Source organism: Molossus molossus, unplaced genomic scaffold (genome assembly GCF_014108415.1).
Source record: "Molossus molossus isolate mMolMol1 unplaced genomic scaffold, mMolMol1.p scaffold_m16_p_8, whole genome shotgun sequence".
Lineage (NCBI taxonomy): Eukaryota > Metazoa > Chordata > Mammalia > Chiroptera > Molossidae > Molossus > Molossus molossus.
In genome coordinates this window covers 62,282,634-62,426,812 of record NW_023425402.1, presented here as the reverse complement: position 1 = coordinate 62,426,812, position 144,179 = coordinate 62,282,634, and the positions used below count along the sequence as shown (strand labels likewise).

The 144,179-nt window shown below is 38.2% G+C and overlaps 1 protein-coding gene across 5 annotated transcripts; it reads right to left on the bottom strand.

Moving 5' to 3' along the window:
- Window positions 1–44,166: 44,166 nt before the first annotated feature.
- Window positions 44,167–112,480, bottom strand: MAP3K7 (mitogen-activated protein kinase kinase kinase 7). 5 transcript variants are annotated; one of them, XR_004957617.1, is made up of 18 exons: window positions 112,361–112,480; window positions 98,275–98,385; window positions 94,624–94,689; window positions 94,099–94,144; window positions 92,553–92,691; window positions 85,796–85,920; window positions 83,448–83,576; window positions 80,923–81,053; window positions 79,232–79,313; window positions 76,362–76,495; window positions 75,595–75,724; window positions 72,274–72,354; window positions 65,705–65,769; window positions 54,050–54,158; window positions 49,091–49,152; window positions 48,014–48,129; window positions 45,075–45,849; window positions 44,167–44,288 (listed from the first exon to the last, which is right to left on the bottom strand). XR_004957617.1 is itself a non-coding variant. In XM_036248356.1 (17 exons), the coding sequence occupies exons 1-17, from the start codon at window positions 112,478–112,480 to the stop codon at window positions 45,669–45,671; spliced, it is 1,827 nt and encodes a 608-aa protein (XP_036104249.1). In that variant the 3' UTR covers window positions 44,867–45,668. The 5 variants fall into 5 exon arrangements, 4 of the variants coding, with proteins under 4 accessions (XP_036104249.1, XP_036104251.1, XP_036104252.1 ...); XM_036248356.1 differs by lacking the exon at window positions 44,167–44,288 and having other exon boundaries at window positions 44,867–45,849; XM_036248358.1 differs by lacking the exons at window positions 44,167–44,288; window positions 112,361–112,480 and adding an exon at window positions 94,983–95,135 and having other exon boundaries at window positions 44,867–45,849; window positions 98,275–98,382.
- Between the last annotated feature and the right edge of the window lie 31,699 nt (window positions 112,481–144,179).

Genomic DNA, 144,179 nt, shown 5'->3' with positions numbered 1-144,179 from the left:
ATGTGACTGAAAACTCTTTTTTCTTCTCCTGCCACATGGAAAAGAAAGCAGATGAGTCAGGAGGAATGGCGGATGGTCCTTTCTGCCTGTTAAGAAAGCTAAAAGGCCAGAAGAGCCTATTAGCCTAAAGCGAGAGGAATTCAATGGTGGTGAAGACTGAGAAAAGCCAAGAGCAGTGGGAAAGTTGAATATAAGTTCCTGAAGGCTGAGGCTGAAGTGTGACTCAGAGCCTGCTGAAAAGAAGCCACCTACCAGTGTGACAGACATCAGGCTGCAGTTGATAGTAAAGTGCAGAAGGCACTTAATCACATGTAGATGTGTTCCTTTGAACATCATCTCCTACATATTTGGGAATGTTTCTGAATGAATTGACTTATTCACTCATGTACCATTCAGTGGCTGTTTTTGAGATCCTGCTGTTTGTTGAAACACCTTTTTGGGGGATATAATTTCCGTGCCTTACAATTTCTCTGTTGTGCCTATGTAGTTGAATGATTTCTTATTTTTTAGTGACTTTATAGAGCTCTGCAGTCATTCCTCCAATCCAGTTTGAGAACACGTTCACCTCTCTTGTGTCCATTCACTAGTCAGTCCTGCTCCCAGCCCTGGGCAGCTGCTGACCTGTTTTCTATCTCTATAGATTTGCCTTTTCTAGAAATTGTAGCTAAATTGTATCATATGATCCACAGCCTTTTGTGCCTGGCTTATTTCATTTCACATAATGTTTTTGAGATGTATCCAAGTTGTTCCACATGTCAGAAGCTTGTTCTTTTTTAAATATTAAGTAATATTCCATGGTATACCTATATCACATTGTGTTTATCTGTTCACCAGTAGATGGACATTTGGGTTGTTTCCAGTTTAGGGCAATTGTAAATAATGCTGCCAGGTGCATGCATGTGCAAGTCTGTGTGGACATAGGTTTTCATTTCTCTTGGTAACATACCTCAGATAATTACTGGGTTACTTGGTAAGTATATGTTTAACTTCTTAAGAAACTGCCAAAGTGTTTCCAAAGTGGTTTTACCATTTTACATTCCCATCAGCAATACACGAGGGTTCCAGTTTCTCCACAACTACATTTGGTGGTGTCAGGCTTTTTGATTGTGGCCATTCTAATGGGTGTGTAGTAGTACTGCATCATAATTTTTTTGTTTTTTATCTTCACTCGAGGGTATTTTTACATTTATCTTCAGATAGAGCAAGGGGGAGAGAGAGAAGAAGAGAGAGAAAGAGAAAGAAACATTGATGTGAGAGAGACACATCAATTGGTTGCCACCCACACAACCCCAACTGGGACCGGGGATGAACCGCAACCGAGGTTCGTGCTCTTGGCTGGAATCGAACCCAGGACTCTTCCGTCCACAGGCTGATGCTGTAACCGCTGAGCCAAATTGGCCAGGGCCTGCATCATAATTTTTAATGGCATTTTCCTGATGACTAATGATGTTGAGTATCGTTTCATGTCCTAAATGTATTTTTATTAGGAAAAATATTTGAAATAATAAAATTTTCAGTGGAAAATATGAAAACCAAAGAACTATTAATTAAAGAACATGCTTAATTACTCTCCATCAGAGTTTATAGGAGAGTGTTTCTCATTGCAAACTGCATCAGAATTGCCCAGTTTTTGTTAAAAACGCAAATTCCTCTAGCCTGCAGAATCCATGCCTGGATAGGGATCCCAGAGCCCACAGTTTCTAACTGTCCCCTGCTGGGTGATCTGTACACACACTGTGGTTGGAGAGCACCACCCGAAACCCAAGGCACTTATGCTCACCTGGGGACCATTTTACTGACTGCAGGTTCAGGAGTCCCCACTGTCTATGGTCCCTAATAACAAGCAGCCTTGTAAGAAACATTTGCCCCAACCATTATGAACTCAGTGTGTAAACCTTCAGGAAAACCATCTTTCTAGTTCTCCTTCTAATTCTCCATTTCTCCTTCTGGAAATGGAAAACTTAGAATTCATTAGACACAGTGTACATACCCCTTGCGTGCTTTTACTATACAAAGAATTGCAAGAACCTGGTTCCCACCTCCCTTCCATGTGAGCCAGAAGACCTGAGCATGCATGTAGACTAAGTGCTCTGAGTTCAACTAGGAAAACACAGTCTCAACCAAGTTCATGAAGACATTAGTTGTTTTTGACAAGGAAAACTCGGTTTTAGTATCATTTCCAAAAGGGAAGCTTTAAGTTTATCATTAGGTCAACTAAAAACTCAGCAGCAGCTGACGTTAACCCTTCCTCTCAGGATGGGGAGTACTGGCCCAGGGTGGGTGCAGGTGTCTTAACCAGTGTACTCATTCCTCAGAGACCTACCTGTTAAGGTTGACCGTCCTAAATGATTTAAAATCTGCTCTTAGACTAGGGTTTGTTACCATCACTAAGTCACGCTTTATGCATGAGTTTGTAAGTACGATTGCTGTCACCCCCCAAAATAACACAAATCCAAATGCCATGGCCAGGCCAGGCTTTGGAAGAAATTTCACTTTAAAAGGAAGATTTAAGACTCAAAGGGACACATTCTTTGGACACCATGATGATGACTCAAAGCAGAAAATGTTAATAAAACTGATAGAAAATAGAAAAGGATTCAAAGAGCTTCAAGTGGAGTTGGGGGCTGATGGTTTGGAATATTACCAAGAAGCTGCTTTTCTTTTTATAAAGGAAAGGTTAAAAAGGAAATCTTCTCACTTGTCCTTCAGTAGTTTTAAATAAAAATTGTGTGTATACACAGACACACACAAACACCCTCCCCAAACCTCCCACCCAGATACCCTCGCGCTGGCTGTTAATTCTGTTTGAATGGCCTGTGGGTGGCATGCGGGCAGCCCGGTACCTCCAGGGACCCTCAGGGTACGCACATGTGACAGCAGGACGCGCACTGCCTCTACCCTCCGCTCTTTGTGGGAGTCTTTCCCTCCAAATGTCCACTCAAATGTCCACCGGGAAGTAAAATAGCTTTGTAGGGACCCAGAAACGCAAACGTTAGTGGAAACACTAGGCACAAATTACTTGGCACTGCAAATGGGAACAATTAGCAAACCTTTGTGATGAAGGAACGCTGGACGTGAAAGGACTTGAGAATGGAATAAAAGTGGACCTATTATTCTTCAGCTCAATTAAGTGCACATAATATAGTCAATGTGTTTTTGCCAAACCATATATTTATCTATGCTGTTTGAGATGAGGGTGGGGCTACTCCGAAGCCAGACCCATTCACACCAGCCCTGGAAGGAAGGGAACAAGGAGTTCCTTCCAGTGGACGAGAACTAACTCAGTTGCACAATATCTCAAACACAAGTAAAATGATGCCAATAACACTGAGTTACTGTTTGTAATAGTCACAGATTTTTATAAAAATTAGCGATAGAGAAATGGACCGTCTGAAATCATGCCATTTAGAAATGTGACTTTCCCCCCTTCAGTTAAGTCCACATTGTGGACATACTGTTCCCTGTGTTTGCCCAGATGGTAAACTAGACACATGGGTTGGAAGTCAGGTTGAACATCGGCACACAGTTAGAATTTCTGTCCTACTGAAAGAAAAATGTCAAATGGCCTGTTAATAATCTCAGTTTTGAAAGACCATAAAACTCTTATCGAGGTTGTCTGTATAGTTAACGTTGACCACCACCCTCTGGGGAGTACTCATGCTGCCATCAGGATCTGAAGGGACTGCAAAGACTATCTGGGGGACTCAGGCAAACCCTTGTCTTCTGACTTCTCGTCCAGACCCGGCCGAAATCCCCGGAGTGTGTGCAGAAACAGGCGCTGGGGAGCTGAGTTGGGCTGAAGGGCTGTCCTCACCCCCTGCCCCCGCAGTCACTCAGCAGGGACTTCCTTCTGGCATCACTGTCTTCCATCACCTCTCCTCTGTCTCCACCTCTCTCCTTCCCTTCGTGGACCTTCTCCTGGAGAGCATCTTTGCTGTCACGCAAGTATTCACTTTTCTTCCCCAAATAAACTCCTCTGATTCTTGGAATACACTAGTTGGCAGTGTCTTGTCATTTATATTTATAAAATTGTTTCTGTTTCAAAGTTGGATATCTTCCATGTTAGGACATTTTTTTGGAGGGGGGGGTGGCTTTTAAGTTTAGTGATGTTTCAGAATTTCCGAAAAGCTGCAGGAACAGTACACAGAATTTCCATCTGCCCTTTACCCTGCTTCTCCAAGAGTTCACATTTTCCCATATATGCTTTATCATTTTCTCTCAGTGTTTGTACATATTTAGTAGTTTTTTTGTCTGAGTCATTTGAGAGTAAGTTACAGCATGACGTCCCTTTACTCCTACATACTGCAGTGCATATCTTACTGTGAAAAGTACTGCACGTCAATGCTGGTAAGCAAAAGCAGGGAATTAAAATCCACCCAGATTCTTACTACCCAGAATCAAATATTTTTACTGTATTTCTTCCAGTTCTTTTCTATGCATATATTTGATTTTTTAAAAATACAAATGTGACATTGTATGAACATCATGCCCTGCTGTTAGAGGACCCGGTGCAATGGGAGAACTCTGGTTCTGGAGGCAGCCTGGGTTCAAATCCCGTGGGTACGACCCACTATCTGTGCTCATTTCCTGTGGCTGCCGTAACAAATGACCACAAACAGGTGGCTTAACACAATAGAAATGTATTCTCTCGGAGTTCAGAGCCCAAAGCCTCATACCGGCGTGTGGCAAGACTGGCTCCTTCCAGTCCTGAGCTCCAAGGCGGAATCTTTTCCTTCCCCGTCTCTCCTGGCCGCAGGTGGCCGTGGCCACCCTCGGCATTCCTCAGCTTCAGACGTGTCACGCCCATCTCTGCTCCACCTTCACTCCACTTCTGCCTGAGTCCCTGTGTGTCCCCAGTGGCTCTCTCCTTTCTTATATGAGGGTACCTATCGTTGAAGAATCCAGGATGATTTCATCTGCAAAGACCCTATTTCTAAGTAAGGTCACATTCTGAGGTTCCAGGTGGACAGGATTTGGGGTGACACCATTTATCTCACTGTACTAGTACTACGTTCATGGACCAGGAATTTTACCTCTTTGGGTGTAAGTTCCTGGGGGCATTTTAAAGATTAAATGTGATAATGCATATAAAGCAATTAGCACAATACCTAGACATAGTAAGCATTCAAATGCTATTATTGTTTATGGCAATAATATGACTGTAACATAATTTATTCAATCAATAACCTATTGGCTGCTTAGGAACCCCCTCCCCCCGTTTTTTGTTAAGTTCTTAATAAACATCCTTGTGAGTTTATTTTGGAAACTTTTCTTCACGTATTCATGATTATTTCTTGCATAAATTCCTTGGCATGGTTTACAAAATTCTAAGGCTTTTGATCAACAACTCTTTTCTCGGACTGCATGGTGTTATGATGAATTTTCATTGTCTATTTTGGGAAATAGTCTTTTGCACAGGAATCTGGAGATTTGTTTTGGTTTTCCCCATAGCACTGTTCCTGGAAAAGCACACCATGCTAAAGGTCTGTCTCCAGGTGATTCTGCCCCGGAAGGGAGCACAGCCAGGCCGAGAGGAGCCGCAGGGCACCTGTCACCCAGGGCGCGGCTGGGCGGACAGCGAGAGGTACCAAATCTGAAGCAGAGCCGCTGGATTCAGCAAAGCAGTTTTGAACACTCAGGTAAACGGTAAACCACAACTGTGGCAGGAAAACAGCCCACCACAAATAAGGGCCTAAAGCTCCAGCTGACATCTCGTGTTCGTGTCTTAATAAGAAATTGCTCAGCAGTTCAAACATCCTGGGTCGAAGCCCTCACCACACGCAGAGGAACCCGAGAGGCCATCGTTCCGGGGTAACCCTCAGGCCACAGGTGATTCCAGCTGCCTTGCTCGTGGTCCTGCCCCTTCCTCCCCCCCCTCCTCTCCCCCTCCCCCTTTGCACAAAGGGGAGGTGGGATGAACAGAGAGAGAAAAGGCCCGTATGCAGTGTTCCTACTGCGGTTTGCAATTTTGATCTTGCTCTTCATTGTGTCAGAGCACAGAGAGGTGCACAGAAATGCACCAGCGAACCAGGTCAGAAATAAAATGGCTCAAGGTTGGCACACGAAGGGCACTGGCTTTGACAGTTTATCCCTGAAGCAGATGCACAAACCTTTAGTCAGCTTCTTTTGACCACAATTAGAAAATATTACCAGTGTAGGTGACCACAAGTGGTATTTTAAAACATCTTGACAGTTTGGGGAGGCCAAAACAAAGAAATACCACACCCCCCACACACACCCAGCTTTATTGCACCTGCCACACAAAACTATTTTTCCTTTGATTAACATTCTTTTCTTTAAAATGATGTTTGCAATAGTTCCAAAAAGTCATAAATTTGGAGGTTAGTGGGCCTACCTAAAAAAAAAAAGTCTATATTTAGCATTGCAAAGGGCTTATGAAAACTTGTTTTTATTTTGATTGTTGTGGGTTTGCACCCTTGAAGTTTCATTTTGACTTTTTGGGTTAAATGAGTTTCAAAATGAAACTCAACCAATTGTCAAATTTTCCCCAAGTTTTCTTTTGAAAACTGGAGGCTCTCTTACTGCACAGCTTCTGACTGTGAATTTGTATCCAGAATTCCCTTCCTCTCCCTGCTTCAAGCTCTCTCCCTCCTCCTGTTGGGTCCATTTCTCTTTTCCTAACACCTTGGGAAGCGATGAGCGGAGGCCGAGGGAATGTAGGTTTAGCTGTCCAAAGAGTTGAGCTCATACTCTTGCTTCTGGGTGGCAAAGCAAACTCGAGCAGATCTGTGCCTCAGTTTCCTCATTGGAGAAATGGGATGCAAACAAGATTTCCTATGCATTTTTAAAGGGTGCCCTGACCAGAAAACCAAACTGAATTTGATTGTCAATGAAGGAACAATATTCTTCCTAAGGAAAAGTTGTCATTATAGGGAGGGATTCATCACTCAGATGTCTTTATAAGCATCTGAAGTCTCAGGACCTGACGTTAGAAGTTACCAACTGAACTACCTGCTACCCCGGGAAGGTAGAGACTTAGCACATACATTGATTGGCAGAAAGACGAATGAACTGTTAAGCCAATCTATGATGAAATAACAAGGGTAAGTGAGCTCATCAACACTCCCTACTTCCCCAGTTATCATAATGTATTGGGATTACTTTGTAATGTCTGTTAAACATTATGCAAAATGTTTACTAAGCTACAGCTATATTCAGCTTGTATTCATTTCCTATTGCTGCTGTAACAAATTACAGAACCTGAGTGTCTTCAAGCACAACGCAAATGTGTCTGACAGTTCTGGGTGTCTGAGTCCGAAATCAGTTTTACTGGGCAAATCCAGGCACCATCAGGGCTGTGAGCCTCTGGCGGCTCGAGGGAGAATCTGTTTCCTGCCTCCTCCGGTTTCTAAAGGCTTGTGGTCCTGCATCCCTCTGCCCTCTTGTAACCTTTGTGATTACATTGGGCCCACCTACCTATTCCAGGATAATCTCCCCATCTCAAGTTTGTTATCTTTGTCACAGCTACAAAGTCCCCTTTGCCATGTAAGGTACTAACAGGTTCCAGGGATTAGGATGTGGGCATCTTCGGTGGCCCATTGTTTAGCCTGGGCCCAGCTATGACAGGAGGGACTTAACTGCGCTTGCTCACTGTGGATACCAGCACATAGTACACACCCACGGGACAGCAGGCGCTTGGTTAATATATATACAGTGAAAGGAAGAACTAGATTATGCTTGTTCTTGGCAGTTCTGTTCATCAGATGCTTACTGAGCACCTACTATGAGCCAGACCCCACAAGGGCAGGGCTGTCCTGGAGCACACAGCTTGATAGGCAGACAGTCAAGAAGAAAACTGAAAGGAGCAAAGGTCAGCCCTGGATGTTCAGAGCCTGGGAGAGCAGGGACACCGTAAGGATGTCTTTGTGCCTTGCACTTCTTCCTTTAACTATTGGCTGCTGTTTTCCTTAGGAATTCTTTGAGCACATCCCTTGGGCGAATGTGATTAATTATACTCAAAGGTATTTCTTTACTTCTGTTGTCCCCCACCCCTGACTTGAGTACTTTTCTGATGCACTGAATCTCTACTGAAGTTATTAAAAGAAGCAATGCCTACGCACAGGACCTCCCCATTTCGTCGAGTGCCCACGCAGGGAGAGCTCAGGTGGCTCAGAGGGGTCTGAGGCAGCTGAGAAACACAGAATTGGTTGAAGAGGAGGCAGCCTGGGAAGGTAACACTGTAGCTCACTGGTTTGAGGTATACACGTTTTGCAAATTTCAAATAGTACCAGTACACAAGTGACCTTTCGGAATATAACCTGTCAGCGAGTTCTAGACTGCCTGCTTGTGGACCAGGGTCCAGAGCCTGAACATCCCCCGCTCAGTTCAGGATGACTCAGGTAAATTACAACGCCCCACAAAGCTTAGGGCAGCGGTTCTCAACCTGTGGGTCGCGACCCCTTTGGGGGTTGAACGACCCTTTCACAGGGGTCGCCTAAGACACAACAGTAGCAAAATTACAGTTATGAAGTAGCAACAAAAATAATTTTATGGTTGGATGTCACCACAACATGAGGAATTGTATTTAAGGGTTGTGGCATCAGGAAGGTTGAGAACCTTCCTGGGCCGTTTTACACAAGGCCTGAATTTCAGATGGGCTGTTCAGGTACAGGCCTTGTAAGGAGCCCAGAAACAGACTCTGCCTCCGCTAGACCCAGAGCTTTTAGCATTCTTTACCCCAGCTTGGAGGAGGAAGTCAGTGGGAGGCTGAGAAGGGCCGTCCACAGCTGCAGCAGCCATGGGCACAGAGGTGAACAGGACTTGCCCACGTGCAGCTCACTCAGAAGGTGAGGGCTGTCCGGTATTTGCAAACCCCAAACCTCCCCCCAACCCAAGGACACAAGATTTCTGCAGAAATATATACTCATTCCCTTTTGAAAGGTTGATAGGTCCTCCTAGAGTTTGAAGGTTTGAGTTAAACTGTGGACGCATTTGGTTCCAGTTTAGTCCTGAAAGCTTGTCCTCTATACGTCTCATGTCCTATTAGCTGATAGCATTCCTGAGCACGAACGTTTCTGTGCTTCTGACCTTTTGGTGGTGTATGTTGGAAAAAATACAGAGTGCTAATCCTACGCACCTGCTTTCAATTCTGCCCACATGGGTTTGGAGTAGGAGGTTTGTTCACCCCAAATATTTCTGCACAATTTTCAAAACCCGCATTTTTCCATGCTAACACATCTCTGCTTGTCAGCACCTAATTGAGTACACACACACACACACACACACACACACACGCGCGCGCGCGCACACACACGCACATGCTCAGGCATCTACCATTTATGTTCTCAAAGGGAGGAGTCAGCGAGTGTGAGCCAGAGTGACCACAGGATGGCAGTATATGAAACAGTCCTAATGTGAGCTAGTGAACAAAGTTTGAGGATTGCCCAGAGCAGGTTCTAATTTCAATCTGTAAAAAAAATTTTTTTTTTAAATAAAAAGAGTAGGGGAGCAACTCTGCAGGTTTGTCAAGTTTTTATTTGCTAGGGAATATAAGAGGTAAAGCAACTTCCACTGCTTCCTAAGAGAAACATTTTAACTATAAGTAGGAAGGACAGAATCTCAAAATTAGGTAGGTCTTCTAAATCTAATAAAGGTAGCATTATGAAAATCTCACCATCCGGCCAGTGTGATTCAGTGGTTGAGCATCAGCCCATGCACCAAGAGGTTAATGGTTTGATTCCCAGTGGGGGGCATGCAGGAGGAGGCCAATCAATATTTTCTCTCATCAATGTTTCTATCTCTCTCCCTCTCACTTCCTCTCTCTCTAAAATTCATAGAGGAAAAAAAAAAGAAAATCTCACCACATTGTCCTTTTGTTCTATATTGACGTTGACCAGTGAAAGAGCATCGTGAGCAAGCATTTGGAAAAGAAACATAGAGGAAGATTTGAGGTTCCAGGTGTGTCCCCTGCATGAGATCAGGATCCTTGGGCTCACACCATCTTATCTGTAAATCGAGCCGAAGGCCTGAGTGGGTTTCCATCCAGAGCCACAGAGGAGCAGCAGTGGTTGCCATTCAGTCAGGTGGGCTGTGGTAACACTGACTGAGAAGCGGGTCTGGAGAGCATGGGGACCGTCTGCACACACGCTGGCTGTGTGGCTGCTGGGCCACCTGCCTCCTTGCCAGGACCACCTCGGTCATCCTCTGTTCAGAACCCAAACTGAGCATTGCTGGGCTTCCCTGGCCTTTGGGATGGGCCCATCCAGCTGAAGCTCAGCTGAGTGGGGCAGCGGGAACTTCAGGCACGTCCCAGCCTGCTGGGTGAGGGCAGCTCCAGCCCAGGCCTCCACCTTGGCATCTTGCTCCAACTCCCCATGGAATTCTGCCATAGCACACGGGGCCTGTTGGCACTTCCCCGTCTGTGGCAGAGGTGGGGTGTGACTCTACCTACACACTGTTAAAGAATGTGCTGAACACCATCTAGTGAGGCACACTTCGGGCTTGCGATCAGAGAGACCCTTACGCGAATTCTAGGGCTTGGGCAAATCACTTCACCTCTCCAATGCCCAGGCTCCTCATTTGAGGATTGGGATAATAATAACATATACCCAGTATAGTCACAGTGAGATTAAATGAAGTCATCTATAATACAGTGCTTTGTATGTGCTCAATAGGCATTAACTAATATTAGTAATAGACATAGTTTGGGTGCAGGGTGCTCCTTTCTAAGGCAGGCAGGCTGGGTCACCTCAAAATATGCCCTTCTTTGCCATGAGAAAGCAACACACCATGTTTTGGGAGAAATTTGCTCCCAGCAAATCACCAACTCTGAGTCTATGATTTCCTTTTTTTTTTATTTCTTATTTTTAAAATCCTCACATGAGGACATTTTTCCATTTTTGTTTAGCTAAAGTGGGAGGGAGAGAGGAAGAGAGAGAGAGAAACACTGATGTGAGAGGGACACATCAACTGGTTGCCTCCCGCAGGGACCGGGGAGAAAACCGCAACCAAGGTACGCGCCTTGGCCAGAATCGAACCCGAGACTCATCAGACGTTCTAACCACTGAGCCAAACCGGCCAGGTTCGTGATTTCCTTTTGACAGCACCTACTTTGTAGCTGAAAGTGACTGGGGTGTTATATAGGTTCTACATACAGCACAGTGCAGGACACTGGGACCGTATCCTTCCAGGATCCTAACAGCTCTGCTACCTCGGGGATGGCAACTAGCCAAAGGTCAGAGAGTCCACTTAAGCTTTTCCCTCATAATTCAGTGAAAGGTCCCATTGCAGGTATCTCCCCAGCACAACTACGCAGTTTCTGGTGATGTTGGAGAGCACAGAGAAAACTCCAGAAAACCACACACTGAAACTGATACCAGGGAGTTGTGGAGTGACTGGCCTGGTTAGGAAACCTCACTAGTCACTCCCTCGGAGAGTTGATGGTAAGGCCGTGCTGATACTGCCACCTAGTGGATCCAAAGAGCAAGACACGGTCTGAGAAGGAGTGGACCTACAGTCAGGCCAGCTGTGCAGTTATCACCAAGAACCAACATCTTGCTCACGGACATTTTATAAGATGGACATTTTATTCACAGATTTTCAAGCTGATTTACGAATTTAACTTAATTTCATCATCCCCAAAAGCTTCTGAGAATCAAGGTAGGGGCCGAAGCACCAGCCTAGGAGTCTAAAGACTCATTTGAGTCACTAGCTCAATAGCAAATTCTTGAAGTGGCTCAAACCTTCCATTTTCTCTTAGAAAAATGGAATTAACAATACCCAGAGTTTAAGTGGCTGTGAGGATGGACTGCGAAGTCCTTCTGTAGACTGACGCGTGTCCTCCCCTTTCGAACTTGCTGCTGCCCGTCTTCGCCTGGGCCCTGCCTCTCAGTGCCTTGATGCCCCCCCCCTCGCTTCAGTAAACCAACCAGCCACCCTCCTCTTCTTCCCCAGGAAGTAGAGGATCCCTCTCCCTTGGTAGTGCTGAAAATAGAAAAGAAACAAAACCAAAAAAAGAAAAGGGGAAAGATCTAGCCAGTACATGCTCTTGGAGAGTTAACAATTAAAAGAGGCAAGGGAGACCCTGCTATTTGAGCTCACGCCAGTGAAGGGTCCCCAAGCAGAGACCAAGGGTTCTGCTGGCCTCCCCCAGCGTCCGCCCCGGCCATCAGCCTTCAGTGTCCACCCCGGCCATCAGCCTTCAGCGTCCGCCCCGGCCATCAGCCTTCCTGCAGGACCGGAGTGGATGCATCTTCGGAACAAACTCCTGCCAGCTCAGCCGTCTCTCAGCTCTGAAATTCTCCCAGGATCTGATTGAGCACACCTGCCTGCACTCTTGAACTGTCTGCCCTTGCTCTCTGCCGGGCTAGCTGCGGCTCACCTGTGTCCCGTGTCCCCAGCTGACCCTAGGGCAGAGGTTTCCAAACTTATCCATAAAATCATTTTGAGCACACACCTCACTATGAATATTTGAGTATCTATATGCACTACTATATTAATATGTCATGTATATTATAGAACATTCCGTCGCTATCCTAAAAGGATGAGAAATTAATATACAGTGTAGCATCAGGCCTATGCCTGAGAGTGGGTGCAGCCCCTTTTGGGGTCCAGAGGTCTGGGGTGGGCCTGGACCCTTTCTTTGGCTGGGAGAGTTGTAATTCAGGCATAGGGAGGTTGTTCTTGTGAGTGGGCACTAGATAAGAGAAACTAGACATATGGGGAGGAATCTCTTCTGGAGTCCCCACAAAATCTCAGAGATGGAGACATCTGCCAGGAGGGGGGTCAAGGAATGAGGAGGCACCATGATTCTCCTTAAATTACACCTTCATCAGGGACGTCTCAGAAGAATGAGGCCACACACCGTGGAGAACTCCAGCCACAGAGGCCACTAGCTTTCTTGCCCTGTGTATGGAATCGTCTGATCTCCTGAGAAAACTTGTGTCATAATTTGCTGAAGTAGCAATGAACCACCGTCTGGCATCTACTAGATATAAGCATTACTGGTTCATTTACATCCATTGTTTGATTGAATCCCCAAAGCCGTCCCGAGAGACAGGTGAGTGCCCATTGCATATGAGGCTAGGAGAGGTTATGTGATGCCCTCAAGGCTACAGATCCCATCAGAAGTAGAGTCTGCCTGTTCCCAAAGCCCCAACTAATCAAACAAGTTCGGAATAGTCAGCCTTTGATAATAATATCAATATAAAATGTGTTAATGTTTGTGGAGTGCTTAATCTTTATAAAGGTTTCTCTGTCACATTTGCTCATCACAAAAGCACTGTGGAGGTGGAGGAGGGTACATGGGGATACATGGGGATGGAAGGAGACTTGACTTGGGATGTGAACACACAATACTGTATACAGATGATGTATTATAGAATTGTACACTTGAAACCTATATCATTTTATTAACCAATGTCACCCCAACAAATACAATTAAAAAAAAAAAAGGAAGAAAAAGAGAAATTAAAGCTTGGTGAAGTTAAGTAATTTGTTCAGAGTTGGCAGTTCTAAGAAGTTGTGAAAATGTGATGTCTGACCTGAGAGCCAGAAACTGTAACTTCTACCTCCTTCTGCAAGTCTCCAGGTCTGCAGACTGGGACAGGGGTGCAGGCCCGAGCAACACTCGAGCTTGCGGGAGATCTCCCCCACACCTGAGTGCAGCCCGCACTGGGAGGGGTTGACATCAAGCAGAATTAATCTGTCAGATTAGCAAAAGGCGGGGAAAGCCAGGAGCCCCTGCTCAGTCTCTGTGAAGGTCTGAATTTGGCTTTCTTGCTGTGACTTAGCGAGGCTGGGAGAGATACTCTGCAAGACTCCCCTGACCTCCGACTTCTACGGTTCTGTAAGACGGAAAATGGACATTTTTGGGAAAGGTTTGAGAACAAAGGTAATTCCCAGTCTTTAACAGAGAGTCAACTCTGCCCTTGCCTGGAGGACAGCCCCTCCCCAGCTGTGTTCTCGCATTCCTAAGCACAGGCTATTTGCTCTTTAAAAAAAAAAAAAAAAAATTAACTAGCCCTGGCTGGTTTGGTTCAGCGGTTAGAGCGTTGGCCTGTGGTCCAGAGAGACCTGGGTTCGGTTCCTGCTGAGGGCAGGTGCCTCGGTTGCAGTTTGTCCCCGGCCCTGGTTGGTCTTGTGGGTGGTGGCCACTCGATGTGTCCTTTTCACGTCGATGTTTCTCTCTTCCTCTCTCTCCCTCCCACGCTACCTGAACAGAAGATGGAAAAATGTCCTCGGGTGAAGATAAAAAAAAAAAAAAAATTTAACTAGCATGTGAAAACTTAATCCTTCATTTAATTTCTAAATTTTAGGAAAGTAGTCTTTATTTCTGGAGACTCCTTGTTTTTAGTGGGTTTCCCCCTTGAATTAACTCCCTAATATCATGCAGTGCTCACAGGACCTCGTCCTCCGTGGGCGGGTTTCTCCTCGATTCAGCAACAACTAAACTAGAATTTTACCCATGATGTGCTGAGTCCCCGAAACATAACATTTGGGAGCTGTATTAAAGTGATAGGTTCAAAATCCTTCCTAGTAGTTAATTGTAAGTTAGATTTTTAGCTAATTTTTAAAACAGCAAGTGTCGCCCTGTCTGGCGTGGCTCAGTTGGCTGAATGTCCTCCCATGCACCCAGAGGTCCCCAGTTCCATTCCTGGTGGGGGCAGGGTTTCGGGGTCCATCCTTAGTAGGGGGCTGTGCAGGAGATGGCTGATTGATGTTGCTCGCTCATTTATATTTCTCTTTCCCTTTCTAACAAAATCAATAAAAATGTACTTTTAAAAAATCAAGTGTTACATACGCTCACAGGGAATACTTATAAATATAAAACTCTAAGCCTGTTTATAAACTTCTCGTGTTTGGTTACTGCCTCTAACCTGTAGCACAGGGCGGTGAATTCTCACTCATCCCCTAGACTGACACCTACCTGAAGGTCAGGGGCCGTGTCCCATCCATCTCGTTTTGCGATAGCCCTGGCTCAGTGCTGTCTCCGTTTGTTGAATTGAATGGATTTTCAGTACAGAGTTCACAAGTTCATTAGGTCTATCTGTTGCCGGGCAGCTCTCATAGGATGTTGTTCCCCAGCAGAGTTAAGATGTATTTCCATGTAACATGCTCCTCACAGATGGCAGAAGTCAGAGGAGCTCACTAAATCCTCTCTGATAGTTAGCAGGAGACAGCAAGGATTCCGGGAGCCTTTGCAAGCAGAAGGTTCTGGAGACTAGTCCCTGCTCAGTTCTTAGTATTTTAGCAGATTCTCAGAGCACATCAGCAATATACTGTAGGAACCGGCCACACAGGAACATGTAGCTGGGCTTCCTCGGTTAGCCTGCTGGCAATAGAGAAGGACTCTTCGTGCACCATCCTCCACCTTAAAAGCAAACATTTGTCCAGCAACTAGCCTCCAGGAGCTTGTAGTTTCCTAGGTAGCTAGATGTAACCATCACCACTGGGTCCCACCAACTCCCCCACCTTGCCCACTAATCCACTATCACATGAGCTATAGGCTCCTACCTTTAGGTTGTATTTAATATAGAGCTTTTGTGATGAAAGGGCTCGATCACCTACTTGCTTTGTCCAGTATAGCAGCCACTGGCCACGGGTGACTATCTACATTTTAAACTAATTAAAATTAGTTTCTGTATTTAAAGTGCAGAAGTAGAACACTTCCATTGCCACAGACATTTCCATGAGACAGTGCAGGCTGACAGAAGTTCTGATTTTAAAATCAAAGAAGATATTAAATGCTTCCCCCAAGGTCCATCCATAGCAGAACTATGAACAAAACCGTTTTCCATACTTGGAAGCTACTCTTCTCTTCACTGCGCTGGAGGAGGTGCCATTAAAACGCCAGGGATTGGCAATGGTCCGTTAACACACTGCATCACATGTTAACAGACAGGACCGTCTAGCCCCACTTTGAGGGAGCGGGTCAGGCTGAGTGGAGAGCTGGGCAGGAGGAGCCACGGGAGATGAGGGTCCGTCCTGACTCAGGGTGGGCTGGGCAAGCTAAGCCGGGGTGTGTCATCCACGTCTGCATTCCCAGGGCCTGGACCAGGGCTGGGACTCCACTGGTCCAAAGGAAACGTGAGGAGCTGGGGCCGGAGCGGGGAGCTCTGTGACAAGCAAAGGGACTTAGTGAAGACTGGGGAACCCTCACCAGGATCTTTAGTAAGAAGTAGGGTCCCTGTGCCAGCTTTCACTGTCTTGTCTTGTCCCTACACTTATGGTCTACGCACTGGGATACTTGACACCATTCTGGAGCTGTTAACCTTTGCCTTAGTTCATGTCATGTGAGACTTGGTAATAAATTTCAACCGATTACAAAAAACAGACCAGGCATAAATTAAACGTTTTGTTCTCTTTTAATTTGAGTAGCTACAGAGCAGAGCCATAGAAGTGTAGAACAGGAACTCAGAAGTCCTGGGTCCAATCTCCAGCACTCTTTGAATCTGGGCACCTCACTTAACCTCAGTACCCTTATCTGTGAAATGGGACAACAGTAGGATTCCTTGTTAGGACTGTTGAGGAAATCAATTGAGGTACTATTCAAGACAGTTATGTTCCAAGCAGAGAGCTCTGTACAGGTGTTTATTAGTTATTACCTTTATTATTGTCCCCTCATTTGGTACCTCTTTCATCGTAATTACAGTACTGGATTCTGGGTGGCCAGCATTACCTTAGGTTTACCAGAGACATGTGTTTGCATTGTGTTTAAACAATTGGAGGATCTGCCTAACATCCTTATTTGAAGATGATGTAGTCACAGCCCATGTGGTTTTGTGAGCCAGCAAAGAATAGTTTAATGGTTCAATTAGCTCCTCACGGAGATACATGGTGCTTGAGACATGCCAAATAAGCAGCGTGCAACCTCTGTGGGGAGAAAAGAAGTCAGCGACTTCCTGCGAAGACAGTTTCCTGCTGAGCCAGATGTAGTTCGCATTTTCCTCTTGCTTTTTCCCAACAGCAGTGCTCAGGGGGGATAAACTTTACTTAACCTAATTAATTTTAATCACAGCTTTCAAGTCTCATACTGTGAAAAGAATTACAAATTGGAATACATTAATAGAAGCCATAGTTTATGCTGTAAGCTAATCATGAAGTGTGCATTTACATTTTCTGCATGAGTTTGCAATTACCATTAAAATAAAATTCTGTACGTCCTTTTAAATTACCAAAGTGTGAAGAGCAGATTGAGCCAGGCCCGTTTTTGTGCTAAATTACTAGAAGAATGTCTAAATTTTCAAGAATTTAGATGGCGTCCTCCACTGAGTTGTAGCGAGAAATAATTTTCAGTCATCTGCTCCAAGCTATTTCTGTTTTTAAACAATAATCTTTTAAACTAATTGTGCAAATGTCTCACCTGCTTTAACAAGAACTCCTTTGAGTTTAGTACAGTGAATAAACTCATATATCTGTATACATACATACGTACATACACATACATATATCTATCCACATACAGGTGTATTAAGATCTATACATGTGATTTAGCTTTTAGGGTCCATGTAGACTTTTAGTTGCTGGATGGATAGGTATAACTAAACACTACCTGGTTTCTCAAAGGATCTGAGGCAATTTGGAGGAAACATGGAGGGGATAATAATACAATTTTATGAAGAATTAGTTCCCAAATTAGAATAGAATGCAAGCCATCTGAAGGGTAATGTCATGGTGTCCATGCGCGTGGGGCTCGGCAGATTCTTACCTCCTTCCCCACACTCCATCTCTCTTGGTCCCGAGGCGAGCAGCACAGGTGTGAGCAGCTCCACTTTACAGTGAGGAGACGGAGTGTTAGAGAGGAGCAGGGGGGCCTCCCGGCTGCAGGGGAGGCCCTTTCAGCAGGAAGGCTCCCGGCACCTGGGAGCACAGCCTGGGTGGGTGACAGCTCAGCGAGCAGGAAGTGGGCGGAGGCGGTGACCACAGGCACACGCATCCTGAAATCGGAATATTAGTGATACGAAATGTTGTGGGGGGATGCTCCTCCATAAAACGTTATGAAGCTTCAACCGGGTCATGTTGGTCGCCTGGTTGGACTCATTTATACTTCGGGTTCCCGGAAATATTTCATTTCTAATTATGTCTGGGAATGTTTCTAGCACGTTGCTGGCTGTTTCTCCAGCAATGCCCAGAAACAGCGCCCACCACAACGGTAGGAACAGCAGCTGTCGGTGATGCTCGCCTACTCTGTTCAAGACTCTGTGTCGTGTGCCAGTCCTCCCACTTAGTGCTCCGTCTTTTCTTCTCAGGTAAACATTCCATTTCTGCCAAACTTTCTATCCAAGATAGGCCTAAGGTGCCCACCAACCAGCCTGCCTACCCTTGCATGTACCAAGACCGTGAGCGCCCGTGGGGCCTGTGGCTGGCCCACATGGAGGCAGATCTCCTTCAGGACCAGGGAGCCAGGCTGCTTTGTCCACGGTAGTCGATGCCAGTCACCAGGTCTTCGTTAGATGCCAACTTCTCTGCACCTGCTTCCTCCTGGCCTGGTGCTTTCTTCATTCGTGGCTGACATCACTTGCTTTTGGATTCAGATATCAGAAGACCCTACCCTGGGGTACCGAAGGCCCAGGCCCTGGGCCGGGTCGTATCCGTTGCTATAAGGGGCAGCAGAGAGTAGGGTCCTTGAAAGACCTGGGTGTGCACTGTGGCTCCACAAAGCACCCGCTGGGAGGTCGGGTGACTTACTGAACTGCTCTGCGCTTCAACTTCCTCACCTGTTAGCTGGGGTTTACAATCTGCTTCGCAAGGGCTTTGGGTGCAGATGAAATGTGACGTGTGTGAAGCAGGGTACAGTCCCTGGTGCAGTCAGTGATCAGTGCTCTGCTCAAAGGCTCTGCCCAGGCCCTCGCCTGACCTCCTGCTTCCTCCTCCCGTGTCCCTTAGTATCTTACTCAACTCCGGTCAAAGGAGATTTCTGGGCCTATTTTCTGAGCAACCGCCAGAGCCATCGCATTTCTACCTCCTCCTCCCCTCATCCACCCTTCAGTTGTAGGTGTGCGGAGCCAGCAGCCAGCCCTCCCAGACCTGAGGGCCTGGACTCCTGCTGGACGGGGCGTGTGTCCTGGGTGCGGGGAGGACCCCAACGTGGTTCTCCAGTGGTCTCTGCACTGTTGACAACTGAGCAGAGGGCAGTGGACCCCCTATGGTCTGGCTAGGTTGGCAGGCAATCAAGACGGGCAACAGTGCACGGATCTCACTACCCGTGAGTGCTCTGTGGACCAGCGGCTTTGGCGTCACCTGGGAGCTTTTGAGAAACGCAGAATCCTCAGCCACTGAATCAGAATCTGCATCATCACAAGATCTCCAGAGATTCATATGGACATCAAGGCTTGAGAAGCTTTGGGTTGGGCCCCCAAAGGACAAGGGTGTCCCAAATCCCCTCTACAGGAGAACTTTGGTTCTTGTTCCCAGTGGCCAGCATTGGTGTCTACAGAGCCTCCAACAGGTGTGTGTTCAAGACATGCATTCAAGTCCAATTAATCTGCATAGAAGTCAATTTTTTCTTCTTTCTGGGTTGCCTCAGCAAACCTTTTCACCTTTCCCCAAGACCCACAGATGATACTGATGCTGCCAGCTTGCTTCAGGTTATTTGCCTGTCCTCACGCCCTTCAGGAAAGTCTCCCAGACCACACCTACCTCTGCCCTCCCCTATTATGAAAACACAACCACACACACATAGATGATACATATACATGGATTCACATCACACACATGCCCATTCACCAGAGACCATGCCATTTCCCGGCCCTGGACCTGAGCTTGTGTGCCTCTTCTCTCTGAATGTCCCTCACGCCCTGCTCTGGCTACACGTCAGTCCACCTTCATGTTTCATTTCGAGCGTGGGCTCAGCCCGAGCTGCCCAGAAGGCCCTCCATGAGATGGCTGTGTGGTGGCATGTCTCCTGTGACCACACTGCGCTCAGCGCCGGCCAGGACCCAGAGGTACTCGTCCGTGTTTGTATCTCACACCCAGCCAATGCCAGGCACATTGCAGACTCCCCCGAAATGCTCACTGCATAAATGAAGGGGGAAGGCTGAGCTTGCTCCAGGGGCTCGGTGTTTTGTCCTCTGAAGTTTAATCAGAATGAAATAAGATTACTGCCGACTCAAAGTGTGTGGGGAAAATTTTGTAAAACCTTGCAACCTAAGTGGAAAAAAAAAACACAAACCAGATCATAGAGAAATTAGGTGGCAATTTTTTTTTTTTTAATCTGCGGCGGTATTTTAATCAGAGAATATTCTTCTCATTGAAATGAGGCGCGCCCAGGGAAACACGCGGCGTGTTCCCGGGCTCCTCCCGGGCCTCCCCAGCTCTGCCGGACCGAGCAGCCTTTGGGAGGGAGGCCCCGCGGATGCCCAGGGCGGGGCTGGGCTCTCAGCACTTTGCAGCCCCCTGGCCCGCGGCGGGAGGCGGCCAGCACTACTCACTGGGTTCCGTTGCTGGGGTAAGAGGCTCTAGGCATAAATGGACTCACTCAGTTTCACACAACTGGACGTCACATGCAGAATTCAGAGTTTTGGATCCTCCTCTCATATCGAACGGTTTTTTTCCTGCCTGAGAATGTAGTCCCTTTGGACAAACATCATACATCAAACCCGAAGACCCTTCAGAGGAGGCAGTCTGGATCAGTGTGTCCTAGATTTGGGGATGGCAGAGATCAGTAACATTGTGGAAACTAAGCTGAAGGGTGACTAAGGTTAGAATTGTCAGCTTTTATTTTGCTAATTAGGGATATTAAGAAAATCTATGGCCAAAATTATGTCACAAAAGAACATAAATGCTTGGGGAGGAGGGTGTCATTGGGGAGTGGGAAGGGAGAAAATCTGTAATACAACAATAAAGATAATAAAATAGCCCTGGCCGGTTTGGCTCAGCGGTAGAGCATCGGCCTGCGGTCCAGAGAGACCCGGGTTCGGTTCCCGCTAAGGGCATGTACCTTGGTTGCAGTTTGTCCCCGGTCCTGGTTGGGTCGTGCGGGTGGCAACCACTCGATGTGTCCCTTTCATGCTGATGTTTCTCTCTCCCTCTCTCTCCCTCCCACTCTATCTGAACAAAAAATGGAAAAATGTCCTCGGGTGAGGATAAAAAAAAAGATAATAAAATAAACAAGTAATTAAATGCATGCTGACATTGAGGGAAAAAAGGATGATCTCAGGATAAAGTACAGTTTTGAAATTCAATACATTTACTTTTATGAAAAACACACCACACTGTCATTATTCTGCTTGTATCACAGTAGGCCGATGAAAACAGCAATGGTTTGAAGTAGTGTTTGTAGGACACACGCTTTGCAGAACTTCAATAGACTAGTTCTTTGTATTTTGTTGAAACTCCAAACCCAAGCTTTTATAGCAGAAAAGTGAGTCAACATCCACCGGCTGGCACTCCACACCCAGGTCAGCCACCTCCCTGCTCCTTACACCATGCGGCATTAGGCACCACCCACTCATGACAGTCTCTGTGCAGTCTCTGCTTTATGTTCATTAGAGAGAGGAGACAGAGAGTTTGAAAGCCTTGATGTGATTTTCCCCTAGAGAGTTTTTGGTAGGATTAGGGTAAGCAAAAGTTTTGAGCGGAGAACTTTATATCATGGTATAACCTACTCTTATTTTTGCTTTGTCCACACAAAGAAAAGAAAGCTAACAGTGTTGAGATGTGGATTTGGGAGCTTGTATGTGAAGGGGATATAAAAACAAACACAAGCCCTGGCCAGTTTGGCTCAGCGGTTAGAACGTCAGCCCGTGGACCAGAGAGTCCTGGGTTCGGTTCCCGCAAAGGGCATGTACCTCGGTTGCAGTTTGTCCCCGGCCCCAGTTGGGGTCATGTGGGTGGCAGCCACTCGATGTGTCTCTCTTAAGTTGATGTTTCTCTCTCTCTTTCTTCCTCCCTCTCTCCCTCCCGCTCTGTCTGAAGATAAATGCAAAAGTGTCCTCAGGTGAGGATAAAAACAAACACAAAACTCTATGTTTATTATGTGGAAATTATGGAGTAAAAAGCCTAAAGATAATTACTGTGATTGGTTGAAGGAGGAGGATTGTGGATAGATTTTTCTTTTGCTTTCCAAGTTTTGCTACTGTATTTATATTACTCTTGGAATTTGAACTAATTTTGTGATTATAAAGAAATGAGAAAAATTGAAGAATTACATCTTTGCTGACAGGATGTCAATGAAATGTGGTAAAAGCAAAATGCAAAATGATGAGTGTGTTATGGCACACTGTACTTTCCAAAGATGGCTACATCGCCCTGGCCACTCGCTCCTCTAACAACGGACCTTACCCTCCTCCACTGAGCTCTTCCCCTTGAATCTGAACAGACCTTTGTCATGGCCTCAACCAAATGAATAAAGGACGCACTGTGACTTTTGAGGCTGGATGATAGAGATGCCATATACTTCTCTCTCTCAGAATTCCTTTTGTTAATTTGGTGGGTGCCACGAAGACGTGCAAAGGAGCAGCCCCCGTGGAGAGCCCACCTGTAGATGTTCTGGTCCAGGTGAAGACCCAACATCAACTGCCAGTTACATTAAGTGAAGAAGCCTCCAGATAATTCCAGCTCCAGCCTTTGAGTCTTCCCCAGAGGAGGCTTCAGACACCATGAGGAGACAGCTTGCCCTTCTGTGCCTTGGCCACATTCCTGATCCATAGAATCCCTCATTTTAAGCATAATTAAATGGTTGCTTCATACCATTAAGGTATGTTACATAAGGTTTGTGTATAGTAAAAGCAATCAAGAGCAAAGCAAAATCCCTGTGCGTGTATATGTAAAAAATATCTCCATATACAAAAATACCCCCGTACATCTATATATGTAATTAACTAAACATTGTAAGAGTGTAGTTCTATGGCATCCAAATGCATTCACATTGTTGCACAATCACCACCACCATCCATCTCCAGAACTTTCTACATCCTCCCAAACGGACACTCTGAACCCATTTAACACTAACTTTCCACTCCCACCTCCACTCAGCCCGCCAACCATGTTCTACTTTCTGTCTCTATGAACGCGACTACTCTAGGTGCCTCATATAAGTGGAATCATACAAGATTTGTCCTCTTATGACTGGCTGAGATCACTCAATATAAGAGGTGTTATGGGTTCAACCAGACTGCAGCAGGTGTCAGAATTTCCTTATTTTTTAAGGCTGAATAATATTCCACTGTATCTATATATCACATTTTGTTGATCCATTCCTCCGTCAATGGACACTTGGGCTGCTTCAACCTTTTAGCTATTGTAAATAATGTTGCCATAAACCTGGCTGTGCAAATATCTGTTTCAGTCTGTTTCTAATTCTTTTGGGTATATACCCAGAATTGAAATTGCTGGATCATATGGTAATCAATTTTTGAGGAAGTACCATACTGTTTTCCATAATAGCTCTATCATTATACATTCCCACCAGCAGTGCAGAAGAATTCCAATTTCTCCACATCTTCAACAATACTTATGTTATTTATTTATTGAATAGCCATCCTAATGAGTGTGAAGTGATATCTCATTCTGATTTTCATTTCCCTAATGGTTAACGATTTTGAGCATCTTTTTATGTGCTTACTGGCCATTACATCTTTTTTGGAGAAAGTTACTTAAGTCTTTTGCTCTTCTTTAAATTTGCTTATTTGGATTTATTTTTGTCCAAATTCTTTTAAAAGTGTGTATATAATCAAGGCAGAGACAGAGAGAAACAGCTGGCAGAATGCTATCTCACAAGGTATGTATTGAGGATAGAAGACCAAGGAAAGTGACATTTTTGCCTTTGGTGTCACATACTGGAGGGTTTCACTTGCTACCAATATGTGTCACTACTGAATACAGAAAAACATTTACAGGAATGATCGACAAAATGTCATTTTGCTTTAGTATCTCAGAGTATCTGACTCAAGGTTTCTTTGAATAATACAGCCCTGAAATGAAATAGTCTTAAACTGACCCGCTAAGAAGATTTCACTGGTAAAATTTTGATTATGAGAAGAAAACTTCCCTTTATTATTCTGGTTGCAGATCCTTAGCCTGTCTTTTTCCACCTCCATCCTCTCCTTCCTTCTGGAAAGAGCTCAGACTACAAGAGCCTGTCTCTCTATATAGAGACTATTCGTTCCCATGGTAACATGCTTTCTACATCTTCAGAGTTGCAAACTGGGAAATTCTATTAAAGGCTTATCCAGGCAGTTGCTTTTGAAATGGTATCAGATATTAGCTGTTTGCTTCTTTCACCTTTGCTGCCCAGTAATCTTTTGAATTTGCTCATTCTGCTTCTATCAAAAGGAGGAAGTAAAATAAAACAATATGAAGCAGATTACAAATGGTCTGACTGGGCCCACGAGGCACTCTTGCCAGGTACTGTCATGGTGGGGCCCCTGTGTGAATGCAGACCTCTGCGCTGAACCCCGGCAGCCGAGCCAGCACGCTAGCAGAACTTCTTGGAGATGCCCTGTGAGGTCAGCTGGAGAAGGAACGGAAACTAGTTTTGATGTAAAAATTAACTTCGATTATTAGTGGATTTCAAGTCTTATCTATGAGATTCTGATATGGACACGTTGTGTTGATTATATCTCTGTTGTGAAAGCAACTGTCGTTCAAACAGGTGCACCTAAAGCAAGTAACCAAATTACCTGACACTGATCATCTATGCTTATAAAACCTAATTTATTGATTCTTGGACCAGAAGTTTTTGTTTTTTTTTATCGCTATGCACAAAATCTATTTGATTTTTAATCTCTGGACCCTCAAACAAATGACATTTAAATCAGTTCATAAATATAGTAGATATTTCAAAAGCACTTTTTTTTTTATTAGGGAATTCAGCAACTTCATCTGATTATATTAAAAATAAAACACATTCTTTTGGTTTTCCTTTTTGTAAAAAAAGGCTAATTACTGATCAATATTTTACTTCTAACTTTTGAGCAGGTTTCTTAGGTAAAATATTAATATTTAAAAATGTTTAGATTGGGATAAAAGGTTCTGGAGATGAATGTGGTGAGGTTGTATAACAATGTGAATGGACTTAGCTACTGGACACTTATAAATGGTTAAAATGGCACAAGGTACATTGTTTGTATTTTACCACAATAAAAAGTGAGAATTTTCTGCCCAGCCGATGTTGTTCAGTAGATTGAGCACTGTCCCATGGACTAAGAGGTCCTGGTTTGATTCTCTGTCAGGGCACATGCCTGGGGTGTGGGCTCGATCCTCACTAGGGGGTGTGCAGGAGGCGGCCAATTGATGCTTCTCTCTCACATTGATATTTCTATCTCTCCCCTTCTCCCTCTAAAAAAACAAATAACATATTTAAAAAAATTAGAATTTTCCAATTGGAAAATGTGAAAGTTTTTACAAGTGCTAAAGAAAGCACATTAAGCAAATGTGCTTAATATAAAAGAAAGAAAAAAGAAAACAAAACACAATAGTATGTCTCAGGCTGCTATCCTTCCTCCCTTCAACTTTGTTCAGGTATAATTAAAAAATAAAAATTATATATATTGAAGGTGTACAACTTGTTTTAATATATGTATATATTGTGATATGATCACCACAATCAAGCTAATTTACCATTTTATTTCTTGCTTGCTTTTTTTGTTTTTTTTTGTGAGAACTCTTAAGATCTACCCCCTTCGGAAATGACAAGTGCACAAAAGAGTATTATTAACTATAGTTGCCCTGTTGTACATTAGATATTTTATTCATCTTATAACTGAAAGTTTATTCTCTTTGATCAACATCCCCCTATTTTCCCTTCCTTCTCCCCACCACCCCTGCCAAGGCCCTGGAAACCACTGTTCTACCTGCTTCTGTGAGTTTGACTATTTTAGATTCCACATTTAGGTGGATTTTACCTTTTTAAAAAAGCATACCAAAGGAGCTTATTTTAGATTGGGATCAAGGAAGGATTCCCAAGGATGAGGAAGTCCTATTTAAGCTGGGACCTAAAGGCTGAGCAAAAGTTAGCTGGGAGGTGGCTGAGGACACGCCACCAGCAAGAGGGTGTGGATGGAGCGGAAGGGGAAGGCGGTGGCCAGACATGGTAAGAATGTGTAGGCATGTAGTGTCTCCAATTTACCCCAAATACTACCATGGCAAGTCTACCTAGGGTTTAAGCCAAGGACAGTCACTGTACAGTTTATGTGTTCTCAGGCCCACACCTGTTCCCTTGGGAGGGACTGTGGAGAACAAGAGCAGAGTGGGGGAGCAGGAAGGATACCTCAGTTTTATCCTCGACTCAGAGGCGAACAAGCCTCTCACCAGTGCTTGTGTTCATAAAGAGCACACAACAGAAAATGTTGGTATACCTTTTAGTGAGATATTTTCCTTCCTTTTTCATGAAGGAAGTTCTTCAACTTGAATACTATCAGTTCAGAAAGAACTGATTTTAAAATAAAGACAGTATAGTTCTAATGGACATCTAATACTCAGATTGCAAGTGCTTGTCAATGTCTTCCTGGACAATGGACCCTTGGCTTCGGAAAGGGCTCCAGTGTTCAAGTTCCGGGTTATGTCCTGGTCCTTTGTGTGTGTGTGTGTGTGTGTGTGTGTGTGTGGTGCAGACTTTGGTTCTGGGTGCAGCTGGAAGTCAAAGTTATGTCCTGGTCCTGTGTGTGTGTGTGTGTGTGTGTGTGTAGGGTGCAGACTTTGGTTCTGGGTGCAGCTGGAAGTCAAAGTTCTCCTGCACATGCTTTGGCTGCATGACTTGTGGTTTGGGTCTGTCATCTTAAAAAGCAACTCAGTATTTCATTTCACAGGATAGGACAATTTTCAGCTGGCTTTGCAGTTACAATATTTGCAAATATGGGGTAAAGGAAAAATGGATTAAGAGCAGGGGTTGGGGCAGCAGCTGTTCATTTTGTAGAAGAGACATTTGATTTTAAAACCATCTGCATGTATTACCTTAAAAAATTAGTCCGTTTTCAAAATGCATTTTAAAAGTCAGCCCAATTGCTGCAAAAGTTGCTGAGATATACTCTGCTCCTTTGCTCTGAGGCTTTCTGCCTTTCCTGGACCTGTGGCCAGGCCACTGTGGATGCGCTACACAATCACAACCCTTAGAGAGCTGACCCAGCAGGCAGAAGTGAAGGAGGTGTCAGCATTTCAGGGCTTGTTTGCCCATCGTGTTAAACAGACCAGGCCTGAGAAGTTTTAATTAAGCTCAAATTGGGAATAAAGGAGGGGGAGGGGCTATGAGAAGGGATGAAACCCATTCCTTGTTACAGCATGTCTTGTCATATATTATTGCTTACATAGCAATGGTCAGCCCCACTCACCTATCACTGGGGAAATTACCTTATGTAAATATGAAATTTGGAATTACAAAAGGTGCTTACATGCTCAAAGTGATTAGTGTTCAGATTAGTCTTTAGGGATTAGTATTTATGCCAAATTAATAACTGAAAGGATATTCCTTAAATGACTCATGTGTACGTTTATGGTTTTACACAAATAATCGCTACTATTTATGGTGATTAGAGTATTAAGTTCAATTTCCACTTGTGTTTGGAGGCAGCTTTTCTCAATGTTCCTCAGGTTTGCTACAGCAAGACTTACAGTGGGTCATATGCTGGGTCTGGGAATGTCACCCTGACATTTTATCTAAGAGACCCCATCATGCTGGCTTGGCGAATGCATCCCTCCTACAGCAGCAGTCCTAGGGGTCTTCCAAGGAGTTTGATTTTGACATTTGTTCACACAACATTTAATAATTCCTAAATCAAGGTAACATTTTTGTTTAAAGATTTTGAAATTGATTTTTAGAGAGAGGAAGGGAGGGGGAGAGAGAGAGAAACACCGATGTGAGAGTGAAACACTGATTGGCTGCCTCCTGCACGCTCCCTACCGGGAATGGAACCCCAGCCCAAGGTGTGCCCTGACTGGGAATTGGACCCCCAATCAACCGAGCCACACTGGCCTGGGCAATCAAGGTAATATTTTAAAAAGGACTGTGAAGCCCGGCTGTTGTGGCTCACTGGTTGAGCATCAACCCATGTACCAAGTGGTCACTGGTTTGATTCCCAGTCAGGGCACATGCCCAGGTTGTAGGCCCAATCCCCAGTAGGGGGCATGCAGGAGGAGGCCAATTGATGTTCTCTCTCATCCATGTTTGCTGCTCTCTCTCTCCTTTCCTGTCTCTAAAGTCAATAATAAAAAAAAATGTTAAAATTTAAAAAAAGGACTGTGAAGAATTTGTTATTGTTTTACTGTGAGAGGACTTACAGTCACTTCTGAAAAGAGGAATACACAAATACACATTCAATTTTATTTCCTCTCAACATTTTGATTCATTCTTAACTCTTATCAACAACACCTACAGTGTAGGTGACAGAAGAAATGAATTAGCATTAGTGGAGGATGGGAAAGGTAACAGTAACAATTCTAAGATTGTAGGGATTTAGACTTGGATCTAGGCCACCCCTGTGTTTACTTCATGAGGAAACTGAGGCTGGGCTTCCAGACTCTCCCAAGTGTCCCAACAGCAAGGTGGCGTCCAGCCAGGACCAGAATCGATCTGCCGCCCAGGTCTCTTTCCTCCAGGAAGTGCTATTCCCACACAGTCAGCTACAAGCCTCCCAGTGTCAGGCTCCAAAGCAGTTTGATGACTGCAGCTCCTTCCCTGCTCCCAGGAGCAAGCTGATAGTTGCCGATGTAAGAAAAAGCAGAAATGTACTGCTACCATTACATCTGGAGCTGGCATGCCTACTTTACAACTGCAGATAACAGAAACTGTAGACTGCCATGCCAGTGAATAGTCTGCCCTGGTCCCCATCACTGTGGTTTTCTTTTTCCTTTTTATTCCTTTTCTGTATATGTATTTTAAAAATCACTAAAAAATAGAGCTATTCACCAAGAAAAAAATTAAAGGAGCATATCCATGTGTTCTTGAAATCAATCTGTAGAGAACAGTCCTATGAAATGAAAGGTATGTACCCCTATGTTCATAGCAGCACTATTTACAATAGCCAAGATCTGGAAGCAGCCCAAGTGCCCATCAGCAGATGAGTGGATAAAAAAGCTGTGGTACATTAACACAATGGAATACTACATGGCTGTAAGAAAAGAAGGAGATCTTACCTTTTTTGGCAATGGACACGAAGATTATTATGCTAAGTGAAATAAGCCAGTCAGAGAAAGACAGATACCATATGATTTCACTTACATGTGAAATCTAATAAACTAAATAAACTAACAAACAAAATAGAAACAGACTCACAGATACAGAGAACAGACAGACAGCTGTCAGAGGGAAGGTGGTTTGGGGGCTGGGTGAAAAAGGTGAAGGAATTAAGAAAAACACACAAAAACAACTCAGAGACACAGACAACAGTATGGTGGTTACCAGAGGAAAGGGAAGGGGAGCAGAACAGGGTAAAGGGATAAATGATAATGAGAGGACATTTGACTTGGGGTGGTGAGCACACCAGTGTGCAGATGATGTGCTATGAAATTGTACACCTAAAACCTATATAAACCAATGGACATGGACAACAAAGCCAGGGACGGGACAGGGGGGATGGGGAGGAGGGTGTCAATGGGGTAAACATCAGTAATAAAACTAAAATTAAAAAAAAAAACCTTTACAATTTTATTACCAATGTCACCCCCATAAATTCAATAAAATAAAAAAGGTGACGTTTTAATGGATAATAAAATACCCCAATCCTAATAGCCGGCAGAGAGAGAATTTGGAACAAAGGAAAAGGAAATCTTTTTTTTTAATCCTCACCCAAGGATATTTTTCCATTTATCTTCAGATAGAGTGGGGAGGAGGGAGAGAGAGAAACATTGATGTGAGAGAGACACATTGATTGGTTGCCTCCCACAGAACCCCGACCAGGGCTGGGGACCAAACCACAACCGAGGTACGTGCCCCTTGACCAGAATCAAACCCGTCACTCTTTGGTCCATGGGCCAACGCTCTAACCACTGAGCAAACTGGCCAGGGCTGATTTCTGTTAGTTTTAAGATAGTCACTGAAGCTAGCAGCACGTAGTTTTAAGTGTGACAATTAGCTTGGCTAACACTGGGAAAAGTAGATGCATCTGATGTCTCCTAAGTGAGAGAATAAGCTAAAATAGATTTAAAACTAAGGTATTTCTCTGCAGCACTTTCTCTGGTCTTTTGTCATGTCCCCAAGAGGTGGTCAAGTGTCACTTACTAGAATGGCTTAAATTAAAAACACTGACCATACCAAATGCTGCCAGGGATGTGGAGCAGCTGGAAGTCTAATACACTGTTGGCGGGAAACAGAGCTGTACAGCCACTTTGGAGAAGTTTGGCAGCTTCTTAAAATGTTAAACAAAAACCTACCATAAAACTCAGCTGTTCCATGTCTAAGTATTTACCCCAGAGGAATAAAAACAGATGTGTACATGAAAACTTGTACACAAATGTTCACAGGAGCTTTATTTGTAACAGCCAAAATCCAGACCCCAATTATCCATCAATAGGTGAGTGGATAAACAACATTTGTTATGTCTATACAATGAAACCCTGCTAAAATATAATAAAGAAACAAACTATTAATGCATGTGACAACTTGGGTGAATTTCAAAATCATTATGCTGAGTGAAAAGCCAGCCCAAAAGAGACTATATTCTGTATGATTAAATACTAGAAAATGCCAAATAATTATAGTTATAGAAAGCAGATCAATAGTTGTCTGGGAGGGGGTGGAGAAAAAAATGAATTATCAAGAATCACAAAGAAACTTTTGTAATTGGGGAAACTCTCAGAATCTTGATAATGGTTTCACAGGTGTATACATTTTGTCCAAACTTAAACTGTACACCTACATATGTACAAAGTGTATGTAAATTACACCTCAACTGTTGAGCACTTATTTCTTAAGAGCTTTAAAATCATTGGTCCAGTTTAAAACAAACCCATTCCTAACTCCATCGGATTTCTGATGAAATGACATTAAACAAATAATCTATTATGTACATATAGCTATAATATTTTAGCATATCATTTTCTTATTTAGGAAAATGTTAAATTCAGATCTTGTTTTATATTATTCATGAAGACTCTGGTTTCTTCAATGCTTCCTATTTCCTGTTACATGTTTTCTTTGGTACCTTTCAGTTTTATTGCAATTGTCAGTAAAATTTTTTTTTAAAATCTCATTTCTACTTCTAATTATTGTTTTTATAGAGAAAAACTACTGCTTTTGATATACATCACAGTTACTTTACCAAGTTCTCTAATTCTAATAGAATTTAAGTAGAATCTTCTGAACTTTCTAGACAGTTTTACAGTCTTCAAATATAGCCTTGTTTTCTAATTTCCAGTGTTTATACTAAATACTCTATTTTGGGGTTTTTCATTAATTAAAACTTTTAAAAAAATGTTGAATGAAGCCCTGGCCAGTTTGGCTCAGCAATCAGAGTGTAGGCCCTCAGACCAAAGGGTCTCAGGTTCGATTCCAGGTTGAGGGTACATACCTGGGTTGTAGGTTCAATCTCTGGCTCTGGTCCGGGTCATGTGGGAGGCAACCAATTGATGTGTCTCTCTCACATTGATGTTTTTCTCTCTCTCCCTTCCTCCCTTCCACTCTATCTAAAAATCAATAACAAAATACCCTCAGGTGAGGATTAACAACAACAACAACAAAAAGTTGAATGAAGATATGAAGATAGTGCATCTTTGCTTTGTTTTAGATTTAATTAAAATGTTTCAGATATAATTAAAGACAGCTATTTAACATGCCGTTGGTTTAGATGAGTGGTTTTATCAAATGTGGGAAATCACATGTTAATCCTTCTATTTTATTTGTAAGTAATATCAAATGTCCTTTAGGCATCAAATTGTTTATAATGAATTACATGGAGATTAAAAAATGTTGCATTGTTAACCCCACTTCTTGGTGTATCAACCTTTTAATATTTTGAAGCACTCAATTTGGACAGATTTATACAACATTATAGAACTATATCATACTTTTCAAGGTCTATATAGTATTACATGGTGTACCTGTACTAATTAAATCTGATGATTAATGCCTACTTAGGCCACCTTTTTTGTCTTTGTTCATTGCTATGATAAACATAATTGTAGAGTCATATACCTATAAAATGATTTCTAATTTCACCTTTCCTTTCTTTGCTTCCACCTTAGGGATGGAAGTGGTGGAAAAGAAAAAGCTCATGTATCCAACACTTTTTGATTTTCTGACATTCAAGTATTCCTTCTTACACAGAAATGCAGTCCCCCTCCCAGACTCCACTTATCTAAAGGCATTTTGAATTGGCTTTCCATTGCTTTTGAAAGCTCTATCTCTGCATCTTTCCTAACTTTATCCTTACCTGCGTGCTCTTACTTTTTGTGAATCCCAGGGATACGGCAGATTTTATCTTTCTTTAACTCATTAATGATTCTGACTCCAGTTCTGGTGTGTGGGTTCCCTTCCCACACTAACCAATTCTTAGACACCAGCTGGGTACCCTACAAGTCAACTCCATTCTGACACTACTCAGAGATAGCATCAGATTCCTTGGGTTAAGGATTCAGTCCCATGAAACTGCCCTCCACCACACTCCAATTCAGCCACCAATCACAAATCCAGGTTGTCACCTGTGCTTCTGATTGATCAGCTACAGATGAGAGGTTCCAAGGACTCCTCCTTGGATTCAATTAATTTGCTAGTGCAGCTCACTCAGAGAAACATTGTACATTGCACATTCATCCTTTTAGCTCACAATACTAGATGAGTTAGGATCTAAAAAAAAATTATAATTGCAATATTCTTTATATCCACTCTGTGGTGCAGGCAATTCTCAAATTTGTCTGTGCAACAGAATCACTTGGAAAACAAGAGGTGGGGGGGGTATATCCCTGGGTCATCTGTCATTGTGAAGTAGAATTTCAGAGGCTGTGCCCCCAGAATGTGCATTTAAAAAAACAAAACTTAAAGCCATTCAAGTTCTGATTCATTTTTCACCTCCTCTTGTTAGGACTGTGCTTTATCTTCAAATCTGTGATCTCCTCCCCTTAGGTCCAGCCCTACCTGCAGGGATCCAGGTTGGGGCCAGTAGGGAGGAAGGGTGCTGCCCCTGTAGGATTCTTGCAAGGGCTCCGAGTGTTGTGGCCACCGCAAAGGACCCTGGGTTCCTGCCAAAGAAACATGGTCAGAGTGATGTGTAAGGTGTTCTTCCGCCTGGTTTTTAATTTTACTGCACAGCATACAATAAAAAGGAAAAGAACTTTTTAAAAAAATCTTCACCCGAGGACACTTTTTCATTTATCTTCAGATAGAGTGGGAGGGGAAAAGAGAGAGAGACATCCATGCAAGAGACACACATAGATCGGCTGTCGTAGGCCGGGGATCAAACTGCAATCCAGGTACGTGCTCTTGACCAGAGTCAAACCTGCAACTCTTCTTTCTATGGGTTGACGTTCTAACTGCTGAGCCAAACTAACTGGCCAGGATGGGCAAAAACTTTTAAAAGAGTAAAATCACCACAATGTCAACACCTGAACATTAACTATTTTGTTTTTGTTTTTGTTGTTGTTCTTTCTTTCTTTCTTAGTCCTTGTTGGAATATTCAGTGGCATTAATCTCTCTTTTCCATTAAAGACCAAATAGACTTTCCTGAATGGACATAGGAACCTAGCTCTTCTGTCCTTTATGTCTGTAAGAAAAGGTATTACAAGTTCTAAAATAAGTGAAATTTTTACAGGCCAGTTTAGATGACCTGGGTTTTAACTGGAGTCCATCATTTACTAACTGTGCAAGTTTTCAACCATCTTTGGGCTTCAGTTTATCTTTAACACAAGAGATAACATTTAAGAAATGCCCGAGACAGCATCCTCTCAGTAAATGTAAATTCTGTTGTCTGTTTCTAATAATATCTCTAAGTTTGTTAAACATTTCCCTCTTAAGGCTAATATTTTTCTCATAATAACGAGTTGTTCTACCTAAGTTTCTCTTTTTCTGCTTAATTCCTTCACCTATTTCACCCAACCTCCCAAACTCTCTCCCCTCTGACAGCTGTCAAGTCTGTTCTCTGTATCTGAGTCTGTTTCTATCTTGTTCTTTTTGTTCATTCAATTCCACATATAAGTGAAAGCTACCAAAGTTTCTATTCATTCATTCATTCATTTGAGATACAACTGAAAGTTGTTTTCTAAGGCAGATTATCTGTTTCTGAGTATCTAAATTACTTCATGTCTTAATTCCCAAGTAGTATTCCAACTAAAATGCTCCAACCTCCCATTTTGAAGTTTTATTTTTCCAAGCTGCATCAGTTAAACACAGTAAACTCTCGAAGTATTGCATACCATATTGGTCAGATTTTGATACTAATGAAAATGCAAATTACCTCTGCATTCTTGTGACAGGCCAGTTTTTCTTATTTCTCTTTTTACTATGAAGAGTGGGGAGAGATGGTTCAGAAGATGCAGTGGCACCTCTTAGTTAGGCACATGTTTTTCCCATTAAATAGACATTTCCTAGCATCCTTGAAAGTAGGGTGGCCACATGACATGCCATAGTAAATGGATGTGAGCCTATACTCTTCTTTGACATCACAGATTAATGAGTCCACTTCCATAAGATTCTGATTTAAACAGATAGAAATACAGACTCAGGCACAAACCTTAACCTTAAGGAGCCTGTTCTCCCATCTGTGAAACAGGAATACCAACTACCATGTGACTAAAATAGACATGTCACTTGACATTAGCCATCGCAGCTTGGCTTGTAGTAGGTGCTCAATAAAAATTTGTTAATGTTAATGAATTTATGAAAATGGTGGTATAGTGTGTGTGTGTGTGTGTTTGCATGCACGCACATCTGTGTTGGTTGGTTACTTAATGTAACTTGGATATATTACCAAAAAAACCAAAAAACCACTTTTGTAATCAGAAAAATCACTTAGCAAATGCACGCTATGCTGTATTTCATGCAAAGTAAAATTCCCTGAGATTTTGAAGGGCACTCACTTAACCAAAACTCTGAATTGGAGATGATGGCCAATTACTCTCTCTCAAAAAATCATTATGTTAGAGATTCCAAAATGGCAGAGGAGTGAATGGAAGCTACACAGACCATCTCCCAGGACCAAACTGGAATTACAACTATGACACAGACAAATCGACGGGAAAAAGCAACAGAAAAGCAGCTTGTGAGGACCATAGAACCAGGGACACTGACTCGATCCTGGTAGAATTGTGAAGGCACGAGACTGAAGCTGGGAGCCCATAGTCGGCAGCTCGGCAGTGGCCTTAGCTATGAGCAGCGCCCTCAGGTTAAACTACCAAGTGGCTCCACAGCGCGGGACAGAGGCTAAAATATCCACAGCCACTCACCTTGGGCTACGGCAGAGGGAGGGCAGACTGGACTGGAACTGTGTGGGGACACTCGGGATTTGGAGGGTGCTCAGAGCTTTAGCTGAGTTGCAGCCATGCAGGACAGTGGCTATATTGCTCCTTCCTAGGGCTCTGGGGAGAGGCAGCAGCCCCTCCCTCAGAGATTCAACCTCCCACTGTGGGCCATTGAAATGCAAATTGAGGCTTACAAACAACCAGATCTGCCCCACCCTAGGGAAATCCCCTTACACTGAGCAAATGAGGGAGTTTTTCAATCAACTAAGAACCCAAAACTCTTCAAGTAACCTGGACTGCTAGCCTCCAGGCAAAAAGCTAGAGGATAACAGTACCTTTCCTGGGCTAGCAACTCTAACCAGGAAAGTTAGAATTGACAGTGGTGTTTAATGTGGGTCCTCCCTCACTCATCTAAACCCAGGAGAGGGAGCCACAAACATCAGAACAACAATACCCACAGGAAAAACTTGGCAGGCTCCAAAGCCCACTGTCATAGTCAAAATGGTGAAACACAGAAACAAAAGCCAAATGAAAGAACAAGAGACCTCCACAGAAGATGATATCAATGTGGAGCAGTTAGGCAAGTTAACAGAGCTAGAATTCAGAGCCATGATCTTGGGGAAGCTCAACGGCATGAGTAAGGACAGAGAGATTCAGAAAATAAACCAACTGGAAATTAAAAACCATCAAGAAGAGATCAAGAGTGTCATATCAGAAATAAAGAACAAATAGGAAGGTCTAAAGAGCAGAGTAGAGGAAAGTGAAGACGGGATCAGTGAATTAGAAGACAGGGTAGAAAAAAATCAACCAATCAGAAAACGAAAAGGAAAAAACTATTAAAAGACAGGAAGACAGCTTAAGAGAACTGTGGGACAACTGGAAACATAATAATATTCGCATCATAGGAGTACCCGAAGAAGAAGAAAATGAGCAAGGGTTAGAGAATATATTCAAAGAAATAGTGACAGAAAACTTCCCTAATTTGGTGAAGGAAGAAGGCATTCAAGTTCAAGAAGCACAGAGAGCCTGAAGTAAGAAGAACCCAAACAGTCCCACACCAAGACACATAGTAATTAAAATGCCAAAAATTAAAGACAAAGAGAGAATCCTAAAAGCAGGAAGAGATAAGTAACAGGTTACCTACAAAAAAAACCCCATAAGGCTCTCAGCTGACTTCTCATAAGAAACACTACAGGCCAGAAGGGAATGGCATGCGGTAATCAAGGTCATGAAAAACAAGGATCTGAATCCAAGACTACTCTACCCGAAAAGGCTGCCATTCAGATGGTCAAATAAAGAGCTTCCCAGACAAAGAAAGGCTAAGAGAATACATTAGCACCAAACCAGCACTACAAGAAATGTTAAAAGGACTGCTGTAATTAGTAGAAGAAATAGGAAGAAAAATATAACCAAACTAAACAAAAATGGCAATACATAAGTACATATCAATAATCACCTTAAATGTAAATGGACGGAATGCTCTGATAAAAAGACACAGAGTAGCTGATTAGATAAGAAAGCATGACTCATCTATATGTTGTTTACAAGAGACCCACCTCACAAAAAAAGACTCACATAGGTTGAAAGTGAAGGGATGGAAAAAAATTTGCCAAGGAAACGGAAAGCAAAAAAAAAAAAAAAAAAGCTGGGGTAGCAATACTCATATCTGATAAAATAGATTTCAAAATGAAGACCATAACTAGAGACAAAGAAGGCTACTACATAATATTGAAAGGATCTACCCAACAGGAAGCTATAACCTTGCTAAAAATATATGCACCCAATATAGGAGCACCAAAATATATTAAAAATCTTCTGGAGGACCTCAAAGGAGAAATCGACAGCAATACAATCATAGCAGGGGACTTCAACACCCCGCTTACAAAACTGGATAGATCCTCTAGACAAAAAATTAGCAAGGAAACAGAGACTCTAAATGAAGCACTAGACCAAATGGAGTTAATACTATCTACAGAGAATTACACCCCAAAACTACAAAATTCACATCCTTCTGAAGTGCACATGGGACATTCTCAAAGATAGACCACATGATAGGACACAAACTAAATCTCTACAAGTTGAAGAAGACTGAAATCATATCAAGCATCTTCTCAGATCACAATGTCATGAAACTAGAAATCAACTGCAACAAAAACATGCAAAGACATTTGAACAATGGAGGCTAAATAGCATATTATTAAACAATGAATGGGTTACCGAGGAGATCAAGGAAGAAATTAAAAACTTCCTGGAAACCAATGAAAATGAACACACAACAACACAAAATCTATGGGATGCAGCAAAAGAAGTTCTGAGAGGGAAGTTCATAGCACTACAGGCCTACCTCAAAAAACAAAAAAAAATTTCTAATTGACTGTCTAACCTCACAACTTAAAGAACTAGAAAGCAAACAAAAAGAAAACCCCAGAGCAAGTAGAAGGAAGGAAATAGTAAAGATCAGAGCAGAAATAAATGACATAGAGACCAAAAAAACAATTCAAAGGATTAATGAAACAAAGAGCTGTTTTTTCAAAAAGATAAACAAGATTGGATGGACCCTTAGCTAGACTCACCAAGAAACAAAGTGAGATAACCAAAATGCACAAAATCAGAAATGAAAGAGAAGTAACAACTGACACCACAGAAATACAAAAGATCGTTAACAGCTACTATGAATAATTATATGGTAACAAATTCTAAGCGAAGTGGACAAATTTCTAGAAACACACAGTGTCCCAAAAATGGACTGGGAAGAGAAAGAAGACTTGAAGAGACCAATAACAACTAAGGAAACTGAAGAGGTAATCAAGATTCTCCCAGCAAACAAAAGCCCAGGCCCAGATGGATTCACGGGGGAGTTTTACCAAACATTCAAAAAAGAACTCACACCCATTCTCCTCAAACTATTTCAAAAAATTTAATAAGGAAGACTTCCAAACTTGTTTTATGAGGCCAGCATAATTCTAATTCCAAAACCAGAAAAAAAAAAAAAAAACACTACAAAGAAAGAAAACTACAGGCCAATATCCCTGATGAACATAGATGCCAAAATCCTGAACAAAATACTAGCAAATCGGATCCAGCAATACGTCAAAAAAATTATTCACCATGACCAAGTGGGATTCATCTCAGGGATGCAAGACTGGTACAATATCTGCAAATCAATAAATGTGATACACCACATAAACAAAATGAAGAACAAAACCACATGATCATATCAATAGATGCTGAAAAAGCATTTGACAAAATCCAGCATCCATTTCTGATAAAAACGCTCAGCAGTGTGGGAATAGAGAAATCATATCTCGATATAATAAAAGCCATATATGAAAGGCCTACAGCCAACATCATACTCAATGGGCAAAAACTAAAAACATTTCCCTTAAGAACAGGAACAAGACAGGGTCGTCCACTTTTGCCACTCTTATTTAACATAGTACTGGAAGTCTTAGCCACAGCAATCAGACATGAAGAAAAAATAAAAGGGATCCAAATTGGAAAGGAGGAAGTGAAACTGTCATTATTTGCAGATGACATGATATTATACATAGAAAACCCTAAAGACTCCATCAAAAATCTACTAGACTTAATAAATGAATTTGGAAAAGTAGCAGGATACAAAATTAACATCAAGAAATCGACAGCATTCCTATACATCAATGATGAACTCACAAAAAGAGAAACTAAGAAAACAATCTCATTTACCATCGCGGCAAAAAAATTAAGATACCTAGCAATAAACTTAACCAAAAGAAGTAAAGGACCTATTTGCAGAAAACTACAGGTCATTGAAAAAAGAAATAGAGGAAGATATAAAAAAGTGGAAGCACATACCCTGTTCATGGATTGGAAGAATTAACATCATTAAAATGTCCATATTACCCAAAGCAATCTATAGATTCAATACAATCCCCATCAAAATACCAGTGACATATTTCACAGAATAGAACAAATACTTCAAAAGTTCATACGGAACCTAAAAAAAGACCCCGAATAGCCACAGCAATTTTGAAAAAGAAGGACTAAGTAGGTGGAATCACAATACCAGATATCAGGTTATACTACAAAGCAACTGTAATCAAAACAGCCTGGTACTGGCACAGGAACAGGCATATAGACCAGTGGAACAGAATAGAGAACCCAGAAATGGACCCAAGGCAATATGCTTAATTAATATTTGACAAAGGTGGCAAGAGCATACAGTAGAGTAAAGACAGCCTCTTTAATAAATGATGTTGGGAAAATTGGGCAGCTACATGCAAAAAAATGAAACCAGACCATCAACTTACACCATACACAAAAATAAACTCAAAATGGATAAAGACTTAAATGTGACCCGTGAATCCATAAAAATTCTACAAGAAAATGTAGGCAACAAAATTTCGGACAACATACGCAACAGAATTTTCAGTGATACATCACCTAAGGCAACAGAAACAAAGGAGAAAATGAACACAAGGGACTACGTCAAACTAAAAAGCTTCTGCACAGCAAAAGAAACAACCATCAAAATGAAAAGGCAACCCAATGTATAGGAGAACATCATTGCCAATGATACATCAGATAAGGGGTTAATTTCCAAAATATAGAGAGTACTCATACAACTCAACAAAAGGAAGACAAAGAACCCAATGAAAAAATGGGCAGAGGAACTGAATAGACACCTCTCCAAACAGGACATACAAATGGCCAAGAGACATATAAAGAAATGCTCAACATCACTACTCATCAGAGAGATGCAAATTAAAACAACAATGAGGTATCACCTCACACCTGTCAGAACGGTCGCCATCAACAAATCACCAAACAAGAAGTGTTGGTGAGGGTGTGGAGAAAAGGGGACTCTTGTACACTGCTGGTGGGAATGCAGACTGGTGCAGCCACTATGGAAAACACTATGGTGTTACCTCAAAAAATTAAAAATTAAACTGCCATTTGACCCAGTGATCCCGCTTCTAGGAATATACGTTAAGAAGCCTGCAACACCAATCAGAAAGAATATATGTACCCCCATGTTCATAGCAGCACCATTTACAATAGCTAAGATCTGGAAACAACCCAAGTGTCCATCAGTAGATGAGTGGATAAAAAAGCTGTGGCACACATACACAATGGAGTACTATGCAGCTGTAAGGAAGAAAGATCTCTTATCCTTTGAGATGACATGGAGCAACCTGAAAAGTATTATCCTAAGTGAAACAAGACAAGCAGAAAAGACAAATACCACATGATCTCATTTATATATGGAATATAATGAATATAACAGTCTGAGGAATAGGGTAGACCCCAAAACACAGAAGTAGGGTACAGACTGACAATCCTCAGAAGAGAGGGTGGTGGGGGGTGGGAAGAGATAAACCACAGAACTTATATGCATGTATGCATAACCAATGGACATAGACAACAAAGCCGGGGATGGGGCGGGGGGGGGATGGGGAGGAGGGTGTCAATGGGGTACAAAAAGAAATATCTGTAACAACAACAAAAAAATCATTATGTTACAACAGTGGTAGTATTATAAGTACTGATTTTTAAGTATTTATTCGATTTTATGTAAGGTAAGTATACTGCTGGAGCAGAACACCTTACAGCCCATTTGCTGACATAAATTATTCACCATCTTTAGTAACAAGTTTAGAATAACAATCTAAATTTTATTATAAACAAAAATAAATCTGAAAACCTTCCTTTAATTATACAGTATGTACAAGGATTTTTGAATTACATCATTTTACATAAAATGCTCTAAATGATAGAGGGGAACATCCTATCATTTGAAGAGAGTTGACTGCTGCAAACCTTACACCTACAAAAAGAAACAAAGTTTCACAGGCACGGCCTGTGATCTCTGACTACAGGGAAGAGCTGAAACTAGGAACTTAAAGAGACTTGAAGGCGCTCTCACCAGTGTGGCTCAGTTGGTTGGGCATTGTCCCATGCACCAGGAGGCTGCGGGCTCCATCCCCAGCAGGGAGTGTGCTGAAGTCAGCCATTGCGCTTTCATACAGATGTTTTTCTCTCTTTCTCCCTCTCTAAAAATCAATAAACTATTCTAACAAAAACAAAATAAAAAACTTGGAGGAAAAAAAGACATTCAATATCCTAGAATACTTCAGCAAAAATAGTCAAACATTTGTAACAACACTTAAACAAATCTCTTCAATATGCTATGTTGCTATACAGCAATTTTTTTTGTAATGTATTTAAGTTAAAAAATTGTTTTTCAATCACTTTACATTCATTATTGTTTTGTATTAGTTTCACGTGTACGACATAGTGGTTAAGCAATCATATTCTTTACAAAATATCCCCGATATTTCCAGTACCAAATTGGCACCACACACAATTATAATATTATTGGTTATATTTCCTATGCTATACTTTATATTCCCATGACTACTTTGTAACCACCAACCTGTAGTTCATTTCTCAATCTGTTCACCTTTTTCACCAGCTCCCCAAACTCTTCTCCTCTCTGGCAACCATCAATCTCTTCTCTGAATCTGAGTCTGTTTCTGTTTTGTTTATATTGTTCTTCAGATTCCACATATAAGTGAAATCATATAGTATTTGACTTTCTCTGACTTTTTCACTTAGCTTAATGCCCTCTAAGTCTATCCACGCTGTTATAAATGGTATGATTTTGTTCTTTTTCTCTTTAATCTTCATTCAAGGATATGTTTGTGTTTATTTTCGGGAAAGAGGAAGGGGGAGAGAAAGAGAGAGACAGAGTGGGACAGGAACATCAATGTGAAAAACACTGGTCAGTTGCTATCTGTATAAGCCCCAACCCAGGATTGAACCTGTACCTTTTGTATACAGGATGATGCTCCAATTAATGGAGCCATCTGGCTAGGGCAAATTTTTTTTTTTATGGCCATTTATTATTAATATTTTTATCTTTTTTTAATCCTCACCCAAGGACATTTTCCCATCTTTTGTTCAGGTAGAGTGGGAGGGAGAGAGAGGAACACACAGAGAGAGAGAAACATTGATTCGAAAGGAACACATCGAATGCCTGCCACCCACACGACTGACCAGGACCGGGGACAAACTGCAGCCGAGGTACATGCCCCTAGCGGAAACTGAACCCGGGTCTCTCTGGACCACAGGCGGATGCTCTAACCACTGAGCCAAACCGGCCAGGGCAATCTTTTTATCTTTTTTCTTCTTCCTCCTCCTCGTCAAGAAGATCCATTATTTCTTAAAATACTAGTTTGAAGGTAATGAACTTTCGCTTTTTCTTGTCAATCTCTTCTAGCCTGCAACGTTTTTGTTGAGAAATGAGCTGACAGTATTATGGGAGCTCCCTTGTAGGTAACCCGACAGCTTTTCTCTTGCTGCTTTTAAGATTCTTTGCCTTTAACTTTTGGCATTTTAATTATGATGTATCTTGTTGTGGACCTTTTGACGTTCATCTTGTTTGGGACTCTATGCTTCCTGGACTTCTATGGTCATTTCCTTCACCAGGTTAGAGAAGTTTTCTGTCATTTTTTTTCAAAGAGGTTTTCAATTTCTTGCTCTCTCTCTTCTCTGGCACCCCCAATGATGTGAATATTGGTACACTTCAAGTTGTCTCAAAGGCTCGTTACGCTATCTTCATTTGGGGGCGGGGGGATTCCTTTTTCTTTTTGTTGTTCTGATTAGGTGTTTTCTGCTTCTTTATGTTCCAAATTGCTATTTGATTCTCTGATTCATCTACTCTACTGTTGATTGCCTGTAATTTAGTCTTCATTTCAGTTATTGTATCCTTCATTTCTGATTGGTTCTTTTTCCGGTTTCCACGTCCTTTTTTTATGCTGTTGGAGTTTAAGGTAAATATTCGGAACTAATTTTATTAAGGTAAATATTCTGAACTAATTTTTATTTGACTCAAAAAGTACTTTTATGGCTGAGGAGTGCTTACCTCTATTTTAGAGAAAAGCTTTGTTTCTTTCCCTGGAGGCAAGAACAAAATGTAATTCTGGCTTATTCAGGGACTGCTCATGGATTTCTTAGACTAAAGACTTTTAGCCACTCGTCTGTTAGTTATTTCCACCCAAGAAACAAGGATTACAACAAATGGTAAAGCCAGAATTTTAAAAAAGTCTGGCTCCTTGTTAACATCTCTCTGAAGGTTTGATGGGAGAGGACACTGATAAAACTGGCTATGAATTTCAATAATCACTGCAATTGTTTTCTCTGATCATCAAAGATAGTCAGGACTTAAAAAACCATGAGCTTGGCAACACAACTATTTAAAATATCAAGTAAGGCTGAACTGCACTCAGTGTCTAGGATGGTTAAAGTACTGAAAATCCCCAGGAACTTACTGTAAACAAACAAGCAAGTGTGCAAAAGCCTTTTTTTTGCATTTGGCATCACAATTAAAACTACTATTTTTTTTCCATTTACCTACTGGGATATATTTATGAAGTGACTGCATGCAATAGTAACAATATATTTTTTCCCCTTAAGTATGTAATATAGAGCAAAAACATATTAATGATTAAGAAATGAAATAAAAATCTAGAATGCTAAATCATAATGGAAAAAGCAAGCCTTAGTATCCATGCTTGGATATCTCCTCTGATAATCAGAAAAGTCTCTAAACACTGCCTAGGTCCCTTTTGGTGGAGTGAAAGATGTATATACAAGCAGAAATGCTATGGCTAAGTTATGCTGTTCCTTAGGTCTACAGTTATTTTCTGTGCCAATTTTATTTTACTATTAATATGTTAAAAACCAATATTACTTTCAGTTAGGTAATCAACTTATTTGGAAATGATAACCCTCTGTGTTTAAATGAAGCGATGGTAGACATTCATTTACTAGAAACTTAATAACAAATTTTGAAGAAGCTAAAAATGACACAGTTTAGTACAAACTGTCCTTTACCTTTATTGCTTGTATACACAAAGAATACATTATAAAACTCAGTAGGAGGAGGAAAAAATAATGAAAGAAAAGTTACCTGCTTTAGCTATTTAAAGAATAGTTTTGATAACTTCTTAGATCAACCTGCTTATCTGAAAGAGCAAAACTACAATACAATCACAATATAATTCTAATAATCACATCAGTTATGCTTTCATTTTAAATTTTTTCTTCCAAAAACATTAATGCTATAAAAATGAGGTTGATGACATCCTTATTTAAAAGACACCTTGTACTGGTATCAAAATATGATTTATTTTAATACCAATTGAAAAAATAGATGTTATATAGCCTATTATTTCAATGAAGTTTTATTATTACTTTTATTTTCAAAGTTGGTGGCAAAGTTATTGTTAACAATATAAAATTTCTCTTATTATAAGTGTTGAAATTTGAGTATTGAAAGGCAGCAGGCATTCTAGAATGGGCTTGCAAGGAAAACCAACTATTCCAATATCAATAAATGATACTTGATAAATTTATAATTACTTCTTTAATTTCCTTACTAACACTTCTCCATTTCCCAGGATTTTTATGCATTTGGTATCGTAGAAGTATCTAAGTGCAAGCCCTTTTGCTGGAACAATTATTTCCATCTTCCATTATTTCTCTTCAGTTTTTCAAATATACAGTAAACCAATCCAATAATCATGGCAGGAAGGAATGATCATTTAAGTTGGATAGTGTTCATTTACCTTTTAATTTCATTTAAGAGATATTATTAGAGTCATAAAAGCTTTACAGTTTCAACACACAAACATGCCATCACATAATTAAAAATCTTTATACCTTATAAAAAGGGTTCCACTTTAATGTATCATACTCAAATTTTAGTCTAATGAAATATGCTTTTAATAAGTACAGCAGCCACCACTTACCTTTAAATATTTTATAGATGAAACTATGTTCAGTACTGATCCAAGGATGCTGGCATCAAAGCCCTCACTTTGAACTATCCCTAAAGCTTCTGCATTTCTAAAATGCACCACCAATTATTCTAGATTTACCATACCCTGTCTTTAACTTGGTATATACCATCTTTAGGGGAAAAAAATGTATTAATTTTTTTGAGATGAGATACAAGAACAAAATAATTCCTGAGGTTCCACCTCAAAAAAAAAAAAAAGGATGTTTGCACGTCGCAGCTAGTTTGATACCTCCTGTTTTTGTTAGGCTAGCCTTCACACAAAGAGCACGCATATACGCCACGGTCCATGCATCTGTTTTGAAGCTGAGAACTGCTGCTTATTCAAGTTATAGATGCCCCCATGTTATGCAAGGAGACAGGTGAACCGCATGTCCACCATGAGAAAAGGAAAATAAAAGATGAAACAAATGCAGCAAATATAGGCAGTTGGCATTCAGAACACGCCAAAAAGCTAACACGCATGATTGTCATTATAAAGGTTTTTTTTTTCCTTAAAAAAAAAAGTCTTTCTTTGCATATTTTAAAATTTAACAGTCCCAGAGAATCATGAAGTGCCTTGTCGTTTCTGCTGCTGACTTCTGATGACCTCTAGCTGCTTTTTGCATTGCTGGTAGTAAGCAGAAAGGCTTTTGTTTTCATCTAAAAGCTTTTTATGTTCCTGTACCAGACGAGATGTATTCTGCTGGTCCTTTTCATCCTGGTCCAGTTCTGCAACTAGTTCTTGCCTAAAAACAAATACCAGTAGTAAGATATTCTACATAATGGAGAAAGTCATACCTTAATAGCTGATGATGGAAGTTCAATGAATTATAACTTTTATTCTGGATCTACCATCTTGGGTATACCACTCAAATATATTTATGGGCTGGAATGGAAACTATCAATTACTTTTCTGGTGTAACCATACAAATATCATAATTCCTTTAATAAGTAACTACACTTAGATATTTAGTAAAAACAGATAAAATAGTACAGTAAAAGTTTCAGAAATTTTCATTTGCTATCCTTTTTGTGGAGGAAGGAAGGAAAAAAGGCCGGGAAGGGCTTCATTTGACTACAGGAAAATAATACTTGAAGTTTTTACCTTTCACATTTCACTTTTATACTCATAGTCTGTAGTCACAATCCTATTTAACTACAGTACAAATTGGTAGCTAACAAAATATTTGCAAGCTAATTAAAATAGATGCTATAAACTTAAATCTCGTTCCTAATTAAAAACAGTGAGAACAATACAAAGTACCACTTCTAAACTGCATGTTTGCAAACATTTTCAGGGAAGACCCTCAGAGTCTTCTATATTTTATAGCCTAATACAGTTTTAAAAGTCTCCTTACTTGGGGGATATTAAGTATTAACTCCTGAAGTGAGGCTACTGGATATACCCAAATAAAGTCCTCAAAATGATTTCCTAGTAATATTTCTCAGGTAAAGTAAGTATTTAAAACTGCCAATAGTTTCCACATCCCCCAATCACTATTTGCTTTTTCCAGCACAAACCTTCTCTTTCAAACGATTGAAGTATGAAAAAAGTATAGATTAAACATGTGAAATAAGAAATACAAAGTTTGCTTTAATAGGAAGGGCCAACAGTTCCATAATTAGTTCTACGATTTGCAGACTCTAATAGAGGGTGGGGCAAAAGTAGGTTTACTGTTGTCAGTATGGAAAATAAAACAATTAATAAATAATAAATGAATAAAACTGTTTTGCGTGCTCACAACTGTAAACTTACTTTTGTGCCACCCTGCATTTATTTCCTATCTAGCCTCGCCTTTAAGATATTAATTTGAAATCAAATCACTATTATTAGTAAATTGTGATTAAACTATTTTCCATTTTTCTTGGAAGTACAAACAGAAAACTTCCCACAGATTACTTCAGGAAACAAGAATTTTTATTTGATTAAAATTAACAGAGAAAATTCTGTTACCGTGTGTTTGTGTGTGTGTAGTTTCCATGATGTTTTACCACAATACTTCATTTTAGTTACTACTATAAATCAACTTCAGAGATATAAAATTTCATAAGGGTCATACTTAAACAAATTAAATCTTTGTTATTTATTATTATTTTTTAAAATATGTTTTTATTGACTTTTTTAGAGAGAGAGGAAGGGAGAGAGAGATAGAAACATTGATAAGAGAAAAACATCGATCGGCTTCCTCTTGTACACACCCTCCTAGGGATCCAGCCCATAACCCGGGCATGTGCCCTGACCAGGAATCGAACCTGGACTTCTCAGTAAATGGGTGATGCTCAATCCACTGAGCCACACTGGTTGGGCCAAACTAAAGCTTTTTTTAAAAAAAATAAAAATGCATATAAAAGAGCACAAAAATTGTACTGTATTTCTTTAAAAAGACAGAAAGGAAGTCTATAACTCTCATATAAAATACATGTGATTATAAAACTCCCCTGAAAAACACTCATAAGATATGAAATAAAGCCCACTAACAAGTAATTCTATTCTACTAACCATATGCTGGGAAAGAGCATATCTACAAAATTTTTCTAAGACAGAGCACAACTAAACATTAGTAAATCAAATTATTTTACTTATGTCCAAAAAAAACCAAATCTTTATAAGAAATCTTTTAAAGAGCTTTTAATTTTAAAATGCTGAGAGTATAAAACATGTTTATGTAGCACCAGTTTACTTTCCTTAGTGCTAAATAATATGACATAGTCGAAAGGGTTGAATTTTACATGAAACATAGCCTAAGGATGCTTAAAAATAAACATACACAAAATCTCCAAGTTAGAAATATGCTTAATGATTAATTCTAAAAATGATAAAGTTTTCATGTCTTCAAACAATATTACACATTAACATATTTCAAACACAAAATACTGAGTTTTAATTTTTATTAATAAAAGATAACTTACTTTCTCTGTAATAACAATGCAATTTCTGTTTGAACTTTCATATATTCTTGTGCCATTTTACAATGCTGTTCAAACACTGCCATAGATTCTTTGGAGTTTGGGCATGGTGCCAGAGGCTGAAAATAAATAAAAAATGTTAAAACTAATTAAATCAAATCTCCACATCTAGCTAAGAGTTAAGACAGTGACTGTGATATATTTTTATAGCACTACAGTAATAATCTTTTAAAAATAAGTGTTAAACCATGCCCTAGAAAATCTGTGTACTTTTGTCAGAATTAACTCAGAACTTAAATTTACACTTGCTGTTTTAACAGTCGTTGTTCCAGAGAACCAGACTCGAGAACTCTTGGCCTCTGGTTTTACATTTTAGGTTGTCAAACTACATTATACCAAAAGATGTTTATTGTTCTGATACCCATGAGGAGACACTGAAATCCATCACATATATTTTCAGTCACTATGAACATGACAATGTATCACAAAATTTATTACACAGAAATAAGCTTATATGAATTTTGTATTTTTGTGCACTAAAATTAAAGAATACAAATGCTATTTTTGAAAATCATAAAGATATGAGAGTATTTTGCTCTGGGAGGTTTGGTTCAGTGGTTAGGGCATCGGACCACGGACCAAAGGGTCTTGGGTTCCATTCCAGTCAAGGGCACATACCTGGGTTGCAGGTTTGATCCCCAGCCCCCGTCAGGGTCCGGTGGGAAGCAACCTATGAATGTGTCTCTCATGTCGATGTTTCTCTCTTTCTCTCTCTCCCTTCCACTCTCTCTAAAAAAAAAATCAATGGAAAATATCCTTGGGTGAGGATTTACAACAACAAAAAAGATATGACAGTATTTTAACATGACTGTTAGGATAAGAACTTAGGATACTGCCAATTTTAAATTTGATTAATGTAACTGAAAGAATTTATTTTAACAAGATTAAGGAGGCTAACAAAAAGCATAAAAAAATGAATATACAACAACAGAAACACAAATGTCACCTTTAAAGATAAATTCTCTAAACTTTTTCTAAGAAAAAGTAAATGCTAACTGAGAAAGTACAGTATTACCTTACCTGCAGTTGGTGATCCAGTGTAAGATAAGCCATTGGGATGGAGTTATCTGATCCATTGGTATCTGTAATTCAAGCATGTATTTTATTTATTTTCTGTCACATAAATTATATTAACAAAAGCAGGAAAGCATGCATGAAATATTGGTATTTTTTCCCTAAAGTAAAGAACACATAAAAGTTATTGTTACCGGTAATAAAGAGTTTAGTTTTGAATTCTAAACAAAGAATATCCAATTACCAGATAATTAGAATGCAACCATACTCACATACTTATAATTTAAGTTGGCTATAAATGAAATAACATTAAAGCTTTTAAGTCCTTGTTTAATTAAAAATTAACCCGGGCCCAGCCGGTGGGGCTCAGTGGTTGAGTATCAAGAAGTCGCCGGTTCGATTCTCAGACAGAGCACATGCCCAGGTTGTGGGCCAAATCCCCGGTGGGGGCCATGGAGGAGGCAGCCAATTGATGTTCTCTGTCACTGATGTTTCTCTCTCTCTCTCTCCCTCTCCCTTCCTCTCTGTATTCAGTAAATAAAAAAACAAAAACAAAAAACAATAACAGTGATACACTAATGTAACAATCTTTTAAAAGGGTTAAACCATGCCCTAGAAAACCTGTGTCTTTTTGTCAGAGTTAATTCAGCACTTAAATTTACATCACTGTTTTAACACTTTTGTTGTTATACAGAACCATGACTACAGTACTCTTTATATTCAGAATCATGCCCTTTACATTTTAGTCTTCACAGACATAGATCTACCTAATCAAACCCACATCTCTTCCTTCCCCTGATCATGCTAGGTATATTATAAGGCTGTGTCAATTCTGGAAACACTAGTGCTTCTTAATGGGGAAAATGGGAAAGCAACAGACACACTGCCTTCCAGTGGATCACCTTCATGTGTGTAAATTGTAGTGTGAGCCCCCAATCCCACCCCTCCTAATGAGAATCACTACAGAAATGAGAGATGTTATTGATGGGAGTATATTACACTATGAAAATTGTGGCTTAAAGTCATGGGCAAACAGTTAAATGGGTTAATTCAAATAACTAAATTTTATCCAACTATTTGAACAGATAGCTTCTGCTTGTGTTTCAAAAGAGATAAAACTGCTTTATTTGTGTGAGAAGTATAGAATGGTCTCTTCCCAACATAAACATCTATGTATAGTAGTTCTGGAAGCAGGCAGGATAACTGAATAAGGAATTTTCTATTTCAGAAGTATTTGCTTTCCCACTGTTAGCAGACAACAAATGAACTCCGCAAGTGAGCTGCCGTTCAGCTCTTTTTCTGACAAGTAACTCGTTGAAAGAGTAGTGTGGATAAATGCAAGGTCAGGATAAAAGCAAGGCACTGCATCCAATGCAATAAAACACTAAGAGTTTGATGGTTTAGTAACTTCTTAATTTACTGTTGAGTGGTACTCTAGCTTTTTTTTTTTAAACTATTGAGAATGTGCTTGCAAGTAACTCCAAAAGCTAAGCTCAATCAGTCCAAATGATAGAATCACGTAAGAAATACCATGCAATACTGGCATTGGGTAAGCACACAACACATGGTGGTAATGGTTATTATTCTTGTTATTGATACTAAATGGAGAATGAGGAAGGGAAGGCAGTATGTACTTCAGATTGAAATGTAATGTTTATTAAAGAAAGAATAACAGAGTATTGCCTAGGAGAGCCTCATTTATCCTAAAATTATACATTAACATGTTTTTCTGAATTGGCTAAATCAGAGGTACAATTAATTGGTTATCTTTCTGACCAACCCTCTCCTCATTCCCAAAAGCAGTTCGAAACTATGTCCCCATGGAACATTATTTCCACAAAGTGAAAATGGATTAAAAATGATTTCCCCTTGCCCTGGCCAGTGTGTCTCAGTTGGTTGGAGCATGGTCCCACACACTGAAAGGTCTTCAGGTTTGATTCCTGGTCAAGGTACACACCCAGGTTACAGGTATGATCCTTGGTTGGGGAGCATATAGGAAGCAACCAATCAATGTTTCACTCTCACAATGATGTCTCTCTCTCTCAAATTAATAAACATATCCTCGGAGGAGGATTAATAAATAAATTAAAAAAACAAATAAATGATTTCTCCTTGACTTTATAGGAAAAACTGGCTCAGCAGTTAGAGCATCAGCCTGTGGACCAGAGTCCCAGGTTCGGTACCTGCTAAGGGCACGTACCTCAGCTGCAGTTTGTCCCTGGCCCCAGTTGGGGTTGTGTGGGTGGCAACCAGTCGATGTCTCTCTCATGTCGATGTTTCTCTCTCTCTCTTCCTCCCGCTCTATCTGAAGATAAATGCAAAAATGTCCTCAGGTGAGGATAAAAAAATATACATATCTTTTCTGGCCCCTCAAATACTTATATAACCATCTTATATATAACAATACTTATATAACCATCTCATATTCCCAGGTACATGTTCCTTTCATGTGAAATGTCCTTTTTCTGCTTTATGACTAAAGAAGTCTCTCAATTTTACAAAAAAACTGCACACTATGACAGGTCTTACCTAATTGATTTCTGTCTTAACTATTACAAAACTCAACTTGCACTACAAATTTAGTTTATTACACAGCATGATGACTTTATTTTTATGTGTCAGTATTCTGATGCTCTAATCAGATTGCGGCAATAGGCATGTCTTGTGTTTCCACCTTGGTCAAGTACTAAGCAACTCTCCAGTCGCGTTTTCCCAAGCTCTGTGGCTTCGTGGACTAGGTCTCGGCAGCTCTCTCATTAGCTTGTCTATGGTACATTTGTCTTTTCTTTTTTTAAATCTCTATTATATTATAAATAGAAACCCAAGAGCACTCATTATGTGCTATGATTATTAAATTGTCCTGCTCTTTATTTTTCTCTGGAAAATACACAGAAAGCTCTCCCTTTAAAAAAAAAAAAAAAAACCTAATTAATTAGGTTGTTTTAATTTATGTATGCACTTCGGACTTTTTCCTGAGTCAGTGGGGCCGGCAAAGAAAAAGCTTTACCTATTTCGTCCCTGTAATTTATTCTATTAGCTTAATTATCAATACTTTTCTTAGAAATTGTCCAAAGCTTCATAAATTATAAACATAAACCAGAGCCTCAACTTCTAAAATTGTATTCAACATTATTTAAAAATGGTAACTGCATATTTGCAATAATTTCAAAGCAAAGAAAAAAATCAGTTAACATAACAAGCTGAATCTATATATGATTTCTAGCTACTGATCTTTTGTGGTAGTTTAGGTTCCAGAAAAGAAAAACAGTGAGATGGGAGTTGAAGGGTGAGAAAACATGACGTGGAAACACAGCAGTTAAGCAAGATGGACATGAGAGGATTCTGATTTTATCCTCACGCACTCACAGTCTGTTACACGTTGAGATTAGGCTCAGCTGAAGTCAGGAAGCCCGCCATGTTGAGTACCAGGTTTAGGTAAAAGCTGTAATGTCAGGGAGAGCACTCCCTCACCAGATGGTTTAGGAACCAAAAAGAGCTGGTATTACCCGACCGTTAATGATGAAATCTGTCCAGAGCATTTCCCTGTCTGCCTCTGAGAAGCACATTGTGATAAATTCTGCACATGTGCTAAATAGTGGTAAATGTTCTGAGCAATCCTAGGTTGGGCTGTGCTAGGGGTGAAACTTAGAAGAGTTTTTGCTACCGCTAAATTTAAACTTACTAAAACTAGAGAGGACACTGCTGGCTAAACATAGTTCTTTCTTACATGACACAGACAAAAGCCACCCAGTTAATTTTTTAAATTAAATTATAAATTTAACTAAACCATGCCAAATATTTATAAATACTTATAAGCAGTATTTTAGTTTGTAAACAAAGAGAGATGACTTTTTAATTTCAATTTAATTGCCACTATTAATAATATACTTGATCTTATATAAAATTGGAAAATTAAACCTAGGTCTAAGAGATCACTGTTCTTTCTCTGACATCATAGCATATAAATAATTATTTTTATAGGAGCATACTGCTAAGTGTTATCAAGGTATTCTTCTAATGCGAAGGAAAAGTTAATTCCACTATGGCACATAATTTCCTGAAGGCCCATAATGAAACTATTCCATCACTATATTTTAATACTAGTATTTTGACCAGTTAGTTATTCATGTTACAGAGTTTTAATAACTCTTAACTGGCTTTTAAAGGTCTATTTAACAACTATTTATATTACAAAAATGAAGTTTTCCTATTATTTAAAATGTCATAATCAGAAATATTTTTCTCACTAAAGTACGTGGTATCTTAGATCTTTAAGCCCTGGCCAGTTTGGCTCAGCAATTAGAGCATCGGCCCAGGGACCAGAGAGTCCTGGGTTTGGTTCCCGCTAAGGGCACGTACCTCGGTTGCACTTTGTCCCCAGCTCTGGTTGGGGTTGTGTGGGTGGCAATGAGTTGATGTGTCTCTCGTATCAATGTTTCTCTCTCTCTCTCTTCCTTCCTCGCTCCCTCCCACTCTATCTGAAGATAAACGCCAAAAAAAAAAAAAAAAAAAAAAAAAAAAAAAAAAAAAAAAAAAAAAGGTCCTTGGGTGAGGATAGAACAAACAAAAATCCACAAAAGACCTGAGATGAAGATTATTATTTTTACCATCCTGCTAAATTAAGTATTTAAAAGATAATGATGTTATTACTATCATCTAGTAGAATGGATCATAATAGGACAGTAACAGACCAAAATATCAAGAACACAGTATCTCCTAGCTGGGAAAATCCCAAAACAAACCATCTTTAAAATACATCTTTAGTATCTAGGTGAAAAAAAATGCAGAGGGCTAACAGTCTCTGACTCAGTACTCAAAAATACATTTTTAAGTTTATTGCTAAATATTTGATTTTATTAGTAAGAAAATCTACACTGTGCAATGATTACAGTAATGACACAACTAAATGAAGATAAACATTGTAAATTCAACTTCATAATTAAAATGAAGAAATAAACTGGTCACCTGTGGAATCATCAGGGGTCCATGGATGACTTCGAGCTGGCTTTTCTGAGGTTGGTCCTGAGGTAGTAGTGATCATTCTGATGCTAGGACTGGATGACCTACTGCTCACCTGTGGAAGAAGTGACAGGAGATGTATTTTTTAACACTGACCAAAAGAAACCAAAACATTTTTCCATTATTAAGGCAAAGGACAGAATTCCATTTTTATCAGTAGAGGTCCCAAAACACTCTTGCAAAAAACCTCAAATAAATCCTCTAAGGAGACTTCATGAGTACACACACACACTATACACACATACTGAACACTAATGGTCTGAAGCTTCTGTTCTGACTACCTGTTGTGCCCAGAGGAACAGGTGTAAAGCCTTAGGCCTTTGTAGGATGGAAGTAACACTGGAGAACCTTCATGCTTAACGCTAAAACCCAAGAAAGGCTTCACACTTAGGGAAAGAATGAACTAGAAAAAAAAATATCTACCCTACAAAAGAAGATAAGTAAATTTGTCTGTCTTGGTAGTGGCTCTGGGTGGAGGGCAGAAAATGTATGCACTTTGAGTCTGCAAAAAATTTCCAGAATTGCCCTGGCCGGTTTGGCTCAGCGGTTAGAGCATCAGCCTGCGGTCCTGAGAGACCCGGGTTCGGTTCCCGCTAAGGGCATGTACCTTGGTTGCAGTTTGTCCCCGGCCCTGGTCGGTCGTGCGGGTGGCAGCCACTCGATGTGTCCCTTTCACATCGATGTTTCTCTCTCTCTCTCTCTCTCTTCCTCTCTCTCCCTCCCACTCTACCTGAACAAAAAATGTCCTCGGGTGAGGATAAAAAAAAAAAAAAAAAAAAAAAAAATTCCAGAATTGATGGAAGATATAACAAATCCAGAGCAGAAAAAAATAAAAAATAAACTTACAATAATGAGTTAAATATGGGGCAAGTTATAATCAAATTCAAGAAAACAAAGACAAATAGAAAAGAGTAAAAAGCAGCCATAGAGAAAAGACAGATTATATGTAAACCAGTTGGATTCTCAATAGCAACAAGGGAAACCAGAAGAATTACCTTCGAACAGTTAAAATAAAATAACTGAGAACTAGAATTGTTTAGCCAACAAAAATGTGAAGAATGAGATCAGAATAACATTCTCAGATGAGCAAAAACTGAGTCTATCATTCATATACTCTTAATATAGAATTGCTATGTTCTTCAGGGAGAATAAAAAATTTTCCCTAATTGAAGGGCCAAATTAAAATCAGAATTATTGGTAAACACAAGTATGAATCCATACACTGAAAATATTAAACAATAAAAACAATGACTAATTTATAGAATTACCAAACAAATAAAGATGGTACTAAAATCTGAGTAACAATAGCATCAGCAAGAGAAACATAAATTTAAAAATCCTCATATTGTTTAGGATTAGGGTAAAGGATATAAACTTTAGATTGGGCATGAGTGTTAAAATTTCACAGGTAATTACCAAAAGTAAGAATATATCTAACCCCCCAATCAGAGAGAAAAAGAATGGAAAGAGAAATATATTTATTGAGTTCAAAGAAAGGCAAAAAAGGAGAGGGGGGGAAAAAAAAAAGAAATAAAGTACAAAATAAGGGAGAAATCATAATTAATATAAATGGATTAAACTCTCCAGTAAAGATATTTAAAAAATCATAGTGTCAGGCTAGATTAAATGCTGTTAATAAGAGACATATCTAATTCAGAGATAAACATAGTTAAAGGATGAAAAAAGATAACAAGGTAAAATATACTCAAAATAAAGTTATATATCTATGTTAATATCAGAGAGAATATATTTTAGAGCATAAAAAATTACTAGGGAAAGAGATACAAGTGATGCAATACAGGTCATAACAATTCAAAATGTATATGCGGTGCCTATTATAATATACGCTGTGCCTATGCATAGTTTCCAAACAGGTAAAACAATAAAACTATAAGAGAAACATACACAATCAATTATAGTGAGATATTTTAATAATCCTCTGTAAATGATACATAAACTCAGACTAAAAAACAAAACATGTACATAGAAGTGCAGCTTGAACTCCATGAACCCTGTGCCTGAAAAATGAGAACATGCATTTTTTTCTTTTTGGTACGTGCTCCTAGCAAGAACCGAACTCAGGACTCGCTGGTCCACAGGCCGACACTCCAACCGCTGAGCCAAACCAGTCAGGGCGAGAACATGCATTTTTTTAAGCACTCATGAAATATTTATGAAAACTGATCATGTACGAAGCTATAAAACAGATCTCAAAAAAAGTTTAAAAAGTCAATATATATAAACCATATCTTTTTGTATTGTTTCACAATCTTAAAAGAAATTCCCATGTTTAAACATTTAAAAATACTTCTAAATAACTCGCTTGTTGAAGAAAACAAAATGGAAATAAAAAACTATTTGAACTGAATTTAACTCGAATCACACTAAAATTTGTGGAATGCAACTAAAGAAGCACTTAGAAAAAAATACTTAAGTACAAATACTTATGTGAAAAAATCAGAAAAATGTGATAATTTACAAGCTAAGGATTTAACTTACATAGTTAGAAAAAGAACCAAGCTATAAGCTTCCCAAAAGAAACAAAACAGAATGAGTATACTATAAAAATTTTGTGGTTAGTAAATAAAAAACAAAAAAACAGTGAAATAGACAAATTCCGAAAAATCATATAAATTACCAAAATTTCTATACTTTATAGAAAATACCAAGGTTTTACAGATGAATTCTATCAAATATTCAAGAAAATGACACTTTCCATCTTAAAAAAATTCTTGAATAAATGAGAAACAGTTCCTGACTCACTCAACAACAAAAATATTTAGAAAGTTGAGGTTATTCTACAAATGCACAGGTCACTTGACATTAGGAATCTATTAATACAATTCATTATATTAGAAGATTAAAGAAGAAAAACCTTGATACCTAAAAAGTATTTGATAAAATTTAACATCCACTTATGAAACATACATTTAACAAACTTAAATTTCATTTAAGCAAATTTCTTAACCACATAAAGGATATTTACAAAAAGTCCAGAAATGTGCTGTATAACAGAAAATAGCACTGTGGGTTGGTGAGAGGATGACAAGGTCACAGGTGAGGAATACAAAGGAGACTGATGGGAATTGATCATGTTCCCTTTGTTATGTAGGGTGGTGGGTTCATGAGTGTTCATTTTATTATCAGGTTTCAGTGCTTACATATTAGATGTGTCTTATCTATGTATCTATATATCATATATTAAAAACTCTCAAGGACATATAAATTAAAATAGATTTCATGAGAATTTTTTAAAAAGCAACGGTTTTTGAGGTGTTAATAAATACCAATAGGAGACTCAAAAAGGAAAACAGAGTCACAAAGTGTCAAATATCAAAAATGTATAAATTCATAAAGAATTTTATGTCTAGTTTCAGTATGTAAGCAGATGAACACTCAAAGACTGTATCAAGTAAAAATGAGAGGCTATACAGTAGTGTAGAGTACCACTGAGTAGAAATGATCAGATGTGAGTTCTAATGGTGTAATATCCAATTTAGTTTACTTCAAGAAGTCTTGCTTTCCTTTTCTGGAGAGGGGTTGGGGCTGAGTTAAGGAAGTGATGACTTTCAGTGTTCCATCCAGTGCTAAAATTCTGAGTTTAAGCCTTGAAAACTCAGTGCACTGAGGATACTAAATAGTGAAAGCACATTTGTAACAATTTCAGAGATTAAATCATAAAATAATCTGGAAGAAAAAAAAAAACTGATGGAATGTTACTTTATTCTTGGGTACTTACTGAATTGTTTTAGAAATTCCAAAAAGCTTTTCTATACCATAAACAATTTAAAACTCAGTATCAGCCCGGTAGTTCCAAAACCTTAGTTCTTTCATGTCACACTTATAAAGGAGCCCTGTGTATCACTATGTTCATTCTGTTTTCTCCTTGCTAATCCCTCTCCAGAATGTAAGGCCCAGCTCAGGTTCCCTACAACAAGTTTGCTCATTTCTGCTACAACCCTGGTTCTCTGTGCACAAAGCCAGAACCTATGTTACAGGATGAGGAGTGCCTAGCATCAAGCAGAACAGACAATGTCTACTGGTTGTTACTGGATCAGTTCTGAAATTCTCACCCTGACATTCCTCCACCAGCAGGTTTACCTTATCTATCCAGATCGCCCCTCTTCTGACAATTCCTTATGCCCTTGTTTTTCCCTTCTGCGTTTAATCTTGACCTTATAATCATTCAGGGATTATGGTATAGTGAAAAGAACATGTGTAAAACTGAAATATATATAATTGCCACTTTTATAGGTCAAAACAGTCAACTATCATCAAATTCTATGGTTTAGTCCAGTGATTTTCAACCCTTCTCATCCCATGGCACACATAAACTAATTACTAAAATTCTGTGGCACACCAAAGAACATGTTTTTCTGACCTGACCAAAAAAAAAAGGGGGGGGCATAATTTTGATTCATTCACACAGGATGGCTATTGTTGTGTTGGGGGTTGTTATTTTTAACTTTGACAATCCAAGGAAAAAGAGGTTGGTGTTCTTGACTAAATAGCCAGGTATTGCATGTTTAAAAAATTTTTGCAACATACTAATTCAAAGACCTGGGTTTAAATCTCAGTTCTGCTATTTATAGCTGTGTGACCTTAAATAAGTAACTCAGCCTCTCTGAGCCCTAGGTTCCTCATTTATCAAGTGTGGATGACAAGTAGCAATAGTTAGGAAGTCAAGCTTTGGACAGAATACAACCCAGAGTTTGAGTATCTGGTCTGCCATTTATTAGCACTGTGCCTTTAGGTAAGGTATTTAACCTCCAAGACTCAATAGTAAAATGAAGACAGTATTACCTACCATCAGGACAAAAAAATCACACGAAATAATGTACTTGAAGTGTCTTGACACAATAAAAATGCTTACTAGATGGTAGATAATTAGGTTGTTATAAATATAAGATGGGAAAATAGGAGTTAACTTGTAGCACCTAACAATTCCCTCTCTAGATCAAAGATCATAGTTTTTTTTTTTATCCTCACCTGAGGACATTTTTCCATTTTTTGTTCAGATAGAATGGGAGGAAGAGAGGGAGGGAGGAAGGAAGGAGGGGGGAGGGAGAAGGAGGGAGGAAGGGAGAGAGAAACATCAACGTGAAAGGGACACATCGAGTGGCTGCCACCCGCACAACCCAACTAGGGCTAGGGACAAATTGCAACCGAGGTACGCGCCCTTAGTGGAAACCAAACCCAGGTGTCTCTGGACCACAGGCCAACGCTCTAACCGCTGAGCCAAACTGGCCAGGGCAAAGATTATAGCTCTTATATAAAACATATTCAGTAACTAAAACATCACAAAAACATTTTTCTCCTCAAATTTTGGCTGTATTTATAGTCTGTTCCCACATAAACTTCAACTTCAGTCAGAAATGCTTTATACTACTTTATACTACTTTGTGATTTCGCAAAAGTATAAAATTCTCCTAAGGGCAGAGAACATGTGTATTTTTATATTATACTCCCTAGGATTTAGAAAATTACTGACTATACAATAACCACACAATCAATACTCATTGACTAAAATGATAATACAAGTTGTTGGCACTCAGAAATAAGACTGGTGCTTCGGCTTATTTACCTTTTATATATAAGAATAAGAATACACAGCAAAGAGAACTAATGATGAAATATCTCTCTTATTTTTACAATGCTGTTACCCTTGGTAAAACAAGTGCAGATATTATGACATTATTAAAGTCCTTGGAACCTTTTTCACTGAAAGCAAGACTTGTGATTTAAAAAGAGTACACTGATTTGACCATAGTTATAATTTGTAATGTAAAACAAGAATAGTTTTTTTTTTCCCCCAAAGTGCTAGCAGGAGGGTTTCATAGTCAACCTAATTTTATGTTAATAGTTTTACTTTAACATTTTAAAAAGAGAAATAAATATAAGTGTTTTTGACATGTGGGACTCAGTATCAGTTATGAGATATTGAACAAGATATAAGCAATAATTAGGTTTATAAAATATAAGAATGGATTTTGTATATTAAAACAAAATCCTATTATCTGTCATATTAAAATAAATAATCCTATTTGGACCTACTATGACTTGCAGTAGTCTTTAAGTGTGTATCTTTCACAAGAGAATTCTTTGCTACGTATTTATTTCTTTTCACCTTCTATTTTCCAAGAAACTCTTAGCACCTCATGTGCGGTCATTATTTTTTTTTTTCCTACTTGAGATTTTCTATAGCTATAAAACAAAAATAACAAGGATAATATTTTCAGGCCAAGTTTCAAAACTGGTCTTTCTTTAAAATGACAAGAAGGGCTCTAATGAGCTAAATTTAAATCCCTAAAAAGTCTTCAGATTTCGAGGAATTGATCTCAATGAATAACCTAATATGCTAACATGTTTGTATAAAACAACTAAAAAAATATTTTAAAACAAACCACAACTGTATTTTCTGAATACATGAAAAATAAAAGGCATAAATAAGAGGAACAGGTAATATTTGACAATTAAAAAAAATCTAGTTTGTAGGTTCAATTTATGTTACTGCTGACAACTTGCTATGTACATGTCTTATTTTATAGCAGTATTTTAAACAAATCACTGATAAAATTACAATGGCCATAAACACTCTCAAACTATTAACTTATTTCATTTGCTCCTTCCTTCAAGATATTTACAATTACTTTATTCTATGCTTACACAAACTGCAAAGTTTAAGAGATATAGAGAAAACTGACTTACCACAAGGATTGGATATGAAAGTGGGTACGAGAATACAGAAATATCACATAGTAATTTATGGCAGCAAAAGAATACTAAGCCAAATTTAAACCGCTGGGGCAAATTACCATCAGTAGACACGAACGAGAATTGGACTTTGACCAGAACTTTATCTCTATATTTATAAAAAGAAATTGGGTGTTATTTTACAGACAAAAATAAAACTTTGCTTCTTTTTATGTCTCACCTGAAAGACTGGGAAAATATTTTCATGAGGCAAGAATTTATGGCAAGTGCTACTATTCAGACTGACATTTTAAAGCTATTTAAAACACTCAGAAATCTAAGTTGCTAAAATTATACAAGCACAAACCACACAGATTAAATGTCAATTTATATAATATTCTTGCTAAAGTAACATTTGAATAACATAAATATTAAAAAGAAATTGATATCAGTTTGTAATGTGGATTTACAAGGGCATTTCCTCCATTTTGACAGTCACAGATACTTCAGTTAAATCTATACATGACAAGGTGTACTGAAAACATTTTTTCTTATTTGAAGGTATTGGTTCAATCTAACTTTGGCTTTGCTATAGTTCATTACAAAGAAATTTTAGAATTTTATTATTCTTTTGTTGTTGTTGTTACAAATGTTTCTCCTTTCCCCCTCATTGTGGTCTTTAAATTCTCTAAAAGAAAGGTACAAAATGCCCCCAAACCAAGAATTATTTAAAACTATTATGTGAGCTTCTGATTTAGAGTTTTAACAGAAAATTATTCACACTAAAGAAGGTGCAGCTGAGGATGGACAAAAAGTAGTAGTGTAGTAAATTATATCCCTTAAATAAAAACAATGTGATAATACATCTCTGGAAATATGACTAAGGCCTTTAAGGCAAATATTTTCCATGATCCCTTATAGAAGTTTCTCTTATGATACAGAAAGAACAGAATGCCAATAGGTTTTACTTCTTTCCAAGTGCTTTTTTGTTTTACTTCTGGATAGTAATACACTACAGTGAGGGCAAGTAAGTAGTAAGGGCCCTGGAAGGCACACTCTGGGGAGTAGGCATACAACATTAATATTAAGCATCTACTGTGTGTCTGGTACTTCCATATATTCTAAGAACCCTGAGGTATGGGTATTATGACCCTACTAGCAGATGAGGTTGGTGAAGCTTAGGGAAATTAAGAAAGTTGCCCAAAGTCACATATCTGACTAGTTAAAGTAGATTCTAAACTCCATACAAAAATATGTCTACCTTTCTAAATAATCATAACTGCATCACATTCCAGTCGTGATTTTTACTGACTTCAGCCTTCTCCAAGAGAAATCTTGAAAATAGATCTTTATTATATATAATAATATAGATTATTATTATTATATATAATAATAGGGGTACACAGGTATATATGAAAATGTATTTTAGTGAAAAGAAAGGCTCAGCCAGATGTATAAAGCAAATTTGTGCAGTCATCTATAGATATTATCAAGGTGGGTGAGCCCTGCTCAATAATATGATACAGCGGAAGTGCATTATTACTGAAAACTTTCAAAATAATTAATGACAATGAAGACTATCAGAAACCAAGACACTGGACATCAAAGAGATTTAGGATTACTTGAGCATGCATTCTATTCAGTTTTATATACACAGTGCAATGATAGTGTAGAGTTTGGGTGCTTTGGAATCAGATCTGAATTCAAAACTTGGTGATAGCAATTATTGATGGTGCAAGGGGAGTCAGAGGCTTGGATAAGTTTCTCTAACTCTCAGTTTCTTGATCCACAAAATGAGGAAAATAAGCAATAGAAATGTACAGGGTTAAGATGAACATATATTAAAGGACTGACTGGCACAAAGTTGGTACACAATAAATAAATGGCACCTGTTTTGCTATAGCTTTTAAGTGATCTGGGGATAAGATCTGCCCAAATATGCTTCCTGGGGACTGGGCTGTCTTAGTAGCCTATGCCCCACAGGCAAAGACCACAAGGAACACACCTGTAGTAGGATAAGTTGGGTTTAATTTTTGTTGCAGTGAACTGGAAAGCTCACCATGGGGTCATGTGAGGTGTCTCAGTCAGAGGGTTTTAGAAAGAGCTTATTATAGGATTTAGAATTTTGTTTTGTGATTTAGGAAGGCTACAAGGAAGGAGGGGTTCACTCTAGATTGGTTACAGCCACAAAGCAGGGGCAATTCTACAGGGAGGACAGACCAGAGTGAGGCTAAAGCTACAACTGGAAAAGCAGCAGCAGTCACTCACATCAGCTGGGAGAACACAGTGTTTTTCATTTTGGGGGTGGCACAGTGACCTTGTTTTTGTCTGTGCTTAGACAACATTACAAAATGGTCTTGTTTTTCCTCATCTTATCATGGTCTAAATGTAACCTTGTCTTCTGGTGTTTTGAGAAACTGCTTATGTCCTAACAACACTGAGACCTCAGTGCCAGGTCAGCTCCTGGACATCAGGGGCTTCTTTTTCTCAGTATCTTTACAAGGCATCTAGGAGGCCAGATCCATTACATATGCTTAATAAGCCTCCTGAATTAATAAAAATCTGAATTAATTAATTTAAAAGTGAGTTGTATGTTATAAGTACTTACACAAATGCTTTTAACAAAAAAGCTTGCTTGGTTCATTATACCTCTCAAAAGAAATGGCAGTATAAAAACAACCAATTTAATTTTAGTTTACAGATGGAAAGTCTAAGCACTTGTATTAAGATCAGTCTTGAACCAAGAGACAAAATACAGATAGATGCTGGCCAGTTTACCTTCCTCTATGAAATGTAATATTAAACTTCACTAGTATTAGGTGGGCAAATTATTTTCTTCATATTCTTCATCAATCTCTGTGGCCATAACAAACCAACCAACCAACCCTGTGCAAAGGTTTAATCATTGCTTAGCCAGACTTTATAAAGAACTTTTCTTCTTCAAATAATATTATTTTCACGAGTAATATACATTATTTAATGGTCAATTATCATAACATTTTCAGGGAAAATGTTTTCATAGTACATTAGGCTTACTGTTTGTCATTCTCATCACAAACTGGATATTAGGCATTTTATGTTTCCACTACTTAAGTAATTTTGAAAGAGTGAACCAATTTTAAAAACTGGTTATAAAATGACTATATATCAACTATTTTAGAACACATTTTACTGCCATATCAAACTTCCCTGCACTCTAAATCTTTTGGAATAATCCACGACAACGCATGCAAATGACTGTCCTACAACCCTGGTCTGCCTCAGTTCCAGTGTTTTACTACTTGAAGATACTATTAATGAAAAGTGTAAAAATCATAATCTCAAGTAATACAGAACTTGTAAGGAAATAAGTAAGGCTTGGTATGGTGAGGTCAGTGCTGAATTATAGCAATGCCTTTATTAGAGTACAGAGAAAAGCACTCATTCCAGCAGATGCTCCTGGACTGTCTTAGGGCAAGTTTCTCATTCCTAGCCAACAGGAGAATACTTGGCTAGAGTTTCTCATAACAGGAATATCAATAGCAATAGTAAACAGAGTTAAAAAGGCTGAGCTCATCAAGCCTGTAAGGAATCAAAGTAAATACCAGATGTTATTAAATGCCCTGATTAATACTTTAAGTATTTGAGGAAAAGAAAATTGAAAAACTTCATTCAGAAATTATGAGTCTCAAAAAAGCAGATATACTGAAAAAAGCTGCTACTAAATAAATAAAAATCAAGATTTAGGGTCACCTAATATCACAAAATATATAATAAATTAATGTGTATGTATATATGTTTTTATCTTTATATGTATATATTTGTGACTAGGCACTGTGAGAAATAAAAACATTTCCAGATATAAATGAAGTTCAAGGATAATCATTTAAATATCTCAGGTGGTTTTGTTGGTTAAGTTGATGACTATAAAAGCTTTCAAATTTTTATTAACAACTATAAAGAATCTCCAAATTTAAAGTATGTTATAAAAATGAAATAATAATAAAACACCTTTCTAGGACAAAAAGTACTAAATCATTGTACCATAAATTAAATCATATTGCTTATACTATATAATCCTATAATTTTATATGAATACAGACCATAATGTGATATTTTTCACATGAGATGCATGCTATACTCAAAAAATTTACTTGTTTCTGCACAACTGAAAACAAAGCAACAACACCTCATAACTAGTTTTCAATTATTTTAAGAATATGACATATAAGATATGTTATATATGTCATGTTTATCAATCTGAATAAGAGATGAAAAAACAATGACTGAGCGACTTTTATATTCTTTGTAAGTTAAAACTCTGTACTAGTCAGTAATGACTTAATCATAGCACTCTCTGGACCATCTACAAAGAAGCAGTGATAAAGAGACAAGTGGAGTTTAGCAGAGCATCCAGAAATATAATGAAAATCTTACCACTGGGATAGAAGCTGTTCTCGAGTTTATTCATCTGCTTAGTAAATATTGTCTTAAGAATATGCCATAAAAATATAAATACAGTGAATATGACAAATTAAAAGATGTTAAGAGTCCTCCAGGTATCTTATGTGATCTCAGAGGAATGTCACCTTAGTAAGGAAATAGTTAATGACTTCTTTTAGAGGACAATAATGACAAATTATTAAGTTACAAAACTGAATACTTCCTTACTAAAGCATATATAAAAACCACATAACATGCACAGAGTGCTAATGAATTAATCAACCTTTCCTAGATTATCCTTCAAGTTAAATTAATAATAATGTCTGGACTTTTTTTCATAAGAAAACTCAAGTGCAAATGAACTTCTCTATCACAATTTTAGGTCAACTCAGAATTTTGCAGAGTATATATATATGTTACAGTTAATTCTTGATTTCTGCCCATTACTCTTCTTCAAAGACTAAGAATTCGAATGTTAAGTCTTACCTGACCAGGTTCTGTTCCAGTAGAAGTCAAGTCTTGGATGGATCTACGTCTTGGCTGTCCGTTGCCTTTTAAAAAATAAAAAAAGTAAAATACTGAAATCTATTCAGACAGACAATAAGGATGTAATTGCTACAGTAGGAAGTTGGAATTTGTTGCTCCTTGAATCTATACAAAATGTTTGTGAGAAAAGAGTGAATTTATGAGAGAGAGAGAGAGAAAGAGAGAGAGAGAGAGAAAGAGAGAGAGAGAAATAGGAAGAGAAACAGCTGCAGTGTTTTAACTCAAAAGTTGCCAGCCTACAATGAAGTATGTCCTAATACAATAATCACTCCTACCACATGAATAGCTGCTGAACTCTCTTCTACCATCTTCTGTCATGTATTTAAATAGATGAATGCTTGGGGGGATGGGGCTGATGACGGCATCTATTTCAAGGGCCTTACGTTACAGCTTCTACAGCAAGACAGCTATCAGGTTGTAAGACGACTGACTTTAACCAACAGCAGTACCTTGTTCATTTCGTCCTAAAAGGATGCTTAGGCTTTAAATTTGTTAAACGCAGCCACACACACTTAATACCATTAGTCTTTGTCAGAATCAGGTAATTTATTGGTTGTAAACAACAACTTTTTAATTTCCTACTGGAGATGAATGACCTCACTCTGTTTTCAAACGTACAGCTTGTTTAAATGGGCTACTGTGTTAATCCTGTCTTAGGAACTTCTACGCTATAATAATTTAAAAATCAGTTTATGAAAGAATTCTACAAATTTAAGTCTTCAGCAAAAGAGAATGAATTAAGCAATACTTCACTCAGCACTTTTATTTGGGAATAGGGATGTTCATACAGTATCTTCTAAGATGAGAGATCAGCTGTCTAAAAGGAAACACCAAAATATTATGAGTAACAGCTGACACAATACTCAAAATTCTTTTGAATCTGAAAGCTGTATTATGTAATTTCTCAACTAGTGGGCAGCCCTAGGAACATGCACTCTGATAGTAGTGCCCTGATTAGCAGGCAGAATTCATTCTTAAAATTTACATTTCTATAATCCCAAGTACCTTATTTTAAACCAATCAGCAATACAATTTAGCATCTTAATCCATGCGACCCTATTATTATTTTGCTCATAAACTAAAAGAACCTTACAATAAAATAATAATGACTGATGCAATAATATGTGTAGTGAATACAAAAACTTATAGCCAACCTTGAAGTGTAAGACATTACCATTCTTTTTCATTTTAAGCTAAGTTTTAGATTTCTTTGTATAATTGTAACCCAAAAATGTAACTCAAATTTCATTTTATTCCAGTTCCAACTTCTGATTACAAACTAACATAACAACAAACTGCACATTTATTGAATCAGGCACACTAAAATACTTTCATAAAAACTTTTAACTACCCCTGTTTCCGGAGGACAAAAAGGATCCCAACTACCATGACTAATAAGCAATTTTAGGCACATTTCATTCAACACAATCATTCTAAAATTAGCTTACATGAGACAGGCTTGTAAAAGTGTCTGGAATTTTCTTTTCAGATAAGCAACATTTGTGAATCTGGGGAACCACACAGCACACGTGTCTAAAAATCGTTACATCACCATTGCAATAACAACAAAAACAAACTCAAATCCACATGGGAGTAAGAGGAGAGGGAAGTAAAAACTTTAAAGGAAATAGGGTAAAGAAGAGCTGACAGATAACAAATGCCATAAAATGAAAAATATTTAAGTTACAGCATAAGTTAAAGCAAGCAATATTAAGCAATGCATTTTAACATAACCATAGCAGAAACCATCTGGCAAATAGTTTAGACAAAGCAAAAAAGAATCACAATCAACAAATACTTGTTGCTCCAATATTAAGTTTTAGGTTATAAATTAGAAATATGAATGTAAAAAAAAATCTAATACCTATCATTAAAAATGAAAATTACTGGGTGTGTTCTTAGCAAATTTAGATTGATTCTGAATTTTTTTTGAAACAAAGTACTAATTTACTCACTTATTTTACACTTTTTTCATGGTTCCCTAATATGTGCATACCTATGTTACACATGGTAGTACAAAAGGAAAAGAAAAAGTAGAAAAGAGGGGCAAGAAGCCTGATCAAGGAATCTGAAACCTGAAAATGATGTCCTTAGTATTCTATTCTGTAATGAATATTGAAACTTTTCATAACTTATGACAGAGAACAAATATTTTTAAAAAGAATTAAGCCCTGGCCAGTTTGGCTCAGCGGTTAGAGCATTGGCCTGCAGTCCTGAGAGACCCGGGTTCGGTTCCCGGTAAGGGCATGTACCTCGGTTGCAGTTTGTCCCTAGCCCTGGTTGGGTTGTGTGGGTGGCAACCACTCGATGTGTCTCTCTCACATTGATGTTTCTCTCTCTCTCTCTCTCTCTCCCTCTCTCTCCCTCCCACTCTATCTGAACAAAAAGTGGAAAAATGTCCTTGGGTGAGAATAAAATAAGAAAGAATGAATGAATGAATGAATGAATAAATAAATAAATAAAAGAATTGTTTAAGTAAGAGCAACAAAAGGAATACACTACATCCCCAAGACATCCTACCCCCCCCCCCACTCCTAAAAAAGAAAGGGTGGTTGGAATAGCAGCTTACAGGTCAATTCAGCTCTTTCTACAGTAATGTCACAAAAACAGAATCCTTCTCTTCAAAAAGCTATTCTTTTAAGTACAGCTGATCTCTTGAACTGGTATTTGAAAGACATCAGAGTCCCTCCAGAGACTGGCTTAGATCTCACTCACTCCTGTGGTTTTTCTTATCGGTTTAACCTATTAACCGGGGAATTCCCTTTTTACTGTATGCAACGTTTGACGTATCTATACATCCCACTCAGTTAACAGGTTAAGTAAGCTCAGAGTTTTCCTTACCTGAACTACTCTGATTTTTCTGTCTCCAGACTTCCTGAAGACTCTCTTCATGTAAAAATCATCACTACATTTTGGAGATTTCTCTTAACCAAAATGTCAAAAATTCTGAGATCCATGATTAGCATATTGAAACCTGGGGTCAATGTGTTCTTCAAAAATGTGCACCCTGGCCGGTTTGGCTCAGCGGTTAAAGCGTCGGCCTGCGGTCCTGAGAGACCCGTGTTCGGTTCCCGCTAAAGGCATGTACCTCAGTTGCAGTTTGTCCCCGGCTCTGGTCAGTCGTGCGGGTGGCGGCCACTCGATGTGTTCCTTTCACATGGATGTTTCTCTCTCTCTCTCTCTCTCTCTGTTCCTCTCTCTCCCTCCCACTCTACCTGAACAAAAAATGGAAAAATGTCCTCGGGTAAGGATAAAAAAAAAAAAAAATTTGCACACTACTTTACTCTGTATTCTATTACTGCTTCATGTAAGCCGAAGATGTAATTTAAAAATACATGTTCTTATTTAGGCTCCACAAATTTCATAGTCCTTTACTTCTTTAGAGCCAGGGCCACTGTAGAAGAGGTATAAAAAATTGTTGAGTTTGATCCATAGGAAGTCCTGAGGTATTAAAGGTCCATTATTACATGACCCAAGAGACTGCTAAAATGATGAATATTGTTATAATATAATAGTGTTGAAGATCAAACAAAAAAGAAGATATGAATTCACCTAGGACTAGATGAGGCAGTGTAGTCATTATAAAGACGTATTTTTAAAAAATTATTTTGAGCAGTTGTATGTACTTAAAAAAGCCGAAGCAACAAACACTTCAAAGAAAGATATTTGTACATTGTCAATAAATACACATACCATTTTTTTATGATGTTTAAAGGAATGCTCTTATTTAAAAAGGCAGTTCATTCTAAGTACATTAAACTCAGTATACTGCACTTGGCCAAAAAAAGTGTTATTGAAACTATTTATTTGTAACAAATAAATAAAATAACTATATTTTAAAAAAATGTTTACAACCAAGATCCAATGTAATATAACACCAGTTTGGACATATCAAAGACATATCTGGTAATAGCACAGAACTTGTGGAAAACTGACTATAATTAATAAAATTAATAAATTTGGAGAATAAATATCATCCTCCTTTATAACTAACATGTCCATGTATATTAGAGATAACTCTCAAAGGATGGGTTATATTTGTACTTTTAATTTTAAAATACAACCTAAATACAAATTAATGTTTGGCTTTTATGTCCAATTGTTTAGTTCCAGTGCCTGCATTCTTTTATTAAAAGAAACTGAAACAGCCCAGCCGATGTGGCTCAGTGGGGATTAAGAGCATTGTCCCCATAGACTGAGAGGTCCAGGATCAATGCCCCGTTGTGGGCTCAATCCCCAGTAGGGGGCGTGCAAAAGGCAGCTGATTGAAGTATCTTTCTCACATTGATATTTCTCTCTCTCAAAATGAATTAAAAAAAAAAAAGTTGAAACACATTAAGTTAAGGTTGGATATTTGGGGAAAAACTATCCAGTAAGATTATTTAATGAAATGTATTACTGAATACTGCTTCTATTTGAACAACATTGCTGCTCTGACAATTAAGTGCAGAATTAAGATTTCATGACTCCATAAGGACCCAATGTTGTAAAAGAGGGTCAGTTGGCTGAAGAGTTCCTTTTAATGAGAACCATTACTTTATCTTCTCTGACTCAAACAGAAGAGAAAAATGGATGTGATTTGGAGTCAAAAGATCTAGGTTGGGATCCTGGCTGTGTGACTCTAGGAAAAACACTCCACATCAGAGCCAAGTTCCTTATCTGTAAAATAGCTACATGTAATTTTACCTGATAACCCTATTTATAAGATGGTTATGAAGGTCAATAGAGATGATGTACTTTAAACTACTTTATCAGAGACACAGAACATCCATCTAACCAGGGTTTCTTAGCACTGGTACTGTTGACATTTTGGGCTAGGCAATTCTTGACTGTGGGAGGATGTCCGGTACAGTGTAGGATGTTTATTAGCAGCATCCCTGGTTTCTGCCTATTATATACTAGCAGCACCTGCCAACTGTGACAACCAAAAATGTTTCCAGACATTGCCAAATGTGCCCTGGGGGACAAATTCACCCTGATTGAGACCTGATTGAAATTATACTAACATTTGCCCAAATTTTCTTGATTCCTCAGACATTTAATATAATCACAGCTCAGCAGTATGTACATTAAAATGTTGCCATTTTAGTTAGCATATCATTCCTTCAAACATAGTGCCTTTTAGCATGAAGTAAAATTATCTCAAGTACTTGTTCATTTTGAAAGCAACCTATGACTCAATAAATAAAATTATAATGTAAGAAATAGATTATCTCTATTCTCTGAACAGCAATAATAATGTAAAACAAACTACTTTGATAACCAGAATAAAAAGCAATTAATAAAAAATGGTTTTGCATACACAAAATGGCCCCTAGGAACTGTATAATTTATATTTTAATTTATACATATTTATCATTTAAACAGATTCTATATGTATACTAGTTCCTGGCCACTGGACCTCAATAATGGTTTGTTCATTTGTTTAACAGGCACATAATTATTAAACACTATGTATCATTGACCAGACAGTGCTGACTCAAACAATACTAAATAACAAAGACATTGTCTCTATCCTCAGTTCTCAGCTTACTAGAGAAGAAAACAACCACTAGGTATTCAACTATAATACAATAGTATGCTAAAAGCCCAATCACAGGCAAAGTACCAGAGTGCTGGAGAATTCACCCAAAGCACACCCGTGAATGTGTGTGGGAAAAATTGTATACTTTCTTATCAATATTTAGGGGAAGAGGTAAAGGAAAACCTAAAGCAGAGGGATAAAGAAATGACAATTTGGAGAACATTTATTAAGCAATAGTAAAGGTCACCCATGTCATTTAAATTTCTATCAACAATGGTGATTTAAATTCATTTATGAAACCATCACCATAAAAAATAAATGCAATTTTACCAATTTGAGACTCTGAAGTACCATGTGTGAGTTAGGTATGAAAACAAGTAATTGGCAAGAAGATTCTGATAATACACAAGAATCAGAAATGTCCATGATTCTTTGGCAAGATACCATGCAAAACAGCAAATCTCATTTAATTTTATTTTGTTTCTGTTTTCTAAGTTAAGGCAAAATGGTATTTAGCAACTCTATTTTCTCAACTTTATATTTCACTTGCTACCAACAGAAAGAGGCTTGGATAGATAGCCTAGAGGGAGCCCCAAAAGTAGTAACTAAGAAAGAAAAGGATAACAAATATTTTTAAATAGTTGTTTCCTCTTTCTTCTGGATGCAAAAACGGTCTGGCTTCAGTTTATCTACTCACCTAAAAGCTGAGAGGAAGTTGGTAAAGACTGGGCTGGCATTCTCCCTTCTGTGAAAAGGTTTACTTTGCCTTCTATTTTATCCTCATTTTTGGATATCTGAGGTATCCTGTCAAGCCCACTTCAGTGCAGATAAATGTATACAGTTTTCAATCTGTCTCCCTAATTACTGCATGCAAGGTATCTATTTTCATGTCCTATAAAAATTGGAGCAAGAAGCATTTTGTAAGTACCAGGGATCATTATTCCGGTTCCACAGTTATTAGACCAGCTCAGGTGGTCTATGATACCTGATATGACGACCTCAGGGACATCCAGAATGTTGCCAAATGAAGCAGTTTTACGGTGGCCCCGTTTAGGCTTGGAACAGGCTGCAAAAACACATATATACAGTATACATGCAAACAACCACAAATAGTAACACAGAAAACAATAAATTACAACAACAGAATAGTTTTCAAATAGTTATGTTAATAACAGTCCATGCAGAAAGGCATGCAGAACTGTCGACTTTTCATCCATGCTCAGAAAAGGCGTGATTAAGGAGCAAACAACTACCAATACACGATGTTCCATATACTGGCTTTAGCAGAAGAGAAAAAAATGAACAGAGACAAACAAAGCTGCAGGGTAATGTGGAAGCTAAATTCAAACATGTTCATAGAAACAGTCTACCTAAGTGAAACCACTGATATGCAAAGGAGGGGCCAGGATAAAAGTGAAAAGAACAGAGGAGTTAAAAGAAACAAGCTGTCATATTTGTTTAATTACAAAAGTACAGGAAAGTATATTCAAGTTAGGTTTTCTTGAAGTATGCTATAAAGTAAAATTTACTGATCATAATTTTAACTTGCATCAAAGTAGAAAATGTATGCTTTTATAATTATAAATATTTAGATATACTTCTAGTAAACAGAATTATTATAGTTTCCAAAGTTTAGGGTACGTTCCTGCTAAACATGAATAGTGTTGAAAAGGTGGAGAAAACAAATCTTTCAAAGTAAGGTAATTAACTAAAAAAATCTGAACTGTGTAGAATTCAGTGGCTGTTTAATAGCACCTATTCCACATTAAGGCAGAGAGAGGATAGGGTAATTTAAATGTGTGTGGTTATCTTAAATCTAGTGAAATTATCATTTCTGTAAAGAATAACTATAAACCAGTACCTGACTAGAAAACTGACACTAGCAAATATAAAATTATTATTACAGTACTACTTCCTGTTTTAAGATAGCAATCACTATTTGGTAGGTTTACCTTGAATGATATCCCTGAAATGGAAAAGATTACCCAAAGTATGAGGGCATATCTCTATCCATCTGGCACCACAGGGAGATTCCCTCCTTCACAGAAACACTTATGACGCAGAGACCAGGAGAGCTTGTAAGTGGTAGTGACCTCTAATCACCTTGTTTCTAAAGACCCATCTGTGTGGCAGAGATGGCTAGTGCCCTGCCAAGTACTATTTTTCCTTAGCAACAGAGCCCTAGTTTTCCTGGGACAGCAATGTTCCCAGATAAAAGACAGCAGGTTCTTTTTTTCCTTGGAGCCATGTGTAGCTATCTGACACTATCACTGTGGCCAATAACATATATGTGAAAGCTGTTCTAGGAAACATCTGGAAAAGCTCCATGAAACACTTGGGCATGTGCTCTTTTGACCTTCTCCTAGTTTTTCCTTCCTGCTGTCTGGATTGTGTGGATGTGATGACTGGACTGTAATAAGCATCTGGAGCACAAAGTATCCTTGAGGACGGAAGCCTCACAATAGGTACTGTGGCACAGAGGGACAGAAGGAATCTAGCTGCTTAACGATCATAGAGCCTACCTCCAGATTTAAGTGTAAAAAATAAATGTTTGTGTGTTAGCCCTGGCTGGTCTGGCTCAGCGGTTAGAGCATCAGTCCATGGACCAAAGAGTTGCAGGTTCGATTCTGGTCAAGGGCAGGTACCTCGGTTGCAGTTCGTCCTCCACCCTTGTTGGGGTCATGCGGGAGGCAACCAGTGAATGTGTCTCTCTCGTCGATGTTTCTCCCTCTCTCTCCCCACCTCTCCCTCCCACTCAATCTGAGGATAACAGAAAAATATCCTTGAGTGAGGATTAAAAAAAAAGTTTACGTGGTAGACACTGTTATTTTGGATATTCTGTTATATCGATCTGATTCTAATGCTAACTAATAAAATGAGTGATCATGATTAGTTGAAAGCAAGTATAGTGTGATGGTCCTCTGGACAACTTCTATCTGAAAAGAGCTCCACACAAAATGAGAATATTAAATTTAGAAAAAAACCAAATGAATGACAAAAGACCTAAAAACCCTGGCTAGCTAATTAAAAAATATATATATGCAGATGTACATCTATACACATATATAGATAAGACTACAGGTAAATACATAAAAATGCTGTGTTTATCTCTGAGTAGGACAACTATAAAAGACTGACTTTTTTTGGTTTATATTTCCACATTTTCACAACGGAAATGTATTTACTTGTAAAATGAGCTTCCTTCCACCCCTGGGGGAATCAGAACGAAAGCAAATTAAACCAGCATTACTAACATGAAACCTGGTTAGAAAAGAAGGTTAGATGTTCACTCAGGTAACAACACATGATTTTTGTGTGTGACCAGTCCTTCCATAATTAATCATTTAAGAACTGACAAAATGGAATTTAAATGTTAGCTTTTTCAAGATCAGTAAAATTAACATGATCTTTTATTTTACAATCAAAAGCATTAACCACAACCAAGTTAGCTATCTTTGCCACTAGCAGGAGGAAAAGCAGACAGTAAGGCCAAATCATATATTTTTTTTTGCTAATTTCAGAACAAAAAATATTTGCTACTATTTGAGTTCAGCACAAAATTCTAGTAGAACTCACTCAAAATCTTCCAGCCCTGGCCAGTGTGGCTCAGTTGGTTGGAGCATCATCCAAGGAGGTCACCAGTTCATTCCCAGTCAGGGCACATACCTGGGTTTTGGGTTTGATCCCCAGTTTGGGCGCATGCAGGAGGCAACCAATCAACATATCTCTCTCTCATCAATGTTTCTCTCTAGCTACCACCTTTACTTCCTCTCTTAAATAATAAAATAAAAACTTCCAAAACATTCTGGTTCTAGTAAATTTCAATTTCTCATTTAGATTTTTCCACTCATGTTTTCACTGAAAGAATTACATTTGATAAAATCTGTAATTAGTGCCATGGCCAGTTTGGCTCAGTGGCACATACCTGGGTTGCAGGTTTGATCCCCAGGGTTGGGGTCATAAGGGAGGCAACCAATGGATGCCTCTCCCTCTCTCCCACTCGCCCTTCACTCTCCCTAAAGATCGATGGGAAAATATCATTAGGTGAGGATTAACAAAAAAACAAAACAAAAAAAATCTGTAATTAGTAAATTATATTTTATGATTCAAATAATTTTATAAATCATAGCTTCCTCATTTGGAATTTGAGAGAAATGCATAAATTATTGCTATAAGTTTAGAAAGTATATTGTAAGCCTACTTACTGCTTTAAAAATGTTGAGACACAAAACCCCGATATTCCCACTATTTAAAAAACCTGAAACTACTGTTTTCACTCCTCTTCAGACTTCTACATCCTTTTTACCTGTGGTCGCAGCAATCCTGGCTTCTATTTCAGACATGTCAGCACTCATCCTCTTGCCCTCAGAGGTTGGGGGCAAGCTCTCTATGCTGCTCCCACGGGAAGCTCCCAGGCTTAAACGGCCAGATTCACTCTGTTAAAATTACAGATAAATTTGAATTACTGAAACTCTTTAGATTTAAAATTCTAGACAGCCCTAGAAGGAGAAATAATACCAACTGTGATTCATATGGGTTCTATTCTGTTTCTGAAAGAAAAGGGAAATTTTCAGGGAGAAGGAACTACAGGGGTAAGAGAGAGCAGGCTGCATACTAGCCTTTTGAGAAAGGCGGTCACTGGAGTTTGGAGTTAAATGCCCCAATTATTAGTTAACTTAAATGCCTAAGACAAGATAGATAAAATCACACCTTATAATATTTTAAAACCAGTTTAAGAGCAAAAATATAATAAATCTGAACAACATGAAATAGATTTAGGACAACTCCTTTAACTGGGTAGTACAGTGAAGAAACAGCCATTTTACATTTTTAAACAACCATTAAAGTTAGGAATCACCGTAGGGAGGGAGCAGCAAAGGCAGCAATTATCAGAAGAAAAAAAAACTTGGAAATAGGAGATTCTCATTGTATGTCTCTACTCTGAAGCTTATCTGTTTTAGGAACAAGACTCAGAATATGTACACTAGAAGATGGCAAATCATTTCTGTTGGTATAACATTATGACTACTAGTAAGGTCACCATATGATTTTACTTTTGATAACAAAACAAACCTGTTGTTGCTTTGCCTGATTTTTCAATAACTTTGATTCTAAGCGTTTAATAGTATCATTTGTGGAAGGAACTTGCTCCATATTAGTGTCACTTTTATTACTTGTATTTGTAGAAGCGATGTCCATGAATGAGCCTAGGAAAGCAGAAACATTAATGATTAGAGGTTAGGAATAATACAAATAAGACTTACCAAGCTAATGAAGATAGCCCCCTAAAAACCATTTTAAATGAAATTTAAGAAAAGCACAAAAAGGAAAACAGAATGCCTAGTCTTCTCATAGTCAAAGATGACTTTAAAGTTGTTAGCCTAAACTAAGTAGAATGAAGTGGCCAGTATTCAAGATGGAGAAGAAAGATCATGGTAGGAGTGAGTTTGAAGGGAGTACCAGGAACTTAAGTTTGGAAAATGCTAAGTTTGAATTCCTGTTAGATATTATACAAGTAGTTAAATGAGTGTGGAGTTCAGGTCTGGGATGGAGCAAAACATCGGCAAATAGACAGTATATAAAGCGATGATAGTAAATGAGATTAACAAGGAAATGAGTATAAACTCATTTGGCCAAGAGGCCAAATTACTGAGCCCTGGGCACTCTAACATTTATAGGCTGGGAAGATAAGAAACAATCAGCATAGGAAACCCTCAGAATTGTGGTTAGAGATATAAGACAATTGAGGCTAGTATGGTATTCTGGAGACCAACTAAGAAAGTCCTGTAAGGAGAGTGTAATAAACTGTATCAAATGGTACTGATAGTCAAAAATGATGAGAACTGAAAATTATTCATCCAGATTAGCCATCTGGAGATAACTGGTGACACCTTGACAAGAACAATTCTGGAGTAGTGGTAGAATAAAGGCCTGAGAGGAGTGGACACAAGAGAATGGGAAGAGAAGCTAGAAAATATAAATACACACTATATATGCTCTGGGAATGATACAAGCAGAAAGATTAAAATGCTTCTTGATGAAGCAAGAGACAGAGGGAAGAATTGGTTGATGAGATTTAATAACAACTGCACAGGCTTGCCTTTGGCTAGAAGCAGGGACAGTTGAGCCATAATAACAGAAGAGAATGCAGAGTAGATGGACAGATACAGGTAGATGGGCAGATGGAGTGAAGGAACTTGTGAAACCACCCTTTGATTACTCCAATTTTTTTGAAGACAAACAGTACACAAGGACAGCTGAGAGTGGGGAGGAGGAGTTTCAAGTTTGAGGAGCGAGGCTAAAATATAAAATTAAATCATCTGGAAGAGGGGAGATGGACTAAAATAAAGTGTAACTGTCCACAGCACTAAACAGGCATGTGAGGACAATAAACGTGTGTCATCTCCAGCCATATTCTGCTGCACTAATACAGACAAGGAGTAAGCTGAGGGTCATTTTTAACTAGGCTTGTGATTTAGCCAAGCAAGTTTGAGACAAAGGCTAGAAGGTGAGAATTATTTCCAATGGAGCTATAATAAATGCATGGAATTAAGTAAAGGAAAAAAAGAAGAACCTAACAGGACTGAGGGTCAGTGAAAAGGTGAAAGGATCAAAGGATTGAAGGTCACAATATAAAAACAGGGAGAGAGTGTGAAGGTAGCAGCAGAAGAAAAAAACCAGAATTTTAGAGTTCACTTTAAAATTCAAAGCAGCTCACAAGGTTATCAGTAACACTGGAATTTGGGAATAACTAGCCAAATGGTAAACCAGCTTAAAATAAATAGTATTATTTTTGAGGTGGGAAAAATAAATCAGTAAAAATATTTGTCAATAAAAATAAAATTCTGCCCGGCTGGTGTGGCTCAGTGGATTGTGTGGTGTCCCATGGACTGAGAGGTCCTGGTTTGATTTCCAGTCAGTGCACATGCCCGGGTTGCGAGCTCGATCCCCAGTAGGGGCATGCAAGAGGCAGCAGATCAATGTTTCTCTCTCACATTGATTTTTCTATCTCTCTCTCCCTTCCTTTCTCTAAAAGAAATTAATAAAAACATATTAATAAAAAAATAATAAAAAATTAAGTACAGAATATTTATATAGATACACACACACCCTTTAATTTTAATTAAGTTAATAATAAAATGTCACATGTATTCCCAAATACATATTGAGAAGTACTATTTTTCTAAGTTAAGAGTATTAATTCTACTATCTTTTTTGATGACCATAAACTATGAATCCCACTATTTCTTCATATTTAGAAAACTGAGGAACTCTGAACTTAAACTTAAGAGTCTACAGAAACTCTTCTATACAAAGCAAGTAGGGTGTTCATGATAAAGAACTATGTTGTTATATATATTTACAATAATTTCTTTTTCCCCCCCCATTGATTTTTTTAGACAAAGGGGAACAGAGGGAGGGAGAGACAGAGAGAGAGAAACATTGACGAGAGAGAGAGAAGAAACATTGATGTGAGAGAGACAGACACATCGATCAGGTGTTTCCCTCTCGGCCAGGGATCAAACCTGTACGTACCCTTGACCGAGAATCGAACCTGCGATCCTTTGGTCCTCAGACTGATGCTCTAATCGCTGAGCCAAACCGGCCAGGAAGATTTATAATAATTTCTAATACTATTTGACCTAGCAGTATCTACATAAAAATTATTTTTCAAAGAAAGACTGGCATTCACAGCAATACAATATCCAGTATTTTTTATATAACTGCAGAAATCCTAAGACTTGGAAGCATGTCTTCAGTAACTCTTTATAATTGTGGCCCTTCATGAAGAATGATGTACCTGGAAATTCAAACTGTGGTCAATAGCATGAAATGAAGAAATTAAATTGTAAATGGGGACATCATTCATTGCTTCTTGATTACAATTTCATAGGAAAGACACAAAAAAATTAGGTTACTACTCTTCCAATCTATCTATTTACCTGTACTAGTGGCAGAGTTGCTCTGTCCTTCATCTGAATACTGACAAGGGTATTGTAACGGCTCATCCGCTCCTGGAAAGTACTATATATAAAAAAAATAAATTCAATTTAAAATTTTTTGAATACAAAATAAATCCTGTAAAATCAACTTGAAGAGTACATCTGAATTATTTCGCTGTCATGAGATCTGAATGCTGCAAAGATAATTTATTTTCCCTAAGGCATATACTGAATTTGTAGATATCTCAGTTTTTTATTTTATAAAGGTGACAAAAATGCGCTCCTTTTCTGAATTTCCACTGTGATCAATGTCATGTATTATATATAAGAAGTTATTTTACACAGAGAGCAGACTCTTAAGGAAAATAGCAAATATTTCTCTAAGGGATCATATGAAATACAGTAAGTAGTATCATTTCTCACAATTATATAAAATATATTTATGTTCTCATAGTAGTGATATAAACGTCCAAATTGTTGAAATGACTGTTAGTCTGACAACTGAGACTGGTGTGCCATAGAATGACTGTCAGAACTAATACTTTAAATAAAAATAGATTATGGACATCCCTTTGTGAACTGGACATAAAATACTAGAAATATTTATTGCACAAAAAATTAGAAGTTAGGGATAAAAAGAATTTCTTCTTAAACTAAGCATATATTAAGCACAATTATAATTCGACCAATTAATATATCCCAGTGTTTTAAGGTATCTAACTACAGAGACTAAGTTGTTTTCTTATGAACACATTTTTAGGGCCCTAAATTATGTATATATGTACATGTACAAACACAGCTGGTACCAAAATATGATGGCAAGCTTTAATCAGATTAGTTCGAGCTGATTTGCCTAAATTATTTTCAACAGAATGAACAAATTAAAATTTTGGCCATTTAGAAAATCACTTAGCTGTATTTAAGGAGATTGAAAGATTCTTCTACTGAGCAAACTGTTCTGAAATTCAGGTACTTTGATTATAGTATGCTAACTTTTTAAAGTCAAGGTACCACTTGATAGATTTTGTTAGTACACCAAAATCAAGAGCACTTAAATTATTCAAATAATTCTAAAAGTATCTGATTTATAGACTAGGAGATTTTGATAATTATTTAAAAGAGTTGTTCTAAATTTAACAATTCTATAAATTCCAGAAAAGAGTTTAACTTTTTAATGGCGAATGAAAGGTGAAAAATATGCAATGAAAAAACAAAAGGTAAAAAAAAAAAAAATCACTTAAATAAATGTTTCTGGGAATGCAATTCTCTATATTGCCCTGAATAAATGACTGCTTAATAAAAATGAAAATTTAAAAATTTAGTTTAGCAAGTACTAAGAGTCATAAAATACCTAAGTCCTGTAAAAGCCTTAGAGATCACTTAATTCAACTTCTCTCACCTTACAGATGAGGCAAAAGGCCCCAAAACAAACACATTTATTCACTAAGTTAAGCAGAAGGAAAAGTAAGTCCAAAAACCTAGTCTAGCCCGTTTTCATTATAAAGAACTAGGTTTTATTCCCTCCCAAAATAATGTTTCCTCCTCTGATTATTGAGTAGGAAATGCCTTTTGTAACTTGGAAAATATAAAGCAGAAATTAGCAATAATGTATTTTTACTTTAAAACTCCATTAAAATTCAGTATACATCACATTCCCCTAAACCCAAAGCCCCTCAAAAGAAGGATTATACCCGCATCAAGTGAGTCATTATTTTCACAATCTCTTCCATTGAAGGGCGTAGAGAAGGATCTTTAGACCAACAGCGAGTCATCAGGCTCTCAATGGGCTTAGGTAAATTTTTGATCAGTGGTGGTCGAGTACCTATAATTAAAAATTAAAGGGGTGGGGGGAGATTGTATTATCCAAAGAATGTTATCAACTTTTTATATGTATTTCCAAAGCAGTATTTATTTTATAGACCTTGTAATGTAAGATTTTTGTTTGGAATAATAAAAGTATGGCTTTTTTTATGGTCCCTTAGGTTAACATTGTATTTTCATAAAGGAGAGAAGCTACACCCTTTATAAGTTAAACTAAAATTTTATATGTAGTAGGGTAATAAGCCTGATCATTAATAATACATCATTTGTTACATAGGTTTTTTTCTTTTAATCCTCACCTGAGTATATTTTTTCCATTTATCTTCAGATAGAGTGGGGGAGGAGGGGAGAAAAAGAGAGAGAAACATCCATGTAATAGAGACACATCGATGGGTTGCTTCCCACAACCCTGACTGGGCTGGGAATTGAACCTGCAAACCAAGTACGTGCCCTTGACCAGAACTGAATCTGAGACCGTTCAGTCCGTGGGCAAACACCCTAACTGCTGAGCCAAACTGGCCAGAGCACAAATATTCTTTTAACAAATAATAATGGCTTAATGTTTGTTTTATTAAGAAAAATGTAATGGTAGCTTGGCATAATCTTACTTGAACTATATTTTCAGATTCATTACAAAAATTTCAAATGTGTTTGAAAAGTCATCTCCTATACCTAAAAACTCATCTCCAAATGACTCTATTGTGGGAAGCAGACCTTTTGGCTGCTATGAGTTAATCATTTCATAGCTAAACTGTCAATGTGTGTGTAATTACCAAAACTGTGATATTATTAGTAAGGTCCCTAACTTAAGGCCTCAAATACTTGTAATTTTAACAATTAAGTTAGTTCTATCCCTTACTTCATTGACATTCAATTATTTACTGACAATTGATAAGACAGAATAAAAATGTCTTGATCAATGCTCTAACATTCTCTACAATGACATTAAAGGAAGTAAAATGAAAGGTAGTACAGGAAACTGGTAAAGTGTTAAGATCACTCAGATGACAGTACTGTTTGATAGGTCTATAGATGACCTAAATAGTTAGGTAGATAATATATTTGCATCACTTGTGAAATAGTGTATTAAAATGCCAGTAATCAGAATAATTATAATCAAGAGACAAACTAAATAACAGAGAGTGATTTAAAAGTCAGAAAGATTAAGCAATTTTCCTTCATGAAGAGTTAATTTTCCCAAAGCAAATGTGAAGTAACTTGATTAATGAAGAAGATAAATTCTAAAAATCATGGGTGGTTAAAAACATTCTAATTAGAAATATAAAATGAATAGGAGGGATGTATGGACATTGAGTCTGTAAGTCAACATAACTTCATAATGTGAGCAGTGGAGTCTGGATAAAGAGAAACAAAGATGTGAGAGAGAAACATCGATCAGTTGCCTCCCATATGTGCCCCTACCAGGGATGGAATCTGCAACCTAGGCATGTGCCCTGACTAGGAATCAAACCCACAATGGGACAATGCTCCAACCAACCAAGCCATCTGGCTGGGGCACCAGTTATTAATTGTGTGGCTCAGTTTTCTAATCTGTAAAACTGCAAAATGAGGCAATGATAGTATTCACCTCATAAGGATAAATGAGAAGATATAAAGAAAAAAATGTATACAGTACTTTGTGTCTTGCCTTTTTGAATAGCTTAAGTAACAACTCATTATTATTCTTTGCTCTCTCTCAGTGAGACTCTTGTGCTTCCTCAGGAGGAAAGGCTATATAGCTCCCTGATGATCTTAACCATGTGAGAGATTTTACTTACTTACTTATTTATTTATTTATTTTTATCCTCACCCGAGGACATTTTTCCATTTTTTGTTCAGCTAGAGCGGGAGGGAGAGAGAGGAAGAGAGAGAGAGAGAGAGAGACATCGATGTGAAGGGACACATCGAGTGGCTGCCACCCGTACGACCAACCAGGGCCGGGGACAAACTGCAACCGAGGTACGTGCCCTTAGCGGGGACCGAACCTGGGTCTCTCTGTACCGCAGGCTGATGCTCCAACCGCTGAGCCAAACCGGCCAGGGCTACTTATTTATTTTTAAAATTTATTTCCTCTACAGAGTCCAGTTCAATGCTCTTCTATCCCCTGGAAAGAGCCAACCTAAGTAGCTGGCTTCCACTCTCTACTGATAACCTTGCCCAAATCAGCATGGCCTGCAGAACCCCTTAGCCTTGTGGAAAGGCCAGGACCACTCTTAGTCCTGTCCTGATGGATTTTGAGGTTGTGGGGAGGATGGAAAACCGATAGCAGGAAAATTTTCTGGTAACAATAGTTGTATATTTTAATGTTAAAAATAAATACTCTTACTTGGGGGAGAAACAATTTTCTATATAGAAAATACGCAAATATATTAAGGAAAAATGTTGGTTCACAAACCGTTATGAACAGCCCACATGATACGGAAAGCTGGGCCACCAATCTCATCAAAGGGTTTCCGACGTGTAATCACTTCCCAAAGGATAATACCCCAGCTGAAGACGTCACATTTTTCACTGTAATTGCTACCTAGAAAAAAATGTAGTATAATTTCAAGACTTTTTTCCACACAACTTAAAACAAGAGGAGGCCACATGCAGAGCTGAGAAATTACTCTTTCTGAAGTTCCTTAAGTCTCTGTAACAAATACACTTATTTAATGAATTAAGTGAATAATGAACCAGAAAATTTACAGGCCTATCTTTTAATAAGACATACTGTCTCTGGGGCAGAGAATGAAATACTCAGACATTCCTTTCTATAATTTTTTAATCCTAAATTTTCTTCTCCCATTCTCTTGACAAAAAGCACTATCCTACTACTGAAGCAGAAGAAATGTCTAATTGAGTGTAAAGATTTTCTTTTTAATATATGGTAAAGTAGAATTCTTAATTTGCAAATAAAAATAAGTTGTAAACAGTGAAAATTATAACAAATTTACAGTAGACAGATTATACAGCAAAATTTATAGGGATTTATAAATTGGCGGGTGAATCACTACAATAAAACAGCCTCCCCCCAAAACCAATCCAAACCTCAAACAACCCACTCTAAGAATGAACAATTATTATAAAACAGCTATTCATGTATTTAGTGTGTATACTACACATGCACTTAGCAATGCACTGCAAGCATTACAATGATGTTACAATCTAATTTGGGCTATTTTCAGAAATAAAAAAAATCTACATGGCCTAACAGTCTGAGCTTTATTGATCTAAACAATTAACAACTTTTATTTCTGGGTTCTTTTGTATAAACAAATCTTGCTGCTCTCCATACTACAGGAATGCTGTGTTATTTTAACTTACAGAAAGGTATATTAAATATATAATTTTAAAACAATGCCAATTATATACATTCTGTATATGAATTTGAAAACATTATTACTAGGAGGTATTATTTAATTTTGTATAATTTAACTCTCTCTTGTCCACTAACTTTTAAATTGAATTTTATGGCAAAATGGTTTCACTCAAGTGACCAGATGCATTGCAATTTCTTTCTTTCGGGTGGGTGGCTAAAAACAAACACATAACTTCAAATTCATAAAAAATAAAAGAATAAAGCTTTATCAGAATCCGATTACTGAACATATCTGAATTTTATGGGCATTCCTGTCCTAACATACAAATCACTCATCTTCAGTTCAACTTTTCTCACTTAAAAGATAATTTGATGTTTTATATAGAAACCTAGTATGAAATTTATGGATCACTCTTAGAACTTGAGTGAGATACAAGATGTAAAAGGATGTAAACATGTGTTAATCCTTTACTTGTTGCTCTTACTACTGTATTTTTGCCCAATTACTTGCATTCTTTCTAAGGTATGCTCATTTAGACTATGGATTTTTAGTTGCTAGGAAATCAATACAAAAGCACAGTTAATTCTCATTATTCCTGGCATTTACGTTCTATAAAGTTGCTACGGACAATGAATTAGTCAACACCAAATCATTTGCTCCTACAGGAAATACAGGGTTAATTTCTTGTGAGCCTTTTCATAAAAGTTTTGTCAACTGACCAATACGTAACATGTGTGTTTCTATTTAAGACACCTTATTTAATATATATTGTTGATTCAGTAATATTGAACCAACAGCACTATAACTCATGCCTGAATGAAGATTAGCTAGCACGTGTATTTTCTCCTTAAGACACATAATAGCCTCCTCATACTTAAGAACACTAAAAAGCACTTCAATACTACTCTTGGAGGCCATTTTACACAGTGAAATCACAAAAAACAAAAAAACAAAAAAAAAAGCCCACACACACATACACCAAAAACATGTGGCCCTAAGGAGATGAAAATAATGTCACAGCATGAGAGTTAAAACAAGGCAGAGTATCGCTTTGTTCGACCCTAGCTGGAAATTTGTGTTGCACAACTCAAAATTTCCCCCTGCTCTATGCGTGCCTGCCAATAACCACAAAAGTACCACAAGTACTGATTTTAGGGCTACTGATTGTAGGGTTCCAAATAGGCAATTTTGCAACTATGGACTTTGAGAATGAAAATCAACTACACATACACTTGAACTTGCACAGAAGGTGCTAGACAACTTAAATCTTGCTATGAGATTTAAGATCTAAGGCTATGTTATTTTATACCTCCTTTGACTTTAGTATATACTTTATAATTATGTACCACGTAGAAATAAAACCACGGGCAAGGCCATAAACACACTGGAGTTACATGGAGTAACAAGACAATTACCAATCACTTCATGTTTGTTATTTTACCTTCAAAAACTTCAGGTGCCATCCAAGCAGCACTCCCCTTGTTATTGGTCATGTGTGTCTGAATGTCACAAGCTGTACCAAAATCACAGATTTTTAAAACTGTCCCCCCTGCAACCAGCAGCAAGCTGTTGGAAAAAAAAGAAAACAAAACAAATCAAAGTTGCAAGACTAATATTTGATTCTACAATGAAAGAAGACATATATGTGGAAATAGAAAGGGTTAAGCAAAATATCATCATTCACCTTCTATGAAATGTTACCTGGTCACTATGCCAGCTTAATAGTTCAGAGGACTACTAGCAAAAATTAATTGACCATAACCTAGTTCTCTTAGGAAAACTGTTAGATCCACATTTTGATGTCTCCATCTCTAAGTCAGGAAAGATAAAGGAGATAAAGATTATAATTCTCTCTGGGCCAAAAAAAAACCAAACGGGGTTTCAAAAACTTTTAGGTGGTCAATAGTATGGTATCCTGAAGTGAATGAATATCAATACCTTCGTAAATCACTTGCCCCTATGCTTAATCTACCTATACTAGTGTTTTCCAAGCTGCAGGCAAAAATGTAGTCATAAAATCAAAATCATCAAAATCTAGATGATGGATCTGGAAACCTGAATCAGAAAATCAGTTCAGGAGAAAGCATCTTAAAAAATAAAACAGAATATGCCTGGCCAGTGTGGCTCAGTGGTTGAGTATCGACCTATGCACCAAGAGGTCACTGGTTTAATCCCTGGTCAGGGCACATGCCCAGGTTGTGGGCTATATCCCCAGTGGGGGCTATGCAGGAGGTGGCCAATCAATGTTCTCTCTCATCGACAATTCCATCTCTTCTTCCCTCTCCCCTTCTCTCTCTCTAAAAATCAATGAAGAAAAATAAATAAATAAAACAAAATATCACAGTGCATTACAACTAGTAAGATTAAATATTGTTTCATAAAAATTCTGTTTCAGTTCTATACACTTTAATATGTAACATATTACATAGATTGTGAAGTATTTCATACTCTGGATCATGGTCTAAAAGTTTTGGCAAACCTGATTTGTTCTTATTAACCTTATGGTGAACAAAAATGGGAGTCTTTAGTTTAGCTTCACGTAGAAGACTGCTTAGCGTTCACTGATCCCATTTCCCTTTCCTCTTGGGCACACAGATTACATTTCCCAGGCTTCTAAGTAGATAGATGTCACTATATGACCATTCTAACTAATGGAATGTGGGTAGAAGTGATGTACATCACTTCCAAGCCTGGCCCATAAAAATCTCCCACATGTATACTCCTTTTCCTTTTACTGAATGCAAAGGATTCTGAACTACAAGACAGAAGGACCTAGGATCCTGAACCACCACGTGAAAAACTGTTCACTATTCAGGAACATTGACTTTAGACTTCATGAGTGGAAAAAAAACACCACCTTGTAGTTTGTTAAGCCACAAAATTTCAGGTCTTATCTACTATAACGGTGTTACTCTAGCCAATATAAGAAAATGGTATCAAAGTGGGTTTTGCTACAATAAAAATCTAACATATTTGGTATTGGTTTAGCAGTAGGCAGCAAGAAAACTGAAATTTCAAGGATGAAAAGATAGAGATCCATGCAATGATGTGAAAAAACATTTGGTAAAATTTGTCTCCTGTGGTAATTTGTGGCCCTAAGGGACTGGAAAAGCTAACTGCTTCTATACTCCAAATAGAAGGAAGTAAGACTGACAAAGGTCCGTTAAGACTCAGCATTCCAGCAAAGAACAAATTAACAGGAAGTACTGTTAATACCTAAACTTGATGACCTCAAGGTACCTCATTCAGTCGAGAAAAAGCATTGAGGCCAGGAATCAAATAAACCAAGTTCAAGATTGTGTTTAAGAAAGAATTCTGGAAGTAGTCACAGACACATGGAACTGATCAGACCAGGGAAATCAAAACCCTACTTTTGAGAAAATTTTACTATCAAGGACACCACTAGTCTGGCATAAAAAAGCCTTTGACTGAGCATTACAACAACCCTCAGAACCGCAGATCTGCACAGCAGGCCATGAAAGCTGTACAACTTGTGAGGGGAGTATATGCCACAACGTCCACTTCTGATATGGTTAGGGAGAATGCATAGGGAAGAGCCAAGAAAAGGGTGAAGTTAGGAGTGATGAGCAATGGATAATGGAGTTCCTTTCCAAGGGCAGAATCAGGGTCTGATCAAGAAACTCTCAAGTCCAGGGCAGAGGGACCAGACAATGCAAGAATTTACCCATACAAACCAGTAACTACTGTGTGCCTTGTTCTTCTCTTTTCCCAATGGAGACTTTTACTGACTGTCCTCTCTCTTCTACCATTGAGTGTGTGTGTGGAGGCTGAGAGATAACTTGTCTTTTTAATTCATTTATTTTAAGACTGGGAGAAGCCATATTCAAACTGGTTGGAGAGGACTGTATACCATCCAGAGATCCTGGTCCATGAGCTGGATGATGACTGAAAGAGCCTTAGGGATGTTTAATTGGCAAAGGGCAGTGAGTGGTTCTACCTGTGGTAAGAGTAGAAAAGATCTTCGGTGACCAAGAATTAGACATGGCTAGGACTGGCCAGCTGCTCACCGAACTCATCCATTCTTCTAGAGCATACAATACATTTCCCAACCTCTCTTGCAGGTAGGTGTGGTTAAGATTGAGTTGTGGCCACTGGTACATTAGTAGAAGGGATATGGGTAACTTTTAGGTCTGGCTCAGAAAACCTCTCATATATGATCTCCATTCTTTTTATCTGTTGGCCCCAAAGTTCTGGAGGATGGCAGAAGTACAAGATGGAGGGAGCCTAACTAGGTCCTTAAATTACCAAATGAAAAGTCATCTACCAAAGATGAAGACCTGTTTTGCATTTCACATGGGTGAGAAATAAGTTTCTATTATGATAAGCCTCATATTGAGATTCCAATACTTATAGTCTTAGGTTTTTAATATCCCAATGTAACCTATTATTTCTATAAGAAACAAAATATATAAAGCATTTTAAAAGTGTAAAAAGAATCATAAAATTAAAAGATAATTTTTATAAGCTTATTAGTAATAAGAAGTTAATGACATTAAAAAATATAAATGACTCTGTATCATTATAGGTATATTACATATAGGTTACTCTGCAAACCAACAGAAATAATTCTTTATTTTGAACCCCCTCTAATCATCTCCTCTCACTTGCAAGATGCTGTTTTCCATGGCCAATGTGCATTTGAATGTATACGTACTGATTCTGTTCCACTGCGCCTTGAATCTCACATTCAATACCTTATGGAATAATTTCCTTTCTTCCCAAAATAACTTTAATGACAACCTATAGTGAATTCTCTAAGGATGTTTCAAAACCTTCCTCCTTAAAAATAACTTAGGGCACACACACAATTCTGGGCAGAGAACTACTTTTTCTCAGCTCTGTGAAGCATTTATAATTCCAGTCTTACAGCTTGTATTTTGGTGTTGGAAAGCATACTTCAGTCTAACTGTCAAGCCTTTGTAGGTGATCTCTTTTCTGTTTAGCTGATTTTTTTGTTTTTGTTGTTCTGTAGCCTCATTATGGTATGTCGACAGGGTAAATTTCTTTTCACTTATCCTTAGAATTCATATCTTTCATCCAGAAAACTGATAACTGATCCCTCTTGAAGTCTTTCCCCATCCCATTTTCTTCTACCAGAATTCCATTTATATGCTGTTAGTCTTTCCCTTTCCTTTTCTACATGTTCTTTAATCCATCAATTTTTTTCACATCTATTTTTCTTTTTTTTCTTTTTTATCCTCACCCGAGGACATTTTTCCATTTTTTGTTCAGATAGAGTGGGAGGGAGAGAGAGGAAGAGAGAGAGAAACATCGATGTGATAGAGACACATCGAGTGGCTGCCACCCACACGACCAACCAGGGCCGGGGAGAAACTGCAACTGAGGTATGCTCCCTTAGCAGGAACTGAACCCGGGTCTCTCTGGACTGCAGGCCAACGCTCTAACCGCTGCCAGGGCTCATCTATTTTTCTGTGTTACCTTCTGGGTAACTGCAGATCTATCTTATAGCTCACTATGTCTCTTGTCATCTATTTTATAACTGCCATTTATTTATTTATTTATTTATTATTATCCTCACCCGAGGACATTCCTCCATTTTTTGTTCAGGTAGAGTGGGAGGGAAAGAGAGGAACAGAGAGAGAGAGAGAGAGAGAGAGAGAAACATCGATGTGAAAGGAACACATCGAGTGGCTGCCACCCGCACAACCGACGAGGGCCGGGGACAAACTGCAACCGAGGTACGCGCCCTTAGCGGGAACCGAACCCGGGTCTCTCAGGACTGCAGGCCGACGCTCTAACCGCTGAACCAAACCGGCCAGGGCTATATAACTGCCATTTAAACGTTTTAATTATTTCACTCTGGCCGGTTTGGCTCAGTGGTTCAAGTGTCGGCCTGTGGATCAAGGAATTGCGAGTTGGGTTCCGGTCAAGGGCATGTACCTTGGGTACAGTTAGTCCCGGACCTGGTAGGGGTTGTGGGGGAAACAGGCAATCGATGTGTCTTTCTCACATAGATGTCTGTTTCTCTCTCTCCCCTCTTCCCACTCTGTCTGAAGATAAATGGAAAAATATCTTTGGGTGACGATTTAAAAAAGTAAGTTTTTAAAAAATTATTTCTAAATGTTTTATTTAATTCTTTGGCCATTTTTTAATAGTTTTCACTCCTTGCACATTCTAATTCCTTCATTTATATCTTATATTCCATATCTGGTAGTTCCAAATATACTGAGTCTTAGTATTTGAGAGTTTGAGTCCACTTTGTTTCTGCTGACTCTCACTCATGGTAACTTGCACACTGTAGGTGTGGTAATTTTTACTGTAGTTTCATACTTGATCAATCTTAATCTGGAATAGTCCCCTAAAGGACTAGATTGAAAGCACTTTTTACCTGTCTTGTAAGAGTTTTCTTGATTGTGTAAGTAGGGCAAATTCAAATTCACAATAGCATGAAGAGAGTCCCTCAGTTAAGAAATAAAAGTTTACCTACTCAGAAAACTAATTTTATTTTAATAGCTTACTTTTCTTAAGGTTGTTCCTGCCAAGAATACTAAATTTATGCAAAGGTCTCAGTTCTACTCTCACCTGGTATAGAACAAAAGACCTGTTTCTAGTTACACAGGAGCCATTAAAACCTGGGGCTCTACAGTCTACATACTGGCAAAGCCCCTGGCTTCCATGTACACTTCCCAAACTCAGGGTTAAGTTCTCTCCATCTTGTGCCCTGATGATGTCCCTTATTTTCTTGTAAAATCACCTATGCATGTAAAAGGATATTTGTTGTAATATGAAGCATCTCTGGGTATTCACCGTAGGATGGTTTTTCAGTTTATCTAATTTGCCACATTGCTGGAGTGTCAACATTCGTATCATGTGAGCCTACACCCAAGCCACCTTTCTATATTATTCTTCAGAACACAAACAGGGTGTCGGAATGAAAATGCATACATATCATGGCCTAAACTTTATGTGCTTCTCAAACTAAGGTATGAAAACTTGCCAGTATATCAGTGTATACTGAGGTAAGTGGCAAGGAGCCTACAGAGCCTCAGGTTAAAGTTAGTGCATCTTCCTGGACCATCACTTTTACTCAGTTTCAAGTACTTTTAACATCTTAACATTGACTTCAAAACAAACTGCATAATACATGAAGCTGAATGCAAATTCATATGTAACTTCCCTTAAGGCTTTTTTAGGCTCTGTCCCTACTCTCAGACGTACTGAGGTAATATTCTATCACAACTTTGTTCTGGGCTGGTGGGAAAGTTTGAGAAGCACCAACTTAGGGCATTAAAAACTTTACCAAATCTCCAAATGTCAAACGATTCAGTAGCATTGTATTTCTAAAAAGAGCTATATAAATCAAGCCTTCTAAGTTTAAGACTGTTAATAAATCCAAGAATAGTTTCTATTTTAAGCACTCACTTTACTTAAGAGTTAAGAAAAAAATATTTATCCATTGAAAATAAAGAGGTAAATATCTGTATACACTGATATGAAAAGATGTCCATGTAAGCAAAAAAAAAGCAACACTATGTATAACCCATACATGCCTAAAAAACAAAACAAAACAGTGGCTACTTCTGAGGAGTGGAAATGGGAGGCAGGAAAGACTTACTTGTATTTTTCTATGCTGTCTAAATTTATTTTTAATCATGAACATGTATTGTTTTAAAAATAACATTTAATTAAAAAAATAAAAATAAAAGTACAGAAGAACAAACGGTCCTTATTTTAAATGTGAAATTTATTTTGAAAACCATTTACTTTATCATTTTTTTTTGAAAACCATTTACTTTAAAATATGTTCAATACTAAGCAACTTTTATGTTTAGAAAATGTATGTCAGAGAAGTGCAACTCTATTATGGTTAAAATGACCTAATGAAAGAGTTCCAAAAATTTTGTCTCTGCTCTCATGAACTGTCTACAGACAACAATAGATACTGCAGGCACAGATAAGACAGGCTAAAAGATTCTAGAAGCTAATCTAAGGTAGGAGTTTTTAAAAATCAAACTAGATTAAAATAAAAAGACAACATTCTAAAATGCAAGCTTAGATAAATGACTGATGGTGAGTAAAAATAAATACTCTTAAGCAAGGCAAAGGGAAGAAAAAAGAGAAGCTCATGTGTGACCTAAGCTTGAATTAGGGAATGGGGACAAGTAGAAGGAGTGGGAGAGATAGAAGGAGGGAGAGGGAGAGAGAGACACACTTACTTTGGTGGTTTCAGGTCCCTGTGAATTAGAGCTTTGGGCTGCATGCTGTGAAGATAAGCCACTCCTTGGGAACACTGTAAACACCAACTCATGGCATGGGCAGCAGTGTAGTATGGCAATGGTTCAGCACCATGCAGCACTGCAAAAGAAAGGCACAAACTAAAAAGAACTTTATTGCATATAACAAAAGATACAAGATGAATGCAAGCACTATCAGAACACATGACTAGGGCCCTGGCCGGTTTGGCTCAGCGGTTGGAGCGTCGGCCTGTGGTACAGAACACATGACTAGGTATTTTTTACATAGGCTCCCACCAGTCCTGCTTTTAAATTTTTTCAAAATAAAAAAATGGAAACATCAAATAATTTCAAATGAATTACTACCACTCATGTACCTAACATTTTACAGATCTTCCAATGAATGTTACATACATTCAAGTCAAGTCAAATTAATATACATTACCATACTTTTTCTTCTGTTTTTTTTTTAATCCTCACCCAAGGACATTTTTCCATTTGTTGCCAGATAGAGTGGGAAGCAGAGAAAAACATATCGATTGGTTGCCTCACGCACGACCCTGACCAGGCTGGGGACCGAACCGCAACTGAGGTACGTGCCCTTGACCAGAATTGAACCCACGACTCTTTGGTCTCCAAGCCGACACTCTAACTGCTGAGCCAAACTGGCCAGGGCTACCATACTTTTTCATACTGACAGAAGCAGTATCTCGCACAATTATATAAATTATAAGCAATGTGATGTACTCTACTGGTGAGAGAGAGAGTAGTACTACAGAAGGAAACAAAATGTGCATCAAAATGTTTACAATTATGCTTTCTATAATAGCTCAAGACTAGAAACAGTTCAATCAAAGAAAAAATGGAGTATTAGATACCCATTAACAATAATGAACACATGAGCAGTAAATATAAGTAAAAGTTTATGTAAAATAATGTTAATTTAAAAAGTAAAATGCAACATTTTATATAAATGGTGCAACAAGAGACAATACATTTACATATAAGGTTTGTGTTTCTTAGAGTGAAAGAGATCTGTTCTATAAAGGTAACTAGTTAATAATAGTTTTCTTTCACCATTATAATTAAAATGCTCTGTGAAGTAAGTTTTCACAATTTTATTTTTTGAAAAGAAAGCAAAATAAAGCAGAATTAAATGGAAGTATGGTTAAAGAGTTCTAAAATGAGAAGGCTCAAAGCTAAGAGAGGCAAAAAGAAAAAAATTAAAAGCAAGAAGACATTTTAAAATCTATCTAAAAAGCAAATTTAACTTTACTTGAATGCTTTTAACATTATGAAAAGTACCATCAATTTAAAAAATTGATATATTTAAATTTCTAAATTTCACATAATGTTGTAGTACCTTATCTTTTCATTTTTAATCTTTAGCAGATTTCTTTTTAAAAATCATCTCCTTTTGGGACTCTGAAGGTAAATTGTGAAGAACATTCAGTGACTTAAGAGTTTATGTTAAAAGCTTTTCAATTATTTTATTCTCCTAGATAAAGATAGGTCTAATGACACTCACCATTATATAAAGAGCCCCCTTCAGCATATTCCATCACAAGACACACCTAAAGGAAACATATACCAGAATAATTAACCACAGAGCTACAGTACCTTAGAGGACTTGAAAGATAACTTAGTTCAACCTTTGATTTTACAAATGCATGAAAAAACATTCTTCTGGTCCCTCCATAAATGGCCCTAGGGGAAAAAAGGTATCTATAATCTAAAACCTTGTTAGTCTAGGCACCTGCTGAGTAAGACCAGATATGTACGCAAAAACATAATCACAAGATCTTTGTGGACTTTTTCTAGTGCTAATGAATAGATGCTGTCACAGAATAGCATAAGCCTCATAAGATGAGGTTATGTGAAAAAAACACCTAAGACAACTCCTTCAATATACTATGTTGCTAACAGACTAGAAACAAACATATAAAGTACAATTTTCCCCAGAAATAATGTAACATCAAAGTAACTAAACTACACATGCATACATCTACTATGTCATTTTTTTTACAGCTGAAAATAAAAGTGACAAACTTACTGGATTCAAACAGGCTCCATACAGTTTTACAATATTAGGATGGTTCACACGGGATAACTGCCGAAGCTGTAACAAATTAAGGTTTCTTTTTAAAAAGTGCTAACTTTTGAGGAACTGATTTCACAACATCATTAAAATTTTAGGGTTGTACAAAACATTAATCATTCAACAATGAATATTGCTATGTGGCAGACACTGTGGTCATGAGTGCCTGCCCAGAATGGCACAGAATCCTTACCCTAAAGATATCACAGTTTAGTTGGGCAATAGACATGTAAACAAATAAAGCAATGTGCAAAGTACCATAATCAGAGTTATAGACAGGCATGACAAGTACAAACAAGAAGAAATTAACTTGCCATGAAATATTAGGACATTGTTCTAGAGATGGCACTGGGCTGTTATCAAAGCCAGAAGAAGCTACCTTTTGGTCATCGTCGTCGTCATCATCATCATCATCATCATCATCTTCATAGCTATGGCTGAATAATTTACCTGCTCTATGCTGGGCCCTGGTGGATATATATATATATATATATATATATATACATACACATATATATATATAAATTTTGTTTGTTAATCCTTACCCAATAATATTTCTTCCACTGATTTTTAGAGAGAGGGTGGAAGGGAGAGAGGGAGGAAGTGAGTGGGGAGAGAGAGGGAGAGACAGGGAGGAAGAGAGAAAGACACATGGATTGACTGCCTCCCGAATGAGCCCTGATTGGTCAGGATGGAACCTGCAACCCAGGTACTTGCCCTTGGCCAAGGCATTGAACCTGTGACCCTTTGGTCTGACAGCCAACACCCTAAACACTGAGCTACACCAGCCAGGCCACTTTATAGATATTGTATAATTCTCACAACTCTGCAAGGTCAGTATTATCATTTCTATTTTAAAGATGAGGGACCTTTAAGATAAGGCTCAGGAGAGGGTTAAGTAAGTTGCTAAATACCCTGCAACCAGGGTTTGAACTTTGGTCTATCTGATTTAAAATATATACTCTTTTGGCTCTGGCTGGTTTGGCTCAGCGTCGGCCTATGGTCCAGAGAGACCCGGGTTAGGTCCCCGCTAAGGGCACGTAGCTGGGTTGCAGTTTGTCCCGGGCCCTGGTTGAGTCGTGTGGGTGGCAACCACTCGATGTGTCCCTTTCACATCGATGTTTCTCTTTCTCTCTCCCCTTCCCACTCTATCTGAACAAAAAATGGAAAAATGTCCTCGGGTGAGGATAAAAAAAAATGTACTCTTCTGCACACTTGTACTCTCTTCCCTATATTCCATATCACATCTCTTGAATAGATTCCCTCCTCTCCATTCCCACTACCATTGCCTTAGTAATTTCAACCTGAACCAACTGCAATAATTACTATAGCCTTCTCCTAGCTGGTTTCCCTACTTCGAGGTTTTTTTTCCCCCTCTTTTTTTTTTTTCAGGGAGCTTAGGATTTAAAAAAATTTATCTTTATTGTTGAAAGTACTATAGATGACCCTCCTTTCCCCCACCCCACAGTGATCCCCTCCCTTCCTGATCCCAAACCCCCTGCCCCACCTCTACTGCACTATGGTCTGGGTCTGTTGGTTATGCATACATGCGTATAAGTTCTTTGGTTTATCTCTTCCTGATCCCTTCCCTCTGAGGTTTGTCAGTCTGTTCCCTACATTCCTGTCTCTCTGATCTATTCTGCACACTTTATTTTGTTCATTAGATTCCACATATGAGTGAAACTAGATTGTACTTGTCTTTCTCTGACTGGCTTATTTCACTTAGCATAATAATCTCCAGGTCCATCCATGCTGCCACAAAAGTTAAGATTTCATTCTTTTTTACAGCTGCATAGTATTCTATTGTGTAAGTGTACCACAGTTGTTTTATCCACTCATCTACTGATAGACACTTGGGCTGCTTCCTGATCTTAGCTATTGTAAATAGCACATCCAATTTTAATCTTCCCTGACCCAATGATTCATACTGAAGTCAGTGAGGGATATGACTTGCACTCACTTCTCTTGCTATACATCTCAGACTTCTATTAATATGTCCCCTCAAACTGCCCCTTGCTGCCTTTTTTCTGATCTCTTTTCTGTCTTTACTCCTCTCTACTTCCTTTCCTTCATATTACCGACATTATATTGCTGGCTAATGTGAAGTCCACTAAGGTTAACCTTTTTACTATATGCAACTAGAAAGCTATACTTTTCTACAGCCAATATTTGTAAATTTTCAGTCCTAAGAGAAGAATTAATATCACTATTTATTATACATATCCATTTATTACATATATATTTATATTTCATCTTGTTAAGATGTAACACTGAACTTCAGATAGCAGATTATTCCAAGCATTTATTCTTGTTCCCTCTTCAAATCCCAGTAAGTCAGTAAAAGTATTTTTTTCACAGCATAAACTGAAGGATGAACAGAATGTAAAAGTTTTGGAAGTTGGAAAGCAAATGACTAGCAATAACTGACAAAGCAGACCTAAAAGAATTGAGAAAAAGTGGGAAGTAACCATATTTAGCTCATAAAACCTTCAAAAGGTTGGGCAGTGGTGGAAGCATGAGGTACCTAAGCAAGTAAACTTGATAGGAGGAGGTACAAGGGATTGACATTTTTTTAGTAAGAATAAGTGGAGAACCATTTGACAATTAAATTACATGTATGTATGACCGTGATTAAAAATTTTTTTCTCCAAGCTATTATAATCTTTTTTACTCTTATTTTCTAGCCTTTAACACTTATGCTTTTACCTAGTTTTGTGAAACTGCCACTACAACAGTATATAATCAATGACCTTATCTAAACTATAAACAAAAACTGTGAGTAAGCAAGGCTGAGGCCAGACTCCTGGAGCATACTGCTAGAGATTATCTTTCTTTATGATAACGTCAAACCATTCATCAGTATTTCTCAACTCATTCAATGAATTACAAAATACACTTCATCATATCACAACCAAATTCTCACTTCTCAATGTTACACACAATTCAAAATATCATACAGTATATTTAAAAAATTATAATTAAATAAATTCACAGATATAAATCGAGAAGGTTTATAAAGACAACTTATCCATTGGCCAATAAGGTTACAAAGTGATAAAACCACTGATTTAATGAGACACTGTGATTTAATACACAAAATAGCCCAATATTAATAGAGGATAAGTGTAATACAACAATCTCATGATTATTAAATTCTCCATCAATAAATCTGTGAGAACAGAGTTGTAAATTGTCACGCAACACGAGAAAAACCAAATTTTAAATGATTTTCCCTTAAAATAATCTAATTTGAATACCTAAAAATATCCAGTCAAAATGAATGCATTTCCCTTCTCAATTTCAAATAATGGGTGAGAATAGCATTTCTTTTCCATTTTAAAATTTTAATTCTATGCCTGAAATAGATCTGAATTATATTTTAATTCAGGGATGAATTCATTTAGTTATGTATCCTTTTCCCCTAATTTTTAATTAGAATTAAGAGGGCGAATGAAAAAATGTTCCTATGCCATTACCTTTAGTTCGACCAAACTGCTGATATTCAAGTATACAGAGAAATGACAATTGTGAAACAATTTTTTTCATAGTTAAATTCAAAGTATCTTAGGTGAACAACTACACAACAGAAATGACATCTCATCTTACCTCTACAATAAAAGCTTTCCTCTCAGATTCACTTTCTATTTGTTTAATAGCAACATCTTTTGCTCTCCACTTAGCTTTGCAAACTACTCCAAAGGCTCCTCTTCCAACAACCTAAGTTAAAAAAGAAAGAAATAAAAACACACCATTAGAATCAGAAACAAACAAATCCAGCCCAACATATAACACCAAAGCCAATCTCAAAGACATAGTAAAGCGAGGATAAATGAAATGCATTTGTCTCTATCTTTGAAAGTTTATTCATTCTCAAGTAAAACCAGAATAGTAAAAAAATTCTTGGATACAGAAAACAAATTAAAAGAGGCAAGATGAATGAGAACATGGAGAGAAAATGGTTTGAAAAAATAAAAAGCAGAAACATATAATCAATGTTTTAAATTATCATATTTATGAAATTAAGAGTAGCTTTGAATAATTCAGTGGCAGCAGATAGTGAAAGGGAAAGGATAAAAAAATATAGATGAAAAGATTGGCCACTGTGAAGGATAGACAAAACATGGCTTTATGTATAAAATATATTTTGTCAAGAAAAAGAAACTGCTGATACATGCTGCAACATGAATGAACCTCAAAAGCACTATGCTTATTTGTGGATATAATGAACAAAATAAGCTGATGAATAAAATAGATCCAGGGACATGGAAGTAGGGAACAGAATGATAAACCTCAGAGGGAAGGGGTCTGGGGGTCTGGAAGCGATAAACCAAAGGATTTAAATGCATTATGCACAACCAATGGACACAGTCAACATGTGGTGAAGGCAAGGGGCAGCAAGAGAGGGGAGGAGGGCGTCAATGGGGGGAAAAATGGAGGGACATCTGTAATACTTTCAACAATAAAGATAAATTTTAAAAAATAAATAAAACAATCAGGCAAGCAAGCAAACAAAAACACACTATGCTAAGTGAAAGAAGCCAGATACAAGAGACCACATACTATATGATCGATTCACATGAAATGTCCATAAATAGCAAATCCGTAGAAATATAAAGTAATTGTAGTTTTCCCGGGGTTGAGAGTGAAAATTATTGAAAACTGAGTTATGGTGATGGTTGCACAACTCAGCAATTTGTACAAATCACTGTAACACTTCAAATGCATGAATTTTGACATGTAAAATATCTCATTAAAGTTACCTTTTTTTAAAGTATAAAATAAAGATTTGTCATGTATTGTATCATTTTTGAAGCTAACTGATGGGCCCCTCATGGGTTCATTGCTCTCTCAATCTAGTCTACTTTAATAAATGTTTGAAATGTGCCATAATATAGAAAGAACTAAATAAACAAAATAGGTTTTGATACTTGTTAGAAAAAAAATCACTGGATTTTATCCTTGTAAAGGACCATATTTAAGTGCCATTTACTGCAATCTTTCAACTTCCAATGGATCTAAGTACATTTCCTTAAGTGAAAAATCCACCTCCGTATATAGCTCTTATTTACGATGTACTTTCTATGTAGTAGTCACTGAGCTAGGTGCCTACTAATTTGCCCAAGGCTATATGGTTAGTAAATAGCATGTATGATTTGATTTTAGGCAATCTAAGAACAGAATGTTTGGAATCCTAATTTGTACATATATATCTCAGAAAGTAGCAGTTATTATATCTTCCCTTAGAGGAGGAGTCTTCACTTTAGACAAAATTACATGAACAAATTCCTGGACACAAAACTCATCTATAACAAAGTTGGCTGTTGCTAGGGTAATTATAGACATTTCTCATGTTGCTTAATGTATAAAAAAAATCACCCAAATGGTTAACATTTGTTTTTTACCATATGCCAGGAATTGGTCTATATGCTTTTATGAATTGACACATTTAATCCTTTTCCATTTTAAAGGTAAGTAAACCAAGTTACAAGTTTGCAAGTTGCCCAAGATCATATGGTCAGTAAGTATTCAGAGAAGCCAGGATTTGAAGCCTACAGTAGGTCATGACCAATTCATTCTATTCAGTTTCTGTGAGTCATTGGCTTAATTAAAGTAAACTGGACTGACTCTAGGCAAAGGTAGGCCAACATCTTTGGTAGCCAGTCTTTCCTTCGGTGACTTTCCCTTTTTCCCTTCCTAGACCAAGGTGCTCAGAGACTTCCTGCTCTTTAGGTTCTTGCTCTACTTGACATTATCTCATAAGCAAAAGGAACCAAAATCAGTATTTTGCACTTGCCATCCAGTTGCTCTAATATAAATGGGCACTGGCTAAATCTGGTACCATTAGAATAACAGAAAGAACATGCCTGGGCTCTAAAACCCAACAGACTTGAGTATGAATATTGGTTCTGTTTACCTATTAGTTATGATGCTGGGCAAGTTAATGTCTTTGACCTTCTGTTTTCTCAACAGTAAAGATGCTCATATTTTCCTCAGTGAATATCTATGGGATTCATGTCAAAACCAGACATTTTCTTATATACTACAAAAGAACAGTAAGTGCTTGGAGTTGGGTATGAACCAGAATAAGGAATTGTACCACTCATTTCTCTCACAATTAACCATGATAAACAGCAAACAGGTCCTAAAACATATTTTAACTTTGTGACAACATTAGACTGACAAGGTAAGGATGGAGACCCTCCTACCTATATGATATTACTATAAAATAATGATTGTGAAATAATTTACTATATTCTTCAACCATGCACTTACAAATACATCAAAGCAACTGGTACTTAGTAGGTCTCCTCTTGTTTCATTTTCCTATTCTCAGGAATGTCCACACAGGGATTCCAAACATTATATTTGTGGATCAAGCACTTGTCACAGAAACTGCTAGGTATATATGACTAACTGTGATACACAAGTGCCACCTAGTGCTGAGATGATAGCTGACTCTAAGCTTTCAACTTAAAACCATAGGAACAAAACGTGAGCAAATGGGGACATGATAAACCTTCTCACTTTTGCTTAAGAAAGCAATTTTTGGAACCCTCTGCAAAATAAAACAGACATAGTCATGTAAAATAAAAGCCCATGACCTTAAGAAGCCTTGATTCAAGTTAGGACTATTTTATAAGTATAGTGAAACAACAAATCTAAAAATGATAATAAAGTCCAAGATGCCTACCCAGGTTGTATATATACACTGAAATACATGATAGGAAAAATAATCGCTGTAAATTCGAAGTACTGTGGTTAGATACATAGAGTCAATTTTTAAAGAATTTAAATTTCTGTGTATTGAATGATTCTGATCACTAATTCCAATGTGTGGAAGGGTAGCTTACCCCCACCACCAAGCAATTCTCAGACACCAGTTAGATGTACTACAATTCAACCCAATTCTGACACTACCTGGAGACAGTGCCAGATCCTACAGGTTAAGGGCTCAATTCTACAAGGCTGGCAGCCCCTGCCCCATGCTTCTGACAAACCACCTATAGATCAGAGATTTCAACAACCCTCTCACTAGGTTCAAATAATTTGCTAGAGCAGCTATTCAGACAAATATTTTACTTACTAGATTATCAGTTTATTAAAAAAGAATATAATTCAGGAACAGCCAGATGGAAGAGATGCATAGAGCAAGGTACGCAGAAAAGGAGCATCCATGCCCAATCTGTGCGACAGTCTACTTCAATCACATGTGTTCATCACCTTGGACGCTCTCCAAACCTTGTCCTTTTGGGTGTTTATAGAGGCTTCATTACACATGCATGGTTGATTAAATCATCGCCTATTGGGGACTAATTCCTCCAGTCCCTCTCTGGTGGTCAGGGAGGTGGGACTTACAGGTCCAAACCTCTAATCACATGGTTGGTTTTCCTGGCAACTGGCCCCCATCCTCAGATGTGGTCCAAAAGTAACCATATCAACATAACAAAAGATATCCTTATTGTTCTCACTTATGAAATTCTGAGGTTTCTGAGAGCTATGAGCCAGGAACCCTGGACAAAGACCAAATATATATTTCTTATAAACCAACATACTGCAGTATCAAAAAAAGACTTTATTTTTTTAAATAACATAAATGTGGAGATACTAAAGGTGAAAAGAAAAAAAAAATATATAAAGAACTGACCTCTGCCTTGATGGGGTAAAAGTGAGATAGAGAAGAAATGAAAGACAAAGCAATAGTACTTAAAACACTATTTTAAACCCAGCTGAAGAAAGCCAAAGGTGATAGTATACGATAGTGGCTAAGAACCACCCCTTCCCCTCTGGGACAGGCTGAGGAATTAGAGGGCAGAAAGGGTTTATCCACCTATTTCTCCTTCCTTTGGAGGAGGCAGCTTCACAGGCTTTTTATGCTTTGCCAAAATGGGAAGCAACAATTAAGTAAAACTGGCAAGGGAGACAGACAGAGGGAGGCCCTACTCAGGTTCTCTCAGCCCCAACAGAACATGAAATAGATACAAAAAAATTCTTGTCAAGAGAAAGACAAGGTAACTGAAAAGTAAAGAATCTTCTGACTGCAGGAAGGAGGCTGATTTGGGGTGCAGTGTTGGAACCTGTATCAAAGGCTGCAGGATGGTAGACATCTTGAAAGTCTGAGGATCAATGAAAGCCAAAGAGGAAGGCCTAGTCAACAAGCAGGGAGAAATGGGGTAAAGTCTCCTGCTTTCAAGAGGTGAAGGTGAGGCTTATGCCAAGATAACAATGAACCTCATTTGTTTACTACTTAAACCAATATTTCTCCAGTGTCTCTGGGATATCAGAAATATAGCAGTAAATAAGAAAATGTCCCTAATCTACATGGAATGTACTTTCAATTAAAGGGGAAGAAGACAATCAATAGACTAAGAAAAATATCAGATTGTAAAAAATGCCATGTAGAAAAAAAAGAAGGATGATATGACAGAGAGACTAGTGGAAAGATAGCATGGGAAGGCCACCTGAGGAGGTTACTAACTTTATATTTGAATGACACAAGGAATCAAACAAAGAGGAAACAACTGATGTAAAGGCCCTAAGGGGGGGAAAAAAACCACCCATTCCCTATTTGACCATATCTGAACCCCATCTATAGACTAGGCACTATCCTAGGCACTCAAGACACAGAAATAACCAAACAAACAAACAAACAAGCTCAAATCCTTACTCTTACTGCTTATATACCCATTAAGGGAGACAAATAAAGAGGAAACAAGATTAAAAAAATACACACTTTTAAGGAAATGACAACTGTGCTAGGAAGAAAAGGAACATGATCAGGTGTGTGTACCCATATATGCAATACCCCAGCCCAATTTTTTTCTTTGATTAATCCTCACCCGAGGATATTTTTCCATTGATCCTTAGATAGAGTGGAAGGGAGGGAGAGAGAGTGAGAGAAAGGAGGAGGGTGGGGAGAGGAGGGGGAGAGAGGGGGAGAGGCGGGAGAGAGAGAGAGAGAGAGAGAGAAAGACAGAGAGAGACATCAATGTGAGAGACACATTGTTTGGTTGCCTCCTGCACAACTTCAACAGAAGCTGGGGATCAAACCTGCAACCCAGGCATGTGCCCTTGACCAGGAATCGAACTCTCAACACTTCGGTCTACAGGCCAACATGCTAACCACCGAACCAAACCAGCTAAGGCCCCCACCCCAATTTTAAACAGAGTAGTCCTGCAAGGCCTATTGAGAAACAGGACATTTCAGTGATGACCCAGAGATAAGAGTGTCCAGTGTAGGCAGTGCATAGTCGGTGAAGGGAAGCAAAACAAGGCTGGAGACAGGCAGAGTCTAGATCCTGAATGGCTCTCTACACCATAAAAAGAAGTCTGAATTTCAGTCTAAGTGCAATGGGAAGCAACTGGAGGGATTTAAGGAGAAAAGATGTGATGTGATCTCACATTAAAAAAAAAAAACCACTCCAGCCCAGCCAGTGTGGCAGTGGATTGAGTGATTGAGTGGCATCCCATGGGGTGAGAGGTCCCAGTTCAATTTTTGGTCAGGGCTCAGGGCACATGCCTGGATTGCGAGCTTGGTCCCCCCGAGTAGGGGGCATGAAGTAGGCAGCTGATCTGTAGGGTTGGAGATTTGGTGGATGAACAAAATGTAACCCCGAGGTATGTATTCTCCTGACCTGACCTGGCCAGCCAAGGATCAAAGTATTCATGTGAATAGAAAAGATATGCCTGATGGGTTGGAATGCCACCCTGTCTGAACTGAATCTATTGAATATGTGTGAATAGACAAGGTTTGCATAAGTAAGGGTTGGAATGCTGCCCTGGAAGAAACAATGGGAGATATGCTCAGGGGTGAATGAGTTTGTTTTGATGTATCTCCGCTGAAAACAGCAAGAGAAAGGAAATATGCTAGGCTTGGCTGTATGGTGAGCAGAGACGTGATCTCAAATAATTAATTACCTAAAACACCATGTAACCTAGAAAACCACTTGGCAAATAAAGTGGCATCCAGAGATCTAGAGCATTTGCTCCCTTGTGATACTACCCCTCACTCCAAGCAGTGTCTGCTTATAGTTCATTGTGCTGTGACAACCCCAGGCAGGCTGAGAGAGTTGGCACTGATCGATATTTCTCTCTTATATTGATGTTTCAATCTCTCTCTTCCTTCCTCTTGCTTTTAAAAAAATCAATAAAAACATTAAAAAAATTATTCTAGCTCTTATATGAAGAATAGATTAAAAGGAAACTAGAATATACAAAGAGAGAGACCAGGTAGGAGGGCTATTACAGCAGTCCAATTAAGAGAGGGCAGGTCGTGTAAGGACAAGGTTGATGGTAGTGCAGAAAAATGGGCAGATCTGGAATATGTTTTGCAGGTAGAGTCAAAAGAGCTTGCTGATTGTTTGCATGCAGGCAGAACAGGTGGAGAGGAAGACATGTAGATTAGGCAATAGTTTAATGAAAGATAAGAAACAATCAGGCAAGCAGATCCCTCCCCCACACTGACTTCTGGATAAGGAGGAAGGGAGGGAGAAAGAGAGAGAGAGAAACATTGATGTGAGAGAGACACATTGATTGGTTGCCCTCTACATGTCAGCGATTGAACCAACAACCCAGGTATGTGCCCTTGACCAGGAATCAAGCCCTTGATCCCTCGGTCCAGGGGCTGACGCTCCAACCACTGAGCCAAACCAGCCAGGGCTGGCAAGCAGATTTTTAAAAAATAACACAGAATTCTGTTTTAGTTATACAAAGTTTAGGATGCCTACTAGATATCTGGGTGGAAATACCAAGAAAGAAGGTGGAGATATGAGTCAAAAAGAAGTCAGGCAGGAGATAAAAATTGGGGAAAGTCACTGGCATTTAGTTGGTATTTCTAGCCAATTAACTGGATGAGATCACCAAAAAATAATATGTAAATACTGGGGTCCCAGAACTGAGCTTTGAAGCACTTCAACACTTCAAAAAAAAAACTGAGAAAGAACCAGCAATAACTGAGAAGGAACAGTCAATAAGGAGGCAGGAAAACCAGGGGAGTGTCACAAGAAGCTAAGAGAAGAATTTCAAGAAGAAAGCAGATATAAAAACAGCAAAAGCATCAAGCCAATGGCTCTCAAAAGGTGGCCTTTGGTTCAGAAGCAGCAACGTCTCGTGGAAATTTGTGAGAAATATAAATTCTCAGGTTCCAATCCAAAATTACTGAGTCTGAGGGTTGGGCCCAGCATTCTATGTTTAAACAAGCCCCTCAGGTGATTCAAAAGTTTGATATCGCCTGTATTAGGTTATATGAAAAACATAATTAACAATGAGACATGATACTTCAGTGCAAGCCATCACATAGAACAGAGTCCTCCCCTGCTGTTGATATTATTTATGGAAATTTTCTAGAGCACTGAGATTCCATCTTGGGCAGAAAGAAAGAAAAAGGAGAATTCTTGTGAGCAAAGTAATGTCTTTCTTGACATATGGTAGATCAGTAGAAAAGAATGGCATAGACAGTAAACTGACACACACTGGCAACTGAGGCAAATAATGAAAAACCTAAATTCAAACTACAAAACTCTGAAAGAAAGTCACTTTTTACTTACTACCAAATTTCTAATTCAAGTTCACAAATAAAATATGCTTTTTGGTTTGCACTCCTAAATGAGTAATACAAGTTTCTTTGGTACGTCATCATAACAATTATTTGTGGGAGGCAACTGATGGATGTCTCTCTCTCACATTGATGTTTCTTTCTCTCTTCCTCCCTCCTTCCCTCTCTCCCATTCACTAACTAATCAATGGAAAAAATATCCTCCAGCAAGGATTAACAACAAAACAAACAAAAAACACAATTATTTTGAATGACAACTTTCTCCAAGGATCAATTTTCACCAAGAGTGTAAAAAAGGGTGCACATCCAAATTACAAGTGTCTCCTCCACCACAGACATCCATCTAAAATGGTGAACCTAGAAATAATATTTCAGATATTTTTCACAGTACCTCATCTGTAAAAATAGAAGAACAGACAAATGCAAAGATGGCTTTGGTTTTAAAGGATGTCAATTTATAAATATTTCCTTCTAACTTTATGAAAGTTTTCTAAATTAAAATTTTCTTAGATCAATTCTTTTCCGATTTGCATTACCAACACCCCCAGCCCCGCCCCCCGCTGTGGTTTAGTCTTCTCAGTTTTGGGCCACAACTTTAGTATCATATAGTAAAGCAGATTTAAATTTAATTTCTTAATAAAAAAAATTAACAGAAAAATATGACAGATGGTGCGTAGAATATTTCCATGCAATTAGTATTAAAAAGCACAAAAATCAAAACCAGAATTTGATGTGTGTCTGTGAAGAAAGCAAATCCTTTAAAAACTAATTTCCTTAGGATGGAAGATTGTTCCATTCCTTCATCCAAGTCAGGTTATTAAAAACAAAAACACCTAAACAAAACAAAAATGAAAAGGATGTATGTCCTTTTGCTTTTAATTTACTTTGAATAATTCCTCTTAATTGTCCCCAATTCATGTTATTTTTAGTTCAGTGACTATAGCTGTCAGTTTGGTTTGGCCTGTTCTGTGTGTGGACTATGTGAATGGACCGTGGCTACACTGCCATTATGCTGGCCAGAAATTTGGAACATGATAGAACAAGTATAGATCTTCCATTTATTAGTTAGAACTTGGAGCCTCCAACTATTTCAGAACTTCAAAATCTATTAATAAACTGTGGCAGAGTGGAACTGCCATCTGCTGACAAGACAGACTTGATAACACAAAAGATTATTCAAACTTTCTTTTGAATTTTTCATGTAGTCTTTTAAAGCCTGCCATAAGACATCTGACCCATTTAATAGGCCTTTCTTTCAAATAACATGCTTGTATCATCTTTTAAGCTATACATGCACAATATAAAAGTTATTGCTTGGCTCTCTCTTCACTGTGATGACAATTCCAGATCTACTGAAATCAATGATGACTAAGTTTCACACAGAAGAGTTTATTAATAATTTTGGATATCCATAATTAAAACTGACTAACAAACCTATGGATTCAGTTTTTTCAGGCCACTATAAATTAGGTTTTTCTCTGTTTTCAGTTGCCCATATACCCATAACATAAAACTACAAAATACACATCACTTCCATAATTCTTTATATATTTCTCTTTAAAACAAAGCCTTTTCATGTCTCTATAATAAAGCTTAAGAACAAGTAAGTGTAATGACTATATGTGCCTTGCTCATATGCTATACTTGAGGTCAACACTGTTGAGTGTTCCTTTTAAAAAGCAACTAAGCCACATACGGTCTATTTAGCATTTTAGCACCTGGCCCACCAACACCTGGCTTACTTACAGCACCTGACCCCTGCTAAACAGAGTATTTGCTAGGTACTAGGAGTGTTATAAAATTTAATTTGCAAAAAGAATCAGATTTTATTTCTAGTATAAATGTTGTGCCTTAGCCAACTCACTAACCAATCTTAACCTATGGTTTTAGCGCATGTAATATAACAGAATCAGATGAGCATTAAATGTTCATGATTATGCTCTGTAATAACTTCATTCACCCATTTAACTAATATTTATAGAAAACTTTCTAGGTGCTAGGCATTGGAGCTACAAGTATGAATAAAGCACCTTACATTTTGCTGGGGGATACACAGTTTTGGTTACTGCTAAGTACCATAAAGATAAATAGAAATAACAAAGATCTAGGTAGTTCAGACAAGCTTCTCTAAGAAAGTAACATTTTAGGTGGGATTTGAATGGTGGTGAGAAGGAGCCAGCTGTGAAGTGCTGGGAGAAAGAGCATTCATTTTAGGCAGAGAAACAACTGCAAAGAATTCATCTCAGTGCCTTTCCCAACTTAGGATGCTTACTTTATTCAAAATTTAGTTTTAAACTCTTTCCCACTCAATGGAGCCTGGTGTGATTAAACCTACTTTCAAATTATAGATGAAGTGCTCAATTTACATTATAGTCATAGTTTTAAGTTTGTGGTCCTAAAAATGTAATTAAAAAATGTTTTTTTCTTTATTGATCTTTAGAGAGAAAGGAAGGGAGAAAGAGAGAAACATCGATGTGAGAGAATATTGGCTGGCTGCCTCCTGCATGCCCCCCACTGGCGATTAGGCCCACAACCTGGGCATGTGCCCTGACTGGGAATCGAACCAGCGACCTCTTGGTGCATGAGTCCAAGCTCAACCACTGAGCCACAGCAGCTGGACTAATTCTTAACTGTTCTGTGTTTATTCTAGTCTCATAAGTAAAACATTTTAAAAAGAGAATCCTAAGATTCTTCTATTTATTTTCTTTAGTACCTTAGCAGTATTGTGCAAAGAGGAGAATGTTCACTAAGAGCTCAAGACCAGTTACTATAAAGGAAAGCAGTATTTGTTTCCTCATTCTCAAAATAAAGTTTGGTTATAGAGTACTTTAGAAAGAACAGAAGGAACATCAAGTGGTAAGAGCAACTGAATCAGGTGAGAGAAATCTCAAATTCAATTCCCAACTCTACCATTGACTTAGGCATGTAGCTTCTGACAAATCAAACTCTATGATCACTTGTCAATATCTATAAAATGGGATATATATATAAAATATCCTGTCTAATCAGGATTAGTTGGTCCAATTACATTCCATGGGAAACCAAGATCACTATCCTTAAGGCTTACTGTGGAAACAGCATAAATACTGGAAATAAGAAACATTTTCATTTTATAATTGAAAGAAATATTAAATGATCTTGTTCGATCCCTCATTTCATGTGAGAAATAAGAGGCCCAGAAAAATGAGGTGACTTGTTCAAAATTACTGAAATACAAAAATATATTATGGCAGAATCAGTATGGCATCTAAATTTTTAAATACTGAGCTCAGTACATTTCTCACCATACCACACTACCGTTACCACTTCTTGCAAACTAGTTCCCAAAGTAGATACCTCACCATTTATTCTAACATTCTCTGCACTTAGATCCAGATGGCAAAAACTAACTGACTTAAGAAAAAAAAAAAGTATCCATGTAGATTTCTAAGGCTAAAATCTAACATAATTTGATATCAGAATTGAATTTGGAAGTGCCATACTGATATTATTGAGTCACAATATCAGGAATGCAAGGACTAAAATCATCTGATGCCTTATCATGTGCATCTACTAAATGATTGCATATTTGGGCTGTGTTTGGAATGTTTCTCCTACACAGTTTCTAAATGAATCAATATAATGCTGATTCAATTACATTGTTATGTGAGAAATATGGAATATGATTTTCATTGATTTATAAGCAATATACATGTACTATATAAAATGCTGAAAGCAATGTAAAATACTTTTTGTTTCTGGTCATCTCTCTGTGTTCTCTTATTCATGATTTTAACCTAAAAGCAAAATCTAAGTTAAGAGAGAGTTACTGAGCCTGGCCGGTGTGGCTCAGTGGTTGAGCAGCAACTCATGAACCAAGAGGTTACCGGTTCCACTCCAGGTCAGGGCACATGCCCAGGTTGTGGGCCTGATCCCAAGTAGAGAGCATGCAGGAGGCAACCAATTGATGTTTTCTCTCATGGATGTTTCTTTCTCTCCCTCTCCCTCCCTCTCCCTTCCTCTCTCTTTCTCTCTAATATCAATTAAAAAAAAAAAAAAAAAAAGTTACTGAGGCCAATGGTGCACCCTGGATCATATAACACTGTTTTAATGTGTGCAAATGTTGATTATATAAGATGGAAATCATGTAATGGCTTCAATGTCAGAATGGGTGAAATTCAATCTTTAAAATGCAAATAAACTGGATATTTAAAAAATCTACAAAACTAAATGACTGCCTAATATTAGAAATTTTCATTTTAAAACAAAAATCTACTTCTCAGGAATGTCCTAAATATACCAAAGAAAGGTTGAAAACATTATCTAAACAGAAAGAAGGGTCTTGGAAACATGAAAACCTAATCAAAAGTTAAATGGCTTTGGGGGAAGAGCACCAAAATGATGTTTCCTTAGTAACTTTCATTCCTCCAAGAAAGAATGTAAAATGCTTTAGAAAGCAGTGTGCAAAAACTAAAGATGTAAGAATCAAAAGATGTAAGTCTGAGAAAGCATTTGGTAGACCATGAGTACAAGTTATTATTATGTAACAATTTGTTGTCTACAAGTATGACAGTTTGCAATTCTTTTATACTGACTCACTAAATTTTTATTCTTAAAAAAGAATGTTAGCCATGAAAGCTGGATCAACTATCCATTTCTGAAAAAGGAATTTATCATAGTGGCAATAGAAAAAAAAAAACAAAATACATACACCCGAAAAAATGTCCCCATTTTCAAAATACAGGTCCTTCTTTTAGCCACGTGACCTTAAAGCAGGTCACTTCCTCTCTGGAACTCAGTTTCTTAGTAATATGTGTCAGACACTGTGTTTGGTGTTTTGCGTAATAGGATCTGTTATATAGAGAAAACGAAATAGAAATTAACCAAATTTTATAGTTAGAAAACTAAAGCTCAAAAAGGTTAGGACACTTGTTGCAAATCACAGAGCTATTAAGTGGCATGGCTGATATATTGGACCTTCTTCTAACTCCCAAGGCCTCATTCTTCCCAGTTATGCTACCTTTTAAAATAAGGCTGTTCTCAGTGATCCCTAAGGTTACTTTATGAAATAAAAAATATGATTAAGTAATCCATTATTCTTCTCAAATATGCATAGAAAAAAACTCATTTGTTAAATGATAACTATCTTACTACTTTTAGCGGTACCTAAAAATAATTTTGGGTTTTTAAAGTAGTGATAACTGAGAATCTATAATATAGGATATACAGGGTTCTTCTTAGCATATGTAATGCAAAGTACTTAATAATTTTTAAAATGATGAGTAAATGATAACTGATAGATACTACTTTCAACCAAAGTTTTAACACTTCACAAAACGAGCCTTTAAAATATATACACAGTTTTTACTTTTCCAAATGTTATGGTCCTTCGAACCAATCTACTCCTCTCTAAATCTGAAAAGAAGCAATGTAATAAAGACACCTTATTACTTTGCTCTAAAATAAATTACTGCCGAATGGAGAATAGACTCGGGTTTTCTAAGAGTGATTTCTGGTCTGGTGTTATGTTCCAGTTGTCACGGAAATGATTAGTTATCTCTTCAGAATATGCTACCTGAAACAGCTTTTCATCCTAACAAGCCTACATTACTCATGTTGAAATTCCTCTAAATTAGTCCAATTGACGGCAGCACACTTAATGTGACTACTGCTCTAAGGACTCGGCGAAACACACCATTCCGAGCCCGGGGAAACACTCTGTTACACAGGATGCTGCACTGATTTACCAAGCACCCATTACGGGCCAGGCAGAGCTAGATGCCGAACATAAAGTACCCTCCTTGGACCTTGGGAACGCCGTGCCTTGGTGAACTGAAACTCCAAAACGGCCACGGTCTGTGAGGAATCCACTACTGACAGAGAGGAGAACCGGAGGGTACACTGTCTCACCAGTTCACCTTTCTGTTCGAGATGACTCAAAACCAGGCCGAGTATCAAATCCAACACAGGAATGCCTGAGTGAGGCAAAAAGAGAGCTACCTCGGAGCAGCTGAACGCGGAGAGTTCCCTCCACACCCGGTCTCTGCGGGGCGAAGGGACTCCCGGCTGAACCCCGCGGGGCTCCGCGAGTCAGAGGGGCCGAGAGGCGCCTTCTGGGTCGGGACCCGCCGGGGTGGCAGCTCCATGCGGGGCCTCACTTACCTCTTCCACCTCGATCTCCTTATAGTCGATTTCTTCAAAGTTGAGGACTTGTGAGGGGGCTTCGATCATGTCACCGGCGGAAGACGAGGAGGAGGAGGAAGCAGCGGAGGCTGTAGACATGATCCCTTGCGGAGCCCGGGGGGCCCGGGGAGGCTGCCGCCCGGACACTCCGGGGGAGACCCGCGCCCACCCGCCTCCGGACCGACCTTCAGCCTGGAGCCACGGCTATCCGTGGAGGGGACAGGGGCAGCGGCTGCAGCCGAGTCCCAGCTCCGGCTCCGCTGCGTTTTCCGCTGCCGGGCCCCGCCCACTAGACTTCCGGTTCCGGCCTGAAATCGGAAACAGAGGGAGGGCAGTGAGCTCAAAGGAAGGGAGGGGAGGGTTTTGTAATTGAGACTGAGAAAGGAAGGACAGTTTTGGGGGTGGGGTGGGGGAGGGTACGAGGCTTACTTGGATCTGTAGAACAAATTCCGCGAGATCTTTGTTAAAGTGCCTCAGCAACCGGTTGATACCGCGAGAGCTGACGCTCTGACGTACTTAAAACGCGCGAACGGAAGTGGCGCAGTGCACGGGCGAATGTCAGTGTGGTTGGTCCTTTAGGAGCCAGCGGGAAAGATGAAAACTGGTTTCAACTCGGCTTCGTGAACTGTGTTATGGACCCGCTCCCATTTCTCTCAGATACCTGCAGACGGCCGGGGTAGTGTTGGTCAGAGTTTTTGTGACAAAGCTTACTTTTTAGTTTCACCCCTAAACTAAGCTGAACTATTTTTTAAGAAGCCTTGCAAATGAGATTTTCTTAGTGTGGTATATGGAAGGTAGCAGTTGCTACTATTACTTTGAGCTAGCCCATGACTAGGAGAAATTTTAAAGACAGTAGTACAGAGCAAGGCAACCCATGTAACCTGAATGACAATATGTAGACTGAGTGCTCAGGAACAGAAGTTATTACTAGGTAAGGTAGATATTTATGATTTGACATAATTTGTTGTGTTTATCTGAAGTTATAGGTTGCATTAGTAGTACACATAGAGTGGAGCACCATGCTAGATGCTTTACATTTATAATTGAATCATTAACAATAGCCTTGAAAATTTTTAAAAAAGGTATCTTTGCCATCTCCAGGACATAAACTCAATGTTAAACAAAAAAATTAACTGGCACACTGAAGTGTATTTTTAAGTAAGGTTTCATTGAGCCAAAATGCTAGCCAAAAAGAAAACCAGTCTTGGTGTTATTGGAGAAATGCATGGATGGTCTTTTCTCTGTTGCTAGTGGGAGTGGGGCCCTTAAGATATCTCGAGAAAAAGGATTTTCTGGGACTCACAAGGGAAGATGAGTGATTTTTTTTTTTTATCCTCACCCGAGGACATTTTTCCATTTTTTGTTCAGATAGAGTGGAAGGGAGGGGGAGGAAGAGAGAGAGAGAAACATCGACGTGAAAGAGACACATCGAGTGGCTGCCACCCGCATGACCAACCAGGGCCGGGGACAAACTGCAACCGAGGTACGCGCCCTTAGTGGGAACCGAACCCGGGTCTCTCTGGACTGCAGGCTGACGCTCCAACCGCTGAGCCAAACTGGCCAGGGCAAGATGAGTGATTTTTGTGTGGAATTAATATCCTTGGGTTTGCAAAGTCCCATTTCCCTTAATCCAGTCCTGGAAGATGGGCAGCTGGGGATTCAGTAGAGCTAGAAGCAAAGCCAGCATCCAAAGTTTCCTTTTCATGTTGCAGCTGGGTCTTGTTTAGCATTAGGCTAGTTGCAGTCCATCAGTCCATGGTGTGGGATCCACATGGCCGTGAGCCATGTGGGCAAATGCAAGCGCTTGAGAGCTTGGAAAGCCAGGTGTCAAGCATGAGCAAGCAAGAGAGCTAGCTAATTCCATTGTTTAGGAGGTTAAATATAATAAATCTTCCCATACTTGTAGTGGTCACACCTATTCTGGCCAATGACCTGTTCCCAGGTATGACCGACAGGCAAATACCTTCCCTATATCATCCAGACTTTACTGGGCATGCATCTATTCTTCCCCTATCCAGAACAGTGGCTTCCTGGGGAGTGTTAAACTACAGCTTCCTGGGAAAGCTACACAGGTGAATGACTACAGTATTTGGCCTTCCCTTTGCTCCTTTCCTTTTGTTAATAATTAGTTTAAATTACAACCGTATCATTGGGACAGGGAGTCTAAATTACAAGAAGCATGTCTAGGTAGAAAAGATAGCATGTCTATTGAGTAGCGTTTTCCAAGCATTTTTATACATTAAGTAGCAAGAAGAAAGAGGTCGTCTTAAATAATTTACATTAGCTATAGGTAAAGTCTTAAAGAATTTATGTTAGCTATAGGCAAAGAAGTGAGACCAGCTCTGGGATGGGTGCTGGGTCCACCTAAAGAAATGCCTGCTTCTGTAGATTGGCCATGGGTAGCATTCTGGAAAGCCCAGATGTAAACAGCAAGTAGAGGCTCCTGAAGTTACATGGTTCCTGGCTAAAATAATCTGTGGTAATAACCAACTGCAAATTAATAAAAATTCCAACAGTCAATAGATGGAATGTGAACAGTTTTTTATTAGCTGGCCTGCAGCCATTAACAGACCCTAATTTTATCCAGGGTCTTGACTACCTATACCACTTTTACAATAATGATTCCTAGTCTCTCTCCTAGTCCCTCTCTCCAGCTGCTGTAGTTTACATCTCAGAGTTTTCTCCTTGTCAAAACAATTATGATCCTCACAAGCTAATAGAACCTAGGTCAATATGTCTCCAAGGCCGATACTATTGCCTGTGTTTTGCTATCAACACAATTTTTAGTTTTAAAATAGCTGTTATACTTTATTTAGTTATTTGACTTGAAGCCTGACTGGGAAAATTGGAGCCAGAGATGAAGGTTTAAGGACCAAAGATGAAACCCTGCAAATGTCAAATTTTGTCTCAGTAAGTGATTGGAAAGGGACAGAAAGGGGGGACTCAGTGAGAGGATTGCCGATCCAGATATCACTGAAGGAGAACTTTCTAATTGAGTAGGCAGCCAAATAAAGGCCGTACAGAAATAAGTTAAATGCATTTGGGATTGCAAATAAATGTTGTGTTTGGCAATCAAGAAGTTAGGAATTACACCCTGGCTGGGTGGGTCAGATGGTTGGAGTGTTGTCCGATAAACCAAAAAGTTTGTGGGTTCAATTTTTGATCAGGGCACATACCTAGGTTACAGATTTGATCCCCATTCGTGGTGTACGGGAGGCAACCAACTGATATTCCTCTCACATCAATGTTTTTCTCTCTCTAAAAATCAATAAAAACATATCCTCAGGTGAGGATTTTTAAAAAAAGTTAGAAATTCCTGGAAAATATTTTGTTATTTTTATTCATAGTTCTAGAAACACTTGATGAAAGTTTGGTAAATGGGTAAAAGAATGAAAGAATAATAATTTCTTCTCTTGCTACACTCTTTGGATAATTTTATCCAGGGTCTTGACTACCTATACCACTTTTACGATACTGACTTCTAGTCTCTCCCAGTGCTCACCTTTTCCCCTGAATTCTGAAAATATTGGACATCTCTATTTGTTTATATATTTATTTTAATATTTAATTTATTAATTTTTTATTATAGATGGCCCGCCTTTTTCCCCCTTTGATACCCTCCACCCCACTTCTGTCCCCCCACCGCCCCTGATCTTCAATGTACTGTTGTGTTAGTGTCCATTGGTTATGCATATATGCATATAAGTTCTGTGATTTGTCTCTTCCTGCCTCCCCCCCACTTCCCTTGAGGTTTGTTAGTCTGTTCCCTACTTCCATGTCTCTGGGTCTATTTTGTTCATCAGCTTATTTTGTTCATTATATTCCACAAATAAGTGAGATCATGTGTGTTTGTATTTTTCTGATTGGCTTATTTTGCTTAGCATAATAATCTCCAGGTCTTTCCTTGTCGTCTCAAAGGGTAAGAGATCTTTCTTTCTTACAGCTGCATAGTATTCTATTGTGTACATGTACCACAGTTCTTTTATCCACTCATCTACTGATGGGCACTTGGGCTCTTTCCAGATCTTAGCTATTGTAAACAGTGCTGCTATGAACATATGGATGTATATATTCCTTCTGATTGATGTTTCAGGATTCTTAGGGTATATTCCTAGAAGTGGGATCACTGGGTCAAATGGCATTCAATTTTAAATTTTTTGAGGAAACACCACATTGTTTTCCATAGTGGCTGCACCAGTATACATCCCCACCAGCAGTGTACTAGAGAGAGAACCCTTTCTCCACATTCTTGCCAGCACTTGTTGTTTGATGATTTGTTGATGGAAACCATTCTGGCAGGTGTGAGGTGATACCTCATAGTCATTTTAATTTGTATCTCTCTGATGATTAGTGATGTTGAGCATTTTTTCATGTCTCTTGTTCATTTGTATGTCCTGTTTGAAGAAGTGTTTATTTAGGTCCTCGGCCCATTTTTTTTTTTTTTAAATCCTCACGTGAGGATATTTTTCTATTGACTTTTTTGACAGAGTAGGAGGAAATGGGAAAGAGAGAGAGAAACATTGATGTGAGAGAGACACATTGATTTGTTGCCTCCTGAAAAACTCTGACCGGGCCGGGGATTGAACCTGAAACCCAGGTATGTGCCTTTGACTGAAATTAAACCTGAAACCCATTGGTCCACGGGCCGATGCTTTAACTGCTGAGCCAAATCATCAAGGGCCCTTCTACTCATTTTTTAATTGCATTGTTTGTTTTCCTTTTGTTGAGTTGTGTAGGTACTTTATGTATTTTGGAAATTAAACCTTTATCTGATGTGTTATTGGTAAATATGTTCTCCTATACAGTGGGTTCCCTTTTCATTTTTATGGTGGTTTATATTGCTGTGCAGAAGCTTTTTATTTTGATGTAGTTCCATTTATTAATTTTTTTCTTTGTTTCTCTTACCATAGGCTATGTATCAGTGAAAATTCTGCTTGGTGTGATGTTTGAGATTTTGTTGCCTACATTTTCTTCTAGAATTTTTGTGGTTTCACAAGTGCCATTTAAGTTATTTTTATCAATTTTGAATTTATTCTTGTGTGTGGTGTAAGTTGGTGGTCTAGTTTCTTTTTTTGCATGTAGCTGTCCAATTTTCCCAGCACCATTTATTGAAGAGACTGTCTTTTCTCTATTGTATGCTCTGGCTTCCTTTGTCAAATATTAATTAAACATAATGTCTTAGGTCGATTTCTGGGTTCCCTGTTCTGATCTATTGATCTATATGCCTGTTTTTTGCCAGTACCAGTCTGTTTTGATTACAATGGCTTTATAGTATAACCTGATATCTGAAATTATCTCTCCAACTTTGTTTTTCTTTTTCAAGATTGCTGTGGCTATTTGGCATCTGTTTTGGTTCCATATAAACCTTTAGAGTATTTGCTCTAGATATGTGATGTATGCTGTTGGTATTTTAATAGGGATTGCATTGAATCTATAGATTGCCTTGGGTACTATGGACATTTTTTTTTTTTTTAATCCTCACCTGAGGACATTTTTCCATTTTTTTGTTCAGATAGAGTGGGAAGGAGAGGGAGGAAGAGAAAGAGAGAGAGAAACATTGACATGAAAGGGACAAATCGAGTGGCTGCCTCCCGCATGACCCAACCAGGGCTGGGGACAAACTGCAGCCGAGGTATGTGACCTTAGCGGGAACCGAACCCGGGTCTCTCTGGACTGCAGGTCAATGCTTTAACTGCTGAGCCAAACCAGCCAGGGCTAGTATGGACATTTTAATGATGTTGATTCTTCTAATCCACCATGAACATGGTATATGCTTTCACTTTTTTATGTCTTCCTCTATTTCTTTTTTCAATCTCTTGTAGTGTTTTGAGAACAGGTCTTTTACCTCCTTGAATAAGTTTATTCCTAGGTAACTTAACTTTTCTGCTGCAATGATAAATGGGATTTTTTTTTTTTTTTTTCGTTTCTCTTTCTGTGTGTTCATTAATAGTGTATAAGAATGCCATTGATTTCTGGATGTTTATTTTGTATCCTGCTACTTTGCCAAATTCATTTATTAAATCTAGTAGTTTTGGGTGGAGTCCTTAGGGTTTTTTATGCATAATATCATGTCATCTGTGAATAATGACAGTTTTATGTCCTCCTTTCCAATTTGGATGCCTTTTATTTTTTCTTCTTGTCTGACAGCTGTGGCTAAGACTTCCAGTGCTGTGTTGAATAAAAGTGGTGAAAGTGGATATCCTGTCTTGTTCCTGTTCTTAAGGAAAATGCTTTTAGTTTATGCCCATTGAGTATGATGTTGGCTGTAGTTTTGTCAAATATAGTCTTTATTATGTTGAGTTATAATCCTTCTGTTCCCATGTTGCTGAGAGATTTTATGAAAAATGGGTGCTGAATTTTGTCAAATGCTTTTCCAGCATCTATGATATGATCATATGATTTTTATCTTTCATTTTGTTTATGTGGTATATCATATTTATTGATTTGCAAATATTGTACTTGCTTTGCATCCCTTAAATCCCACTTGGTTATGGTGTATAATTTTTTTAATGTATTGCTGGATCTGATTTGCTACGATTTTGTTGAGGATTTTGGTGTCTATGTTCATCAGGAATATTGTCTTGTAATTTTTTTCTTTGTAGTGTCTTTATCTAATTTTGTGATTAGGATTATGCTGACCTCATAAAAAGAGCTGGGAAGTCTTTCTTCCTGTTGAATTTTTTGGAATAGTTTGAGGAGAATAGGTGTTAGTTCTTTTTTGAATGTTTTGTAAAACTCCCCTGTGAAGCTGTCTGGATGAGGTCTTTTGTTTGCTGGGAGTTTATTGATTACTGCCTCTATTACCTTGTTATTGGTCTGTTCAGTTTTCTGACTCTTCCCAGTTGAGTTTTGGAAGACAGTACGATTGTAGGAATTTGTCCATTTTGCTTAAGTTGTCAAATTTGTTGGCATATAATTTTTCATAGTATTTTCTTAAAATCGTTTGTTTTTCTGTGGTGTCAGTTGTTACTTCACCTCTTTTGTTTCTGATTTTATTAATTTGGGTCCTCTCTCTTTGTTTCTCGGTGAGACTGGCTAATGGTTGATAAATTTTGTTTATCTTTTCTAAGAACCAGCTCTTGGTTTCATTCATCTTTTTTTTTTTTTGTCTCTATGTCATTTATTTTCACTCTGATCTTTATTATTTCCTTCCTTCTACTCACTCTGAGTTTTTCTTTTTGTTCCCCAAAATCTTTAAATTGTAGGATTAGATAGTTTGTTAGAAATCTTTCTTGTTTCTTGAAGTAGGCCTGTATTGCTCTGAACTTCCCTCTCAGGACTGCTTTCGCTGTATCCCATAGATTTTGTGTGTTCATTTTCATTAGTTTCCAGGAAGTCTTTTTATTTATTTCTTGATCTCATTGGTAACCCACTCATTGTTTAATAACATGCCATTTAGCCTCCATGTGTTTGAATGTTTTTGAGTGTTTTTATTGTAATCGATTTCTAGTTTTATGCCATTGTGGTCCGAGAAAATGCTTAATATGATTTCAGTCTTCTTGAACTTGTAGAGACTTAGTTTGTGTCCTAACATGTGGTCCATCTTTGAGAAAGTCCCATGTGCACTTGAGAAGAAGGTATGTTTTGTAGCTTTGGCATGAAATGTTCTGGAAATATCAATTAAATCCAGCTGTGTGTCATTTAGGGTCTCTGTTTCCTTGTTAATGTTTTGTCTAGAAGATCTATCCAGTGATGCTAGTGGGGTGTTAAAGTCCCCTACTATGATTGTATTGCTGTTGATCTGTGGAGTTGGAGGGTTGGAAGATAGATGATTTGTAACCTTGTGTTAATGCATCCTTGCTATCTGGCCAACTTGGGTGCAATTCAGTGCTTCATTTGCATGTGAATAAGATAAGGTTTGCATGGGTGGATTAATGGGTCCTAGGACTCAAGAATGTCTGTGTTTGTTATTGTTTAGTTTCAAAGTCTCCTTCTGCCATAAAAAGCAAGAGACAAAGCTAGGCTAAATAGTTTACAGACATGTGAAAGAATTAATTTACATAAGTCCACTTGTAACCTGGGGGTACCAGTCTGCAAATAAATGGGACTGCGGCCTAAAATCCAGAGCATTTGCTCCCTTGCAAAGCTCCCCCTTACTCCAAGCAGTGTGTGCTTGTAGTTTCATTGCATTGTACCGATCCCGGCAGGTTGAGAGATGACATTGATCTCTCACTTAAAGTCCTCCAGAAGTTTTAAAATATATTTTGGTGCTCCTATATTCCTTGCATATATATTTACTGGGCTATATCCTCTTGTTGGATTGATCCTTTTTAATATTATGTAGTGACCTTCTTTGTCTTTTATTATGGCCTTCATTTTGAAGTCTGTCTTATCAGATATGAGTATTGCTATACCAGATATGTTTTTGCTTCCATTTGCATGGAAAATTTTTTCCATCCCTTCACTTCCATGCTGTTGTGTCTTTTGTTCTGAGGTGGGTCTTTTGTTCTGAGGTCGGTCTCTTGTAGACAGGATATATATGGGTCATATTTTCTTATCCAGTCAGCTACCCTATGTCTTTTTATTGGAGCATTTCATCTTTTAATCCATTTACATTTAAGGTTATTATTGATAGGTACTTATTTGGTGCCATTTTTAATGTTTATGCCTGTGTTCCTCTCACTCTGTTTCTTCTTTTTCTTACAACAGTCCCTTTAGCATTTGTAGCAGTGCTGGTTTGGTGGTAGTAAATTCCTTTAGCCTTTTTTTTGTTGTCTGTGAAGCTCTTTATTTCACCTTTTTTTTTTTTTTCCCACATCATAGGAGTGCCAGAAGAAGAATCCATTTTTAATGATAGCCTTGCTGGATAGAGTAGTCTTGGGAGCTCCCTTGTAGGTAACTTTCTGACTCTCTCTTGCTGCTTTCATTGATTCTTTCTTTGTCTTTTTTTTTTTTTTTTTTTTAATCCTCACCCGAGGATATTTTTCCATTTTTTGTACAGATAGAATGGGAGGGAGAGAGAGGAAGGGAGAGAGAGTGAGAAACATCGCCGTGAAGGGACACATTGAGCGGCCGCCACCCGCACGACCAACCAGGGCCGGGGACAAACTGCAACCGAAGTACGTGCCCTTAGCGGGAACAGAACCCGGGTCTCTCCAGATCTCAGGCCGACGCTCTAACCGCTGAGCCAAACTGGCCAGGGCTCTTTCTTTGTCTTTAACGTTTTCCATTTTAATTATGATGTATCTAGATGTGGTTCTTTTTGGATTCATCTTGATTGGGACTCTCTGTGTTTCCTGGGCTTGTTTGACTTTTTCCTTCACCAGGTTAGGGAAGTTTTCTGTCATCATTTCTTCAAACAGGTTTTCTCTTTCTTTCTCAGATTCTCCTTCTGGTACCCATATGATGTGAATATTGTACATTTCATATTGTCCCAAAGTTCCTCAAACTCTCCTGCTTTTCAATTGTTTTTCCATTTGCTACTCTAAATGGGTGGTTTTTTTCCTACCTTGTCTTCTAACTTACTGATTCAATTCTTAGCTTCTTTAATCCACAATTGAATCCTTCCAAGGTATTTTTTTTTTGTCCTCACCTGAGGACATTTTTCCATTTTTTATTCAGATAGAATGGGAGGGAGAGGGAGGAAGAGAGAGAGAGAAACATCAATGTCAAAGTGACACATCAAGTGGCTGTCACCTGCACGACCCAACCAGGGCTGGGGACATACTGCAACCGAGGTACATGCCCTTAGTGGGAACCGAACCCGGGTCTCTCTGGACCACAGGCCGAAGCTCTAACCGCTGAGCCAAACTGGCCAGGGCCCAAGGTATTTTTTTATATCAGCTATGTCATTCTTCATTTCCTCTTGATTTTTATTTATAGCTTCTACCTCCTTTTTGCTGGTGTAGTTCTCATTAAGTTGCTTGTAGTTCTCACTAAGTTGTTTGAGCACCCTTAAAACCATCACTTTGAATTTTTTTATCTGAGAAACAGCTTGCCTCCATTTCATGTAGTTCCTTTTCTGGTGAATCCTCTTTTCCTTCCATTTGGGGGTGGTTTTTGTGTGGCCGTTTTAGCATTCTGATAGTTTGGGGCCAGGTGAGGTATGTTGGGAGGTGTAGGCAGGTTTGTGAGTATTAAATAAGACTGCTAGCCTCCCAGTCTGTTCTGGTACATGTCCCTCCCCTCCAGCAGACATGTCTCATCTGCTGCAGGGGCAGCAGGATAGAGAGCTGGTGGCTTGAGTTTGTCTATTGTCCTAGGCACTGCTGGAGTGTGCGGGTCCATCTGGTGTGATGCTGAGGTGCCTAGGTCCCCAGGTACTGCTGCTGCCTGGCGGGGCCTGTGTGGGGGTCTCTGAATTTAGAAGAATTTCTTGGAGACTCACCCCTGGGGGCCGCAGCAGGAGCAGCAGCAGTGGATTGGGAGCAATCTGTGTTGCTACCTGCTGCCAGGGGATGGGCCTCAGTTCCTGAGCCTCTGCTGCTGCTGGGGGCTGGGTGATGCTGGATTCCCAAGCCTCTGCTGCTGCTTGGGGCGGAGCTCAACTCCCAGTTTGCTGCTGCTGCTGTGGAGGGCAGGTCTCAACTTCTGAGCCTCACTACTGCTGGGGTCTGGGTCTCTGCTCCCAATCCACTGCTGCTGCTCCTGCTGCTGCCCCCAGGGGTGAGTCTCCAAGAAATTCTTCTAAATTCAGAGACCCCTACACAGGCAGGGCAGCCCAGATGTTTGGTGCACTCTGGACATCTTTATTTAAATGTAACACCTACATTTCAAGATTCCAAAAACAGATTTAAATGTTATCATCCACCATACATTTGTTCGTCTGTGTGCATTTTCTATCTCTGTGAAGGACCCCATCATCTACTCAGTTGTCCAAGTGAGAAATCGGTTTTATTTCTACATGTAAAATGATGCTTGATACACTAATAACCAAATTGAAGCACATTATGTCAATGGGATAACCATTTAAACATATATATATATATATATATGTTTTTATTGATTTTTTTTTTTAGAGAGAGAGGAACGGAGAGAGAGATAGAAACATAGATATGAGAGAGAAACATTGATTGGCTACCTCCTGCATTCGCCCTACAGGGGATCGAGCCCAAAACCCTGGCATGTGCCCTGACTGGGAATCGAATTGGGACCTCTCAGTCCATGGGTTGATGCTCAATCTATTGAGCCCCACCAGCCAGGCAGGATAACCATTTTTTACCTGTCGTTTCTCTATTTGCATTCCCAAGCTAGAATGAACACCTCTTAATATTGTGCTCTCACTCTGCAATTCATATCTGATTTAAAACTTTGATTTTAATACAGTGGGTGCTACCCAGTGAGAATCAGAAATATTTGTTATAATATGTTCTGGATAAATGAATAGCTTTGCCAGTCCTCCCTTTCCAAGGAGTACAAGGGCTGTTTTCAATACCTTCAGTTACGGACTGGAATTCTGTTGACAAGGGACTGATCACTAGAGTCATGATGCTCTTCTTTCGCTTGATTCCTCCTCCCCACTCCAACATTTTGTTATGAAGAATATCAAACATAGAGAAAATTTTACAGTGAAGACCTATATATTTATTATCAAAATTCTACCATTAACATTTTAGAGTGCTTGCTTTATCATATATCTGTCCATCAGTCTATCAGCCTGTCCGTCCGTCCATCCATCCATCCATCCATCCATCCATCCATCCATCCATCCATCCTTGCATCCATCTTTTTGGGGGGATGCATTTTAAAATGAATTTTCTACATGATTTTAAACATCTTCTACCATAATACTTTTGCTCCTGTTTTATTTTGACATCTGATATTCATAATAGTCTAAAATCAATTCATGTCTGTTTGCTTTCAGACCACCATTATTTTTTTGAAGGGAAAATATGGTCTACCTGATACCTTTTTACTTGTTTCTAATAATAAAGTCTCAGCAATGTTGATATGTCTGGATCCAGTCATCCTGAAGGTCCAATCTGCCTCTCCCACCCTGTGACTTGATTATGTGAACTGGTAAATTTTCATTTTTCATTGAAGGTGATTCAAGTTGTATTTTTGTCACTTGCAAACAGAATCCTAAGTATAGTTGACCCTTGAACAAGTCAGATTTGAAGTACGTAGTTCCTCTTATATGCAGGCTTTCTTTCCTTTTTTTTCTGAATAAATACCTGTGTTGTTTCTGATCTGTAGTTGGGAGTCTGCAGATGTGGAGAACTGACTGTAGGCATAGATCTACACTATTTTATATAGGGTACTTGAGCATCCATAGATTTTGGTATTTGTGAGGGGTCCTGGAATGAATCCCCCTTGAATACAAAGGATAGTTAAGTTTTTGAGGAGTCAAAAGTTATACATGGCTTTTCCTTAACCCCTGTGTTGTTCAAGGGTCAATACAGAGAAATGAGGGAGAGGAGCTGAACCCATCTTTATTGGCCTCCATTTTGACTGCATTCCCTTTAACTTTTATGAGTTAAGGATGGAAGCTTGGACTTCATAATTTCACATCAACTTCAATCACTTGTCTATTGTGTCTCCACAAATATCCAGATATATTATCAAGCTATTTAAGTGGTCTCCTTGAAGTCTGTTCCAGTTTGAGCACTTTCCCTACCCATCCTCGTGTAGTGGCCTCATAACTCCTCTTTAACCTTGGACTCTGTCTTTCATTTTAACCCTTTTACACTATCCATGGGATGAGGGCCAAAAGAGTTTTGAGATCCATTCCCACCATCTCTTTGCATGTTCTAAATGGCTTCTCATCTTATTTGGCTCATTTTGGATTTGAGAATATCTGGCATCTATTTTCATGGAGGCTTAGCAGAAATAGACTAAAATAGTTCCACATCAGTGCTCTCTTGCATTGACATATATAATAATATATCAGATACAGAGTTTCGTATTTTATCAGTTAATATGACTTTTGTTACATGTAACAGAAAACTAAACACAAAATGGTTTAAACAAAAAGGGGACTTATTGGCTCAGTTAAGTTCAAGAGCTAGAACAGATTTCAGGTGTCATTTGATTCATAAACTTAATGATAGCATTAATAATGAGTTTTTATTATTGTCTTTTGCCTTTTGTGGTATTTGCCAGTGCTATAGACCAGTGTCTTGACATTTTATTTTTGTTATTGCCCCCTAGTACTTAAAAGACAAGGAGTCTTTTAAGACTTTTAAAATTCCCCCTAAAATTTTAATACCACAGATACACTATACATCTGTTTTTGGACTGTGTGAATATTTCTGCTTTATACATATAAAGAAAAGGATTTTTTCTCTCCTCAAATTTTACTGCCTTGGAAGTGATATCACCCCCACTGAGAGTGCATGCTCTAGCACTTTGATTTTTCATTTGACATACTGCACTTTCCAGTATAGGAACAGAGAGACTCTCTTTTGGTAGCTATCTATTTCAGAAGATCAGGGAACTTTTTTTTTTTTTTTTTCAAAAGCCCTGGCAACTGTACCCTTGAGTGAGGAATGGAGGACAGGAGGTTTGAGGCTGTAAATATCTTGTGTAGCTTAGATCCAGAACTTAAGAAAGCATGGGCTTCGAGAAAGCAGCTGCTAACCAGAAGAAAAATTCTGAAGACTCAGTAAGTGCAAAGCAGAGAGTGGTATGCAACCAACAAATGTTCATTATTCATAAGTCTATTTAGGTTGTGCTTTCTACCTAGAAAGTGCTATCTCTAACTCCCTGTTCCAGAACAAAACTAGCTGAACCAATCAAATATTCAAAACTGCATTACGAAGAGGATAGCTAACCCCTTGGCAATTCAGTGACACTGCTGGAAAGCAGACCCCCAAATTCATGCTTTTCTTTGATATTAAAGTTTATCCCATATTTTCTACTCTCCACATCTTTATTCTAGTTTTTTCAAAGCCCATGGAGTTGCTGGAAGGGTATGTGTGGCTGGTAAGAGTATGTTTATGAAGGTGGAGTAGAGTCTCCTGGCAGGTACAACTTCAAGGCATTCTTTGCTGACCTTACATATAGCTGACCTTTCTCTTTGAAGCTAATGTTATTCCCCTCCCCCCAAACCAAGCTAGCTGCAAGGCAACTGCATTGGTGATGCCCAGGTGTCCTTCAGATAAAGTCTTCATCATTGCCCTGGCCAGTTTGGCTCAGCAGTTGAGCGTCGGCCTTTGGGCCAGAGAGTCCTGGGTTCGGTTCCCATTAGGGGCATCTACCACACACACACAAAAAAGTCTTCATCATTGTTTTTGAAATCTTTGGCACGAAAAATTCAACTGGTTTCAAAATTCATTTATTTATATTATCACAAGAATTTGAACATTACATTTGCCATTTAAAAAAGAGGAAGAATTGTTAGAATCTTTCATATGATTTCAATAATTATAAATTTAAAAATGGTTGTAAAAATATTTAAACTCTTCTTTTTATTCACTTCTGTGAACAAAGTTTTCTTTGATGATGACAAGAATTCAAAGGGATTATTCTTAAAAAGTCTTGATTAGGAATTGATAGTAGGCATTTCAAGTAGATATTTTTATATTAAAATTTTGTGAAGAAAATTTTATTAAAAATTTCTACTAAAACTTTGAACATATATTTATTTATACAAATTCAGTGTTTAACATTGTCTCTAATACTATCTATTTTTTAATTTTTTATTAATTTATTTTTGTTACAGATGTTTCTTCTTTTCCCCCATTGATACCCTCCTCCTGATGTATGTATTTATTTTTCAAAATTACATAGTGTGAGAAAACAACGATTTTTTTTTTATTAAGCCCCATATAGATGCCACCAAATTTTTTTTAGTTTATCCCAGAGTATCTTACAATATTATATTTTTTTACGTGTGCCATGACATGAAAAAGTTTGGGAAGCACCAAGTTAGAAGGGTGTTGGAGTAGTCAAGGCAAAAAATAATGGTTTGAATGTAGATAATGGTCATAGGGATTATAGATAAATGGATAGATATGAGAGATTCTGAGGGGAAATAATTGATGGAATTAGCAATTGACTGGATATGGGGGAAGGAGATAAAGGAAAGGACAATATAAAGGATGATTCCCAGATTTCTACTTGTGCAACTCAGATAGGAGGGGTGCTATTTACAGAAGCAGGGATTGCTGAAACAAGTTTGGGAAAAGAGAATAACAAAATCAGTGTTAGACATGTGCTAGAGAGGCTTCCAAGTATAATTATCAAGTAAGCAGTTAATCTTAGGGAAAAAAGACAGAGCCAGAAAAACAAATTAGCTAGGGAAGCTGTGGAAAGTGAGAAAGAAGAGGACTTAAAACAGAACTTTAAGGAATAAATTTTTCAAGACATGGGTAGAGGTGGAGGAATTATCAAAGAAATTTGTGGAAAACTAAAAATTATGGTGTGTGGAAATCAAGATAAAAAGGTTTTTCAGTATTGAATTCAAAGAAGTTAAATATGAGAAAAATTCAAGTGTCTATTGGATTTGGATCTTGCCTCTTAAGGGCTAGGCAAGGGTATGTCTTGGTGGGGAGTGGGGTGTGAATGAGTTCAGATGGGTAGGTCAGGGTGTCCATATGTGGGTGGGTAAAGTTCTTACAATATAGTATTTAGTCCAGAGTAGGAGGAGAGGGGTATAGGTCAGAGCTGAAGGCTAGCTTTGCTCATACCACCACATTCTGGTGAAGGTAATTTGTCAAGGTAGGTGGATGGAATATATTTCCTTTACCAGTTTGTAATCTTGAGTTAGAACTGATAAATATGTAGAAATATAGTATGTGAGCCTCTATTTATAGTCTTGCTCTGGCCCTATAAAAGCTAGGAGAAGGCCTGTTTTTACCTGTGTTAAATTTCTATTCCTGTGTACTAGTTGTCTATAGGTAAGGTGTTCCCAACTTTTATTTGCAATTTCCCAAATTTCCCATAGATGTCTCTATCTTATCATTTAGGTCCTAGCTCAATCAGCACCCCAGAGGTAATGATATCAACCCTTCTTTCTTTCCACTCCTTCTCTTTCTATTCATGACTCAGTTTTATTTCTAGCCCTTAACCTACTTGACATTATTTTATTTATTTGCTGCCTTGTTTATTTTCTATCCTCCCATCCCATCCCCACTCCTGTCCATCAAATGTTAGTTCTACTGGGACATGGATCATAAGCATTGTGTTCACTACTGTCTCCTTAGGCTTTATAACAGCACCTGAAATCAGTACACTTAATACTTTTCTATAGTGTAAATGAGTATCTACATTTTAAAATAAATGCTGTTTAATTTATTTCAGGTATAAGGAATGGGTTAACCAAAGATTTTCTATAATATCATTGAGGGAAGATTAATAAATAGCCAAATTAATATACAAATAGCATACCAATTATTTGTCATAAAGATTTCTTAAATATTTGAGAGTTTTGAAAATGTTTTGTTCTCCTGGACAATTTAAATCTCTCCATTCTTAAAATTGCTAATTTTTAGGATCGTTCTCTTTCAAGATTTTGCAAGGGTAAACTTTAGTTCCTCTTCTTTGTAAATACTCACTGCTATTTAATCCACTTGAATTGTTTGTTCATTGAAGTTTAATAATAAAATGTTAGTGTTACTAATGATTGCTTTCAGAAATAACTGATATTTTAACTAAAATAAATATAAAATAAGACAGAATAGAGATTTTTATTTTTTGAGTTTTGAAGCAAACTTATACATCATGATGTACTCAGCATCAGTTTTTTTTTTTTGTTATCCTCACCTGAGGACATTTTTTTTTTTTTTTTGTATTTATCTTCAGACAGAGCGGGAGTGATAGAGGTGGGGAGGGGGAGAGAGAGAGAGAAACATCAATGCGACAGAGACACATCGAGTGGTCTCCATCCACATGACTCCAACTGGGGCTGGGGACAGACTGCAACTGAGGTATGTGCCCTTAGAGGGAACCGAACCCATGCTGATGCTCTAACTGCCGAGCCAAACGCCAGAGCTCAGCATCAGTTTTGAAAAGAAAAAAAACTTGATCAGTTAAGAGCACACTTTAGGAATAAAAAATAATCTTGATAGAAATAGTGTGTTCTTCCCTACAAAAGAACATTTATTTAAGTGTTTTATTTCAAAGACTAATGTGTCCAATCAGTGTTCTTAGATGGTTTTTCTTAGAAGAAATTCCAAAAACAATTTGGCTTCATTTACAGGAATAAATAAGGGTGTTTCATTTCACACAGCCTCAGGGAATCACAAATTAAAACTTTCCACTAAAATGAATGCCATCTACTATTCATTATTTCAATAAACAAACCACTCCACTATGCTGAAGTTGCAATCAGGATAAGGGATATATAGTTCTTGAAACCCTTAAGGCTGAGAGGGCCTACTTTGCATTCTTATTCTTAAGCAGCCCATTTCACATCTTCCTCTGAGTTCCCCAGCACCCCACAGAGCTACTCTTAGTGGTATAAAGCTCCATTAAGTAAATAGAGGCTCCGTATTTAGAAGCCATCTCTGGGAATTCAGAGTGTTCCGGGAGGGAAATTGGTACTATCAAGATTAAAGTAATAATGAAAAGTTCTGTTAAATTTCTGTTAGGATGATCATTAATATTCTAAAAATTATCAATCAGTTCAATTATATAATTCACTTGAACATTAATACATGGTACAGGAAAAGTAACCGGGCCTTTCAATTATGCCCAGAGGCGTTCAGAACAGAAAGAGAAATAGTCTAAACAGGAAATCATCAAATGGGGTTTTAGTTTGACCTTCAACATTCACTTGTTCTGTCACATTTGATAAGTTTGGAATATCAATATTTAGTGCTCAGGTATTTGGAGAAATATTAGAAGTATTAGAAGACATTCAAGAAGAGAATTATGACAGCTATTCCTTAAGGAAATCTCCTACCTGAAGTACAGAAGACAATATTAGCATGGATTATTAAACCTATACTGGTAGTTTTAGCTTGAATTGTTAAACAAGGAAATAATGTGATAAATTTTTAATATTTGAAGCCTAACTGTGCTGTCAGTACTGAGCTAAATGAGTTATGCTCTGTGAATTATGCTATATTCCTATTGTTGCTGAGAATTGAGTGGGTGGAATTTCTCCCTCACTAAAGGGAGTGGCATTCTTGCAATATCTTGAGAAAAAGAATTTTCTAAGACTTGCATGGGAGAATGAGTGATTTTTATTTGTGTAGAGTTATATCCCTCGGTTTGTAAAGTCCTAGTTCCCTTAAGCCAGTCCTGGAAGACATGCAGCTGGGGTTCAGCAGAGCTAGAAGCAGGGCCAGTGTTCAGAGTTTCCGCTCCATGGTGCAGTTGAGTCTGGCACAACATCAGGCTAGATTCAGTCCATTAGTCCATTGTGTGGGTCCCACATGGCTGTGAGCCATGTGGGCAAATGTAGGAGAGCACACCCCCTGCAACAGTAGAGCCAGGAGAGTAAAAGAGCCAAGAGCGCAAGAACTTGTTTAGGAGTTTAAATATCTCAGATTTTGTGCCCTTGTGGCCACACCTATTCTGTCTAGGTGTGATTGACAGGTAAGAATCTTTCCACATTATCCAGACCTTACTGGGCATGCATATACTGCCTCTGTCCAGTCTCTTCCCCCATCTATCTGTGGGGAATAGACTTACAGAGTGTTAAATTGCAGCTTCCTGGCAAAGCTGTATAAATGGCATGCCTATGTTACCTAGTCTCTCCTTTGCTCCTTTCCTGTTAAATAATAACCAGTTCATTATAATGGTATCACTATCCACATTAAAATATTTTGTTTGTATTATTAATAGGGACATGAACCATATCAATTTTGATAACTATGAAAATGTCAAGCTATCTCTAAAGGTTAATGTATCTGAAATGGTATGTGAAAGTATATAGTACAGTGCCTAGAAAATATGTGGTGCTCAAAAATGTTCATATGAATGAGTTCCATATAGAGGAACAGAAATAGATGACATGATGTGACAAGTTAGCCTCAGCCTACAGGTCAGTGAGTATTGCTCCTTGAGATTCTGATGTAGCAGGTCTAAGATGTGACTGAGGCAGCCTTACTTTTTTTCAATTATTTTTATTTTTATTTTTTTACCAAAAGGTAACACATTTTACTAACATAGAAATTTGATCCTATCAAACCAATTTTTAAATTCAAAAGTACTATCTCCTTAGGTGGTATAAAAGGACCTCCTGTCAAAGCTGGCTGCTGCTGCTTTTTTTTTTTTCCTCTCCAATTTTTATTAATTTATTTTTGTTACAGATGCCCCCCGCCCACCTCCCAAGGCAGCCTTCCTTTCTATTTCATAGCCCAGTCAGAGTTCGGAACCATTAATGTCACATATATACGGTGACATATAGTTAATAAATAATTTAACTCATTTTGAAGAGCTGAAAATTATTGATACCATTTTAATCTTGGGCCCATTTTACTATTGTTCAGTAGAAGAAAGTTGATGTTAATGATTCTGTTTTGATTTGAAATAAATTTATTTTGACTAAAGTTGAAAACTGTTTTCAGTAGGGTCCATGGGGTAAGACAATTCACCTTGCTGAGGACAACTTGATTTTGGCTGTAATCTTTGGTTTTATAAATTCAGTAACTGAATTTTATTGATTCACTCAAAGAAACAAGTGCATCAAAGATATGCTTCATGGCATTAAGGAGAAATTGATATTTGGGGAGGATGAAAAATAGTAAATATCATTCAGTTTATGTTAGGGTTTTAAATCTCTAAATTTCTTTAAAGATTTGTTCTCTTATTGAATACTTCTGGTTTTCTTGATAAATGGCAATTGCTTAACATATGTCATTATCCTCATCCAAACTGGATGAAATTCATAGCCTAAATGAATTTCATTTAGCCTAAAGGGAAATTTCATTCTGAGATCAAATTAAGCAATTCTTGATTAATCTAAATGAGAGCAAGTTTTACACCTCCTCATACATCCAGATAATTCAAAACTTAATATAAGCCACCTTCATTAAAAACAACAACAGCAACAACAACAAAAAAACAATAACATATTGGAATTGACACAGGGTACTTATTAAACTAACAAAAATGTAGTCATCTTTGGTTTCAATTTCTTATAATATTGCTTACCTTAACTTTCCTGCTTAGAATTGATTTCTACTTTTTTCTAAAGGATTCATTATCAACTTTAATAACCCTCAGATTGATCTCCTTTGGAAAACAAAGAATACATTATTTCCTCTGTCTCTAGCTTAATTTGTAAAGAAAAATCAGTATGGGAAAATATAATTCACCTCCAATCAAAGCATATTGAATGGGCATACAGATGATTTCTGAAAGCAACAAAATTTAGCTGCAGGATCATTATAAGATGTAAAATCTGTATTAAAAATTTAGTTTTGAAATGCCATTAGATCTTGCGAAAGAATGTGTGACATTTAGGGCATAGAACAAGAAGTTAAATAACTGTACTTCTTTCAAGATGCTTTTTTTTTAAAGATCCTTTTTTTAACTTTTGATGTTTAATTTACTATATAATTGTGTTTATATTAGGGGTAATTGTTAGAGTTTAATCTGTTGTTTTTATTCTTGATACTTTATGGCTAAAACAGAGCATATGATGGTCTCTTACAGAAGAAAATGTCCTGCATCAAAGTTATCCCGTTGTCAAAAGTTAATTAAAAAAATTAATTAAAATTCAGAGCTCAGTGCAAGTGGGCTGCAATGACTGTGTGTGGTGTTCAGGTGTACCTGTTCCCTGGATAGCTCAGTTATGAATCATTCACTACTTCATCAAGCAACAGTGATCTACTGAGTGTAGACAGTAGCGGCCACTAACTATAGTGCCCTTAAAGACTATTTAACCTGGTGCTAAGAAGTTATATTTGATCAATCTAATTCAAAGTAAGTTTTACTACTCCTCATACATCCAGATAATTCAAAACGGAATTAATCTAAGCCATCTTCATTAAAATAAAAACAATAGCATATTCAAATTGACTCATGATACTTATTAAACTAACAAAAATAGAGTCATTTTATTTTTATATCCTCTCTTTTTTACTCTAGGGCCTCTTCTGCTATATACCAATTGCTATTACTTGCCTGGTGTAACAGACACTATGAGTGTCTTACCCATATCCCTTCAGATTCTCTTACTATTTTTCATACATGCCAGCTTGACTTCCAAGAGCCAGCAACTATACCTCTGTTCAGGGACTAATCTTGGGTTTCCAAAACCCACTTTGTCCACATGCTTAGGAGGCTAAAAGTGTGTGGAAATTAATGTCCCTTAGGTGATGGTCCTTAACCTAGTGACCTCTGAGGTAGAGGTATAAATACTCAGGTTTTTTACCTCTTTGCTGGAATAATTCTAGAGCTTTCCCGTGGTGTCCACTGGGGTAGTTGCCTTAATAATGTTGTTGGCTGCCTTTCCTTGTCTTTATTACCTTCTCATCTTTCTGTCAGAGTTACAGTTCCAATGAACCAAGTTTTAGGATTTGCTTCCCGGGGAAACCCAACTAAGAACTTGGTATTCTGCAAACAATCCAGGAAGAATCTTGGTTGTGGAAGTGCAACTCTATTAAGTAAAGATAGTGGGTAGGGTTTTTGTTTCTTTTTCAGACCTGAAAACTTATATACCCCAATGTATGAGAGAGAAAGGGAGAGGGAGAGAGAGAGAGAGAAACATCGATGAGAGAGAACATCAATTGGCCACCTCCTGTATGCCCCCCACTGGGGATTTGGCCCAAAACCTGGGCATGTGCCCTGACCAGGAATCAAACCAGCAACCTCTTGGTGCATGGGTCAATGTTCAACCACTGAGCCACACCAGCCAGGCTAGATTCACATTTATATAAATGCTATATTGGATAAACTGGTTTCACTTTGAGATCAAATAATCCACCATATTGTTCTCTTTAATGGAAATAACTGGGTAAAGTGATTATATATGCTGTTCTTCAATTGGACAAAACTTATTGTATATCTATGATGTGCCAGGTACTATTCTAGGCTTTAGAGATATAGCAGTGAATAAGACTAATGATTACTTAGTTTTAACTCTCTGCCCTTATGGAAGTTTAAAGTTGAACTTATTTGTTTCCAGATATATTCACATGAAGTTCTTGCAAATGTATGCTATTCTTGCAAATGTTAATAGTTGTTAATAGGTTATTGGTCTTATTCAACGTATTTAATTTTTTCACCCAGTAGTTCTATTGCAAGACTCATTGTTATAATATAGTTCCTCTGTTATGCTTTTCCTATTGATTGTAACTTACTGATTTTACATTTCTGGTAGGTCTACTTAATTTTTTTTTCTCTTCAGTTTTAGTTATCCTTCTATTTCAAGAATAACTTTTTGTTATTGTAGAATTTTATTGTTTCAAGATCTACTGTATTATTCTACTAATATGGCATTGAGAGCATTTTTCAACGTTCTCATATTTGGTTCAGCCATATTTATACTTAAGATTTTTAGTTTTTGATTAAGTATAAAAATGCTCAAAACAATACATTTTAAATTAAGGAAATAAGTAGTTAAAAATATAAACAATTCTTTTTTTTCCTTTTTTTGAATTTATTGGGATATCATTGGTTAATAAACTCACATAGGTTCAGGTATACCATTCGGTAATACTTCTTCCGTATATTGTATTATGTGTTTATTACCCCACAGATAATTCTTAATACTATGCAAAATAGTATCAGTTTGAAATAAGTACCACATTTACCTTTCCACATTGTAACAATTTTTAGCTTAATTTATAAAATATTAAGTTAAAACTTTCTTAGGAATGCATAACCCTTTCTGACCTTATAAATTAAGAACTAGGGTTTTTTCATGTTCATGCATTGGAGTGTTTACTTGAAATTTGCACTTATCTGAACCTTGAGGAAACATAGCAGAAAGTTTATATACATGGAGTCTGTTATTTGTATTCATATAATATGTGTGTTCCTTTGAAAAAACAATTATTAGTCATTCTCTGCCTTTAATATTCTTTGCACATAGAAATGCTGCTTATCAGTCTGTAGTTGATTTTTTATTTGTCCACGTTACATTGACTTTCCATTCTTCTGGTGTAAACTTCTTGGTTTTCCTTTGAAGAATGACCCCTCTTTCTGTACTTGGCTTTCAGGTAAGATTGACTATTCCCCCCTTTAGTGGTGGGCAATAAAAAATAGTATATCCCTTTGCCCAGCCAGTGTGGCTCAGTGAATTGAACGTAGTCCCATGGACTGAGAGGTTCCAGTTTGATTCCTGGGCACATGCCCAGGTTTGGGGCTCCATTCCCAATAGGGAGCATGCAGGAGGCAGCCGATCTATGTTTCTATCTCACATTGATGTTTCTCTCTCTCTTTCCATTTCTCTCACTCTAAAAAATCAGTAAAAATACAATAATAATGATGATGATGATAATAATAAAAAGAAAAGTACATCCCTTTGGTCACAGTGATTGTTCAGGAGTGGATATATAAACCAAGTCAGGGCAATCAGAGCCAATAGACTTCAGCTAGCACTATGGGAAAGAGACATTCTTTTTCTGCTAGTGTTGCTGGATTGGTAGTCTGCATACCTGGAGCTACTAGTAGCTGTCTTTTTGACCATTTAATAAGAGCTTGCATTACCTCAAAAAATTAAAAGTTGAACTGCCATTTGATCCAGTGATCCCACTTCTAGGAATATACCCTAAGAAGCCTGAAACACCAATCAGAAAGAATATATGTACTCCCATGTTCATAGCAGCACTATTTACAATAGCTAAGATCTGGAAACAGCCCAAATGTCCATCAGTACATGAATGGATAAAAAAGCTTTGGTACATATACACAATGGAGTACTATGCAGCTATAAGAAAGAAAGATCTCTTATCCTTTGAGACGACATGGAGGGACCTGGAAAGTATTATCCTAAGCGAAACAAGCCAAACAGAGAAAGACAAGTATCATATGATCTCACTCATTTGTGAAATATAATGAACATAACAGTCTGAGAAATGCAGTAGTCCCAAAGATGTGGAAGTGGGACACAGACTGACAATCCCAGGAAGAGGGGGTAGAGGGGAGAGATAAACCACAGAACTTATATGCATGTATGCATGACCAATGGATATGGACAACAAAGCTGGGGACAGGATGGGGAGGGAGGGGGGAATCAGTGGGGGGGGGGAAGAAACATCTGTAACAAAAATAAATTAAATAATTAAAAAAAAAAAAGATTTCCATTCAGAAGAAGAAGAAGGAAGAAGAAGAAGGAGAAGGAAGAGGAAAAAGAAAAAGAAGAATAGAAGAGGAGGAAGAGGAGGAAGAGGAGGAGGAGGAGGAAGAGGAGGAGGAGGAGGAGGAGGAGGAGGAGGAGGAGGAGGAGGAGGAGGAGGAGAACAACATAGCCCAGAAAGGGTATTGTAGCATGGATGGAGGGAACTAGTAGCAGCATATGACAATGCCTGAGCATCTGGGTCTAGCAGTGCCTGGATACCTACTCCCAGACTCTTACTTACACAAACCATTGAATTTCAACTATTCCACTAAAGTCTCCCACCACCCCTTTACAGTTTGCTTTTTCTTCCCCCTCACTTGCGACTGTAGATTTCTTAATACTATATAGACTATATGAAACCATTGTTCTTCTTTTCCCAATAAGACTTGTGATCAAAATACCAGATAAATGACTTCTGTTTTAAAAGCCTTTCTGTTCTTGGGGTATGTGCTAGAGTTAAGTTTTTTTTTTTTTTTTTTTTTCTTTTTTACTGTGAAGCAATAAAAGGTGTCTATGGTGTAAAAACCATAGCTAGACACATAAAGGAGAGCAGAGCCATTGAAAGTCTGAATATGACTTAAATCTACAATCATATAGCAGGCCTATTGTCCTTAGATATATACTGTTTATTCAACAAATGTTTACCAAGTTCCTACTATTTTAGGCATGAAAATAAGAGTAGTGAGCAATATAGATGAAAATTCCTGACTGCTTGGAGCTGACATTCTTGTATTCCAGAAGACCTGATACCCAGAACTGGGGCCATTTCTGGAGCTGGTGGCACTCAAGACTTCATTTCTCTGTATAAAACCCAATGGTTCCCTATTAGACGTCAATCAAATCCAAAGGCTTTAAACATGTTTACCAGGATTGCAAGGATCTGGCCCATGTTCACTTGTCCAAAACTTTATCCAAGAATGTACGTCCCTATACTCATGCTATTCCAGTCAAACAAACCTTTTTCCTTTTCCTCTAATATTAATCTGTCTCATAAACTTTTCTATCTTCTCCTTTTCATTTTGACTGTTTCTTCCCCTGACACCTCACATGGTCACAGCTTAAATGATACTTCTTCAAAGAGACATTACGTCCCCACCCAGTCTAAAGTGGATCTCCTTAATATTCTGACAAGTCTATTTTCATAGTATTCATAATTGTATGTATTATATATATAATACATATAATTGTATATATGCACACACATATATTTGTTTTTTAGTGTTTGTTTACTACCTCTCCACCACAGTAAGCTCTGTGAGTCAGAGACTATATTTGTTTTGTTCAGCACTGAATTACTCCGTGGTTGGCATAGTGCCTAGCACATTGTAGGAACTTAAATATATTTGTTGCATAACTATGGGGCTTGATCTCAGCCTGTTTAGAGTAGCTTTTACCATCTCAACTCTTTTTTGAGCCTCATGCCTTCTAAGTCAAGGGTCCTTTGAAGCCTTCTTTAGCTGCCCATCCTAGGGTCATTCTGGTACAGCAGTCATCATCTATTTATGTGATAGGCTGGGCCTCAGACACCAAACTGGGAGAGTGACCACAGAAACCTGATGAGATAACAGGAACCAAAACAGAAACTCCACCCTTATAACTTGTTTCCCAGAGCTTGAATTAAAAGGGGCAGGATAATCCCAGAAATCACTGGTTATCATCAGGGTATTGAATCTCAAGCCTGAGTGTGGACAGAAGAGGCTCAAGCAGCCACATGGAAGCCAGTGATGAGACTGGGACTATGGGCAATTGTGTCAGCTTTTAAGCTTCTTTGTTTGGAGGGTGATGTGTGTGTGTCAGTCAGGGGTGGTTATATAGTGGACAACTGTTTATGTTTCCACGCTGACTGCTTAACACATGGAATGGCTAGATAACCAGGCAAAGATTGACCCTCTAGGTGGGAGAACCAATATAACCTGGGGTGCTGTGTGATACTGGGGGAGTCAGAGGCAGGAGAAATGAGTTAGAGCTGACATACTGATCTTGCCTCGTTCCATCTCATTCTGGTTCTTTGTTGGTTTTAAATGGGGTATAAACAGATTAAATCTTAGCCTTCTGTGGTCCCTTTTAGACTTAAAGTCTTATATCCAAAGAATTAATTTTCCTTCTCGATATTATATTAATGAAAGTTTTTAAACATACAGTAAACTTGAAATAATTTTACTATGAGCATCCAAGTATTTACCACCTACATTCTATCATTAACATTTTATGTTGCTTGTTTTATCACTTCTCTATTCTTTATCTGCCTATTAATGCATCTTCGTTTTTTCTTAAAATTTTTAATTGATTTTTTAGAGAGAGAGGGAGAGGAAGAGAGAGAGAGAAACATCAATGAGAGAGAGAAGCATCAATATCAGTCAGCTGCCTCTTGCATGCCCCCTACCGAGGATTGAGCCCATAACTTGGGCATGTGGCCTGACTGGGAATCAAAACAGCAACTTCTTGGTCGATGCTCAACCACTGAACCACACCACTGAGCCATACTAGCTGGGCTGCATCTTAGTTTTTGATGTATTCACTGATGAAAGTAAACTGTAGACACTGGTACATTTTCCCTTAAATATTTCAGCATTCATATAATTACCAAAAGTCCAATATTTTTTACATTTTTTTCTTTTAAGGTAAATTTTACATATGCACAACTCTTTAGTATACTTTTGCTGAATTTGGACAAATAAATACACCTATATAATCTAAGCCCTATTAAGATATAAGACATTACCACCATCCTAGTAAATTCCTTCATGCCTCTTTCCCTGTCAACTCCTGTCCCAAACACCAGAGGCCAGGGCTGTTTTTGTTTTTTCCCCTATCATAGTTTCAAGACATTGATTTATACTAGGTAGTGTCATTAATGAGCCCCCAAATAATTTTTCTCCAGTAATCTGTTCTTCTCATCACTCAGATAGAAAAAAACTCTGCTTCCAAAATTTAAAGTCAACCAAAACTTGAAAGAAAGAACTTGGCACAGTGTCAACTGCCTAATGACTTTTCCCAGTTAGGGCCCAGTGTTGTTATTCAATTCACACTTCCTTATGGTGCACCAGGGCCAAGGGTCACAGGGTCACACTAAGAGAAACAAAACAATATTTCTCTGGTTATCCTCTCCCCTTCATTTCTATCCCAGGCCCACTCTGAGGTCATTCTGGCCTCTTAAATTTTTCCTAGTGCTTTCAGGAAGTCTCCACACATGTCTCACATAAACTTGTTAATATGGCCCGAATCATCCCTCTGTGTTGACACTAGCTTGTTATACTTACTTGGTACCTCACTGGTACTCCTAAAGTATCTGCTAACCTAAAGAAGAGTTATTTCCCAGGAGCATCCTTCCTCTTTTACACAAGTAGACCTTTAGTGGCCAAATCTCACTTGTCCTCAATATATACATATCTGAATTTTCTGTGGATTTATAGCTCAGCTTCATTTTGGTATCTGTTGCTACTATTACAAATGACATCCTTGAAAACTAAACCATTGATAAGGGCCACACCTTTTTTCTAGGCCCTATTCCTCCAGTACAATGGAAAACACTTTGTCTTTTATGTTGTACATTAGCTTTCATACATTCTTTTCCCCCCCATACATACATTATTTTTAATGTATTACATTGACACATCTGAACTACCTTCTGTTCACTGAATTTGGACTCTTCCAAACCATCTTATCAGCTATAATTTTGACATGTTGCAGGGTGGGCATTGACTGGCAGCCAAATATTTAGCTTCACCTATCTTGGTTTTATTTAAGCACAGTATGTATTTAGTATTTGAATATTATATTTTATCCTTATTTGAAAAATGAATTCACAATTGAAAAGTGAAGAGTATGGTAAGAAACAAAGGCCTAAGTATCTTAACAGTATATTTGGGACAAGGACTAAAATTATTAAACGAGGTGAAAGCAGTGATTTGTTAATCTCAGTCAAAGGTTCATTAGGTTTAAGTGGCTTGTCTGTATATTGAGGTATATATATATATATATATTTAAACTAAGGTCATATGTGGGACACTTTAGAAATACACTATCAAATATTGGGTCTAAAAGGTAAAGTATAATGAGAGATTGTATAACAGTTTGTAGCTCTTTGAGAAGAAAACCCAATGTTAAAATAGCTTATTATAATTTTTCTATTACAATTTATTCCAATTAATAATGACAAATATACTATATAATTTATACTGTGTAGATTTATCTCACTAATAAATATATCTTTGAATTTTTTCTTCTTTTAACTACTCTTCCATGAGAATCTAGCAAAATGACTAGCATTTAGACTCGTTCAATAAATATGTTGAATGAATTAGTGAATTTGTATGAATAGTCCTATAGAAAAGCTACCATGGTGTTAGGTTGAAAAAGATGCACATTTTAAATATTGATAGACAGCCAAATTGCTCCTCAAAAAGCATAGATCCCATTCTTGAAGTACTGTGACAATCTAAAAAGGATACGTGTTTGTTTTCTTGAGAAGAATTAATATGCTGAAAACAACAACCCTGTTTTATTCTGTTTAAAATGTCTGGGTAGAGAAGTATATTGTATTGAGAAATTATATTTTACATTTTTGCAATTGTTGCTTCTCATAGGTTGATAGTGTGGTGATTTTGAAGTAACATAAAAAAACAGAAACTTGTTTGTGTAGATGTTAGCCAGGTGGAATGTAGGAAATGTATATTTGATAGAAGGAAGAACAAATACAAATACATGATAGAAAAGCAAAAATCCAACTATTTAACAATAGATATGAGGTTAAATAAATTATGCTTTGGATAATATAGAATCATCAAAAAGAATGAAGTGGTCTGTAGGTACTGACACAGACAGATATTTCTATTATATTATTGAGGGAGAAGACAAATGTGATATAATCCTGTTTTCTTTTCTTATTTTATTTATTTATTTATTTATTTTAAATCTTTATTGTTGAATGTAGAATGTATTACAGATGTTCCTCATTTTCCCCCCATTGACCTCCTCCTCCCCACTCCCGCCCCCCTCCCACCTTTTCCCACACTATTGTCTGTGTCCATTGGTTATGCATATAAGTTCTTTGGTTTATTTCTTCCCAACCCCCAACCCCTTTCCCTTTGAAGTTTGTCAGTCTAGCAATGAATTTGTACTTCTTAATCCCTTCACCTTTTTCACCCATTCCCACAACCCCCTCCCATCTGGCAACCAACAAAATATTCTCTGTATCTATGAGAATGCTTCTGTTCAGATTCCATTGTTGATAGATATGTATTCATTGCCATTTTGTTTGTTCATATATTTTATCTTTTTCTTCAAAAAGACCCTTCATCATTTCATGTAATAATGGTTTGGTGGTGATGAACTCCTTTAACTTTTTCTTGTCTGGGAAAGTCTTTATATGGCCATCGATTCTAAATGACAGCTTTGCAGGATAGAGTAATCTTGGTTGTAGGTTCTTGCTTTTCATCACTCTGAATATTTCTTGCCACTCCCTTCTGGCCTGCAAAGTTTCTTTTGAGAAATCAGCTGACAGCCTAATGGGAACTCCCTTGTAGGTAACTAGCTGCCTTTCTCTTGCTGCTTTTAAGATTCTCTCTTTGTCTTGAACCTTTTGCATTTTGATGATGATGTGTCTTGGTGTGGGCCTCTTGGGGTTCATCTTATTTGGGACTCTCTGTGCTTCCTGGACTTGTATGTCTGTTTCCTTCACCAAGTTAGGAAAGTTTTCTGCCATTATTGTTTCAAACAGGTTTTCAATTTCTTGTTCTCCCTCTTCCTCTGGCACCCCCAAGATGCGAGTGTTGGCATGCTTGAAGTTGTCCCAGGGGCTCCTTACACTGTCCTCATTTTTTTGGATTCTTTTTTCTTTTTGCTGTTCTGATTGGGCGTTTTTTTGCTTCCTTATATTCCAAATCGATGGTTTGCTTCTTGGATTTACATACTCTACTATTGAATCTGTGTAAATTATCCTTTATTTCAGTTAATGCCTCCTTCATTTCTGACTGTGCATCCATTATTTCTGACTGGTCCTTTATTATGCTCTTGAGGCCCTCACTAAGTTCACTGAGGTTCTCACTAAGTTCATTGAGCATCCTTATAAGCAGTATTTTGAACTCAGCATCTGTTAGGTTGCTTATCTTATCTCCATTTCGCTTAGTTCTTTTCCTGGGGTTTTGTTCTGTTTTTTTTCATTTGGGACCTGTTTCTTTGTCTCCTCATTTTGGCTGCCTCTCTGTTTGTTTCTGTGTATTACTTAACGAGAGGTATGGGGCTATCTGAGACCAGATGCTGCTTGTTTGAAAGAATTTAGGAAAACCTGAAGCAGGATCCGAGACAGGCCAATCCTATGGTTAAGCAACTGGCAACAGCTTGGGTGGGACTGAAAGTTGGGTGGAGCGGGGCCTCAGGGAGTCAGCAGGGCAGGGCTACCAGTGTGAGCCAGGTTGCTGGAGTCTCAGATATGGTGACTGTCTGCCACCCCAGGGAACGGCTCATGAAAGGAACAAAGGCCTCTGACAGCACGTTTATCTCGGAGAAAACCCCCTCTCCAGCCCTCTCTCCAGGGCCAAACAGCTCAGTTCTTCCCTGTATGTCTCTGGTGCCCCTCGAGATGCCTCCCCTCCAAGCTTAGAGGGAGAGAGTCTGATAAGTCCGTGCGCGGGCCCTTTAAGGAGCTGCCTGGGGCTCCAGCCACTTCAGCTTCCCTGAGCCTTAGTTCCTACTGGTTTTTCCAGCCAGAATTATGGGGACTTCTCTTCCTGGCACTGGAACCCTGAGCGGGGCACCTGGTGTGGGACGGGGACCCCTCGTGTGGGCACCTCCGCCCCTCCGCCCCTCCTACCAGTCTCGATGTGGCTGCTGCTTTAACTCCGTAGTTGTAGGACTTCCATTGAGCTTGATTTCAGGCGGTTTTGAATGACAGTTGTTCTGTAGTTTAGTTATAATTTTATGTGGTTGTGGAAGGATGCGATACCACGTTTACCTACGCCGCCATCTTGACCGGAAGTCAGGTAATCCTGTTTTCTTAAAACAAATACTCTGTGTGTGTGTGCTCACACACCCTGGTATATTTGCCCACAGAGAAAAAGTATCAGGGAGGGTACAAGCCAAAATGTTAACTGTTATTCCTGGGAAATGAGTGGATTGGAGTTGTAACACAGAGATTTTTAATTTAATATAGTTTTAATTGAGTTTTTTTTTTTTTTAAACAACCAACTTGTATACATTTTGTAATGAACTATCTTTCAAAGGAAAAAGAAAATAATGTGGTATGTGGAAGCCTGGTGGGCTGCTCTTAAAATGCATTTGTTAATAAATGTGTAGGAAGCATTGGGATATTTCTTATAGCAGTTCTTTACTAGACTCATACAAAATAGGTTAGGTGACATTAGTGATTTTCTAACATTTTAAAAGCCATGGAGCCTGTTGCTCAAACTCAATCCTAGGCAGAATTCCTATATGTGAAAATGATAAAAGCAGAGTCAGTTGGTGGAAGGTGGGAGTGAGGGGTCTTTCTCAGTGTTCTTCTCCCCTTGTAATCTTTTGACAGCCCCTAGGGCTCTGCTGAACACAATTTGAAATACACTGATCTCTTCCTGGGATGCTTTTGATTTAGTCCTTCCTGAAGGTCAGAGGGATGTATGAGCTCTGTGATTCTAAAGCACAGAGAATAAAGAATGCCTACAGGTAACCCTGGAATTCTCTCTTGCC

Excerpts from the sequence above, each read along its gene's own strand:
- MAP3K7 (XM_036248356.1), bottom strand. The coding sequence starts at position 112,480 with ATGTCTACAGCCTCCGCTGCTTCCTCCTCCTCCTCGTCTTCCGCCGGT. Across the intron at positions 79,314-80,922 it reads TAATGACTCACTTGATGCGG|TACTTTCCAGGAGCGGATGA; the intron begins GTATAATCCTTC and ends TTTTATATATAG. Across the intron at positions 65,770-72,273 it reads CCCTGAGGTCGTCATATCAG|GCAACGGACAGCCAAGACGT; the intron begins GTATCATAGACC and ends ATTTTTTAAAAG.